At 40.4% G+C, this 136,689-nt stretch overlaps 9 protein-coding genes and 2 long non-coding RNA genes across 14 annotated transcripts; 4 read left to right on the forward strand and 7 right to left on the reverse strand.

The window, feature by feature from the left end:
- Nucleotides 1–1,182: 1,182 nt before the first annotated feature.
- On the reverse strand, nt 1,183–7,144 carry tlcd5a (TLC domain containing 5a). Of its 2 annotated transcripts, none has more exons than XM_038692739.1 (3): nt 6,539–7,144; nt 4,813–5,016; nt 1,183–3,815 (listed from the first exon to the last, which is right to left on the reverse strand). In XM_038692739.1, the coding sequence occupies exons 2-3, from the start codon at nt 5,006–5,008 to the stop codon at nt 3,283–3,285; spliced, it is 729 nt and encodes a 242-aa protein (XP_038548667.1). In that variant the 5' UTR covers nt 5,009–5,016; nt 6,539–7,144; the 3' UTR covers nt 1,183–3,282. The 2 variants fall into 2 exon arrangements, with proteins under 2 accessions (XP_038548667.1, XP_038548668.1); XM_038692740.1 differs by having other exon boundaries at nt 5,162–7,144.
- Nucleotides 7,145–7,265: 121 nt separating this feature from the next.
- Nucleotides 7,266–21,253, reverse strand: oafa (OAF homolog a (Drosophila)). The gene is made up of 4 exons (XM_038692738.1): nt 20,496–21,253; nt 10,178–10,312; nt 9,856–10,036; nt 7,266–9,186 (listed from the first exon to the last, which is right to left on the reverse strand). Exons 1-4 carry the CDS (start codon nt 20,724–20,726, stop codon nt 8,912–8,914), a joined length of 822 nt encoding a protein of 273 aa, XP_038548666.1. The 5' UTR covers nt 20,727–21,253; the 3' UTR covers nt 7,266–8,911.
- Nucleotides 21,254–36,240: 14,987 nt separating this feature from the next.
- On the reverse strand, nt 36,241–48,592 carry pde9al (phosphodiesterase 9A like). Its single transcript, XM_038692741.1, has 18 exons — nt 48,117–48,592; nt 46,527–46,597; nt 45,992–46,069; nt 45,630–45,673; nt 45,441–45,495; nt 45,101–45,171; nt 44,873–44,960; nt 44,674–44,755; nt 44,490–44,564; nt 44,306–44,392; nt 44,032–44,136; nt 43,644–43,726; nt 43,209–43,365; nt 42,961–43,074; nt 42,570–42,674; nt 42,283–42,411; nt 42,103–42,198; nt 36,241–38,556 (listed from the first exon to the last, which is right to left on the reverse strand). Exons 1-18 carry the CDS (start codon nt 48,183–48,185, stop codon nt 38,509–38,511), a joined length of 1,557 nt encoding a protein of 518 aa, XP_038548669.1. The 5' UTR covers nt 48,186–48,592; the 3' UTR covers nt 36,241–38,508.
- Nucleotides 48,593–52,649: 4,057 nt separating this feature from the next.
- Nucleotides 52,650–60,482, reverse strand: hepacama (hepatic and glial cell adhesion molecule a). Its single transcript, XM_038692286.1, has 7 exons — nt 60,250–60,482; nt 57,638–57,985; nt 56,973–57,254; nt 54,732–54,822; nt 54,423–54,490; nt 54,201–54,271; nt 52,650–53,528 (listed from the first exon to the last, which is right to left on the reverse strand). The coding sequence occupies exons 1-7, from the start codon at nt 60,344–60,346 to the stop codon at nt 53,166–53,168; spliced, it is 1,320 nt and encodes a 439-aa protein (XP_038548214.1). The 5' UTR covers nt 60,347–60,482; the 3' UTR covers nt 52,650–53,165.
- Nucleotides 60,483–63,616: 3,134 nt separating this feature from the next.
- Nucleotides 63,617–69,851, reverse strand: LOC119883385 (neurogranin-like). 2 transcript variants are annotated; one of them, XM_038694008.1, is made up of 3 exons: nt 67,733–69,851; nt 66,065–66,266; nt 63,617–64,600 (listed from the first exon to the last, which is right to left on the reverse strand). In XM_038694008.1, exons 1-3 carry the CDS (start codon nt 67,745–67,747, stop codon nt 64,545–64,547), a joined length of 273 nt encoding a protein of 90 aa, XP_038549936.1. In that variant the 5' UTR covers nt 67,748–69,851; the 3' UTR covers nt 63,617–64,544. The 2 variants fall into 2 exon arrangements, with proteins under 2 accessions (XP_038549936.1, XP_038549935.1); XM_038694007.1 differs by having other exon boundaries at nt 66,065–66,269; nt 67,733–69,517.
- A 1,821-nt stretch (nt 69,852–71,672) lies between these two features.
- Nucleotides 71,673–73,249, reverse strand: LOC119883383 (sperm surface protein Sp17-like). The gene is made up of 4 exons (XM_038694006.1): nt 73,143–73,249; nt 72,699–72,899; nt 72,543–72,622; nt 71,673–72,412 (listed from the first exon to the last, which is right to left on the reverse strand). The coding sequence occupies exons 2-4, from the start codon at nt 72,850–72,852 to the stop codon at nt 72,365–72,367; spliced, it is 282 nt and encodes a 93-aa protein (XP_038549934.1). The 5' UTR covers nt 72,853–72,899; nt 73,143–73,249; the 3' UTR covers nt 71,673–72,364.
- Nucleotides 73,250–73,278: 29 nt separating this feature from the next.
- Nucleotides 73,279–76,278, reverse strand: LOC119883382. Its single transcript, XM_038694005.1, has 10 exons — nt 76,154–76,278; nt 75,734–76,030; nt 75,553–75,606; nt 75,410–75,445; nt 75,125–75,241; nt 74,966–74,990; nt 74,822–74,862; nt 74,684–74,734; nt 74,461–74,573; nt 73,279–73,605 (listed from the first exon to the last, which is right to left on the reverse strand). Exons 1-10 carry the CDS (start codon nt 76,200–76,202, stop codon nt 73,474–73,476), a joined length of 915 nt encoding a protein of 304 aa, XP_038549933.1. The 5' UTR covers nt 76,203–76,278; the 3' UTR covers nt 73,279–73,473.
- Nucleotides 76,279–92,778: 16,500 nt separating this feature from the next.
- Nucleotides 92,779–93,875, forward strand: LOC119883557. The gene is made up of 3 exons (XR_005440679.1): nt 92,779–92,890; nt 93,083–93,301; nt 93,506–93,875. It is a non-coding gene; the product is annotated as an uncharacterized LOC119883557 (long non-coding RNA).
- Nucleotides 93,876–105,864: 11,989 nt separating this feature from the next.
- LOC119883559 lies at nt 105,865–106,720 on the forward strand. Its single transcript, XR_005440680.1, has 3 exons — nt 105,865–106,021; nt 106,341–106,444; nt 106,548–106,720. It is a non-coding gene; the product is annotated as an uncharacterized LOC119883559 (long non-coding RNA).
- Nucleotides 106,721–113,322: 6,602 nt separating this feature from the next.
- On the forward strand, nt 113,323–117,952 carry LOC119883267 (neurogenic locus notch homolog protein 3-like). Its single transcript, XM_038693833.1, has 11 exons — nt 113,323–113,602; nt 113,734–113,880; nt 114,171–114,335; nt 114,464–114,615; nt 114,822–114,990; nt 115,204–115,312; nt 115,747–115,883; nt 116,058–116,183; nt 116,788–116,967; nt 117,604–117,828; nt 117,930–117,952. The coding sequence occupies exons 1-11, from the start codon at nt 113,323–113,325 to the stop codon at nt 117,950–117,952; spliced, it is 1,713 nt and encodes a 570-aa protein (XP_038549761.1).
- A 7,234-nt stretch (nt 117,953–125,186) lies between these two features.
- Nucleotides 125,187–134,076, forward strand: LOC119883556. 2 transcript variants are annotated; one of them, XM_038694264.1, is made up of 15 exons: nt 125,187–125,384; nt 125,490–125,652; nt 125,845–125,933; nt 126,755–126,915; nt 127,028–127,136; nt 127,815–127,999; nt 128,086–128,134; nt 128,218–128,364; nt 128,463–128,789; nt 128,946–129,043; nt 129,129–129,235; nt 129,327–129,406; nt 132,461–132,489; nt 132,582–132,713; nt 133,144–134,076. In XM_038694264.1, the coding sequence occupies exons 1-15, from the start codon at nt 125,240–125,242 to the stop codon at nt 133,699–133,701; spliced, it is 2,379 nt and encodes a 792-aa protein (XP_038550192.1). In that variant the 5' UTR covers nt 125,187–125,239; the 3' UTR covers nt 133,702–134,076. The 2 variants fall into 2 exon arrangements, with proteins under 2 accessions (XP_038550192.1, XP_038550193.1); XM_038694265.1 differs by having other exon boundaries at nt 128,466–128,789.
- The last annotated feature ends 2,613 nt before the right edge of the window (nt 134,077–136,689 follow it).

Consider the following 136,689-nt stretch of genomic DNA (forward strand, 5'->3'; position numbering starts at 1 on the left):
CCGTTCTTTGGTTCCAGTTTCTCAAACATGAGGATTTTCTGATTTCTCTTTGTTTTATCATGGCATAAACTTAAACTATTTTCTGGTGTTTTATAGACCAAACAATTGTAATCAATAGATTCCTTATGAAAATAATCATTAGCCACAGCCCCAGTTGTATAGATAGATTTTGGTGGATTGTTTGCTTCTCCTTTCTCTTAAGGATTTTCCAGTAAGGAGGCACTTTCCTTCAGGTGGTTGATTAACTTGATGATTAAGTGTGTTGTTGTGATTATTTTGTGGTTTTCATGACACTCTGTCTGTCTGTGGTTGGTCTGAGACTGGGAGAACTGTCCTTATGTTCATTATTTACAGCTTACAGTCCAGACTTTCTTCCATTATCCACAAGAAGACACTCCTTTTCTGATGAAACATCCTTAACTCATCCATAGAGAAATCTTGAAAGACATAAAGAAGAGAGAGAAAACACACTCAAGTGGATGTATGTGTGAGGCAGTGTATGAGACAGATAATGAAAATACAAAAGACACTTCAGAGTATTTGGAGGATTCCATTCACGTCTTTGATTTATTTTGAAATTCAAACTGCAGAGTCAGTGTAGACGAGACCAAGATTGATATCCAGTGCAATAAATGCAATAAATTTTTATTGATTTGAGATCACAACATCACCCGTGTAATAATGTAGATATGGTTAGTGGTGGGTGATTAAAATGCCATTTTTGCAGCCCCTGTCCAAATCCTATTAACCTTTAAATAGCCAGTGTTTGTGTACATGAGTGAAATATGTGCATTAATTCTTCTCTACCTTATCTCGGTCTATTTTGTTTGTGTTTGTTTGTTTGTATCATTTCACATATTTAGCATCCTAAATGTATGAATTAGTACTCTGTATATGATTATATGCAATAAACTAGGTATTACAGACACCATAGTAAACTTTGCTCCAGTGCATGAAAACATATTTAAAACTGTTGAATTAAAAACGGACAACAACAAAAAGTAAAGCTCGCTGCTTTTGCTGAACTAAAAGTATAATGTGTCACACCAAATGACTGCCCTCATGTTTCCTCACTGATCGTTCATATATAGTTGATATGACACCATCATGTGGACAGCTTAGGTAACTTCAGTCTCAGTCCAATGATAATGTCTTGAGTATTTTTAAATGATGCAAATGCAGCTTGTCCTTCAGTTTTATTGACATTTTCTTGTTTAATTGTATTCAAAAGCATACAAACAATCGATCATATCTTTATTTCACTTCACACAGGGATTACAAATCATCCAACACAAACTTAAAATGGTATCGTACACTTACGTTGGAAGGTTTACAATACAGCAAAACAAAACAAACAAAAAAAAATTAGGAAAGTACATTCAGATAACTAAGGCACACACCAGTTAGATTTTTACTTTCTTGGATGTAATGGTTATGCTCACATGATTCCTAACTGTGGCAGTCAGGTAAACAGACCTTGTATGAGAGCAGCACATAATTTTTTAATTAAATAGACATAGAAAAACAAAGGGATGAAAGGTGTTTTAGCGCATTACTGCAGAAATCCATTTACACAAAAATAACAAACAAGATATGTTAATAATCATTTCATAACTATAAGGACACCGATTTAAAGTCTGAGCACAAATTCAGTCCAAATCCAATACAAATGTATTCATAAAGCACTTTTAAAAACAACAATAGTTGACCAAAGTGCTATGCAATCAAACATAGCAAAAACCACAGATGAAAGCTGGTCATTTGCTAACTTTCTTGGCATGGAACAAATCCAGTCATGGAGTGGGTGGAATCATTATATTCTCCACACGTAACAAGTCTCCTGCCTTCATCCCATGATGCACTTGCGCAATCTGTCAGGACAATATGGCTGAAATAAATATCACAATATAAACATTAATATTTTTTTTCTGAAAATTAATATCACATTATCAAATGTAGGCAAAACCCCCACATAAAACTCCACACATGTAAATAAAACAATGAAATAGCTATTGTTGTCAGTGCTTTGAATGATTAAATTGGACAACAGAACTGTGTAAAACGATAACCCGATATGATTATATTGAAATGATGACTACTGTCCTAAAGACTAAATGTAGAGATCTAACATTTTAAGGGCTAGAAACAAAACATATTCCCGCACAGGTTGTCATCCTGTCCAAAGTCAGAGGCTACCTGGTTGGTCCTGACAGTAGCATGTGGTTGTCACAAACAGCGTTTAGAGCATGTACAGCTCAAAGATGCTGGATTGAAAACATTTAACTCATGTAAGTCAGACAAAGGATCAGCACACTGTACAGATAGCTTGCACTAAATTTAATTGTCCAGTCTTGCTTGAGAAGATCTATGTGAGACTGAAATATTACACAATTAAATTAATTGGGAGCTATGAGTATGGATATTTTGTCTATGTTCACACAGATGGTACAGTGAAATCAGACATTTCCAATTACTTAATAATGTTATATAAAGTACACATTCTGACACAACTTCACCAAACATATAAAGGTATTTTAATTTACATAAATATCAAAATACCATCACCAGTTTGGAACCACCTAATTGAAAGGTTCCTCTCCATGTATTCCCTTACATGGACAAGGTAAAATAAATTAAATGTTTTTTGGGGCAGAGTCTGGAACAGGAATCCAGACTGGTGGTTTATAAGAATTACTATAAACGAGATTAAATAACCAAACACACACATTTCTCTGGAATTCACCCCAGTTTTCTGGTATGACTTCATCTCCCTGAGTATACCTTTCACATCTGCACACAGTTTAACATACGCCAAGAAAACCCCAGGATTACAAGGAAACCCATCCTAACCAATGATGATATGACTAAAAGTGTTTCACAAGGACCACAGGCATTCCATGTAAACTGTTTTGTTCCTTTCCTTCGGAGCAACACCACCGTATATGAATAGGCCACATTTCACTGCAACTGTAAGCAACATCTGTTCATGTGTTCATAGGAAGTGCTTTGGTTTTCAGTGACATATGTTAAATGCACATTTTACACAGTAATATGACATGAGTTTGTCTGTGATGACTGTATAAAGAATGAGTTTTTCCCCCAAAATGCACAGGTCTTGGACCTGACACAGAGATTTCACAGGGTACTTGATGAAGTATCTATTTTTGAAAATCGCAGTTTAACATACAAAACGAGGATTTTCATTATACTGTCCCTAGTGAGTCCAAAGTGAAAAACACAGACATAATGTGAATCAATTTTCTTTAGAGAAGCACAAACCAATCAGTCTGTCTTCCCTTCATGACAATTAGCCGCCACTGTTTCTTGTTGGTCTCTCTGCTGTTTGTGCCAGCTCTTGCTCTTCCGAATGGCAAATCGAACAATGTCCACCATAAACACCCAGGACAGAGCGTACATGGCCACTCCCCCGCACTTGATAAAGAATCTGGGTCTTGGGGAGATCAGCTCACAGTACAGCATTGTGCCTCCCACAAAGATTCGCATCACCACAAACAGCAGCACAAACAGGACGTCCACAACGTTCCCCAGCAGCGTCCCGTAATGTCCCGTCTGTTTGAGGAACCAGCGTGCCTGCAGGAGGGGGTTGGTGATTTCACTGCCAAAGAGTACCGCACAGCCCTCGATGCCAGACTCCCCCAACCACAGGGTCAACAGGATTCCCAAGATGCTCATGGTGTGGTGGGCCAGCATAACGGGTCCCTCTGTGCGGAAGTACACACACCAGGCCATATCAAAAATGAAGTAGCCCAGGCTCACCACCATGGCACTTATCTGCAGAGGAGTGTTCTTAGTACCTGGCATCCACAATCAGAAACAGAGTTCTTAGTTAACATATTTTTTTATAAATACAAGCAAAAACAATCATGCAATGACAGAGCTACAACTAACTTCTGATTAAGAACTTTGTGTAAAGCAGATATAGTAGGAAAGATAGGCATGGTAAAATGATTTAGTCACTGCTGAAGGGTTTATTCCCACTTGAAAACTGTTCCAATTGGTAGTTGGTCAACACTTTCAACAACATGCTTAGCAATGTAGAGCTGAAACAAAGTCAGTCAAGACTAAATTAATCTGCGACTAGGGCTGCAACTAACGATGATTAATCTGTTGAATATTTTCTCGATTAATTGATTTGTTGTTTGGTCTATAAATGTGAGAAAATGGTGAAAAATGTTGATCAGAGTTTCCCAAAGCCCAAGAGGATGTCCTAAAAAGTCTTGTTTTGTCCAAACCCAAAGAGTTTCAGTTTCCTGTCATAGAGGAGTAAAGAAACCAGAACATATTCACATGTAAGAAGCTGGAATCAAATAATTTTTCTTAAATTACTCAAACTGATTAATCAGTTATCCAAATAGTTGGCGATTCATTTAATAGTCGACAACTAATCGATTATTTGATTAATCATAGCAGCTCTATCTGTGACTATGTTAATAATGAATTTGTCATTTTTCAAGCTATTTAAATCACCTTGTTCCAGCATCGCAAATGTGATGATTTACAGCTTTTTCATTATCTTAAGTAAGTCAACTGAATGTCTTTGGGTTTTGACTATGTTACCTTGAGCAACTAATCAATTAATCAACAAAATAATTGAGTTAGCTGAGGCCCTAAAGCAATGTTTCCAGCTTTACATGACATTGTTACTGAAGTAGCATTTACACCATAATGATGCGAAAGACTATAGCTTAACATCATCTGTTGAACTTATCTCATGTATAACCCTTATTGTTTTGTGATTATGTCTTAAGTTACACATTGATAATTTGAAGCCACAGAGGGCGAGCGTCCTACCTGGATGAGTGAAAGGCCAGGGTCCATCCACATAGCCTATGTATGCTGTGATGCAGACTGCCAGGATGCCGTGCACCAGGGTGACGAGGCGACAGTTCCACTCGTAGCTCCTGGACCGGTTAACGTTACACAAGATGAAGTAGAGAGAGACCCAACAGGACAGGCACAGGAGCGCAAAAACCACAAGCAATGCCATCTTCTCTTCTACAGACAAAACAAGCAAGAAAAACTTCTAAAACCAACTTACATTTCTTTCAAAAACATGCCTTTCAGCAGTCACTTTGAATCACATTACACAGAAAGAGACAAATGCATCTTCAGGCACATCTTGCTCTGTAATATCCCTTACAGTAGAAAGAGACAACATTCCCGTCCAAAGACTTGGACTGTGCAATCCTTTGTAAGTAACCAACAATTAGCCTTTGCTTGAACTATAATAGCACTATAGTTGGCCGTCCGAGGGTCTGGTGGGGTGAGGGGGACGTCTCTTCTTCTGCTGTGACGTTTGTACTAGGAGGTGAGACCATGCAGATGGACAGGCCCACACTCACTGGACTGGAACAAGATGTACACGTGAGCCTCTAAGACTTTAAGCAAGTTTCAAAACTAGATGAGAAGTTACTGGGTGATGGGCCTCAGACAGTTCTCATGGGAGAGAAAGGTTATTAAATGGTATGTGATCTTTGACAACACTCTAAATCAATCCAAAATGTTTTGTTGTTGTCTTGGTTGTGATACACAGCAAAATTAACAGGATGCTGGATGGCATGGGGAGGTGAAGGTGTGATATTATATGTAGGGGGACAACACAATTTGGGTTCCATTCCAAAACTGTTTTCTTTACATAACAGTATGCAAAATTGGGTATCAGCTATAAATAATTATCTCGATTAAGCATTCAAAAATGGCAGAAAAAATACTGTGAATGTTAAGATTTTTTTGCATAAAATTTTTTTGCATCAAAATAGGTGATCTGTTGGTCGCCCACACGTAATACACTTGTCCAAACACAGAGAACACACACAAAAAGAAGATAACTAAAACAAAAAGACAGATCCAAAACACAAGGGGATATGTACATGCAAAGACAGAAAATACAGAATGAAATACAAACTATGCAAAAATACAGCATATACCATAAACAATGACAAGGACAACTCAGTTTGGGTACTGTTACATTTCCAAAATCATTTTCATTAAATATCAGCATGCAAAACAGATACAACAGAAATATTGTGGATTGTATGTAATTCATAATAAATCTGTCTTCTTCTATGTGGGGCTGCTATCCTGGCCCAGGACAACTCCTGTTAAAGAGATCCGTTCCTGCTTAATAAAGTGATAAATACAGAAGACACTTTAACCCTTTTTAAATGAGAAAAGTGGATGTAGTTGATAGGTTTTTAACATGCTCAGAAACATAGGTGTACATTTGCCACGCTTTAATTACGTTCCTATGGAAACTTGTAAGAGGAAATACCGGAAAAGCATTTGGCAACTACCTGGATTCATGTCTCTATTCCCTAGCTAAACTAAGCTAAGCTAGTTCCTAAACTAAAAGGACAAGAGGACCACAGTTTATCCCTCATTTAGAGGATGCCCTCACACCCAGTTAGCTGGATTAGATAGCAAACTAACCGGGTAGCAAGCTAACGTTAAAGGGCTAACACAAAGCGTTTTCGTATGGGATTGTAACCCCTTCACAAACGTAGTTAAATAGCATTACCTTGACAGTGCACATGTGGCTGCCTCGTCGTTCACATCCTGTGTGTTTTGAGTCCTGTGAAAATAGGTTTCTGAAGGAGACTTCGCAAAAGGTTTGTTTGCAGACACAGTGGCTGCTATTTGTTGTCCTTTAACGTTACGTGAGCTCCCTCAGCATCCCTTAATTTCTCTCCCACGTTATTAGTCGCTTTACATGCAAATGTGGGAATTAGTAGAACAGTGCCCTGGCTGTATTATCCAATACTAAACCGTGGTTGAGAGACTAAGATAGGTTTATTAAATATTTAACAGAAAAAGCACGTTTCCATCATGTCTTTCCAAAGCGATGGGAGATGGCCTCATCTTTTTTGAACAGTAGCGGCACCTTGTGGTCAATAGCAGAAATGACACAAGTTCTCTGCCAGCAGGGGGACAAAATGGAAGAACTACATAGTAATAATAGTACTAATATTCCAACGTGTAATAGGTGGCTGCACAGCAGTTTGATGGTCGCAGAGAAAAACTCACCTGCATGACCAGGGTTCAAACCTTCTTATATACAGTCTATGGTTCAAACTCTGGTTCGAAGACCTGCCTAAGTGTCAACAAGCAAGGCTTTCTGTCCCACCCCTTACTCTAGATGTACCTTCAAGTCCAGCCCTGGAACATTTGTTCAGTAGTACCCCATCTCTTACTCTGTCTACTAAAATGTCCACAAAATACTTATATAATAACATACAAATTGCATATGCAGTGCAAAGAAAGACTTTATTGAAACAATTCATTTAAAACACAACTCTTTTTCTAATTGCTTCATTTTCTCCTTATGGCAACGTTTTTACAACATCATGAAAACTCTTTCATAGAAAAAATATGTTTACAAACTCTACAATTACATAGCAAAAGGTATCAGTGGAAATGTTAAGGCACTTGATCACCAGAAAAGGCCACAAATAGAAATGTTTCACTCATTTGGTTCTTTCGTTAGCCGGACATACTAACAAACAATATGAGACTGAAATGAAGATGGATATAAGACAAACCAAAGTTATACATGCAACCTATTGCTCTAAAGAGCACACAGACTAAATTAAATTTGGTCCCACAAGTTCAAGATATTCTCCTTGAATTACGCATGGAAATGGTACTGTAAGGGTTATAAGATGCATAAATTACAGCCATTTAACTGCTGACAGGAGCACAAAAAAACAGAAACCAAAAAGCAGAATTCTGGCATTGGGATACAACAGCAAATATGAGAATCAGAAACACCGTTTTACCAGAAGATGGCAGTATAGAGAATTAAAAAGGCTATACTGCAGTATTAAATGAACCCTAACATGGAAAAACACCATACTGAGGAGCCTGTTTCTATAAACTGAAACGTTACACCCTTCTTTTGACAGTATTTCCTTTGACTTTGGTTTACTTGACACTTTTAAACAGACTGTGAATGTGATTGGTGAGCATGAGGTCTTCCCCATGGGACATGATAGAGCAAAGCAGAGCTAAAACTGTCCTATAAGATAACAAAGATGTTTACCCAAAGATGTTTACCCATTCTCTCTGTACAACCATGAAAACTTGGCAACAAAGTAGCATGACATATGGGATGAGCCTGGAAGGAACATCCAAAATCCAAGAGGTTAAATGTGTTTGAATACTTCTTGTTACTGAGGACCTGTGGTTTAGACATGTGACTTTAAGAGCTTGTTGAATGCAAACAGGAAAGAAAACTGATGGTTATTTTTAACCAAAAAAAAAAAAAAAGATACAAAAATAGTCCTCCATGATTTCACTTTGCAACCAAAATAAATAAAGCCAGCATTTGAGCATTTTATTTTTCAGCCAGCTTACATTGTTATAAACAGGTGTTTAGCTGGCTACAAACTTTTCACAGGAATTAAAACAAAATTAAATCAAATTTTCCTTCACCAGAATGGAAGATAAGGTTTGTATGACTCCTCTGATCAGAGTGGGACTCTGATGGTATTTAAATGACCAGAAATGCACTGTCCAGCTTTGTGCACGCTGTAGCTTGTTTGAGAGGTTATAGTTGTTGGCATCTGTCATCTGCAGCAATTTTTTCTCCAAAAAAAAGGCACAAAAGTGGCAGCAAGTCACATTACAGCTGACAATGAGTTCTCATTTTCCCAGAAAAGGCTGAAAGTTAGTGGTTCCTCTTAGAACAACGTGCTGCATCTCACCTTCCTTAAAGGATTTGGTCTCATTTGGAACCTGAATTAATTTCTTGAACATCTGGATCTCACCCCTCCCCACCTGAGACAGCTTCACATATCATATAAACTGAGGTCCAGTGTTACTGCGTTTACTCTGAATAGCAGGGGTGGAGAAGAACTGGCTTTCTCTTTTCTCAACCATCCAGAACAAAATGCTAGGTCTCCTCGTCCCATAGACAGAGCAGCTTTTGGGGAACATAGTATGTGAAATGGTAGCCTTTGCTGCAGCTCTTTATGCCACATTTATAGTTAGAGCCTTTTCCCGTGGAGTCCCGGCTGCGGCAGTACTTCAGCAGACACGGGTACCACTCCAGACGTAGGCTGTATGTGCAGAGGCAGGGCTGCCACAAGTCTTTAGTAGAGTGACAGGCCTGAAAGCTGGGCGCTTCTGTTGTTTGGGGAAGGACCTCAAATATGGAGCCATCCACTCCTACAACACACACAGGATAGGGGCATTATTATGAGAGCTTGTGCTACTAAAAACAAAAGCAAGCTATCATAGCATTGTGTGAATCATTATCTTTCTGATTTCACTCAATTAAATACTATATTGAACTGGAGGGGGTGAACAAAGTGGCTAAAAGGGAGGGGAGATGGTGCAGTAAAAGGGGATCTTTGTTATGCAAAGGAGATGCTACTGTGATTCCCTCCACTGATAATGGTGCAGAGTGCTTGGGGAACCATGACCATCAACATTGTTTCCTCTATAACAGTGCTGTCAGTGGACAATAGTGCTGTCATATGGATTCTCTTCAGCCTGGATAATTTGGACTTTTTAAGTTACTACTACATTACTACAAAAATACTGGATCCAACTGCAGAAAAGACCTTTAAAAACAAATAGTTCATGGAAATAACGATATGTTCTAGGTAAGAATGAGACATAAAGAGGAGGGTAAACAGAGACAGCATGAACAGTAATTTCACTAAAAGGAAGTGGAAATAGGTGTTTAGGAGATATAAACTTGCAAGATATAGAGTGCTGGGGAGATATAGTGTATGGAGACAATCAGGAGGTATGGGAGAGAAGAGATAGGAGACATTTTGCTCAAACCACCAACATAACTCGATGATTAACAAAGATAAGATGACCACTGACCTTTGTCCAGCCAGTGTTTGACATCGGCCTCCCTGGTGTAGACAGCCTCCCGGGCCTCACTGCACATGTTGTGGATGTGAGAGCTGAGTTGCCAGGCCCGACTTAGATTGACCGCTGCGCTCATCGTCAACTGCTCCAGTCCTCTCCGCTCCTCTGCTAAGCGAATGGCCTGAGGATTTTTCTGAGAAGACAACACAGACGATCAGTGTTCACACCCTCAGATGCTCTGAGGAATATTTTTTCCTGGAGCTGGCAATGCTATGTAATACAGTGAAATGCAACATATAAATGCTGGCTGATGCCTTGATCTGCCATGTCATACCTGTCTGAGACGGGCCATGGACTCGCTGGGGATGATCTCATTGCGGCCGAGGCGGGAGATGAAACACAGGGCCTGGTACTGGTTCTGCCCTCTTTCCAGCTCGCCCAGGATCAGCGCTCGGAATATCTTCACTTCCTGCAAGGCACAAGGGATGAGAGATGACTAGCTGAACGGATAAACAGACAATTCCCAGAAGACATTGAAGTGGCACATGAGGCGAGGTTATAATAACTTACTGTGTAGGCTCATACAGATTAGAACAAATATTCTTTCCATTTCGGTACTTAATGTACCACTTTTCCAGACACTCAAAGTAATTCAATATGTGGAGTTCAAACAACTGTCTGCTAAAAGTAAAGAGGGGTTTATTTTCACCACACCCATAGAGCTTCATCTGACACTTTGTTGATACTTTTTATTGTCTGTAGGCCTGTGCAGTGTTGCTCCAGTCATGCTCTGGTTATTTGAACTGTCAAATTAAAGCTTCGGGCCTGTTTCTTGACAAACATATCAGAGTTCCTCACATGCCGTAAAAGTCAGAAACATTTTAACATGCTGTTTTATGTGGAACGGTAAGAAGTAGGAAAATGGTGATAGTGGAGAATTTGCAAAAAAAACAAACAACATGTTCCTGTTGGCAAGTGTGTGAGAGATCTGGCACCAAACCCAAGGCCATAAAGAGTTCTGTGAGAGGACATGCAAAGCATGATGGGAAGCTCCAGCAGTGTGGAAAGCAGAGCAGCAGACCTCTCTTCCTATTCATCAAACCCCCCACACCCCTTGGCTTCAGCATCAAGACAGACACACAGTCTCAAACACCCCTCCTCCGCTTTTCACACAACCATCTGAAGCAAACAGGCTGCAATAGAGTAGCAGTTTCAAGGCTTTCATTCCCTGAGCAGGATGAACTCTGGGACAGATAAACAGTTCAGCGATAACCCCACTGAGTTCTCCTTAAGCTCTTTGGTCCAACTTCCTGTGTGCAAAGGAAAGCAATCCAACCTGCCTCACAGGAGGTTACGCTCTGTAATTCTTTTATAAGCCTACTTTGCATTGTCACTGGTTCCTTATTTTAAGAACCACTTTTGTCTGTGAGAAGAGTTTCTGGCAGGCGTACAATACAAGCATGGGCATTACGCAAGACAATCATGCGATACTATTTGACCTTTGGAAAGCAAATTACTGAGCAAACATTGATTCACAGGCTTTATGTGATATTGACCTCAGGTTTATCCCTCACACATCTGGGTGATCTGCTCAGTGTTGTATGAAAACAATGACTCATGGGACTGTAAAAATTTTAATTAAATACCTCATATGTTCCAATATTGTGATAATAACTCTGGTACTCTGGTGGTGGTGGTGGGGGGGGGGTGTTTTGTATTGTTTTTAACAAAAAGAAAAGTCTGAATTATTAAAGAGAATGTCAAAAGGAGGCATGAATATATCAAATTGAACAGAGTGAGATGTAAGGAAGAGGCAGTACAATGCCGACAGAGAGACGGGCAAGTGCCATTTCCCCTCAAGTGCAGGGAGACACAGAGGCCATGACTTCAGGACCTCCCATATTGCAGACACATGGCGCTACGAGGCAGAGAGAGAGAGAGCGAGCGAGCGAGAGACAGCCATGCAGATTTGCCCCAGGGCTCTCTGGGTAATTACAGTGGGTAGCTCCACCAACTCTGCTTCTCTGGAACTTACTCAATGGTAAAGTTTAGAGGCGGAGATCTCCTGCTCCTCTTGTGTCATTATGTGCCCAGATTAATCATTCTCTACTTCTGTTACTCCTACTTCTCTGCATTTGGATTTAGGCCAACAAGGGCAAGGGGAGAGCAAGAGTGCTTACTGTGGCAACAACATCTTCTAATGTAACTTTGTTTCAAGTTGACATTCTCTGTACACAATAGAAAATCTTAAGGAAAATAGTTTGATGTTATGGGAAATGCATTTATTTGCTTTCTGGCGGAGAGTTAGATGAGAAAATTGATTACAACTCTCATGTCTGTATGCTAAACATGAAGCTACTTAACCAGCTGACCTGGCTCTGTCCGAAGTTAACAAAATCTGTCTACCAGCCCCTCTACAGCTCACCAGTTCAGATGTGATATCTTGTTTGTTCAATACTTAACAAACTTGTTTAAAAAAAATTTAAAAAAAAGTAAAAAGGGAGTCTGTGCTTTACTCTTTTCTTCACCAGGCGCAGTACCTTCCTGGGGTCCTGTCACTACTTACAAACTCTGAAATGATTCATTTAATCATACTGAATAAAAGACCCCGTGAAGGTATTTCTCTCTGCAGCCAGTGGGCTAACTGTTAAGAGAAATTAAGTTTAAGCGTGGTGTTTAAATGGCAATAACAAACCAGTGTTGATATCTTAGCAGTTTCGGTGCTGCTGACAATATAATGGCTTCTAAAAGCAAAAAGAGTTCTAACAATGACATCATCTCCACATCTCCATCCAGACAGAAGCTGTTGGATTCAGCTGTTTGTTTGGACAAGACTAGACTCCCTTCTGCCTGCCTGAAACCAGCACTGGCACATGCACACACTGAATCGTTTGCGCAGACACACTCAAAAGTATGATAAAAGAAAACACAGCAAAATAATGACACGTGGCGTGCTGTGATATGCTTAAAGGAGGTTTTACACCCGTTGTTCTGATGACAGACAGACAGTATCAAAACACCAAGAGAGAGTGAATGCCGAACCGACTGATCAAACAACAGCCACTTCTTTTAAAAGCTGCCAAGTGGTTTGGTGGTGTTTTTTCTAAGTAAGGGAATTATGCAAACTGCTGATGGAGGAAGATACAGTTATGACTTTGACAGAAGATCAGACAAATATGACAGAAGCAGGTGTCAAGCTCCTGTGGGATAGCAATAGTTTCCTGTTGTGGCAGAACCTGCTTTATCTGTGCTATGGGTATAGATAACGATAGTCAATTGCTGCTCAAGCATCCCAGATTACCAAACAGCAGACATAGTTAATGCTGGTGATACATCTGAATAGGAAAACACAGATTCAACTTTAGGACATCATAGAAAACGAAGAGTACTACTCCTTAAAGAAGTGAAGCCTATATCAGGAAAATGACTCACCCCCTACAAGTGCATTTCCACAGACCTACATAAAATTAAAGGTTTGCAGAGCAACATTTAGAGAAAATCACCAGGTACAGACATTAAAAATTTAAAAGAATGACATTTTCCCGTCTTGAAAAAGATGTGTAATAACATAATCAAAGGACAGAGTAGCCTTGAGTTTTTTCCCCCAACCAGAGCTGTGTAAATGTCAGCACGGCTATAAATAATCCACACAAGTGCAGATTCCTAAGCATTGCTCCCTGACACCCAGGACTTGCAGACAAACGACCACTGGCCAACAGCCAAACACAAGTCTGTATTCATGCAACCTGACTAGTGGGTCATATGAAGACCTGTTTGATCGGTGGTTACCTTTGGTGGGCCAGGTTGCTTAAGAGGCGCACAAAAGCCTATTCAGATACTCAGAGGGTGTCGTTTACAGTGAACATTCTCCGTCACTGTAGTTGTAACCCAGCAAGCCAAATACATTCTCTTCACATACCTGCTTTACTGGCTGTGAAAATGAGAGCTGTGTGAAGCCCTATACTGAAAGAAAAATAAGCTTATTTACCATGAGGGTTCTGTAGCTAAGGGCAGTTTAAATGCCCTAGTGAAATGACTACTGCAAGACCATATTAACTGTGCAAACTCACACTTACATGCATGGATGGACATTCAAACACACACACAGAAATGCATGCACGCACACACAGTGTGTCAGTAGCTATCCCCTGTGCTGGAGGTTCTTCCTGTTTTCCAATCCCCTCTAAGACCCTGTCTGTTGATAAGGCTGATGGCTGGCTGGGGAGGACTGTGGGTCAGCCACGCTCTGGTGAGTCATTTGGGATCACTCTGGGTCTGTGTAGGTATATGAGTTGGTTAGAACAGGAACCAAAAAACTAACCAACAACTACAAATGTTTCTCTTTTAAAATAGCAAAGCTCACAGTTTCATCTTAATCCCATTGGCCTATATTTGTAGAAACATAAGTGAAATGCTTACTTTTTGGACCCCCACCTACCTAAATGGCTCCAACCGCCCCTTTAAAAACAACATATGGATTTACTATGTTTGGTGATGGGGAGGATATTTGCCTTGGCGCATGAGGGGAGCCCAGTGAAAAAGCACAGGTGTAGCCAGGGATTAAAGATCATCTTGGGAGACAGAGGGAGAGAGGGTGAGACGGACTCACACAGACAAAAGGAGCGGGAGAAAAGCCGCTACGCTAAGAAATGCCTGAGTTGAAGCTAATTACATAGGCTCTGAAGGCAGGAATGTGGAGTCACATTTGGGGCTGGTCACACCTGGCTGTCCAAAGAGCAAACCAATTAGTAAACAATGGCAGTGAATGGACAATAAAAACACTGGAGGTCATGGCTGTTCTCCTGAGAACAATGGCAGGTAACTTACTTTTCCAACTGCTGAAGTGCTCAGAATTATAGCCACAAAAACACCACAGACATCCTCTAATCTACTCTTTAAAAAAGTCTTCAAACCTGTGCAAAATATGTGCACGCCACAACAAGGGAACTATTCATTCACACAGAATCTGGATACAATTAACCCACCCAAACTGTTTATGGAGAGTCTGCATTCAGGAAATGAGCAAGAGACAAACAGTGGGTGCTAACAGGGAAGGAAATGAGGCAGATAGATAAGGCATAAACAATAGAGATGGCTACAGTCTCATTCAGCCTCTAACCGTTGTCCCACAGCTTTCATATCCTGTTGCAGAGGACATACAAACATCTATCTAATGGCAAGACATTTAAAAATAATGGTGTAATTTAAACTATATGGTCTTATATTCAAATATAACAACCTAAACTGAAAATGTAATTCTTACATTTAAATCGTCTTTGAATGTGTGTGACCTGTCATCTGAGTAAGACTTTGCTTTTATGAATCTATTTGGAAAATGTTACTTGCAAATGTTTCTCTCAGCTTGATTATAAAACGGTTATTTTCACCCCTTTCCTTTCTATTTAATTTCTATCTTATTTGACAAGAACAGGGGTGATGTAAGACCTTCCCAGGTGTGGACACTTATGGCTTCAGCACTAGAACTGACTGAACTCACAAGGTGTCACAAGGTTTACATAGTGAAGTAAAACACAATGAATAAATTAGTTTGAAACTAACCAGGCTGAGCCAGCCAATAAGGACACAGCCATGAATTTGACAAAAGGACATTTCAGGACATTGTGTGAACAACAGAACAAAACAGAAGCTTTGGCAGAGTAAACCCTTTGTTAGCTTTTTTTCCTAGCCAACTGCAATCTTAAGTCCTCTGAGGTAGCTAGAAACGATCACAACTATGCACGGTGCAAGCCACAACTACTGTCTCCTTGTCCATCAAAGGCTGTTACACAGCGCCACGAAGTCCATGGTCCCTGATCATTTGGAAGAAATCTCTGGGATGACAGCGGTCTCTCTCTGCTGTGTCCTCTCTATTCTGTGGGAATGGGAAGTTTTTTCTTTATCAGCAGCCGTACAGACAAACATCTGGCCTGCTTGTGGGAGGACGATAAAGGATGAAGACATCAACAGGGGCCGAGGGGCCACGAGAGGCCAAAGGGGGACCATGTGGGGCCTTGAAGTACCACAAAAAGGCCACAGAGGAAGCTATTTTCCTGGGATTCAAAGTCAGCAGGGAACAAAGGGTGCCTTGGAGAAAGACTTAAGTGTATGGGCTCATCTTTGAAAAGGTCCACTGTTGGCACACATTGCAATGAAAGGTGCCGGGAGTACAAACAGAAACATAAAAAAAAAAAAAAGACCTACATCTGAAATAATCTCAGGTATTAAAAAATTATCTGTGCATTAGTTGTTTCCCTGCACAGTAACCTCACAGGACCTTAATGCACTCAAATTCCAAATAACAGATGACGAAACTGATGACTTTCTAGATAAGAGCAGTGCAGTTCCTCTGAATCACATATCTTGTTTAACTATGGAGCAACTGTGGACTTTCTCTCTCCCACATGAAAAGAAGCCATAGCATGAAAAAGGAAAGTGAGCAGGAGTAGAGATCTCCTAAAGTACTGCGCATCATGAACAAAATGTTCGGGTTAAGGAAGAAAAACTTGTCTATTTCCAGTTGTGTTTCATTTCACTCACTAGTTTATTATATGAATGATGACGAGTGTTGGTGACTCATCGTGACCTTTCACAAAAGTAAAAAAGAAAACTAATATGCCCTAGTAATCTGTCCTCACCTCAACGGTGTCTGACACAACAACAGTTTCTGGGAACAGGTGACACTTACCTGTAAAAAAAAAAGAAAAAATAAGAGAGAGACTTGCAAGTTTGTGCAAGTGACAAAGTAGGATGGTGTTTCAGGGTTGAGTGAGAGGCCAGGTGTGGCAGCCAAAAAAATAAAAATAAGAAAGGCATGAAATGTGGTGCTTGCACTGCACAGATTTGTAACTGGTGTACAGTAAAAAACAACCAACAGTTGCTTCATTTGGCAAACACCGGCTTTTCCCACAAACAAAACAATGGATTGCAAGCAAGCTTCCCACGCAGGAGATAGTTTGCTTAATAGCTAGTAAAAGGCCACTGTCCAAATCCGTTACAACAATTTTAATGGGCAATACAGTGTGTGAAGGCTGTGAGCGAACTAGGAATGGGCATCTGCCAAAATGGATCACAGACACTGTACTGTAAATCCCAAAGGGAGGGCACACAGAAAGGCCAAACAACCTGCCTCCCCACGCCCCAACTCTTGTTCTGTTTTTGACATAGCACACGAGGGTGTGTGGAGAGTCTCCAATTCATTCTTACAGCAAGCTTACTGTTGGGCGTGTCCATAAAGCCTCTTTGCTTTGAAGACAATCAGAACAGAATGAATTGACCTGGTGGCAAAACTGCCCCTGGCTGCAACACAATCCGGTTTATAAGGCTGAAATTAAAATCTACAAAAACGGCTGACACAACTACTTCTCACTACGGCGCCATTGTTTACAAAATCCAGACCATTTAACATGATAGTGTCAGATAGTGAGTGTGAAGTGGGCTCAATCAGCACAGCAAGGGGTCAGTCGTGCCACGTCTACACTGATGTGGATGCATTTGAAACTTTCCTGCACATTTATATTATGGATGGCAATAATGAAGCTTTTTGAAATCTTCAAGATGCTTTAGCATTCCCAAAAGACAGTGTTTAAGCCACTATTTCTGCGTGGACAGCTGAATGTTAGTGATCTGGAAACACTGGTGTGGGTGGAAAGCTTTCCAAATTCAAACAGCCTTTTCAAATTATTCTGCATTAGCATGGCCAAATGTTGACTGGTATCTTTTTATTTAAAATCAGTCAAAACAAACCTCTCCAAGGTGCATGTAACTATAGATGCACAAGGATGCACACCATTGCATCCCAGAAATTAAACGTTCTTCAAGTGTTAACTCAGCCGAGAGGCCTGTGAAAAAGTCACTCGCATTCCTGCATTGATCAAACCCACTGGTTGGACATGAAAGCAAGACACACAGAATACAAACTGATTAGCTTCTCTGACAAAGTTTTCTACATCTTTCTACATCTCTCAAATATGTGAGACATTTCCCTTGGATTAAACTCGCAAGACATGGTTTATGTTCAGCTCAAGGTCTTAGACTGTGTTAGACCATAAATTGTGGCAGTGGTTGTTGAAGGGGGGGGGGCGCTGTATTGAATGTGCAACTGAAAAATGATTTAAGAGGAATTGTCATTTCAAGGCGACAACAGCACATCAGATTTGACTCATGTTGCAAAATGATGCATCGACACTGGGCATGTCATCAGGATATTACTGAACTGCAGACAGATTGCTGCAATTTCACATCATTTAGAGTACATTACGCTGTAAATACTTCACCATGATACAAGATATGAATAAAATATGGAGATTGCTGACATAAAGTTCCTCTACAAAACTGAGAAAAGTTTGGAGGAAATTAAGAAACCTACAAGTGTAATTACTGAATAAGCAGTGACTGATCGACTCCCTCCCATGATGCCTGTCTTTCACAAAAAATATTACCTCACAGTTCTTCAGTGGTTTTAACAGACAATGTTATATGCATGTTGAGATTTACTAATCATGACAGAGGTGTCACAAGCAAGCTAAACCACATCACCTTTTCCATATGGCTACATGCCTTCGGAACAAACTGAAATCACAGTTCTTCTCACAGTGATTCATGGCTTGGATCGGGCTGACTAAACTTCCTTCTCACATCCAGCAGACCTCTCTGCCAGTGTCTAATGGCTATAACATTTACCATCTCATCTTTGCCACATATTCACAAAGCAGTAAAGAGCAAGATGGCTGCTGTCTGATGATTATTTATAGTGTTTTTCACAGCAGAGATCTGAGTATTCTTTTAAACACTGACTTCAATCACAGATGAATCACACATAACAGCAAACAATATCAGATTAAATGAGAAATGCCTGTTTGACCAATTACATTCACTCAATGATGAGTAACAGGAATAATCCTTCCAATCAGTCATTCAACCTGTACAGTACCCATCCACGTTTGGCTGTGTTGTTCATTATAATCTTAACCTCCAGTGTTTAATATCCCTGTTAAAACACTCTTCTCCCCCACATGCATTCATCTGGACTGTATATTCATGGCAGCTGGAAGTGACAGCTTATCCAACTTTCCATAAATCTTGGAGATACTGCACAAGAGCTGAATGAGAACCACATGCAGGAGAAATGAGAGGAGAGAGCAGAAAGAAGTGAGCAAGAGCCAGAGGGACACAGACACAGAAGGGGGGGGGGGGCAAGGAAGCTGACCTACAACTGGAGCAGATAAATCAGGCAGCGGAAAAGTAAAGTGATCTAAGAGGTTCTATAGGCTTTATTCAAATAAACAAAACCATATGTGCGTGCATGAAGGGATGCAGCAACGCGGGGCGCCTGCACAATCAAGCAAAGCCTCCAACTGCTCACAGATCAGTTTATGTCTCTGTATCTTGCTGTGTCACCAATGATTGGGGGTGACGGCCTCTTCTCTTTCAACTCTAAATTAGCTGTTTTGGTTAGTGAACCAGATGTGCAGATCAAAAAGGTCAGACATGCCCACTTAATCCTGGTAAATCTCCCCCTTCACATCTCGCCAGCCTGTCAGTTTCTGTGTGACAGCAACCATCACAGACACATGCCTTTGCTCTGTACGCCTCTGTGAGCCCCCACCCCACCCCCATTACGTACAGCAGTTGTAGTTTTTTTTAATTCCAGGACTGACATTTATGTGTCTCTGAATGGTCATTGTCAAAAGTGAAACAGTGTCATCTTTCCAAAAATCACAGAAGTAGCGCTGGTCAGGGAGGGATACCTGATCTGCTCGTCTACTTTTAGAAGAATGCTAAATACGGCGGCTGATGGATCAGCTCTGGACTGGACCCATGAGCAGCAGGGGCTTTAAGGCCATTGGGGTTTGCGGACGTCCAAGTCTAAGGAGCAGCCGCTGTCTTGACCTCACACTGAGACAGAAAGAAATTAATGAAAGTACATTTTCTATGTTAGAGTGTCTACTCCAGGAGGAGGTAGACTTCTGGGATGTTTTCCTTTAATCTTCTGATTTGTGAGCCTGCATCCTTGCCTAGAGGCTACCATTCAGCTTGACCCAGGAGGCCATTGTGGTTACATGATTACAGCAGTGATGGGATAATAGATATGGGACTGATCTCATGAGCTCAGTCAAAAAAAATAAAATGTATCAAGGAAAAGGACATGTATTGCAATTAATCACACCTTGTTTTGGAGCTGTAGACCTCACTCCTATTGGAAAATAACTTTGATTTGTTAGAGTTTCTGGTCATGTGAAGCATACTCAGACCCCGGTTTAGTCGGATGTTGTCTTGGGAGCTTCAATTAGGTGAAATTTTTGTATGATTTAAATTAAATCAGTGGTTCCCAAAATGAAGGCTGAGGGCCAGAAATATTCCCTGAGAGGCCCCAAAGTAAAACAAGGAATAAGGTGATCTTGGATTTAGCCTAAACTTAAGGATGGCCAAGAATGTCTTTTAACCTTGAATTTACTGTGTCTGCTTACAGGACTCTGTTCAATTATTAGCCACACTGTTTAAGAACCAATTGGCCCCAGCCAAGACGTGGACTCAGTTGTAACAAGTTCTGGTTCAGGCTAAATTTACAGGTATACACTAGGCTAATCTGAGACTTTCTAACAGCATCAAGGCACAACAACGTTTAGAGGTAACCGAACAGGACCACCTCTCACCTGTTTGAAGTCCGCCACAAAAGTAATGAGTGCCCCGTCTCCCTGCTTGAATTCGAGCGAGATCGCGTCTCTCTCACTGTCCGCCTCCAACACCTCCTCGGTCACCAGTCCGTCAGAGAGCCGGACCCGGACCCGTAGCTCTGAGCAGAGTCCCACAGCGACGACCAGCACCAGGGCGCATAGACCTGTCAGTATCCGAACCGAAGCCGCAGAGGCGCAACTCGCAAACATCCCCAAAGACGCAAAACCGAACCCGACAGATGAAAAAACCGAGGCGAAATACAAAGATCTGCGTTCATATCCCCTGACTGTTTTTCTGGATTCTTCGTAAAGTCTTTTCCTTCATATTCAAAGCGGAGTTGCAGTTTGCAGGTCGCAGTTCCATATGGTCCCCTGTGTGCCAGTACTTTCCAGAATTAGGCTCCAAGCACGGCCATGGAAATCACACGGCAATCCCACTTACTAAAATCTCTGCTTCTCACAACTGAAAGTCTCTCGCTCCGGCGTTGGTGATAGGATCATGCGCATTTCAGTTTTCCCCGCACTACAGCCAATAGTCCGTATAATCTGACGCTGCTTCTCATTCTGCTTTGTGTTGATATTCCCGACTCTCTCTCTCTCTCTCTCTCTCTCTCTCTCTCTCTCTCTCTCTCTCTCTCTCTCTCTCTCTCTCTCTCGCTCTCGCTCTCTATTTCTCTCTATGCAGTTCATGAAGTCCCATCACTTCCTATCTGTCGGTATCCCACTGTGTTCGCCCGGCCTCCAAACTTTCTGCTGTGCGCGAGAGAGTGAGTGCCCTGATGGTAGTAAACTCTTAAAGCCATACCACACTCTGAAAACTCTGCCCATCCCCCTAAAGGCCTCATGTGATCGTCCTGCACTCCAGCAAGAAGGCTGAACTAATAATACCCCCACAACAATTACAACAAAGGTGTTGTTAGGATTTGTAAATCATAGCGTTGTGGATGTTGCTCTAACCATGTAGGGATGAATAAAAGGCTGGGCAAACTATAACCCGCAGTTGCTGGTGACCAAGAAACAAACAATAACTATAGTAGAAAAAAAACGTGTAGGCCTATCATTTGGAAAACGTTTAGACTAATAGTACATATTTTCTCAGTTATACAACCCTTTTCATATCAAGATAAATATGATACATGCAATCAAGCTATGTCACAGGTTTGTTGGACTGTTCCTGCTTTTGCATATCATACATTATTGTGGCTTATTTGCATCACAGGCACAGATGTGTGAAATTGAGAATATTACTGTGAAAATCAGCAAGTACAGTCCGCTGCCTCCAGCCTGATGAGGAAAACAAATGTACAAAACAATGTAGGATGTTCTATTAATCTGCTTTGTTTGTTTTTTTGTAACTCCTACAAGCTAATAACCAGTTTCAAATACAAACATTGTATGAAAATAAAGACAAGAATTTGCCCTTGTGAAATGACTTTTCTTTGGTTTTTCAGTTGTTTATCTAATGTAGCTATCTAATCTTTCTGACACACACTTTTTAATAATATACTCTACTGCGATACCTTCTGAAATAAATCTATGAGGTAATTATTACCTTTGATGGCAACATTTGGCTGATTCACAGGTTCAGGCAGAAGGAAAAAAAAACAGTAACTCCTTTATTCACCTGATGTATGTCATTTAATTTTATAATATCCTGAAGGGCATGACAAGCCTGAGGTGTCGGATGCCAAACAGAGAAGAGCTGCCTATCTGAAGGAAGATCTCAGAGCCACATTAAATGGTAGATTACAACTGTGTGTGTGTGTGTGTGTGTTGTAAAAAAGGAGGGTTACATGCCTGCACTAAACCACCTGAGCAGTTGTATCTCTATCGCACTGCATTCTGGGTGGGCTCGAGCCCCCAGGCTGGTGACCCCCAAATGTGGCAGGACTTGAGTGCTGCTGACACCAAGAGGTGATCGCTCCAGTGAAGGGGAAAACAAACAGAGAGGCTGTAAAGCAAAGCAAACATTGTTAGCTGGGCCTGGCAAACCAAACTGGGCCCCCGGACCCTGATAGACTCAGAGGTCAGGCAAACACACCCCTTTGTGATGGAGGTTAGTCCTCAAGCATTCTCAGGCTGCATCTTAGAGCATTGAAATAGCTGCAGGCTAAAGTTTGGGCCAAGAAAAGGTGATGGGATGTGATTCTCCAAAGTCAACATTTTAATACCTTCTGCACTGTCAGCAAACATGTCATTCTAACGCCACGGTCCTTTCTTATAATAAGGGAGCCATACCAATTTTGGAGCTTCATTAAAATTTGTGTGCTTGCTTATTGCGCTTGCTTCAATCTGAATATTTCCGTGCTGCATCCACACACGCACACACAGTGGTCCAAAGAGCAGTAGCTCTGTGAGGTTGTTTGCCTGCAGTGACTCAGGCAGATAACATAAGACAGACACAAACTACAGTGTACAGAGGGTGTTCATGATTAACTAGCAATTGCGTTGTCCTGCAGTCATTACTGACACAATGAGCAGTTCATGGTTAACCACATCAGTGCCTTCCCTCTCTCATAAAATAGAATTTGAACTTCATCATATTCCTCTCACAGTTTGCTTGATTTCCTTGTGTGTTGTCTTTATTCCAGTGTTGCAATGCTCAAATTTACTGGAATATTCTCTTGATTGTTCCAGCTGAAACAATGAGAAGCTGTTTGCATTCCTAAAGACCAAACCTGTGAAAGAGATGGCGCAGTCTTGTCTGGTCAGTCTCCTGTAGACTCTGTGTTTGCTTTTTCAGTCTGACAGTTTCCTTATCGGAACACCATGTAATCTTGACATCCTCCAAGAGCTGTGAAATAACGAAACCAATTTACACCTCGCCCTTCGTTACCCAATAAAAGAGCAATTATCTTAAAGTTTACAGTAGATAAAGAGTTATGTGTCTTTAATGTCCATTTTACATTTGAGCAATATTCATTTAGATTTTCAATAATTGTGTCTCCATCACTGTAAGACATTAGGCTGCTTAAAAATCCTAAATTCATCAAAGTAACTACAGTAAAGAATTCCATCCAATTATGTAATATTCAAGGCTAAACCACACAGAATTAGAAAGTTAATTAGAATATTCATTAAAAAACAACGTTGGATAAAATCTTTTGCTTCTTGACTGCTGCAAATACACAAACACGCACACGCACACGCACACACACACACACACACACACACACACACACACACACACACACACACACACACACACACACACACGTGCACTACAACTTTTACTGTTAGAAATCTGAAGAATTTCCACCCTTTGATGAGGGACAATTGTGCTTATTTGTGATGTATTCTGCTTTGACTATAGTCAGAGTGCTAATGCTGCATTCCAGTTGTGTGTGTGTGTGTGTGTGTGTTTATGTACTGTATGTGCATGTGCACAAAGTTAGCTTAAAACAGTTGTGTTTTGCTATGGGGGATTTGTGCCACCCAGATGGAGCTTTTCACTAAAACAGCAATTTCTGCGAGTGAACCGAACGAAAAGCTTGATTCTCCTGCATCTCATCAGGTTTGTCGTATTTTCAATGAGTGCAATAGCGTGGATTAAGACCATATTCCCCAGCTGGAACACATTGCTTTCATAGTAGGGAGTGAAAACTCCAGATACAGAAAGACAATATTTGCATTGTGGGCTGATCGCGATCACATGCAGCCAAGCAGTAATACCCTTAATACTCCCTGAAAAGGCTTAATATTTTCCTCCATAATGGTTTGCTTGAACAAAGTATTCAGAGTTAATCAGAAAACCCCCAAAACTAACAAGCAGATGATGTTTCACCTCTGCAGCACAGCAGAATGAGGACAGCCAGTGGGGGAGAGCCAAGCTCTGTGGCTGATCTAATTGATCCCTCCTCCAGACAGATGCCAGAAGTGTTTGTGTGTGTGTACGTGTGTGTGCGCGCTCTCTGAGAATGTGTACATTATTTACATAAGGATTTCAGGGGTTGAAATCAAGCTGCTTTCCAGTCCTCTGATGATATTTTCATATCTTTGCTCCCCTTCTTTTCTTTCCTCTAACTGCTTTGCCTGCAGTGTGCTGGGGCAGCACCACAACTCTGTGAGCTCCCTGCCGTAGGCTGACTGACGAGACATCCCCTTACACATGTGGGAATCTGGGGCCAGAGTAAACGTTTTGGAGCACAGGCTCGCGTGCAGGAGAGTGGGGAAAAGTTGGATGATGGTGGGGAGACAACAAACTAGAGGCGAAGCAAGATAGGTTTTATATATTAAATAGCACATTCCATAGCCAACAAATATCTTAATTTGCTTTACATTAAGCTTAAGAAGAATGCAAAGAGATAATAAAGTAAAAATAGTAATAACGAGCATAAAAGCATACAGGAAGACTTACACATTATATTTCTGTTTTATGCCACTTCATACTTCTACTTCTACTAAATACTGCACTTTTTACCCCACCACATTTATTTGACAGGTTTAATTACTAGTTACTATACAGAGTAAGTAAGTATTTTGCATGTAAAAAATATGACCCACTGTCATAGATTAAACTTCCCAACAGTACTATGCATAAAATACCTAAAATAAATAGGTATAAATACCTCCACCAACTAAATACTACTTACACATGCAGCAATGTAAATAATCCAGTAATATCTATAATACCATTTTTCTGCATGTTCTGGAGTGCTTTTACTTTTTAAGTGCAATTTGCTAATAATACTAACAGACTTTTACTTACATTAATTTAAGTGTAATTTTCAATGCAATGGTACAGTATATTTACAATGTCCCTTATACTTAAGCAAAGGACCTGAATACTTCCTCCACCACTGGAGACTGGGCACAGGACAGGTCCTATATCAGCATTTAGGAATCAAAAAACTAAAGGACTTTGAATTGACCCTTGGTACTGTAACAGTAAAAGAGAAGAGAAAAGAAGAGTTTACCAGAAAGTTCATTTGTTTTATTGTTTGATGATCTTTGATGTTACATAATCTCAAGGACACAAATGTTTGGATGCTGGTTTAATGACTCTACATTATTTAGTGTTACTCACTGCGCCAGTGGCATCCAGATGTTCCCATGTCATCACTAGCAGGGGCACAGTTAAAAGGAAAAACATGGTAAAATAACAGAGCAGGGATCATTTAACCCTATGCTTCTCCAACAAAAGCATCACACCCATCACAGATTACTCCCCATCCCACACAATTGCTTATATTACAAAAGAATTCCATGGAAATTCCCATAAAGTTAATGATAGATAGAGAAGGTTGGGGGGGGGGGGGGGGGGGGTTGGTGAAAGAAAGAGGAAATACGGAAGGGGGAAAAAGGTTCTTTTGAATTGTAAAAATAAATAAACATGTTTGGGCTTATAGCTCAGAGCCTTACACCCCACAGTGAAAATCTTTCCTGGCAGAGTCCCTGCAGGAGATGAAAGACAATCCCACTTTAAACACATGCGTAGGAACGTATCATTTATCTTTCCCCATTATGGGAGGTCAAAGCTGTTATGATCTAATAGCTGAGGTGGAGCTACCTCTCTCTTTCGTTCTAGAAAATTCAATAATAAACAAATACTTTTAGCCACTACCATATGCACTCATGATAATTATAGAACACAAAAGGCCTGTTTCACGCTGCCTGTGTGTACACATCTGGCAAATCTAATGTGCTTTTTACAAACACGAATACATCCATCTTTAAGATGCTGTCAGGATATTGTTGGTGGGAAAATAAATGTGGAGCTTGAAGGTAGATGATACTTGGCCAAGAATCTTCAGCAACTTCTTCAGATGCCATTGATTAAAGTCCTGCCTGAGGAGGCACATGACTCAGAAAACATCTGTTAGGATACAGGGAAGATCTTGGTATTTAATTAATCAAACTCTAGGCCAGCTGGGGTTCAAGTAGAAATGACTGGTAATTCTCTGTGGGGGGCGTTAATAAGATTGCTGAGAGTCGTTTAGAGGTGAACCACTAAACATGGTTTCCTTAGCAATTATACCTCGTTTTATATGCATGGCATTAATATTTCTCACAATTATATTTAATGTAGTCAAGTCAAGTGATGTCAATTTTATTTATATAGCCCAATGTCACAAATCACAAGTTGCCTCAAGCGGCTTTACAATCTGTACAGCACGCAACTTCCTCTGTCCTTAGACCCTTGATTTGAATGAGGAACAACCCTTTTAACAGGGAAGAAGAAATGGAAGAATCCTCAGGAAGAGCAGCAGAAGAGAGATCCCTCTCTCAGGACAGACAGACTTGCAATAGTTGTTGTGTTATATATATTATAGATTAACAACAGAAAGCAATTTTGATGACAAAAAGTAGGTTGTAAAACACAGGTGAAGAGGATGGGTCCATGAGGACGATTGAGCAGCCTCAGGTGTCGTCCACTAAGTAGGATCTGAAAACCACCTCCTCTCCACCACAGAGACCTGGAAAGAGGACTGGCCACACAAACATACAAGAGAAGCACAGAGAGGAGAAACAAACAAACACACAGAGGGAGAGACAGCCATCATAACATAATAACATCATAACATGCAGATGAGGGAGAGAAAGGGAGAGGCTGAATCTCCTGGGGGACAAAGATCCAGATCAGCGAGGCTCCGTCAGCCAGGAGAGAGAGAGAGTTCCCAGGATGGCTGGTGGTCCCTTGAAACAGGACACCATGCTACCTTACATGCAACGTTTAGGTCCTGTCATATATGTTCTCTAACTTAAAAGAATGAATACAGTCAAAATGGCGGATAATGCTTTAGATTATGGCCCGCAACATGCAAGACAACTCTTCTCAAATTTCTTGTGGTGTACCAGTACAGCATGTCTGATCCCTATTCTAATGAGAGCTGCACACAGGTCATAAAAGAGGGTCCAGAATTGTTGTTTCCTGAGGCTTCTGAAGCCCCTGTAAGTACAATGTCGGACCCCGTACTGTGAGTAGGCCTGCTGTAGCACATACACTGCAAAATATAGGCTATAAGTCTACAGTATATTCCTGATAATACTCTTTTCCCTGGACCTCTGTTTCTTCCAAACAGTCTACCAGAGCTTGGAGTACTGGTCGAGTGTTGGTGTTCATTTCTACAGCACTAGCAAAGGAACTTTGCCGGGGCCAGTATGACCAAGGTGATTTACAATGACTTCAACCAGAACTCTGGGGACGACAAAAACATGGACACAATGTTACTTATAACATTGCTTCTTAGAACTCAATCCATTTTCGGATGGGGTGACATCCAACATAATCATCATAATCATATCATGCCAATATCACACAAATACTTAGCCACTATCACTTATTTGTTAAAGGTTTTCCCCACAAAAACAATAGAATTCTTTTTGGAGGAAATTTCCCAGCATGTACGGTAATAAGTGCATATTTTCAAAATGAGTTGCCAGTGCAATGTTTTCTTTATTACGGCCTCCCGGTGTAGCTTCATGTGGCTTTGTGTGTTATAAAAAACACATGGCTTTGTACAACCTCCACAGGGTATCAGTGGAGTGTTTAGCAGTGAAAAATTCAGTTCAGGGGAATGGGGTCTTCCGAATTGGGGAGAAGAAAGGGCAAAAATTTACAGAAATATGCAGCCAGCTAACCAGCAGATCTCAACTGGGTTACAGCCTGGGCTGTGAGTGATTCTTCACATTCTGTGATTCTTTTGTGAACAACAGTGCAAAGGGAATTCTGGCTGCCAACATGACACAACGTGGGCTTAAAACTGCCCAACATAAACTGAGAGAAAACTAATGCCAACAGAAACAAGAACATTTGACTGCTGAGTCATACCTCAAAAAAAGGGAGGATTTCAAAAGCCAAAGCGGTGGGTCTGGTGGTCCTCCCACAGAGCGATGTGAGTTTCAGAGACTTTGTTGCCTGCATTTTGGAAACTTTTAAATAATAAAAATAACCAAACAATTAGTACACTTCAAAAGCAAACTTTTGAAAAGAAACTTTTAAATTTATTTTTTATCCTCAGGAAAGAATATAGAATAATTTGCCCGTCTGTCATAAATTATATTCTTTAGTTTTCATTCATTCATTTCATTCATTCGCAATCAGCTCTCTTTCAAATCACTTGCATACCAGGAAATAATGTTTGTAATGTTGACTGAATGGATTATCCAAGCCACGAACAGGTTGTGATGAGAAAAAAAAAGAAATGTGTCAACATATGAGAGAATTGGGGCCCCAGGAGGAAACTGGTAGAGTGTAATGAAAAACGGGAGCCTCCTGGGAAAATCAGGGGGGTTGGCAAGTATGTTGTGAGTAAGTGTTTATGTGTACTAAGAACACGCACACTGTACACTGCCCTTCACCAAATGACAGACAAAGTTAGCAACTAGCTAGAGAACATAGGGAAGCATTTAGCAGCCAGATAATCCCTACAGTACTTGGTGGAGGCCAAAACAGAGCTAAATGGAAAGCCAATATTGGACCTGCAATCAGTAAGTGGCCAGAAACATGACTCCAAATGAATGCTAATGTTCTGTATCTGCTGGATGTACAAACAAGCAACTGTTGGCTAACAAGTTACATTTATCAACATAAAAGGTAATATAATATATAATATTTAACATAATATTTCCAGCGTGTTTCTGTTCCCCAAGTGGCCAAAAAAGTAGCTTCAACTACGTAAGTACATCTTTCAAGATTGTGTTATTGTGGCGATTCAGAAAGGATTGGCCATCAATGCAGTCATTTCTGAAGCAAGAATTTCAAGCCTGTGTTACAAGCCTTTCAATATATTTGAGAACCATATCAAAGAGCATTTATAAAAACTGCCATTATAAAAAGGAAAGCTAAGAAAATCATGTTTTTAATAGTGATTAGCATCTCTGATAGCAAAACCTAAGCCAATTCGACTCCAGCCCCATGCTATTGTCCACTGACTGACTGAGATTTCTGAGGTAAGACTTTAAGGGTACTTTCTGCTGCTGGCCGTTTTTTGTAACCACATGCCACATGTCCATCTGTCATTAGGCCTGCCATTCATACAGATAAGAGGCCAGTGTAATTGTCAGGTGGCCCAGCAGTCACGGCAAGGCCGCTGATGTTCTGCCAGCACACAATCAAGATGCCTGCTCCAGATTATCACGCTGTAAACAAACCGGTGCAGGCTTCTCCCTCAGTGAACTGTCAGACCTCTTTCATGCACTGGGATTAGCATTTCCAACTGTCAGCTGCCAGACTGGGCCCAATGCTTCTCTCTTGTCATACTGAGTTAATGTGTCTGGAACAAAAGGATCAGATAAACCAAAATACAAATCCTAGCCAATCAGCACTCCATTTGAGTATTAATTGATCAACATATTTATAATTAGATATGATATTGTCACCTCCTTGATGGTGTTGTTGAATCCACATCATTAATTTCTGATTCTCTGATGCTCTACTTAACTGAAGGACTAATAATTCAGTCGCTTCCCTTGAGAAAAACAGCAAAGCAGTAAAATGTCTGTTTTTGGAAGACTGTAAATTGTAAATGAGGGGAAACATTAAGACTTTTATGACAATGATGCTTATGTTTTTATGTGTGCAGAGTTACAGTTTCAGGAAAGATGTTCCAAGGATTCACAACAGCCATAGCAGCTTGTGGAAAACAAATGTCTTTCCATGTCCCAATATGTGTGCTAGTGTGCAATATTTGCCTTAAACAAGTGCGCTCTAATCTGTTCTCATTTCCCCCCCAAAAGAAATAAGCATGCAACACATTCATTGCAGCACCGCCTCTAACAGAAAGTTATAGAAAATTATAGGTGGATGCAAGGAAATTAAATTAAAATTAAATGAGGTAGATGTTTTATGTCTATTTTGTTGACAGTGCATGAATAACCTTTGCAACCATGAATTACAACATCTGTATAAAGTTCAGCTTCTTGCATAATTCTGACCAAAAACAACACATTAAAAACACAGACTAACAGAGCATGCAGGCTTAGATAAAGCCGCTCTCTGGCAACATGTATCACCAGAGCAGAAGTAACTATCATAGGGGTCCAGCCTGCATGAGGCTGCTAAGAAGGACAAGGAAACTAACTAAACAATGCTGGTATTCAGGAAATGAATACTTATAGTCTCTACGTGCACAGCTCTTTGGGAATCAGAGCTTTCAATATTTACTTAAGCCGGTGTTGTCTTTGATAGTTAAACCCTACAGTGACCTAAAAGAGAACAAACTGTATTGAGTGGCGTTGATATGTGATAGTATGTGTGATAAACTGGTCATGACACATCTTAAGAAAGCAGATACAAAATACATTGTATTAAATGGAGTTTTCAGGCAAATGTGCGCAGTGTGAGCATGATGAGCTTCACGAACATGTCCCCATATTGTTTGTACCTTGTGTTTTGACAAGCACATACACAAGGAAGGTGAGGAAAGCGATGTTATACACTTTCTGATGAATGAAGAGGGGGGTATCACCTGTTGGTGGTTGCCCTAATGTGTCACAATTAAAAGCAATGTGCTAATGAAAGAGTAGAAGAAGAAGTCTGACAGCCATTGTAAAAAAACAAAAACGAAAGTTTCAATAACATTAAAAATACTGATTATGAAAATCTTTAATGAATGAGACCAATTCCCTTAAACCCCCCCCCCCCCAAACTAAACTAAACTGAACAAATGTTTTAAAATATTGTATTATGGAGTTGTGCAATGAACTGACATTTTTTAAAAGGTAGTAAGCTTTCTATGTCTCAATGAGTCATATTCTGCTGACTGCACTTTATGGAAACATTAAGTTTAAGACAAGTTTTATCAGGACATAGCACAGGTGTCTCAGAGCCCTGTGGGTGAGTGCGTGAGGTCTTCCTAACTTGTAAAAGAATTGTAGCTGTTAAACCAACTTGTGAGTTTTTGGATTGGGTTATTTTTTATGGTAGAACTAGACCAAAAACATTAACAAGGACATTTTTAAGAAAGGAGAGAGAGGTATACCTCAATTAAAGACAGTTATTTGCAGAGTGTCTGACACAGAGTGTTTTCTAAAAGAGATAAAAAGAGATGAACTATTGTTTTGGTGCCCAGATTTACAATATTTGACACTGCTCTTCTTCTGCCACAAAGTAATCGCTGGCACAAAAATGCTAGACCAGAATTCAGGGGTTAACTCTCGCTTATGACCTCTGACTTCTTGCCATTCTTGTCAGGGATGTAACTGTCTTCAGTAAATCTAGCTTGTGTCCTCACAGTCCAGTGCTCAAACAAGGAACTGGGCATTCTTGAATGAGGGAGTCAGGGGAATGGGGCATCCCTCATGATTTTAACTGCCTCTCCCACAAGCATGGCTTTGTCTGCGTGAGTGTTGGCTCACATGAGGCAGGTCTGGGCTTCGCCGTTGTCGGGTCAGCAGAGAAAAGCTGGTGTTGCTGACTCATTCCGCTGACCAACGCCACAGTCTAATCCTTGGTCTGACTAAGATGAGAGTCTCGTGTGTTTACATTGACATGGCGGAGAATCCTACAGTTTACACATTCAGTTCATGCAGACATACTGTAAAAACTGCCAGACAAGCTGGAAGTATATAATGAAAAATAGATTAATGGACAGTAAGGTAATAAAACAGATAGCTAGTAGTACACTCAGAATTTATTTGCCGCCATCTGTTTTATATTTCAGCCAGTTTCCCATGAAACTAGGCCATGGATCATCCATGGCTTCCTGCTGCAAGACTTCAGTTTTGTCTGTTGACAGCACACACACACACACACACACACACACACACACACACACACACACACACACACACACACTCACTCACAAACACATTGCCCTTTTACCTTAAACCCTGGAAGATTGCATGCTGTGAGGAATTCTCCATGGTGCGTTCTGACCTGGGAAAGTAGTAGAGTAAGAGAAGAGGAGAAAAATGGGACGAAATAAAATTCTCAGTGATGGCCAAAAGTTTTAACCACACATGTAAAGCTATCTCTTTAAAAGAGAATTTTACAGAACACACATGAAGGTATGAAGAGCTTTTTAGAGATGGTTCCAAGTTGCATTTCAAATGATAGAACAAACAAGAGAAAGGGTTTGCATTACGCAGTATGCATTTCTCTTCCCATTAACTATGACTGCCTATACTGTGCTCAAGTCAAGACAGGCTCACTGCACAGCACAAGCATTTACAGGGCAATAACACTGCAGACACAACAGATAGTGGATGTTTGTTCTCTCTTCTCTGTGCTGCTTTGCAAACTTAATGTTTTATCACTTTTGATCAACATACCTGTATACATCTTTCTCACATGCTTTCAATGTGATAAGCTGCGATAAAAAGTATAGACAGTTGGATCAAATTACGTTTCGGTTTCACAAAGTAACTTTCTTCTGGCTCAGAATCAGGATCTGTTAGACCACCAGTGCGGATCTAAGCTGTTATGTTTAAGCTGTGGTTGGTACCTGCACAAGCCATATAGAAAATAGGGAATCTCTGCAAACGACAACGCTCATAACTTTCTAATTAGGGTGCAGGGATTTGCAAATGATTGTCACAATTAACAATGCATTAAAACAAAAAAACATAATGCAACTCTGAATTCAATCTGAGGCAAACTGTAGAAAATAAAAGACAAAGTAAATTAGCAGGGCCCCCAGGGACATCACAAGAAAATGAAGGGACTATAACAAATAAAAAAATTAAAGCGCCTCTGTGTAGGATTATAACATTTCTAACATTCCTACCCACAAGCGGTAGGGCCAAAAACAGACCCCAATGGAGCTGACCCGGGTACACTGAGATGAATAGACAGAATGTAACAAACAGACTGCACCAGGATTTTCACCAGGATTGGATATGTTTTCTACAAACAGAAATTAATGCCTTTATAATCATTTGAAAGATAGTATAAACCGTATAAACACATTCAAATCCTGCACACAGTGGTTTCTAGTCATGAGGAGTACCACTCTGCCTGTGCAAACATTTCAATAATGTTTTCTCCAGCTCTGGAGGAAGCAGTCTAGCTTGGGGCTGACGCTTTAAAAGTCAGTCAATCAGTTCAGTCAGGATATCTCTGGCTCTGATGCTTCAATCCTGACTGTTCATGTGAATTATAGAAGAGCATTACACTGGAGAAACCCTTTAACCAGCAGACCTTTGAGGAACATCTAAGAACTGCTAAGAGCTTTCTTTGCATATGGTTTGCAGTTGGCTTCTATAAGCCAATTAATGAATGAAAATAAACATAGGAATTGGCCTGTCTAATAGCAACAGAATGAAAGGACGATGACATATCATTAAAAGACATAGCCAAGGATTTGTGCTTTACACTACACTATATTTTTGGCCATGTTTTTGCCCTTATTTGATAGGACAGTGGAAAGCAAGAGGAAATGAGGGAGAGAGATAGGGGGCGACACCCAGCAAAGGGCTGCAGGCTGGATTCAAACCGGGGCCATTGCAGTAAGGACTTGTAGTGGCAGCCCGGCTGACGGTGAGTGTCCTGTTTATTTCTCCTTTTTTTTGCTTGTGATTCTGTTTTCCCCCTAATTATAAACTAATATCAAATTATATTATATTATACATTATATAAACCATCATTGAGTATAAATATATTTCAAATATAATAATAAAATGAATGATCTCTTTGTTTTTACTTGTTTTTGGCAGTAAAAGTTAAAAATCCCCATTGACCGAAAAGTAAATCTCCATATTGACCGACCACCCCCCTGTATCGGCATGAAATGGTTTAGACCTGCCTTAGCGCACACATCAGTGATGGAAGAAGGTGAGCAACAGTGTGTTAATGAGTTAGCATCATTCCAGGGGCTCTGTGGGGATTTCTCTTGCTCTTTTTACCAGAAAACAATGAAATATTTCTTAATGACAGCAATTCAAATACAAATTATTTTCTCACATAATGATCATTACGAAATAAATAAAATAAAAAAACACCTTCCTGTCTGTACTGGATGCTGGACAGCAGCATACCTCAGCCTGCATGTAAGTTACAGACTATATTAAAATAATACAGTTTGATACGTTAGATTGAATTATGGCCGTTAAATGACATCTATAGATACAGACTTTATTATTCCCATCATGAAGGGCAATTTATTTGAGAAGCAAATAGTGAACTGCATCCTTTATGCAGACTTGCATGTACAAATCACCAGCAGTAAATATTGTGCTAGTACTAATATTAAACTAAAAGAAGCCAGACACTTGCAAGCCTTTCATTAGAGTTATGTAAAGCTTTTGATGGGACAGTTAAGTCCTAGAGAAGTAGTGACAGCTCTGTGCAGAGGGGGTCCAATTTGATTTTTTTGTCATGGGGCCCAAAATTCCTGGCGGCCCCCCTGCCTGCATCTCGTCAGCCACCTCCTCTGCCTGCCACATCTGCCAGCAATCAGCCTCATCTCCTACCCCGGTTCTCCAGTCAGCCCCTGCTTGATCGTCGTTGCTCCTAACCTGGTGCCACCTCATCGCTCCAGCCCGAGTAATCTGTGTCATCACTGTTTTCTTGTACTTTGTTTTCCCTATGTCTAACCCTGTCTGTCCGTCTGTCTTCCCTCCAAGTTCACTCACCTCTGTCCTCCGTTCCGTCAGCTGGGCTCGCCACCCTGCCCTCTCCCCACGGACCTCTTCCACGAGCCTCCCGGCTCCTCCCCGTGCCTCCTTACTTCTTCTGTCCCCAGTGCCCCCGGCTCCCTTGTCTCAGTCTCCTCGGTTACCCGTGCCCGTGTTTCCCCGGCGTCCGCCTCTACCTCACCTCACAACCCCTTTTTTCCCTTCAATAAAACCTGTTCGTGTTGCGTTTGGGTCCACTCTGTCCCCACATCACAATAGACTCAGCCTTGTACATGGGGCGTGTGCTCTGCCAACTGAGCCAACAAAGCACCAAATGTTTTGGTTTTGATGGTATAAAATTTCAGTTTGGTGAATGTTAAATTTTTTGTATATCTACCTTTGCACTTATGTTACTGTAATTGTAAGTATAAAGAAACTAGTGCTACGTGACTTAAAATTTACAGGGATTATGTATCAAACCCCTGATCAAATGTCTGTGCAAAATTGCCACACCTTCCTTTGTATGCTATCATCCCATATTGTGTAAGCCCAGTGAAAGACAAAATTAACACTTGCTCATTTAACCGCCATCAAAGTGCTTTTGTAATAGAAACGGTATTCACTTTCACATCAACAAACAGGCCCATTGAAATATTGTTGCAGTTCAACATGATGTGGCACCCAGCCTCAAGGCGAAGGGAATGACTGAGGGGTTTAAGATATCAGTTACTTTAATTACTTTAATTAGTTGCACCCATGAAAACATCTATCTAGTCTAGGCTAGGCGACTGCTCAATCTGAGCGATTATTCTTTTGATTTATGAACTGAAATGTGACAAGATTATGAGTGTTGGAGGCACTCAAAAGAAAATGTTGTCACTCAATTACAGAGAAGATAAACTTAAGCACTTTAACAAACCTTATGCACTTAGCTCTCATTAACAAGCAAAACAGTAAGAGACACTGAAATGTTAAAAAAGTCGTGCACATTGTCTCAACTTGTCACTAAGAAACTCCTTTTATGGATGAGTTGCAGTGCTTTAATCATTGCCCATGCAGCAGAGTGCTGTGCAGTATCCTTCAATGATAAGAGAGCATGTTGTTTCATCAGAGCATTCCTGCAGGTTAATGTCAATACACTCCGTCACGCAAGGAGATGGGTAATTACGTTCTTTCAAACAAACACTCACACTCGAATACGTTCACTCACTTTCTCTCATCTCAACTTTATTGCTTTGAGATCATCAACTTACAAGCAGGACTGCAGTAGTATACACACCAAAAGATCAGATTATATCAGAAAAACCCATCAGACCACGAACATGTGAATATATAGTGAGATGTATCAAATAAAGCTACAGACTTGAGGAGTGAAAAGTTTATTAATTATCAAACTTAAATTTGGAATACACAAACAAACCTAAACAAAAAGATGCAGTACAAATAAAGCCTTTAGTGATTCATGCTGTGTGTATTATTTATATGGTTTCATCACAGCTATGTAGGTGGTATTCAGTCTGTGTGTGTGTGAGGCAATGAATTGTGCTGGAGTAATTGGCAACACAGTGCCAAAAAACACGGTAATAAAAACACTGTGGAGTAGCTGGAGGAAAACCACTCAGATCTGATATGACTCAAAGGGAAGCTGTGGGGTGAGAAAGGAGTGTGGTGTGGGCTGAGATAAGTGGCACCTTTGGGTGGTACACAACTGGATAACTAATCATATTTCAACACATCTTGACTGTAATCTAGCCCTGTTGTCTAAATGTGGTAATAAAATGTATCTCAATCAGGATGATTGGGATAAAGAGCCATGCTTAACTGGAATGCCTGCACAACAATTCATGATATAAGGATCAGGGAGCCTTTCATGTGGGGTTAATAAGATCTGTTGTGTCAAAAGGGAGAAGATGTTTGACTGTTATGTGAGACAACAGAAAAACATCTTCCACTGACATAAAGCGGTGCCTTCATGTATCATCGTTATGTTTAACAATCAAATGCTTAACAGTAGGTGGGAACAGACTGGTTCTCATTAAGTAAGAAATTAAGTTCAGAAAACAGATAACGTTATTTCATTCTGTTTGCTTAGTGTGGGGAAATCATGTTAGCTTTTACATTCCTGACTTCACAGCATCTGTGAAAAGATGTCATTATTAACTGAATCCAATTATCATTATAAGTTAAACGTTAGCAAGGCGATCTTAAATTGGCACTTGCTGTGTGTTATGATCTCTGTGCATTAATAGTATGTGTCAGTAATCAACAGTCATGTCACTCCAATTCAGTCACTAGCGGTTTAATGGAGCTTTGTATCTCCATCAATGACTTTAATTTGCTTAGTTGGAATGGAGATAGATAGTACTAACAAATAAGCTGAGTAGCTGCTGTGAGCATTCAGGATGAGTGCTGAAAGTGCAATAGATAAAATCATAACAGCTTCTGAGCTTGCATGGCAACAGATCCATCTCTATGACAACTGAGCAAACTCCATCTGCAGATGAAGATAATATGTGACTAAGTCATGCTGTGGTATACAAAGCTCTAATGAGGGGTACATTTATGTGCTTTAGCTATATTATAATTACTGTATTTTAACTTTCATTATTATTGAAGGTTCACCGTCAACAGGTCAGTTTTCACTTTGAAATCAAACTCAAAGAGAACCTGCTTCACTCTGTGTGATCAGTGTATGGTTCCAAGTATATTGCTTAACTTTCAAAAACCTAGATCAACATTTGTTGTTTTTAAATCCATTCAATTACACAAAGTTTCTGGAGTTGAGTTACTGTTGAAACGCCCGTTATAAGACACTGAAATGTGTCTGACCTTTCTATATAATGACTCACAGGGTTTGACAGATGAACAGACATACAACACGTGGTTTTAAAAATTGTGAGATATTAAAACTTTTTTACAGGACAAAATGTACATAATGTGCCCCTATGTGGCTTTGTTTTATTAAAAAGTGTTCAAGGTGAGAGAATACACCTAGACTTGTGATGATTTAATCAAGTGCTAACTGTGTGTGAAGAAAAAAAGCAAAGGTGTGAAGCTGCAACATTTGTTGGAAAACACTCCTCCTCAAAACTGTATTGCTACAGTGTGGTGAAACATCCTAATTTGGTGCATGTTTTCTTCTACAGGAAAAATTGGGAAAAAAAAATGATCATTTACTATTTGTACATCCATGCAGCTCATTCTGCAGCCATTGTAGCCTATATAAAGGTTTTAAGTAATGTTTTTGAAGAAACTGGACCTTCAAACTTTTGTGGCACAGAGTAGGGAGAACAACATAAACACCATAAATATAAAGAGAAGGCCCCAAGGTCCCTCTCTGTTACATTCAGTGCAAAAGTCTAAGTCAAAGTTCAAGATATGCCACCTTGATGCCTAAATTTAGGTCAGTATGTAGACAAGCAGTCTCTTTTCTCTCCCTCCTGATTCATCTGTCATCCTCAGAACGTTTTGCAGAACGTCTTCAGTGAGGCCTCAGTCACGGACTTTTAAAGTCTTTTCTTAACTTGAAAACAAAGGAAGACCCCTGCAATAAAATAAGAGCTTGGATTAGGAAGGAGAAACAGCAGGATATAAAGGAGGAAATTTTCAACTAAGACTAGGTTTAACAAAACAACTCATTGAGTGAGAGCTGTGCCTATAGAGTGCTATATACAGCACAAACCATGCCTGACCATCAACAGTTTGGGTGGTTATCATCCACCAAGAACTATTGGACTTGAAGTTGCTTTGGAGCTGTGAGTAAGTAATTGGCATCCCTGTGTGGAAAGTCGAAACTTACTCAGAGTTCATTGGCAACATCATTCTATTTCTGTGGAAAAGTTCAATGTAAAATGCTGGAAAAGAGTTTGTAGTTTAAATTCATATGCAGAAAATGTGTTATCTTGTCACTGTAAAAAAGACAACATAGTGTTTAAGAGGGAAAATAATGAGCGACAATTTCACCACTTTGTTTTTAGCTGTGACAATAGAATGAATGAATGAATTAAGTCATATTCTGGCATGATATTGCAGAAATCAAAAAGAGCTCGAATCTCAAAAATCTAAATATTTTTACTTGAGAATTGTGCTTACATTCATCATACATAATTTTTAACTTGAAGACTTTTCTGGGGTTTCTTCCTTTTGAATTTCTTTTTTTTTGTACGCTTTGTTGAACCTTTCTTTCTTTTTTTTTGCAGGAAGTTTAACTTCTATTCAACTGAGACCCTGACACCCTGACAAGAATTCCTCACTGACTAAATGGGATTACCTCGTTGGTTTTCCTTTTTTTGAGTAAATTGATACAAACTCCTTGCTGGTAACTTAAAAGGCAAATCCAAGGTGATGAAAGTGCTGCACATTCATAAAGGTCTGGTATTTGTAGATAGAGTTCAGTGCAGAGGAGAGTTGCTGTGGAGAGGCCAGAGAGAGGCAGCGAAAGAAACACTAAACACTAAAGCACAACCAAGGAGTCAGTTGCTTTTACTTACACAGATACCACTGCACTCACTCACTGCGGAGCTTACTTCTTCTTCCCGCCTAATGACATATTTTCAGTTTTTTTCTTCTGTGCCTCATTGAACAAAAGACACACCTTTATGTTAGCAAGTGGTTTGACGGGTGTGTGAATGCATGTGTGTCCATATATGTGTGTGACCCCACCCATGTGAAACAAATTGCTGAACTGATGTGTTGATAGTGTAGTGTGTAAACTGTGTAGATTTACTTTCATTTGTTCTTCAGGCCTTCTCCTAACAGCAGGAAACCTGTATTACTGCCATTGTTTTAACCTCTGACACTCTGATTACTATAAGTAACTTCAAGGCTAGACTGGCAGTGTGCTCCAAATTAAATATAATTTGATGTCCACACAGGCACTGCGGCATGTTTGTGAAGATGCAGAAGTGTCACTTTAGTTTCACATTGCCAGATTCAAAAGCACAACCTTAAAGCAAAAATGTGTTATTTTGGAAAATGTGCTTTATTCGTTTTCTGATTAAGAATGAATAAAAGTATAATAGAAATATGTCAATTCACAGTTTTACAGGGGTTATGTACAGGACTATATCTTGGCAGGGCCCAGGAACCTCCTGGACACTCTGCTGGTTGCTTGAGACTATGGAGTTATTTTAGTGCCAGCACCAATCGAATCTGAATTTATTGTTTTAAAATTTAGAATGTTCAAGCTGAATATTGTATACAAAATTTGATATTGTTGCTTGCATTGTTTTCAACTTGTGAGTATTATTTCAGTTTTTGTGGAGTTCCAAATTCAGTTCGGAATTCAGTTTTCAAAATTAATTTTCAACTAATCTCTGGAACTCTAGAGTAGAATAGAAGAGCTCCTTTTCAATCCAACTATTTTAAAAACTTCGGACTGCAAGGCTTTCTGGGTATGTAGTCATGGCTTGCAAAGGATCTTCTGCATAATTCACAGGTAAATGTATTAAATCGCGATTAATCGCATGGTTTTCTTGCAATTAATCGCAATTAATTGCATTGTTACGTGTAAAAATAGAACAATGAATTCTAAAGTAGTGTATTGCGCAATTTTAATTTAAATGTACTGCTATATACACAAAGGTCATCATGTGGTTTGCAAACACTTTAAACAAATAAGGTGCATTTTACCAGCAGTATTCCCTTTACACAGTAGCAATAAAATATTTCTTGTAAATCTCAACTTAAACATTAATATAATCAAATCAAATATTAAACCAAAGCTGTTTGCCACTGCCAGGGCATTACCTTTTATCTAGCTTGTCCAATTTTCTATTCTTTTTTTTCTGAACAGGTATCAGCATCAGGTATCTTTTATCAGGGAGCAGCAGAAACAGTCACGGTTGGAACGATGTCTACAAAACTACATTGAAACATTGGGATGGACGATGGCATGGGGGGGTAGCGGGGTCTGTGCTTATGTTCACTCTTATATTTTACAAGCACAGACCAGGTAACGTTAAAGCAACATTGAACACGGGGTGCAGATGTTGGGTTTCGGCTGTTTGAGTTGTTTGATAGGCTGTGTCATTAACAAGCAAGCAGCTCACCTGCTGCCGTGATAATGGATCGCAAGTAGTAACTTCTTACAAAATGGTCAAGTATATGCAGGTTGGCCATGGAGACAGCACGAACTGTTTTGTGCTACTGCTAAAGTTAAATTCAATTCAATTTCAAACCATTAGATACAATTTAAATATGTGAAACACAATTTCAAATGTATCATACAATATTCAGTTTGTACATTTAAAATTTAAAACTATTGAATTCATATTCAGTATGTGCTGGCACTAAAATATCTCCATACTAGGGTCTAAGGATGGAGGGTGTCATTTGCTGTACAGAGTGTAAAGCTCCTGAGGCAAATTTGTGATTTGTTGTTTTGGGCTATATAAATAAACTTGACTTAATTTGACTTGCCTGCAACTGGTCAGAGCCAAAAATAGTCACGTAATAGGCACGTAACCCACTGTAAAAGATGTCGCATTGTCATTTTTATAAATGAGTTTTTGTATGGATTCATTATTTAAATAAAATGTTAGTTAAGCTTAGTGTTAATTAGTGAGCTTTAGAAGCACTAGTAGACGGGCTAGCTGCTGTCTGTTGCTTTATATTTCCAATGGATCGACCCTCTCATCTAACTAAGCAAGAAAGTGAATGAGCATATTTCCCAAAACGTTGAACTGTTAGTCTAATTTAAGTTACTACTACTTACTAACAGAAACACTATATATATAATATTTTAACTTTCCCTAGTACTACAAACTATTGACAGCTTTGCAGTGTCCAGGCATTACATGTTATAGACACAGTATCTGGCTTGTAAAAGAAGGTCAGAGAAAGTGTATGTAGCGTATGCATGTGTAAACACTGGAATGGCATGTAAGGGCCTATAAGAACATAAACTCGTTGTAAAAGTGCTTCATCTTACTCACTCTATGTTACAGAATGTCAGGTGACTAAAACAGATTTAGTTTGACACGGCTGTCATATTTTGAAAATAGTTTAACAAAAAGATGTGTGGGTTTGAGCAAAGCGTGACTGTGCAGATAGATAGCTGAATAGATGGACAGAATAGAATAGGTTCTACCTCTGTCATGGCATCATCAATCTGTTTCAGCTCCTCATAGTGGTCACGTGAGTCTCTCAAAGGTTGAACCATGATCTCCTCAATCTGAGGGAAAAGCTGCTGGACACCACAGTAAGAGCATTAATTGTTAATCAGTGTTTATACGTATAAAGGAACACATCAGTACAGACATTGCCCTACCTTCATGACAGTCTCAAACATTGGGATGAGGACAAACTTGATGAATCCAATCTGAGCAGTGGGCTTGGTGACTTTATCTCTGTCCATGAAGGGGGCCACAGGCAGACCCTCAGACTTCTCTCTGTCACTCTGGGAAGCACACAATTGGAAATATTGTAATTAGATGCAGCAAACTTTACCTATCATGGGTAGCTATTGGTCGCAATGTACTTTTCTTTCATCTGAGTTGACATGATGGATTTAGACAATGTAGTTCTGAGTTATGTTGAAGCTTTGGTTGAGGTCACCTGCATGAAGTACTCCTCCAATAGGCAGTCCACCCATGGCTCAGCCACCTCAGTTGGTCTCACTTCGTTGGAAATATCACAGCACTTGATCAAAACCATCTTCAGCTGAAAACCCAAACAAAGACAGCAAACGTTCATGCAACATACACCCTCCCAACATAAAACACAGGATCATCATAAACACACAACCCTGTCTTAGAGCATCTACTGAACTTACGTGACTGCTTTCTTAATTTTGCTAATATAATCCATTTGGCTTCTGCTGATTACAGCATGGTCAATAGATAGAGGCCTGCTTGTGTTGATGTCACATCTCGCGTTTACAGTGCAGTAAACAACGGATATCAGGTGGAGATGCAACGTGATCTTGGAAGGCATAATGAATACATACACATGTCACATGCTCTTCGTTGGTGAAGTCAAAGTTGTCCACTTTTTGCTTAAAGGAGTCTAGTATCTCCCCGTGTCTGGCCATGTCCGTTGCGAGAATGAGGGTGATAATTGCCTGGAAATATAAAAAGCAAAACAGCTTGAGATTTTTGCATGACATTTGCTTACATTTAAGTCATACAATGCAAAATTGTCTTCAGATTAAAATGTAAATACGTGAAAAGACAATGTGTATGATTGACATCTCACCTGTCGGATCTGTTTGAATGCCTCAGGGTCCACATTTGCAAATATATTGCACTCGGGAAGAGAAAGGATCTGGAAGGCCACAGCACAGTGATGGTTCTCCAGCGGAGATATGTCATTGTAACGCACTGCCAGCTCAGTGCGGGCATTGATTTGATACCTGATAGATGGATGATACAGGTGAACGGATGGACCGAGAATATATTCCCATGAAGCTTCCCTGATAAGATAAGTCCTCCCCTGCCCAAAATTCTGACCAAAAACAACACGATAATCTGAATCAGCGTGTTTTCATACCTGAACTCTCTCCATGCTGAACTACTTTCACAGTTCATTGATGACAGTGTTGTGCCGAAGATGTCAAAACATACTGGGGTCAATGGGCATCTGCATTGCTCTATGTGTCAACACCCCTATAGACAGAATAGTGAGTCTTACGTGTTGTTGTAGCCAGGGTGGTCCAGGTCATGACACACTGCAGCTGTCATTAGAATTCCCATATCGGTGAGAGTCAGCTTCTCCTGGACAACAGTGGAAACGAAAGGTGTTCTTACATATAGCAAAATGTTCAGTCTTGTAATTCATTGGTTAGTAAGACAGTTAATTCTATCTTTAAAAATATGACTTGCAGGATATGGTGTTTAATTGTTCCGAACTTAATCTAACCTGTCTAATGTTTTCTTTTCCTGACAGAAATGATTTTATAGAAGTGCATGCTAGATGGTGGATAATTCACTTGAATGATATCCTTCACATGCATGGACACACAAACACACACACACACAACACACACACACACACACACACACACAAACGTGCACCATACCTGTAGGTTGCAGAGGTGAATCATGCCATACATCATCTGACTAACGCAGAAGCAGTGGCGAAAGTTGTGGAAAGGGTTGTTGCGGTAGTTCTCCTGAATCGCCAACTAGAAGACAGAGAATTATTTATTCAGGTACTGACTTCAGAATCTATATCAAAAGAAGCAGCCTTCTACTCTCTGATAATTATTTTGTAATCTCTGTCAGAGCACTGATACTACTCTCAGAAACACCGTGCACATGTACAGTATGTCCACGTGTTCAGTTGTCCTTTACCAGCCAGCGTTTAAGTGTGATGGGGTTCATGTTGAATTCCTTCACCAGCCCCAAGTCATGGTACATATACTCCAAACAACTCAGCATCTGCAGCCACAAAGGGAGAGAAAATACATTCAGACATCACTCACTTGGATAAGATGGAATGGAAGTGGCTGATTGGGTTATGGAGAGACAACATTACCTCATTGTGCTCCCAGTGCCAGACATCAAATGTTGGCTTCTTGAGCGCCTCAACAGTCTCCTGAGACAGTGTGTACTGTGTATGCCAAATAAATAATGACATCAGAACTACAAAAGACCCTCTAGCAATTCATGAACTTAGCATTGTCTAATAATGATGAAAGCATTTGTCCCAGTGGTAATACCTTTGGGTAATTGGGGACATCTCGTCTGGGAGTGACCTTCTTTCCGTCGTCTGAGAAGTTGTATTTGCATGGACAGTTTACTCTGTATTTAAAAGGACAGAAGTTTATTAACAAAATGTATTTGACTTTGATTTTACATGATTTGGTTTGTATTGATATTTGACAATGTCAAACTGTCTAATATCAAACTTCAATTCACCTGCCACCACCTCTTGAAGTCATCTCATCCCTTAGCTTCTTCAGATCATTTTTACACTTCTCAATCTCCACCACCTTCAAGCCCTCCACTGAAACAAGATAAAGTTTGGCTTTGCTTTCAGAGCACTAGCTGTATTTGATGTTTTATTCACAACTCAGGTTTTATTGCCTGGGAAAGGGAATATCTATCCTTTTGTTTAAGCTGTAAACTGTCAAATGTACCACTTACATTCCACTCTCTTTTCCAGCATTGCTAGCCTGTTGGTGACCTCAGTCTTCAACTCGTTGATGCGAAAGGCTCTGTGAAGGGAAAGCGAATGACAAGGATTAAAAATGATAAGAAAATGACACGTATTTCACATGGTTTATTGGTTATTATGACAACTTGAAACTTGAAGGGGGGGGGCACAAAATAAATGATAAAGGTGAAAGAACTTGTTGTCTGATTTAACTTGCCTCTATGGGTTGCAGCATGCATTATCGTTGAAACTCAGGGTGTGTAAGGTATGTATCAGGGTGGGGAAGGGCAGGCTTTAGCCATAACATAACATAAACATCTGAGGCGGTACCTGCTGAACTGCTCCGCCACCTGGGACAACACGTTCTGAAACATGTCCTCCTTTTCTGCAGACAGAAACACACTCCTCATAAATCATTGTGTACAGCAATCACATTGTGAAGTTTGTCATTTTCAAGCTCATTATCATGTTCACAGTGGATGTTTTGTCGATGCAGGAATGTATGTATTAGGGCGCTACCTCCAAGTTGGCCAGTAGACAGAGGGACAACTTTGTACAATGAGCTGTAAAGAAATCAGAGGAGCAGTTATTATTCCTAATTCTTGACAAAAATATATTTATATTGCTTTTTTGCAATAATTTATAATTGACAGAAGAACACAACGTTAATTTAGAAGCTGATGGAAAAGCTACTAATTGAATCTTGTCATGAGTTTGTTCTGTCAGCTACTATTTCAAAGGTAACAAACGAAATCCTGATATCAATGTCTAAAGGGTGTTTGTAAAATGAAATCGGGTGGAGATTCTGAAAAAGGTGACATAGGTAAAATATAATTATGTGATTTATATATAAATACAATAACATAATGCTGGTATGTTACTTTGGAGAATTGGTGGGCATAGTGGGATCTATGGAGACCATGGCACCTTCTGGATCCACCATCATGATGGCAGTGTTCCTACAGTGAGAGAACAAAAGGAACAGTGACAAAAGTAGAAATACACTGTCCGATCTAAATTTAGGCTATGAAAGTAATTTAAAAATAAATTTTTTTTTTTGCGTGCCTAAAAAGTAGTGTTCCTTAGTAGTTTTCTGCTATACAGTGTACTATATCCTATACTACAAGGTAGAGTCACTAAAGATTTGCATCTCGCACATATCATTGTCTGCTTTGGTGTGCATGGGTAATGCGGGATGTCAATCTACTTAGTGTTCGTTCTGCGTTATTGGCTGCTTTACTGCATGATAATCTTGATGTGATTTACGATACTTTTGTGCTGCTTTATGTGATAGTTCTTAGTTTTTAAAGGCAATTTTCAATTATGTTGAGTGACATGGATAAAGAGTAATGCCATCTCTCTGTGAATAAATAAATGAGCAAACAAATAAAAAAGCGTGGAAACAAAACAACAAACCTGGGAATGTTAGATGAGGAACACAGAAGCTCCTTGATGTCACATGGGCTGCAGTGCCGACTGAACACCACCTGTGAAGTAAGCACAGTTTGTGTTTTGGTTTCTTAATTCAAACACAAGCTTGGTTCTTGTCTTGTATTAATTTATGCACATATGATGGAAATGAAGCAGAAGGCTGCTGATTTAAATTGAATTTACAGTGTAATTGGGAATCAAGCCACATAGGAGGGGTATAAATTATGATCATGTTACATGTTTATGAGAAAACCTCCTCTGTGGCCCACAAATCCAACACACAGCAATCTGTGTCTACATGGTTCCCAAAGGCACACCTGCACACAAACAGCTGCTGGGGTTTTGAAATAAGGCCTCAGTGTTCTGACAGCGCAGGAAAGGTATCAAATTTCTTTTTTTTAGACAACCGAATCACATGGGAGTGTAAAGTAAGGGCCGGTTCATTTTATGGTTGAACAGTCACGTCAGTAGAGAGCCCAATGAGGGAAAGAGAAGGACAGCTGGAGTTAGAGTTCATGGTGCTCTTGAAGATAGCATATATTATCCACGCCTGTCATGTAATCAGACAAGTTTACAAGCCTTAGTACTGTAGGCCTACTTGTATAGAGAGTACTACTGCATGGGTGCAGATACCCTGTGCAAAAACTGTGATCTTACATCTTGAGGTGAGCAGGTGTAGCAGACAAGCAATCAGCCTCAAACCGTTCAGGGCTCTTGAACAGACATGTGTCATTGCCAGTGCTCTACTTGACGCACACTACATCACTAGATCAGCAAGTGTTGCATTTATCTGTATCTCAGTATGTTTGGAACGCTGAAACATGAAACTCGAGACATAAACCATTTGTCCTGACTGTTTAAAATGACCACTAAGCTGTGTTATACTTTATATTGCATTCCATATTTTGTCTTTTCCGTATCCCCACTGATTAAAAGCTTAATTGCTCCTTCCGGAAACTTAAGCATAAGGAAAGAAATACATTGAAATTCACATTTTCACTCATATACCCTAGAGCTGTAAGACAGCAGAAATTAATGTAGGTGTGTAAGCTGTTAACCACAGGTGTTTGGTTCTGTCAGTAACACCTGTATGGCAAACTGCTAAACACCATCTAATTAAAGCTTCTCCTCAGGTGAGGCCAGTCCGCTGGGAATAACTGCAACGGGAGTCAGGAAGGTGAAATAAAAATTGAATTACTTATATTGCCATAGTTAGGTTTATTAAGGCAGGTTTTTGACTGTATGGCTTAATCCACCAACCTATACAGAATTGAAAATATTAAATCTGTATTTGTTTTCAATTAACACATACAATTACAATTTTATCTACGCAAACAGATGCAATATTATTTAGGCTACAGTATATCACATTGTTTGTCGGCAGAAAAATAAAATAAAAATAACAATATTTTGTAAAAAAACTTAATGTTTTAGTCAAACCAGCCCATCTCACAGAGCAGAAAGTATGTTTGTCATACTTTGTGATTAGTTACATAACATTTCTAGTAAACAGGGGAGATTTAACAGAATATTACAATGTAAATAATATTAAAAATCCACTGGAGTTGGACCCACCTTTTGCACTTTCCCATCCACATCCAGGTAAATGGTTTTTGGGGCATAGGAGGAGGAGCTGGAGCCCATGTTGACCTCCCTCTCCTCTACACACCCGCAGAGATTCTGGCTTGGAGCCCTGATCAACAAACCCGAAGAGCTGACAACCAAGGTCTTCTCACAATGAACCACTAGAGAAACAAATAAGGCGAGAACAAACGTTTTTTCTGTGCATTCATGCAGATACAGCTGAGTGTACACAAATAAATCATTTGAGCATAAAGAGAGAATAAAACATCCGCGTCAGGTGAGAATGCTCAGTTTAACTGCCAACAAATGTGAAATTGCATGATTTTCAACATTTTTTCTGCCAATCTTTTGTTAATATAAAAAAGATCCATGTGAAAAAGACTTACATGGAGTAATATAAATACAAAAGACAACTGTGGAAAATTTTAACTCATGTATAAAACATGAAAAATAAACCATGTACATGGATTATTATCCATAATACACACCCACTTTCCATGATGTAATCAAATAGTTCAACATTTTCTTTCAATAAAACAAGACAAAAAAAATGACCGTCAATTCATTCATGAAAAGCAACAGCAGATCTGTTAAACTCACAGTGTCAGCGATGCAGCTTCCGCTCTGGAGACTGGAGGTAATGTCCCAGGTGCTGAGGATGCAGCTGACTCACATGCAGACACGCTCAGATACAAACGCACATACACAAAGGGGGAGCTACAGGGGAAGAGAGAAAGGATGTGAGTGATGGAGAAAGTGAAGAAGGGTAGGTGTGAGGGAGCCAGAGGGGTTTGGAGTACTATGAATATAACTGGCACTCTTAGTGGTTGCCAGGGGACTGTTTATATGGAGAAAAGAAAATACCCCTAATGTCTTAAGTGGTGTAGGGCTTTTACCTGCACTGGTCTGCGTGGTCTGATTAACTGTATCTCATAGGGAGAAACAAACATACAAGCATTTTGGCTTTATCAAATGCTGAATAGAAAGTATTTACTACACAGCTATCTTTCTGAAACCTGGAAAAATTCTGTTTCACCAGTGTTTTGTTGAAAACAGAAATTATTATTGGCCTAAAGGTCATGCAGTGCTTAAGTGAAACACTGATTAGAGCACTCAACGATACACGGAAATTTATATCTTATCACAGGGACTCCACTTCTAATCAAGGTGGGCCCTAATTTCAAGTGTGGCTTTGTTTTTTCTGTCAGCCACTGAGCTTCATGAATTCTGCATTTGTGTGCACATATGTGTCAATATGTGTTATGTCCATTTGATTTGTATTTTGGTGTATTTTCTGCATGCATGTGTGTTTGTGTGTTACCCTTCCCAGTCTTCTCGTCCACTCCATTGCTGAGAACAGGTCAAGCAGATGGTTTGGTCAGATGAGCACTTAAGGACAATTCAGTGCATTTTATTTTTAGCAACAATTTACGATTGATCAAGTGGAGGATAAAATAAATATGTCAAAACACATGTTCTGACAACCATCCAACGAAGGTTAAAATCAAGGGCAACTGGACTTGGTTGAAGATACTGGAAGACGTTTCGTCCCTCATCCAAAGGACTTCTGAGTGGGGGACGAAACGTCTTCCAGTTGCCCTTGATTTTAACCTTCGTTGGATAACTATGACCTGGATGACTGAGAATCTTCATAGACATGTTCTGACAACATTTTGTAAGATACATCAGACCACGTGAAACAGGTCTGGCTCATCTCAGCAAATCTCAAATTTGTCTTGGAGAGGCTTTATAATCTACAACAACACTGTCCTTCAATTTGGGTAAGGAAAACTTAAAAAAACAAGCACTTCAATGAGAAAAAAGGGAGACACCTTAGGTGGAGCAACAGATAGTACCTACCCTCTTCCACAACAGCTGGGTTGGAAGAAGTATTTTGATATTTGACTTAAAAAATAATAAAATTACCAATACAATAATGTAAAAATAACCCATTGCTAGTAAAAAAAAAAACTGCAATCAAAATTCTACTTAAGGAAAAGAACTAAATTATTATCAGCTCAATGTATCAAAAGAAAAAGTACTTCTCATGGCCCCTGTAACTGATGTTTTATATATTACAATAACAAATCCTTCACACTGATGCACCACTGTCTAAGGAACAATTTTGCATTCATATTTTAGATGTAAAATATTGGACAATTTGACTTGTTTGGGCCTAAAACAGTTATTTAAATGAAACTCTCACGTATAAAGTAAAAATAGAAAGTAAATTGTCCTTCAGTACAGTACAACAATAAATGTACTTACTTACTTTTCGCCACTGCATGACAGACATGCAATGTGTGTCATATGTTCAGAGTAGCCAGAGGTAGCAATCTTACAAGTGTTATGTGGAAAAACACATTGAACACAGCTAATTAAGTATATTATGTATATATTATTATTATGCATAATACATCATTTCAAGTCAAGTTAAGAGTTATAAGTCTAAGAATTTCAGGCAAAATGCAAGATTGAGTAAAGAATGTGGATCAGAGAAGACCGTGAGCAATTCCCAGGTGCCACCAAGAGCTTGTAGGACTCTGTTCTACTATTTCTTTTGTCCATTTACCTACCACAAAAAATGCTAGATAAGAGCTTTCCAACAATAAAGTCTACTGGGAATTTCACATCAACAGGCTGGTGTGAACAAGGGCATTAGTCAGAAGAGACCGACTAGGCAGGAGGAGGAGCCTCTTAGAGACGGAGAGCGTCATACCATGTCTCTGTTCAACTCATAGGACACCTACTCCCCACACATAAACACATACAGATGCACACAGATGTGATCCTGCTCCCTAGAGGTTAATTAGTGCCTGGGCTTCCAAGCTCCTCTGCCACACAGGTGGAGCACAATGGGATTTTATGACTAATAAAAATGTGACAGAAAAACAATTTCCAAGATCAATAAATATGGCCTACTTTCATTATCTGAGGAAATTTAATTTTCCACTTACTGTAAGCTACGCGTGATTATGCACAGGTTTGGATGCTTGCTCGTCCGTGCTTGTGTGTGCTCATGATCCTGTATGTGTATTCATGAGTCTGTGCACCAAGGAATAAATTGTGTCTCCAATAGAACAAAGACCGCAAAGTGCAGATCAAAACAGGCAGATCTGATTTGCTTACGTAACTGCAAGACTCATCACACCTTTAGTAATGGACGATACATTTCAGGATAAAAGCAATAAACAAAATCATGCAGATTTTCATGACAAAAGATGTCCAGCTGGACCTCTGAAGGGGACACATTATCCTGATAATAGTGATGGACCAGGCCACTTTATGTGTGTCTTTGTGTGTGCCTTACACTCTTTAACAAGCTTGTTCCTTACAACTGAATATCATGATAATAAGAATAAGAATAAGAATACATTTTATTTCTATAGCGCTTTTCACACTCAAAGACACTTTACAGTAAAACCAGAAGTTATATACGTTTAAAAACAAAATAGAAACAAAATAGAAAAGTATAAAATATATGAACAGTAGATAAAAACATGTGGTGCAGAAACACATAAGACTGAAGGGGCGACCATATAAAATAACAAATAACAAACAGCAGCAGGTGCATCAAAACATTATTTGAGGTTAAAAGCTAGTCTAAAAAGGTGGGTTTTGATATGTGATTTGTCGCTGCAATCTCAGATGTGTATGGGTAAGGAGTTCCATAGGGATGGTGCTGCAATGGTGAAAGCTCTGTCGCCACAGCACATCCTTTATGTTTTTTTATTTTATGGTTCTTTTATTCCATGCATCCTGCCAGTGTTTATTGTGCAGGTGGAAAAAACCCAACATGCAGTAAACTGAACTCCATATGGAAATGGTTTCCATATCTAATTATTTCCAGTATGTCCATAATCAACAAGAGGCTACATGATTGCATGGGCATTAACTATGATAGAATGTAAATATGAACTGTTTGACCACACATCATTGACAAAAAGCTTCCTCTTTGAAGTTCTATATTTATTATTCTTTTGAGATATAACTGTGGGTTCAAGCACAGTTTGATCCTCACTGACATTCAAATGTCAAGAAGAGTAGAAGACACTTTGTCATTAAACAACCAGTTGCTCATGGTTACTGTCTTTAGGTAAAGCAAAAGGGCAGAACTGTGATAGCACGTCCAAAACATAAAACATAACATAGCACAATATACTCCAAAATGACAAATGTCAACTGCTACACCTACGGCTTATGAAAAGTGGTGAAGGTAAAATATGTTTAAAAAGTAAATCTATCTCTTTGGAACTCAAGTGTTCATTGAAATAAGGCATTTCAAGAAATGTGTGGGTGACACCTAATGGATCGAAGAGAAATTACACAAGAATGGCAGATCACATTCAGCTCACTCACAAAGACTGCGAAAAGAAGCGTTTCTCCTTTGTGGTGTTACTTTGCTGTGTGGTGTGTAAAGCACTGATAACAATATAATTACATTATAGTGTAGTCAAAAAGAAAAAATTAAAGTTTTTTGGAGGGCTGTAGTGAAGAATGTTACAAAATTGGTGACAAACTATAACCTTTTTAAACTGTTTTTATTATCTCAGGTTAAACAATGACCTACTGTTGACTAAGAATACACTTTGTGGTTTAATTATTTGAAAGAAAAAACAAAAACAACAACAAAAACAACAACAAAATAACCCCAAAAACACCAGACCCAAAACTATTAACTTACATATGTACAGGTACTTATCAAAAGTTCCCAGTGATATTCATAATTCATCAAGAAGCAAAATATGTACCAGAGCTGTGAAGTCTTTACTGTCTCAGCATCATATACATGATATACTACATGCTGGTGGACATAATATATTTTTTCATATGACAGGATATCTTCAAAAGTCTAGAGAAATACATTGCATAACCATAGGGAAATAGATAAATAGTGGAACATCAAGACAAAGAGTTAGCTGAAAGTGAACTCATCTCTTATCCTAGTGCATCAAGTCCATGATCCTTATAGAAGGAAGACCGACAAACTATACATGTACTTTACATATCACAGAATGAAAACACACATCCAAGCAGTCGTCACTGCTGTGATGGACAGTGAGTCGGATCACAAGGGTCTGGACACTCTGCCTCGACAGGCAGGTGGCTGGTTGGGATGCCTACTGGAGGACGGACTTTTCTTATTGGGCTGAAACTGCGTGGAGATGAACCAGGCGAGTGAGCAGGTGAGCAGGCAGGGCGTAGGGGAGGCACAGGAAGGGGTTGTGGGAGAGGCTGTGCCAGTGGAGAGGGGCTGCGGGGGTATCTGCGTGGGGCAGACCAGATGGGCCGCTCAGTTCTGTTGGAGGACGGTGGGAGAACTGGAGCATAGGTAGCAGGGATACTCATTTCTGATTGGCTGACAGCATTACCAGAACATTCTTCCAAACGCTCCAGAGTCTCCTGAAAAAAAGAAGGAGACACACCTGTTACAATCACCATCAGCTGTGGTGTCTTATCTGGTATTCTCATTTTCATGAAGCCACAATTTGTACAAAAACATTATTTGGGGAATGTTTTCAGTCATGATAGCAGCATGGCTCTATGGATGGTCCGGACTGAAACATCAGCAACTAATATCCACTCATATTATGGATTACCATCACATTTTGTACAGACATTTATGGTCCCCATGACTTTGGTGATCCCCTGACTTTACCTCTAGCACCACCTGCATGTTGACATCCATATTCATTCATGGTGCCCAGATGATGAGTCCTAATAGCTCCCATGATTCTTCCTTTAGCATGAGGTTCACATTTGTGACACCATCGGGTGGATTGTCATGAAATTTGGTACAGACATTCATGGTCCCCTCAGGATGAATTGCAACAACTTCAATGACTGAATTTTTAACTTTTCATTTAGCGCCATAATCTGGTCAAAATTAAAAATTTTGCAAAACATTGGTTCATGACTAATTACTTGCAAAACTAATGACAATCTGGTGAACATGATATAAATTATACTTCATCAACATGTTATAATAGGTGTTTGCATGGGCGTGGACTCTTAATCTTGATTCATTGTAAAGTTGTCAATGGCTCATATATTCTGGAAACAAAAGTGACTCACATCTTCATTGAGAACATAAAGAGGCATAGGACTCCTTCGACTAAGTGTAGTTGGTTTGGGAACAACATCAACTGCAAAAGATACAAATTTATTTTAGTATTGGTTGACATTCTGCTGACTAGTTAACTTCATAATGTGTAAAATCATTCTTGAGTGTGTGTGAAAGTTTATGCAGTATAATAAAACATATAAAAGAGTTGATCAACTGTAAGTGTTGCTCACCGTCATGGCCATTTTCACTCTGCTCCACATAGATGGGAGCTCTTTGGGGGACAGGACGATGCTTCTTTCTACAGCAAGACAAAAAAACAAACAGTTTAAAACACATCCAAACCTCGCTGCTAAATGGCTGTGTTCACGTTGTTCATGTTCATACAAGCTACAGGCCTTTTTTACAAAACGTTCAGAGTATGGTAACACTGTCGAACTACTTTAGATTCTATTCACAAGTGCAATATCAAAGCCAACGAGAGAGAGCAGGACAGAGAGGAGGGGGGGGGGGGGGGGGCAAGAAGAAAAAGTAGCTCTCACTTGGATGGTTTCCAACAGGCACACACTGTCACCAGGGTGATTAGGAGGAATATGCCACCGGTGGACAGGATGATGTATAGTGAGCTCCGTCCTAAACCAGAGTGATACAGAGAGAGAGACGAGAACACAAAAAGAAACAAACAAACAAACAAAGAAAGAAAGAAAAAAAGAAAATAGAAAGAAAGATTTGTATCAATAACAGCAGGGCAATGCAATTTCCTTCTCACTGAACCACTGACTTGTACCTCAGCTTCACATTTAACTTGACCTACTTTACAAATATATTGCATGCAATACTTCTGTCCATCTATTGCTATTTTTTATCTGGCAGTGCAAAAGTGACGTTTTAGAGGATTACATGAAGTCGTGTCTTCAAGGAAATAAATGTGTTAATTTGGAACAACTACAAGCTTATAATGAAACAATGCCAGGATATGGAGCATGCAGAACATTTGATTTTTCTTTTAGCATTGCTTGCCAAGTCTTTTGAGTGTGCTGGCATGAATAAGGTGCAGTGACACATTAGGGGAGTCACTTTGAGTCTGTGCCATGCTGCTATGCATGCAGACGGAATAGAGAGGTTTGAGGGCCCGTAGCGGTCTCTTCATGCAGCACATTACAGTACAGCAATAATGAAGTCAGGATTACTGAGGTCCACTGAGGCAAAGCATCCCCGCCACCTGACTTCTTTTTCTGCTCCCTCCTCATAAATAACTGTCCATTCATTGGATTAGACTCCCTCTCTCTCAGCCTGACATGTGGCTCTACACTGGCGCCCAGTAACAGCCGCTATGGGCCAACTCTGCTGCACTCAGCCTGGATTTGCACTTGTTGTAAACAACATTGTTAGAGAGGCAGGCATGTTTGTGCATGGGTCAGCATGAGAAGATAATTGCTTCTGCTAGCTACTGGAAATGGACGATTGTTGAACAATGAGCCAAAACATGTACGGTTTTCATGATCAGATTTTTTGGACCTAGAAATCAGTGCTGGGGAGTAATTAAGTACATTTAGTCAACTTGAGTATTTCCATTTTATGCTACTTTAAACTTCTTCTTCACCAGATTTCACAGGGAAATATACTTTTCACTCCACTGCATGTATCTGACAGATACAGTATATAAGTATTATAATATAATATACACTGGTGTCAAATAAACGGTCAACAGTTATAGAACACCCCCATTTGCCTAGTTTTTCTTGAAATATAAGTAGTTCAAGTCCAGTGAAATACCTTAAATGCTACATAAGGTAAGCAGCAAACTGCCAAAGTAAAAAAAAAAGTTACTAAAACAGACATTGTCAGAGATATAAAATTAACAATTAAATGAAGAAGTTTTGTTCCTAATTTCACTGTTGAATCAATCGATGACCCACTGGTCTGTCTTCCTTCATTAATATTATATGTAGCATATATAATATTGTACAAACAAAGCTTCAGAGGGTGTATTAACACATGCTGTTCCAAGTGTTTACAAATTGGAACACCTGAAGAAGATTGTTTTTGCATCAACTTTCAAGACTTCGTTTACTTCCATTGCCGCAGAATAACTTGAAGTAGATATCTCATTAATTGATCCCTTAATGTTGTAGATCTCTGAAATTTACATTATTTCTCAGTTTTGCTGACCTAAACTTTGTCTTTACCTTCTTTGGTCATTCTGCAGCAATGGAAGTTTTGTAACTAAAAAGGCAATCAATGAGGGAAGACAGACCAGGTGGTCATCGGATGAATCTACAGTGAAATAATGAACACAACTCCATACTTTAATTGTTCATTTTATCTCTCTGAAAATATCTGTTTTAGTGACGTAAAGGTTGTTTTTAACTTTGGCAGTTTGCCACTTACTTTTGTACCATTTCAGGTTTTTACAATAGACTTGAACTACTTATATTTCAATAAAAACAAGAAAACTGGGGGTGTTCTAAAACTTTTGACTGGTAAAGATAGACAGTATAACAACAATGAATGGAGTCATCTGTATTATTCTGAATACTTTCACAATTTAACATTTGGCTGTTAATACTTCAGCACTTCTACTTAGGAAACATTTTGAAAGCAGAACTTGTGCTTGGTGTGAAGTATTACACCTTGGTATTGTTACTTTAACTTAAGTAAAGGACCTGAATACGTCTACCATTGCTGCTAGAAACCCATCTGACTTTACAGCACCATGATCTCTTCATCCTCAATGTAAATGTGTATAACTTGAGATCCTACCGGTGTAACATGCCACCTACTGTAGACAGTGAGCTTGACGGGTATGCTCTTCATGCTGCTGATGGGGTTCTCCACTGTGCAGCCGTAAATGTCATCATCTGACATCAGAACACGTGAGATGGTCAGCACCTTTTGGTCATGTGAAAGTAGCAGACGTGAGTCATTGGTCAACACCTTGCCTCCCTTCTGCCAACTGTAGATGGGCTTTGTGCCATTATCGTGGGAACAGTGGAGGTGAAAGTACTCGCTATACTCCAGGACGGAAGACGCCATCATCTGAACGTACGGTTTGGACACAGGAACTGAGGAGGATAACAGGACAAAGACATGGGGGGGGGGCTTGAGATTGTTATTCAAAAATATGAGAGGGTGGTTGACCTGTAGTTATGTAAGACCAACTAATAAGTGAAATCCAATAGCTCTGAAAGTTGTATTTGTTTGTTGTATTTCAGTTTCTTAAAAAGAACACCACCAACACTGTGAATCACTCTGTATTGTGTTCTGGAAATCAAAACCCCAGTATTACAATTACACTCTCTAGGGCAAGACAATGTATTTTCAATTTGTATTGATTTTCCTTTAGCTCATAACTCCTCTCCTCTCCCAGTGTCCTGTTATGATTGCTCAGATGTTTTGAAATATGACCGAAAACCCAGCTCTTTAAAAGGAAGGTAATTCTGCACACCATCCACAGTGAGCTCAATGTAGCGCTCTCCAGTGAAGGTGTCATCCGTGATGGAGATCTCCACTTCGTACGCCCCTTCGTCTGACAGCTGCAGGTTGTGAAGCAGCAGTGACCCATTCTCAAATACCAGGATACGGTTGCGGTACTCCGGCCTCAGGTTCCCAATGATGTCTGTTCCTATGGACTGCACAACAGTGATAGGTTTCTCTTTGTCTCTCTTTAGCTGCCACTTGATCACAGGCTTGTCGGAGCTGCTGCTGGAGTAGCTGACTGACAAGAGGGCCTCTCTGCCCACCGTGCCCCGCACCACCTGGGTTTGGCTGGTCACATTCACCCCTGACACTTCACCTGGAGAAAAGGCAAAGAGACAGTGGTGAGGTTTTGAACTGAGGAGCACAAAGGAAGAATACTAAGTACAGTACGGGGTTGTGTGGGGACACAGAGTAAACAAAGGACAGTCACTTTGCAGCTTTGATGCTCTGCCAATGAGCAGAGATCAGAGGAATCAACTATTCACACGTAGTGCAACAATAGAGGAATTATGCAAAAACACAGTAATTACTGCTAAACTAATTACTACTATTACTAGAAGAGCTAACATAAAGGAAAAATCAGAGCACCAAAGGGGCATAAATACAATGGCACATAATTAATTTACTGAAGTACTTTAAGTACTTTAATAGTCATATTTGTAAGACTTAATAGTTTCCATCACTGTTGGATTGAATATTAAAATTTCCTACCTGTTACTCCATTTTTTAAATTCCTGTAGACAAGATTTCATTTGTAGTATTGGTTTTAACCGCTTAAAAAATTGAAATACGTCTTAAATGTTGATACATCCATAATGTTACTAGTATGACACAATGCTAAGATTCAAGGTCCAATGCAAGTATCTAATTTTCAAAACTAATTTAAAGTGCTTGCAGTCGACTAGTGTGCAGAGGCTGCTGTTATCCTCAATTTAGGCTTTTGGCCATTGAAATAGAAAATAGAATATTTTTGCACAATGCCAACACTGTTTTTCCTGTACGTTTTCCACCACCATGTCAAAATAGCATTGTACTGCTTTGTGGGACACATCTATATATTCATATAATCACTTTAATAATCCACATTTTAATCAGTACATTCCATCCTGCTGACTTTGAATAGTTTAGATTAGGAGAAAGGATTTTTCACAAACTATTTGAATTAAACAAATTATGTTATATGCAGTAAGCCTACATTTTCACAAATTTTTAATTCTATTGTTTTAAGAAGAGCAACTCTAGTTTTTTCCTTTGTAGCATAATTCATTGCATTTTTACCTTGAAACAGCTACACATTCAAACAAACATATGCACACACGTCGCTCTTACTCTGGCCCATGATGTTTTGATCACTAATCTGTTTCTCGGAAACTTCCCCTAGGAATTCCTCATGACCCCTCGTAGTGAACAAGTAATACACTCATTTTGATTTGTGTTCCCCAATTATCCTCCACCTCCAGCAGGGACACAGGGATAAGGTATTACAGTGTGAGCCACATTTCATCCTTTATAGAAGTGCCCTGTCTTGGAAACCAAACAAAGCAAAGCCATTATGTTCGCAGTGGAGGTACCTATAACTCAGCTGAAGCTGGACACATGGAGTTCTAAACATTGGCTGCATGCCTGTGAGGGGCATCCTACTGTTAGGCCTCAGTGATGGAAAGATCAACCTAGAGGGAGGGAGGAGAGAGAGCCTGCACTGTTCACTATTCTTTGCAGTGAGGCAGTTAGCAGGGCATCGCCTCATTGCTGTGGTAACCATTTGGTCCGCCTGACAGGGGTTGCCAAGGCAATAAAACAAAGGGCATGATTGTTGGAAGTAGTTTCCTCCCTCGAAAAGAGTGAGAGAGGGAGAGAGGGAAAAAAACGAGAGAGAGGGGGAGAGAAACTCTTTGTCACTGGTGAAGTTGGAGATTGACACAGGATCCAGTGATTCTACCAAAACTGGCCTGGTCGGGTAAACTGGGCCCATGGTACGGTTTTGAAATTAAATCACACATTTAAAAACTAAAAACCACTACATACTCAACTTTTGACATTGCTCTACCCCTCAAATGAACTTATCTAGAGCTTTCCACACTCAAAAAAAAACCCTCACCTTATTTACCAGCACTCCACAAAACTTGATATCGTCACACTTAACCTATACACATCCCCTTTTTACACTTCTACAATGGCCACTCCAGGCTCCTTTGAGCTGGTGATGGGGGCCCAATATAGAGCCCACCACCCATGAACGAATCCATTGTGCCGCCAGCCCATGGAAGGACAAGAAAAAGCATCTGCGACTAATTTAACCTGGATTAACTTTACTTCAAAAAGAGTAAAAATTTGAGTTTTGAACAGTTTTTAAGTGACACAGAATTTACATAACAAAGAAAGTAACCCAAAGACTGTAAAATACTCTAAAAAGATGTTAAGTGAAATGATAATTACTAATAATGGCCCTGGTAAGCTTTCTCTTTGTTCACAATTGAAGATAAATCCACTTGTTTGGTCGTCATCTGAAAGTTAGCGCAGTCTCTGGGAGATTCTGCATCCTCTAATCTCTGGATGGCCACGACAAATGTGTGGACTTACCTGTGAAGAGAAGGAGGAGGAGGCCAAAGAGCGTCAGTTGTGGAGGAATGTCAGGAAAACTGTCGCCTGTAGAGGAGGTCTTCCTCTCCACCTTCATCTTGTGTCCTGGGCAGAGTCTTTCTCCCACTTAGTGAGCATGGTTTAACCACCCTGGGCACGTCTCTGCGGCTCAACACTCTCTCCACAGCCTGCCTGCCTGCAACACTGGCCTCTGCCTGGTCACACTGAGCCCCACTCTCCTCACAGCACCCCATTCACATCCAACAACAGCCAACTGTGTGTGTGTGTGTGTGTGTGTGTGTGTGTGTTTGTGTGAGACAGAGACATAGTGTAGATGAACTCCTCTCTCCCAGTCCACATTGCCCTTTTAGAAAGGAGCTCAAAGAAAAATAGCGTTTGCTTTTTTAGGCGGGTTTATCTGAAAGTGTCTGTTATTTTTCAAAGCTTTTTTTTTTACACTTAAACCATAAACCTTTAATGTGTTCAATTCAATATTGGGTCGAGCTACTTTGCAAGAATTCCTGCTGGGAAGAACTACTGTACTTCAGCCAAGAGGAACCCACTTAAAGCTCTGAAATGTCCGAGTTTGAAAAGAAAAACAACTCACTTGCCCCCCGTCTTTGGCTTTTGTCACATTGTGCAAACTCCTCTCTGGACTGGAGCCCCACAATAAACCCACAATTTTGTCACTTGGCAACCAACCCTGCTGTTGACCCACACAAGCAAATACAGCCTTGAAGCATTTTGTTATGGTACCTTTCAATTGCATGATTCATGGTACTGTACCTTCTGAGAGCTATATAGTAACATGAGCAACAAATGAAGGAAACTAATAAAAACAAAGTTTTTGTACTTACTTTGTCCTCTAGGTGGTGTGGAAGCTACATGAAGTCGGTGAACTGATGGACTGTTCAGGGAGGAGGCCATGCTTTATGCTCATGAGAAGCTACCAACAACAGTGTTGGCCAACACATTAAAGTTGTGGCTTGTTAATAACACGTTTGCTCTTTTTGTTTCCTGTCATTTAAATATCAAATGCGCATGTGAAAAACACATGGGTCAAAAGGTGTAAGTTATACAAAAGGAAAACTTAGGTGACACAAAAAATACAGGAAACCTGACAATAAACAAAATGTGTAGTTTGAGGATTTTACTGCTTTGGCTCTTTCACCTGACTGCCAGTCAACCATGAAATTTCTTGTCAGCTGTGCTGACACTTTTTATTTTATCAGACGTGATGCCATGTGTAAAATTGCCATATATTACATCAGTCATTTTATACGGCATTAACTTCAAGGCATTGATTAGTCAGTTGTTATAAGTCATCCCTCCCACTTCGGGAAAGCAGCCTTTTGTTTAGAATTTTTAGAGCATTTTGTTTGACAACAAAGGGAGGTTTTATGCAGAGGAGGAAGCATGGTTGTTAGACAGCTCTCCAGTTATGTGGGACCAGCTGCTGCTCACTACCACCACTCTCCCAGGGCTTAGACTCCCGTGTGGTGGACCATCAAAGGCAAACCTCTCCCCTCCACCTCTGCCCTTGCAAAAAAGTAGCGCCTCCCTCTTCCTCTCATCTTCTAACACACTCTAAATCAAGGGGGACTCTTTCCAGTCAATAGAGGAAGAAGAGCGAGGGAGAACAGACGGGGCCTGTGAGTCACAGTCAGTTTGGGTGCGGGTGCAGTGACAGAAGCCATTGTCACGTTTAGTCCACAACAAAACTGATGTCATCCTGTGTGACTCAGGCATACAGATGTGACTAAATGTTTTCACAATCACATCTTTTTGACTGGGATCCCTTTAGTTTACAGTGTATGTGATGGTGATCTATCAGGTGCTTTTTATGCAGAGGTGGTAATAGAGTCCCCTCATTACTTTTAAGTTCTGTAACCTACTTAGTATAAAAGATACTGCATCTCCTAAGATGGCAAGGCCAGTGGCATAACCACTGGAAAGCAGATAATTGTGCCCCCTGCTGTTTGTCCTGGCTTTTTCATCTCTAATTATCACCCAGGAGACCAAAAAGATTTTTCTCTGACAAGCTGTCTGAGAAAGAGAACAAACCAACCAAGCAGATCTTTCATATGATCGACTCCTAAAATAGTCCACATTCGTTTAATAAGTTGTAAAAGGAAGGGACATACCTATTATTTTCTGCTTCAGCGTTCAGAATTTGTGTTTGCTTTACAAACTCAATCACATGACTTGCATGAGGATCTATTAAGACCCTAACCAACATGATATTCAGACTTTTTTTCTTTTTTGTCTTTGCCCTCACTCTCAGAATTCAATCTACAGCACCAAGTGGGTGTTGTTCTATGTTTGGAGGTGTGCAGAATATTGATTGTTCACCCACAGTCATTAAAGAGACAGGAGAACGTGGCCATGGCACCTCTGGGACTGAGTAGGAGAAAAGAGAGAATAGGTCCATATAAAACCCATAGAGGATATTTATGAGAGCGTGGCGGAGGAGGAATGTCAGCCTGAGACGGAAGTGCTTTGCACTCTGTCTTTGCAAAACCACTGAGAGCAAGTCTCATGTTGGCTGTCTGTCTTCTACAGCTGGTGACACAGCCAACATCCCGTGTGTGTGTGTGTGCATGTTTGTGAGCGACACAGAAAATTAGTGACATGAGTGGGATCTGCATACTAAAGTATGAGCTGTGTTTTTTCTGTGTGAGAATGCATGTACAGTTTGAGTTTGTGCAGCATGCTGTATGGCTCAGATGTGTGTAGGTGGGCTGAGTGGGAGCACTGGGAGACTGAAGATGCGCAAGCCTGTTTCTCATAAAGTGAACAAGACTGCCTGGTCAAATTAAGCAAAAATAGTGTTTTTCTTTTGTGATTTAAACAGCCTTAGTGCCATAAAGGTAGGCCAAATATTGCAAAATACCCAACAGGTAGACGCATTACTTAGTTGTGTAGGTGACAATGCACCTGTTGATAGGATGAAAACATTTTATAACAGAATACATCCAGACTCTGCAACTGCTACAATGTCATTACTTAAATGACCCGATTTGATAGCTATTTTTAGTAGTAAAAACAAAATTAATTTGTCTAGTGTAACTGGTAGTTGAAAATATGAGAAATGCAGTTTTAGGTGATGAATTATTCATAATATTCCGTGTGCAAGAGAGCCACACAGGAGAAAAAGCTTCATGAAAACTGCTCTATTCAATTAGCAGCCCTGCTTATGTTGCAGTGACAAAAGAAAAATGAGCAGCTCTGGCTGCTGAAATGTTTTACGAAAATCTCAACTTTCTCCCTGTGAAGAACAGAGATGGAGGTGACAGATGCTATAAAAAGGTGCCGTTTGAAACAAACACACACTTAACTTGAATTAATGACGTTTAAAACAGACATGTCACCGTATATTTAAGGTGGATTTATTAGTGTAATGTCATGACTCTACAGCAAAGTTCAGCAATGTACTATTCAATTATTTTAATAGCATGATGGCTCTGCAAACTCTGACAATGGAATTTCACACACCTGATTTAACAAGTCAAACAAGTCAAATCCACCAACACAACAACAGAGCATATTGAACAAATGTCTCATAAGGTAAAGCTGTACCAAATGCATCTGGAAAAAAAAACTGTAATTACTGCATGCTTACTGTTGTGGAAGATCAGATTTATAGAAAATGCCTGAAAAGGTGAAAAGAGAACTTACTTATAATGTGATCAAAAAGATAACAAAGACAATTGCAATCTGAATTAAGTAACTCTGAATAAATAGAACATACATAGCTACTTCTCTTTTGATATTTTTGATGTTTTAATAATTTTTGTAAGCAAGTCAAATAGGTAAATAATAGTCAAGATACAAGCACATTGGAAAACAATGCAAAATAACAATTAATTGAAGCCACTAATTATAAGTCAAGTGCTGATGCATACAGGGTTTATACACAGATGGTATGAACTGATCCATCCAAAATAAGCCCTGTTAAGCATTTAGAGGACATTCATTTTCACATTCACAGATCATCATCTAAAAACTAGCACACTACCAGAAGTTTCACAAGTACATGCAGTGAGTTGCAAATTCTGGGTCAAAGACATCCGTACTGCTGGAGAAGCAGAGACGGAGTGTTAAAGTTCACAAAATTCACACAACACACCCTCAAAACTGTCGGCTCATTTTCTACTGCTAATTTGCGTTGAAAAAGAAAATGACTCCTGGGGGTAAAAAGGTGTGCCTGAAAGCAAAGCCCAGCCAGCTAATGCCAGCCATCTCTCGCTACCTTGCTTCCCCTCTTTCTCTCCATCCAGGTCAGGACAGGGGCGTCACTGCTCTGGCACAGATGTGTCGTCTCCCTCTACTGCCCCCGATCCTCCTGTCTCTAAAAACAGAAATAGGCAAGGCGTAGTTTAGCACCGCAGAGGCTGGAAAAAAACTATTTCTGTATAGATTCTTGTCGTCAAGGTTAACGGCTCCAATACATAGTCACAAGCTGTGAGGTCACTTGTGGGTGGATCTATTAAAAAACACACTTGAAGAAAACTTGAAACTCGAGTTGCTACTTAAACAGAAGTGAAACTTTTCATTATGCAAATATCTGTTTGTAGAATTTACTTTTTTAAAGTTTGTAAGTATTTTGCAATGCTAAGAACTTGACACAAATTATGAGTTTAAAAAAACAATTCTGTTGTGAAAAGGGGGTCTCCCCCAATGGGAGGTGCTTGTAATGCTCTGTTCCAGTCTGACAGGTCCATTAATTCTGCTTGGTCCTCTGAAAGCATATACTGTACCTAATGCACCTGGAGCTATAAATACATCTCCTACATAAGGATGCAAGCCATCCAGCAAGTGGGTTAGGGAGAATAATTGACGAGGATCCCTTGTGTCAGCCACCTTGTGTCTTACATCTTAAAAGAACCTATCTGGTTAGCATGTTTCAGAAAAGAAAATCTGATGTTAATATCTGGACTTCTAAGTTAAATTTTATACCATGCCGACTATTTTCTTTAAGCATTGTCCTTTTACAAATCAAATCTAAATGTAACCTTCGCTTACATTGAAGCAGTAGACGCCATCAGGAGAAAAAAAAAACAGCAAAACCTTTTTGGACTGCATTTTCAAAACGTTATAATCGTCCACAGTTGTATCAAATAAAAATAGGAAAACGTGTTTACCGTTGTAAGAATGTAACTTGACATTTTCCAAGTAAAATGAACTCGGACAAAAGTCTTTTTCTCTCTAGCGTGTTAACAGCACATCTTCAAGCTGATTCATTTATAACCACTTTAACAGTGGAAATAATTGAAACATTCAATCATCTGTTGCCGGAGATGCTATGGGGTAATTAAATGAGTCACTCAGTTATGTACTGTATTAATCACACTTGGGATAACCCATAAGGGGCTCTAAAAGGTGTATTTAATTATGTATAGCTTTTAAATGTTAAATCAGTTTGTGTTTCTACATTGTGCTCAAGTGATTCTGCTCTGAGAAAAGGTCACAGTCACAAAATCTTCCCTCTAAGATCTTAAAATGGGACACATGTAGAACCAAAAAAGACTAATGCTCAACCAACAACAAGCATAACATCCTTAAAACATCAAACTATGCTAACTTATTTAATTGCATTATGCTTAACATTTGCTTGCTAATAGGATATCAAATCTTGAACTGCTTTAACTCCGTCTCACAAGACTTATGCTCTCTATCACTTACCTTTTATTACCTACTGTTGTTACAGATTGTGATGGGAGCCTCTGTTACCATCCTTATAGTCACTCACCATAATGCCCTTTTTAAGAGCATTATGTGACCTACTCTTACCCTATAGTTCTACACAACTGACCTGAGTCCCCCTGGCTGCTGTTGAGCACATCCCCAGTGCTGCTCACCTCCTCCCCTTCTGCTTTGTCCTCCGGCTTCATCTTCTTACGGGTCATGTGGCCACGGAAGCCAGCCTGGATCTTGGCGGCAGCCCTGTTGGCCTCAGGGTCATCCAGGGGGATGTCCATGATGTCTTCCTCCTCCTGGGGCCGGCTGCACTCCTCCTGCTTAGAGGACCAAAAAGTTGCAGTTTATAACAGAAGGGCAGCGTATTACCATAAGATGTTGTTTTTTTCCTGGAAGATTGGTGAGAGAATCTAACCGTCAACAGATTGCGACACCATATTTTGTTAACTGTATACGCTACAACACTATCTTTTAGACAGCGAGGGATGTGTGCTTGTTGCTGAGTGGCTCACCCTCATTACATGACTTCAAGGGGCTCTCAGGAGGTCAATAACCCACATTGCCTCCTTTGTTCTCTCCCCTTCTCCTCGTCATGTACCATATAATACACTGCTGGCAAAAACATGTCTGAGTCAGCCTATTTTGTAACGAATGATCATTCTCTGCAACGGTCGATTATAAAATGTACTTGGGTGATTATAAAATCAAAATACAGCAGTCTGCCTTTTCTCGTAAGAAACAGGGTTGGTGTAAAAAGATTGCTTCATGTTTGATAATCAATTTATATCCAATTCTTATTATTTCAAATAAACTATGCTGGTATGGTTAAAGAAAGCGTCCCAACAAGGAAAAAATGACTTGCTTGCTTTGCAACCTGGGCCGAAAAGGATGACCCAGCGGAAATGCTGCTGTAGTCAACACCAGCAGCTCATTCAGCAACTAAAAGTACAGCATCCACTGTCCCAAAGGAAACATGGGGTGGGCGGAAGAGAAAATCTGGCTTGTCATAAAGTGTCAGTGGAATAGTGCCATGGCTGTCGACGAGTTATGTAAACACCAATTCAAATTCTTTGGCGAACACATATCGGCTACACCCCGTGATTTGCTTATGGAAACAGATTGACATTTCACACAAAGGCAGCCCACAGCATGAGCCCACTGTCATCCCACTACCTTGGTGAAGCAGTGCATCATGTCTCCAGTGAAACCCCTCCAGTGTAGGAGTGTGACCACCCACCTGTTCAGCCAGCATTCATTAGCCTCTCTGTCTGACTGCTCACTGAGCAGCCAGAATTCAGCTTTTATTGCAGCAGCAGAGATACAGGACTGATGCACTGGATTTCGCTGGCTACACACCTTCTGGATCGTTTTTATTACCTCAGGATGCTTAGACTTGATCTGACACAAATTGATTTGAAATATTCTGATGCAAATCTCATGTAATATTATCCAATTATGATGAAAACAGCTTGAAAGCTTTGTAAAACATGACTTTATGTGGTCATTTGCCAGTGGAAAATGTACCATCTGTGATCATTATTCAAAAGTTTACCTTAATATATGTTAGTCTAGTAAAAGGAGAAAAACAACAACACACACATGGCTGTATGTTAGTCTGAGGGTAGCCAAGCACAAGTAAATATTATTACCTAACAAACTGTATTACCCAATTAATTATACGTGCATCCATCTACCAAACTGATTGGCGCTTAAAAATAAAAAAACAAAACAAAAACAAAACTGGAATATATTTTAAAAAAGTTAATCTGAAGCTTCTACTTACATTGTGACAGTCCATGTCTTACTCAGAGATGACTTGAGTCTTCAGGTGAGATGACCTAGTATGAATTGAATGCCTCGATTTCTATGTGGACCAAGCAAAACTATCTTTAAACGAGTCTCGGTTATAATACAGATGCTTCACTGGCTCTTACTAACAATCACTGTATGTTCAGTCACACCCGTGCACGCACAGTGAGGGAGAGACATACAGTCAGAAAGAGAGGAAGAGAGAAAGAGGGAGGGAGGGGAAGAGAGACCTCCTACAAACATGGCAGCATGTGTTCCATCTTTTCTGTCTCATTAAGGCTGCTGACCTACTGTGTTCACTGTTACAGACCTTTACCAGACCTCAACATTCACCGAGCGCAGATTGTGTTAGACTTTAGAAAAGTGACTGAAATACCAATTCAGTGATTTAAAGTTTGAAAGTTTTTGACACAAGTGAAAATGATGATATATACAGTCTGGATATAAATGAGGAAAAACACAAAGTAACTACACCATGCAGAGAGCATCATAAAACAAGTTGCAGTGTTACAATAATAAACCACAAATAACAACAGATGACCAACATAGAAATACTATGTAAAAGCCAGATGGCCATAAAACAATAATTGCTGACTTTCAAATTCTACTAATAGTGTAAAAATAAAACAGCATAAGCATCTTGGACTGTTTTACACTAGGAGGTGTTGTACATTTATTAGAGGCAGAGTGAGCTAACAGCCCTCTCCATCCCTCTGATCCCAGCTGGTATGACCGCCCACACTCCTCTGCCAGCCTCAGAGACAAGACGGAGAGGGAGAGAAACAGAAAATGTCCATTTATCTGAGTTATATCTCTGACATTAACGCTCTCCTGCTGGTTTTCCAACCATTCAAACAATATGTTAATTTAGCCTCACACCTAATTACACTAAGCTGACTTACTGCATTAATCATTTTACTTTGTTAGTGTGTAGGAACGACAACCACAGTGTAATTAAATTTGCTGTAATCACTGATGATATAGTTAGTCTGCTCATCTTACCCTAATCATTATGTATCTAAACACTTTATTTATTCGATAAGAAGATTAGAGTATAGGAACATCACTGTTGGCACATTAAAATAAAACAAAAAAGACTAGACAAGGCATGTGAGATATTGCAGCTAGGTCACTGTTAGAATAGATGGCCTATTTAGTGTACAGCTTTGTGAGTCAGTTAGAAACTGCTATTAAAGGTAGATTACTAATACAGATGGTGCATAGCAACTATCAGCATCACCATCTCCTATTAATTTCATGACGACACTAAGAGAGAGCAGGATGGTGAGGGGTTACCATGGTAACATTCTTAATACCCCTTCTGACACCCCCTCTCCCTGCGTGTTTGGAGCACTGTTGGTCCAGACAAATCAGACAGGGCTAACTTTGATAGTGGTAAAAATGTTAAAGGCCTAATTCACAAGACAAATTGTTCAGTCTGTCTTTTATGATGAGAGATTACTGAATCAAGTTCCAACCTGCGAAGGCTGTGGTGGCTCCCGAGAGGAGAGGGGATCTGGCACTAACAAAGCCACAGTATTACAGTTTTATGAGCATGCGGCAGTGCCTCAGAGTCCTCATACAGCATCTTGAGCACGGCCGTATAGGAAGAAAGAAACAGATTACAGTGAACTTTGAGACTGAAAGTCCAATTTCAACTAACATTTGAGTTAAAGAGAATTTTATCATAACCCTTCTCGATGACATTCAAAGTTTTTCAGAGCAACCACCATACATCATGCAGAAAATCAACTTCTTTGGAGATATTTTCAATCACCTACCCCTAGAGTCATAGGGGAGAAAAAAAATTGATGGCCACTGTTGATCACACTCGTCCTTGAAGGGTTTATTTTTATAGCTACCTGAGACAGGAATGGGAGCAGAGCAGACTGTAGCCTAGCTACAGATACCTCTGTCTGAAACTGAACATTTATCCTCAGCCTGCTGATAACAGTAGAGGAGATGTGGTGAGCTGCAACATCCTATTATATTCAAATCATCAACTTATGGCCATAAATGCTAAACTCTCAGGGCTATTTTATCATTGCAAATAACAAAATAATGTTAAGGCATATAAAAATGTGTGAAATGTGATGGGTCACTAGTATATATACACTGTATTAAAAAGAAGCATCAAACTTTACCTTGTGACAAATGTTGGCTTCAATCTCTGTGGAGTCCTTTTCAGCCCCAAGTGGCCTTTCCTCCTCTTGGCCTTGATTGTGGCTAATGATGCTCTCTCCACACATTGCATCACTCTTCTCTTGCATTTCCGAAACAATCTTTCCTTCTTCTAGATGTTCCCCTGCTTCTGATGTTCTCTGTTCTGATTTGACCTCTTTTCCTACCATCTCTGACTGTGACTCCACAAGTGTTCTCTGACTCTCCTCGTTCTCCTCCAGTAGATGTTGTGCACTTGCCCCTAAAGTTTCACTCCCTGTCTTCGTTGCAGAAGTTGATATATTTGACTGGGTTCCTTCTAAAGGATGATCTTCCCTGCCACCATCATTCATAACTTGATCCTCCAACTCACTGTAACTTTCTATATGTATGTCCTCTTTGTCTCCTCCAACAGCATCTGTTGTCTTGTCTTCTTCAAAGTCATGCTCGTTTGACTCATTCTGGTGAAATTCTCCTTCACTTATATTCTCATTATCTTCACAGTTTTGATCGGTTTCATCCTCTCGGTTCTCTTCGTCTGTCTCGGTGGTGGGTTGATGTGATGAGCTGATTGTTTTAACACCTTCTCCCATCTCATCATCATCGCTATCATTTAAATTAGAGTCATTTGTGTCCACCATCTCCATTATATCTGATGCCTCATGCTGACTTTCCACTTCCTCCCCTTCAGTGTTAACTTTCTGTCCAACTCCCACCATTTCCATTCCCTTGGATTCTTCCTCTTGTTGCATTTCTAGTATCTTGGTCTGTAAGACCTCTACAGAATACTCTTCCTCTGGCTGTTTCTCCCCAACCTCTTTAATCTGCTGAGCCTCTGGAACATCATCAAAGCTAATCTCAACTAAGGAATCCTCCTTTGGTATAGCATTACTGTCTAAACCCCCTTCTATATGAGCTAAACTTTCATGTATTCCCCCAGAAGAAGCCCCAGTCTCTGTTCCTGCCTCCTCATATGTTTTTTCTCCCTGATCTTCTGCTTCTTGCTGATTTCCCTCAGGGGTTTCAGACTGACACAATGATGATTGTACAACAGTTTCCTTGGGTTGGGGTTTTGAGCTTTCCTCTTCAACACCATGTGTATCATCTTCAGCAGTGGCTCCTTCCATTGTTCTCTCTGTTCCTCCAAGCTCTGATGCACACACATCCACATCAGCTAGCCCCGAATATGGAAAGACCTCCACTGGTTCTTCATCTTCAGTTTTTTCCTCTCCTTCTGAGTCTAAAATCTCCTCATCCACAAATGCAGTTTCTAGTTTATCACCTCCCTCGTCTTCTACCATTCCTAACTCCTGAGCACACACGTCTATACCTGAAACCCCTCTGTATGATAATAAGTCTGTGGGCTCTAACTTAGACTGAGGTATATCTTGGTCTGGAACAGAGATGCTGTCTTTTTCATTAGCTGCCCTGTCAACTTGATCAAATGTAGTTACTGTTGGCTCCTTCTCCTCCTCTGTCCCACTCAGTTCATCTGGCTGTACATCTGAAGTTGGGAGCCTGACGGATTCCTCTTCAGAAAGTCCTTTTTCCATTGAAATAATGTGTTTGTCTGCAATATCGTGTTTGTCTTGTCCTTGTTCTTCTTCTGTGCTGTCAGTAAAATCAACCTCTTCAGAGACATTAGGATGTGTGGTGGAGGGATTTGAGGCTTCTGCTGAATGACTGGATTCATCTTCAGTTTGGGACTCGTATGATTTTTCTCTAAAAAGTACCAATCAAAATTGAAAGCTCAAGTTGAGAAGTGTTCTATGCAACAAGTAGGAAATTTAAGTGATAATAGTGATTTAAGTGATGTTTCTTCAAAACAATACAATGTGATAATGCCTCTGTGACACTCATCTGGAAACTGCGACTGTCTTCCTGCAGCTCTTGTCTTTCGGTCCTGCCCTTTTCTCTCACCATTGACACCGCAAAACTGAAAGCGCTTTCAACACGAACTTATGTTCTGTGGTAATAACAGGCCTCTATTTCACAGTGTATTTTAGCTTGAGAGGTTCTTTACATTGATCTGTCTGAGAAAGCTGAAGCATGACATAGACTTGGTCTGTTCATATACTAAAGTAGATCTTACATGCTACTGTATTTGTTTTAAAAAACTTAACACATTATTTTAACAAATATACATGATTATTTTCTAGCATTTAAAAAGGACATGTCCTATGTCCAAACCTCATGGCAGGTGAAGCTGTTGGGTGTTAAGTTTTTTTTCCATAATGCTATTTCCTAATCAGGGCAAAAAACAACAACAACCACCTCTACGAAATACCTCACAGAGTGATTTGAGATGAAAACCTAAATAATAAAGATGAAAAAATATAATATTTTATTCTAATTTCTTCTTCACTTGTGACTATTCTTTCCCTCATGCCCATCCTCTCCCTCTCCTGTTGATCCTCCTGACTGTTGATAGCACATAAATTGAGACTCACTTGTAAAAGGCCACCTCTGTTGCAGGCTCTTTTTCAGGACTAGCCTTGGGGTGGAAAAAAAAAAAAATAACAACAAAAGTATAATGGTAAATAAACAGAGAGAGGCGTTGATAAACTGAGGAAACATTTGTATGGTAAGAGTAATAGCTTATATACTGTAGGTTGATTTAGTACCCCAGTGGCCTTGAATGCATTGTTGTTATAGAATCTATCTTCCAGTTTAGCAGCCCACTCAGCAGGGTCCATGCCACTATCTACAAGCAAAAAATAAATTATTTGACAGCAATTAATGGCATTTGCCTAATTTCACCACATAAAAAATGCAGTTACCTTCTCTTTGTTGGAGAAGAGTGTCGAAGTACTGTGCAGCATATTTAGGAATGTCTTCAGGCTGGTCTCGTAGGACTTCTCTGGCCAGTCCCTCCAGGATGGTACCAAACCCTCGCGGGACACGCAGGTGAGTGTTGGAGAAAGGCACTGACATTTTTTACGATACACTGGAGGCGATGACTTTTGTGACAGCTGGGAAGTCTGACCAGGAGAAGCCGAAGTTGTTTTCAGTAATTTATTTTCTTCCTAATGTTTAAGTTAGCGTAAATGGGGAGAAAGGCTTGCAAAAACTGGGGACTTTCTATAGAATAGATGCAATATAATTGTTAGTAAGTTAGCTATCTTCTCGTCACACACTACTTAAATTGCTTCAATGTATATTCAGACAGATTTAGAAAATGTGAAAACATAACGTTATGTTATTATTTATAGCCACGTCTTTACCTGAAATGACTTGCACTTCCTATCCACCTTGATTTTTGAATGCTAACCCTAGGCTAACAAAAGTTAGCCACGGCGTTTTGTTGATAACTGTTTCTAGGCAACTCTTGTAACTACGGACGGTGATAAGGCTCAAATGTCACAAAACTCACAGGATTTTATTGAATATAAAATCGGGTACATTATAAACATAGCGCACGTAACAAAACAATGTAAAAGGTACATATAAACCAGCAAAAAAAACAAACAAAACGGGGACGTGTATTAGCATGTTTAACAAAAACAAATGTGTATTTTTCTTCTCCCTCTCCTTTTCCAGCTGCAACGACCTCAGTCAGGCATATGTGATGACTGCATACTCAGAGTTGGTGCTCATCTTGCGGTTGACCTCTCTGGGGTGGGGGACATGCAGTCTGTCAGCTGAACGTGAGGCCTGCAGGTGAGACCTTGATTCATCTCCCCACCACTGGAGGACAAGCAGAGAAAAACTCATGTAGGAGATAGCAATACTGGTTCAATACTTTTCGAGGGCTCCCCTAGTGTGTGTACTTACATCAGTAATAGTAAAAGATAAAGCTGGTTGTCTGTCTTTGAAAAGTGACAGAAACACATTTATTCTAAGTAAGCACTTGTTTTACTCCAAAAGGTATTTGGTTTACTAGTATATATTAACCTTGCAATCTGCAGATGTGTAAACCAACATTAAAATCAATGACAATCATAAAGTAAACTAACTTTTAAACAACATATCTCTTAAGTTGCCAGTTTAATAAATCCTACCTTCATGAAGGTTATAATCAGTTTTTAAAAACTGTTTTAGACATGTGTTTTTGGTCATTTTGAAGGCTGTAGTTTGTGGTGCTGTTGAACTGCATTGCGTCATACTGAGAGATGTTTCTAATATTTAGATCCTTGTTGACATAAATACTAATAAACTGGCAACTGACTGTATGTTTATTTATACTATTCTGTACATTCAATACTTATGGAATGCACAAAACTGTTTAAACAAGTAAGATAAACTTAAGAAGTATTAAAACAAAAGTTTTTTGTTTGGCGCCTCCAAAGTGACAGATGCTCACTACGTGCATTAGCTCCTTACTTCACCTGAGCTGTCTATAAAGCACAGCCAAGTAACCGCTTGTTCATTTAAGTTGAAACATTCTAGGAATTCATTGTGCATCCTTGTATACCAACAGCAGTAAACTATAAGTGATCACCATAACATAGGTATTTACCAGCTTTAGATACATGTACATGATCTTCAGTTGAATACGCTTGTTCAATAAATTTGGATTTCAGTAAGATAAAAGTTTCTCACCTCTTTTTGATCTCCAGGAGCCAAGTAGCTGAGCTGAGTGAGCTCTGGTGTGCTGACCCCTCGGACAGTGATCATTATATCGGCATACGGAACCTCAGTGTCACTCTCATTATCTGGGTCCAGAAGATTTATCAATATATTAGTAAATCTTAGTCTTTGTTGTATAGACAGTGATGCTGTGTTACTTATAAAACATGTGCGGTGGTAATCTTGATCATCCTACCTGGTGTAGGAATCCTCAAAATCACTCTTTCGCTTTGTGTGGACAATGACCCTGGGGAACATTACAAGTATGAATGGCATGGCTGCATGTGGAGGCTAAAAATCTTGCACTTTCATTTTGATATTTTGAACTGTTTACCCTTTACTGGTGAGAGGACAGCTTGCAGAGGTGGTGGTGAGCTGAAAGGGTAATGGAAAAAGAAATGAACTTTTTGCAAAATCATAGATTTCTAAATAACAGATTTACCCAAATAGTCATCAAATAGTCATAAATTGTACTCACCCTGACCTAGACACAACAGGCTCTCCTGGAATGTTTATTAACACATTTATTAACAATTATTAACACAATAATATAGAAATAAAATTGCGTGTATTTTCTGTTCTTATTCAGCAATTGTTACTTTGTTATGTTCATAGTGTGATATTGTGTAATAATCACCTTTACAATTCCAGCTCTGTCTGCTCCGGTTCAGACATAGGTAAACGGCCAATGCCGCAAGCACAATGGCCACAGCAAGCGTAACAGTTGCTAAAACCTTAATTCCAGTGAATTCTCCTGTTAACATGGAGATAACAGTATTAATTTGGATTACAGAGACAATGTTTACTTTTCAGTTCCACATATAGATACATAAATATGGGTAAATAATTATATAAAATACAAGCACACATTATCTACATTAATAAACGTCATATTCTATACTGTTTCAAAGTGCCATCTCACCTCCACTTGAATCTTTTGGCTTAGGAGAAGGAGATGCTGAGAAATGTAGAAAATTGCATATGCAAATAAAAGTGATGTATAAAAATAATGTAAAGTTGCAATTGTGGAGTTTTTATATTTTTTTTAATATACATGGTCCTTACCATTTTTGGTTTCAGTCTTAGGGTTAATTGTACAGTTTGGGGCACTTGTTTGAACTGGAGAAAAAAAACAAAAGAAAGAAACATTGCAATTAAATCTACCTTTGGTTTTGTAACGATTGCTTACTTATTGCTTGAAGTAATTGCCAAAGACAAGATGTATGTTATGATAATGTGTATCTACCTTGAAGTTTCAGTAAAACTATACGCTCTATTTTTTGTGGAAGTTGAGTGTCATCTGTGTGTTGTGTGTAGCAAGTGTAGTTTGTCGTGAGATCTTCAGTGGACACATTTAATAGATGAAGAGACGTTGTGCAAGAGTTGATTCTCCCATGACAGCCAGAGTTGTCTGATGATTTACTCCAACAGCCACGAACAAATCCAGCGGAGCAATTGTAGGTGCAGTTTAATGTAAGAGATTCCCCTAACGCTACAGTCACAAAATCAATGGGTATCTTCATATTAACACAGCTCACATAATCTGCAAAGAGAGGACATTTTATCTACTTTTATATAAAACATTATGTTACATTAAACACCAAGCACACTATTTATAGATGAGTGCAAAAGTCCAGTCCAATGACAAAGAGTATATATACTTTACCTTGTGTCACCTGAAAAAAGAGCAAAGTGAAGAGGACTGAGATCATCATTGTTGCTCCTCTGTTGTTCACAAAACACACAATCAAATATCTTTTGCTCTCGTAGTGTGGTGATGCTTGCACCTGCAGCAAAATACCCATACATATGCTCCAACCCGTGGGTAAGGCAACAGGATGTGGCAAACAACAGGATTCAGAGCAGTGTAAAAATAATTCTTTCCATTTATTGCACCTGACTTCTTGCACATTAAAGTTCTGTTGAAAATGTAGGACAAAAGCATATTCTCAAACGTGATCATACATAAAGGACACACTGATGTCTAAATAAACAAATTTTCACTATTGCATTAGTGCATACATTTTGCACCTGGCTTGAAAAACTGATGCAGTATATGAGAATGTGGTTTACACATACATTGCAGCTTACTCTCTGCTCGAACAGATGACATGCCTGGCATTCATTTCCCAATAAGTCTGAATAATTCCCCACTCTTTTGAAGACAAAAAGGGGGTCTTTTGTGAAGCATTCAACATTAGATTAATTTAATTGATTCCAGAAATCCATCAGATTTGTCCCATCTTTCTGATATTTTAATCTCTTTGTAACCTCTAAGTGAATTAAACAGGAAATATAAATAATTGAAGTGATCAGAGACAATATCTGGGTTAGCTTTAGAACAAGCTCATACATTATGAAAATGGCAGGTACAGTTACAGAACATCATTGCACACCCTTATCAGGTAGAGCAATCACAAGGGAATCACGTTGCGTGCTCTTGTTTCACTTTCAGCCACAGAGGGCCTCTCACTTTCATCCCTTTAAACAATCACTCGTGTAGGCTCAGACCAAACAGTCTTGAATGAAAATACACAAAAAAAGAGAAACAGTGTGGACCTGATTAGAGATGCATTGATAATGTGCTCTTGGAAAATTATGCATCTGTTCTGTTTTTCAGCTTCATGGATTTTCCTGCTGCTGACACAGTCTGGGCTCACCTCAGGTAAGAGCAATGGTTGTATGAAGTTATATAGTTGTTTTTTTACAGTATGCTTAACAAATTAAGGTAATGTAAGAAGGAACAAAGCCACCTTGACTAAACAGTCTAAGATATTGATTAATGACAGACCTCTACATCCTTCCTGACATTAGAGTCGTCTGAAGGGAGTGCAGACGAGCCCTTCGGTGAAGGGACAGACATGGGTCATTGTCCAGAAGGAAAATACTTCTCCCACCAGCTGTGTTTAGAGTGTCCCACTGGCCATTTGTAAGTGATCACCCATCTTTGAAATGACTGACCTGTATACTTTTATGATGGTCACTATAAAAATACATAGATAAGAACTTAATATTATGAGATACATTATTTTTGCTACTTTGAGGAATCACATGAAAGAATTTCAAATATTTATTTTAAAAAATAAATGTGTTTACGCACTACTGGTGGGGCAATTAACTGTAATATAGACAGTAACTTAATACATTTCTGTTATATAGTTGTCCTGGCAATGTATCGGCACCTCACAGATGTCCAGTGGGAACATTCAACCTCTACACAGGGAAAGACAGTATCAGTGACTGCAAGGTAAGAGACAGCTGCAGGTGAAAGCCTCATCATACAACCGTGGTTTGCAAATTTTCTTTCTGTCATGCCATCCTTTGAAAGCCGAAGAAATCACTAATTTCCCTTGATGGTCTTTGTAGTAGACCTTCTTCACAACAAACTTGTCATGGGAGGGAAAGCACAGTTGGAACCTATAACCCTAATGAAGACTTTGCTCCAGCAATTATTGCAGTGCAGTGCAGTGCAGCAATTAATGATGATTGTGTTTGACATGTCAAAATGTCCGCTGGGAAAAGGGTCTAATTGTACTGTGCTTGATGCTGTATTGTTGTCATTGTACTGATTGTACTAATTTCTGTATGTTGCAGCCTTGTTTTCCAGGTCTGGTCAGTTCAGAGGACAGAGTGGACTGTAGGCTGTGTCCTGCAGGTTTCTCATGTGATCCAGCCAGCGGGACCCTATCTTTATGTCCCCAAGGACAACATTCACCTGAGGGGGTTCTACAGTGTCTGACCTGCCCTGTAGATTCTGTTTGTACCTCTGGGTTTCCTTTTAAGGTGTTACAAATTACAATTTCAAATCCAAAAAAACTGTTGTATTGAAAACGTCTAATTTGTCTTTATAAATGGTTGTTAAAATGTATCTAATAATTTGAATTAATCAAAGTGATATGCCTTTTCTCCTTGCTCCTTTATTCATCTCTTTTTTGCACCTTATAGTGTGGGCCCGGCAAGGAGCCCAACGTAGATCACACTGTTTGTAATGACTGCCCCCCAGGCTTCTACTCCACTGTGTGTACTATCCAATGTTTGCAGTGTCCAGCAGGTAGTGGAGTAATAAAATTCTATTAACATATCTAATATGCTTTTATTGCTGTGTTAGTTTGTTATTAAAAAGGTCCCACAACAATTCAAAATGTGTCCCCTTTTGCCCTAGGAAGTTACTGTCCAGACAGTGGGATGTCACAGCCACTCCCCTGTCCTCCTGGTTGGTCTTCCACACGTGGGCAGACTTACTGCCGTGGCTGCAATGATACGTCTTTGCTGTGTGGGGGAGCTGTGGCCCCCCGCTGGAGCCAACCAGTCCACAGGTCCAGCCAGTCAATCACCTGTCGACCAGGAACATACAAAGATACGAGGGAGTTAGCATGTGTGGTTTGTCCAGTAGGTTAGTGTTTATCACTGCACATAGCCATTTATATTTCAGTTTCCTTTCTTCCTGGAAGAAGCCAATATGTATTGGTACGTTTGTCTTGGTCCCAGGTCATTACTGTGTGGGGGGTGTAGCTGTCCTCTGTCCTGCAGGGACTTATGGCTCTAGAGAAGGTCTGCAGAGGCTGAGAGACTGCACAATCTGTCCTGCAGGTAGAGTTGATAGTGGCAAGCCTTCTATATTGTTATACTCAGTACATACTATATACAGTTTCACATCCAAGACTACCTTCTAAATTGCAGTTCTTAAACTCTGATAGGCCAATTTTAAGTGTTTGTCATGCATTTCCCATATGATATCGTGTATAAAACAAACCAAAATACTTTGTTATGGACTTCTATATAAATTCTTTTCTCTAGGGTTTTACTGTCTGGAAGGAAGCTCACAGAGACCCACCTCCCAGTTCCTGTGCCCACAGGGCTATTACTGTGAAGAGGGCACCGCCACCCCTCATGGGTCACCTTGCCCTGCTGGTACAGCGGGGGAACAACTGGGTCAGACAAGTAGGGCAGCCTGCAAGAGATGTAGAGAAGGACGCTTCTGTCCTGCAGGTAAGTCTTAGCACAAAAAAACTGACTTCAATGGAGACAGATACTAAAAAAAAATGTGAAATGTTCATTCTGAGTGTGTGTGCCTATGACAGGCTCATCAGGGCCTGGCTTGCCCTGTGCTCGGGGGAGATACTGTCCTGCTGGCTTGGAAGAAGTGATGTGTCCTCGAGGCACCTTCACCCCTCATCAAGGAGCAATAAGTGAGTTTATATGCCCTATTATTACTGTTTTATACTCGCTATCAATAAAGTCAATGAAGTTATATTTCATATTCACAGGCATTGATTTCCTCCTCCTGCATAATGGACCTGAGGCCATTTATTTATAAGTGTAATAATTTTTTTTTGGGAACAGCCCTACAGTCCATCTGCAGCTCAGCTTGGTGCTATAGCAGTCTATCATCGGAAATCTCTGTCATTATATAAAGATGTATGTGTTGTTTAGTTCCCATGATGAAGCAGAATATATGGATGAGACGTTGCAACAGATGGATGCCAACAGGGCAAAGAGACAAAATGTCTCATTTAACAATAATAATTCTAAAACTCAACTGTTGATGGCAAGCTGGAGCTTTGAGTCCAGTAAAGAAAAAATAAGGGAAACCTAATTAACATGAGCGAGGACTATAAATATATAGGCCACAAAAACTCCATTTGATAACTTTTCAAATGCAGCAGACATCCTAATAAAGTTGGCCTGCAGTGTATTCTAACCCTACATTCATATTGAGATGACAACAACATGTTTGTAAATATTCCCTTCAGGTGTGAAGGACTGTCTTAAATGCCCAGCTGGTTTTTACTGTCCAGTGGGGACAAGCGACCCTGTTCCCTGTCCACCAGGCTCCTTTAACCCCTTAGAGGGTCAGGATGACTTGGCTGATTGCAGGGAGTGCTATGCAGGGAAGGCCTGCACACAGGTAGCTCTGAGAGCCCCCGATGTGGACTGCATGCAAGGGTGAGTAACCTCTTCAGATCCTCATCAGTAACGTGTTTCAGTGTAAACCTGTGTTTGCAGTGTCTGTCTGATTCAAACAAGTACTGAGACTTTCACATGCTGGGAAAATACTCTTTTTTTTAAACCTGCCTTGAAATTGATACTCCATGATTCTGACAAATTTGCCTGAATCTTGGTAGGTTTGTGTGTCCTCCTGGTTCCTCTAAACCCAACGATCCGACCAATGCCTGCCCACCAGGGACGCTGAGCAATCGCACTGATCTCACTGACCGCTCACAGTGTCAGCAGTGCCCAGCACGATTTGCCTGTTTTCGAGGTGACATTGTTCTTCCACTCGTGTTCAGTTGGACTTTTAAAGCACTTTTTGATATTTAGTATCATAGTATCATAGAAATTAATTTAGTTGCCGATGCCAAATAGAGCTGGGTGATCTATCAATAAAATACTCTATATAGAGGATTTTGGGACATACAACATATTGAGTTTTTACCTAGAAGGGTGCATTATGATTATGTTACACAAATTTAGACCTAAAGTTATATCAATAAAATCTATTTTATTTTCATTGTTGAAAGGCTTTCCCACCTTGATGCCTATATTACTTACGCTTTGTCAGGAACTGGTGGTATCCAGAGACCACCACTCTCCTGCTTTCCAGGGCATTATTGCCCCCCTGGAACTATGTTCCCCACCCAGTACAAGTGTCCTGTAGGGACATGGAGTAGTCAAAGTGGATTGGAAGATGAAAGTGAGTGCCGGCCATGCCCACAGGGTTGGTACTGTTTGGCTGGGTCTGGAACTCCGTCAGGTCGATGCAGCTCTGGACACTACTGTCCCGAAGGTACACATAAGTGTGACATAAGTGTTAATATAGGTGGAAATCTAAAATATTTACTGCTGTAGTTAAAAACTCTCACACACAATATTACCTTTAAATGTTGTTTTGCTTTGCAAGACTAAATACAGGTTTCTGTATGAAATTGATTTCATAAGATTAGATTTTCTCTTTCAGAGCTGTATTCATGAGTCATTCATGTGGATATAACTATTTGGATGTTGCATCACCAGGGACTGCATATGGAACCCAGTTTCCTTGCCCTGTGGGCACATACAGCATCCAAATGAGCAACAGACACAGAAAAGACTGCCTGATTTGTCCTGAAGGCTCATTTTGTCAACAGGGCACATCCAAACCTTCACCCTGCCCACCGTAAGCAGTAATTATATGTTGAATATCTGAAGGAAGATGTGAAAATGATGATGAAGAGGATGATAATATGGAAATAATTTTCTATGTGGTATAAAAAGAAGGATTAAGCTGGTGTAAGTATGATTTAGTATATCCACTCTGTCTTGTCTTTCTCTAGCTCCACATTTCGCCATCTAAAAGGAGGTCAAAGGCTTGAGGACTGCTCTGCTTGCCCTGCTGGTTATTTTTGTCCCCACTCAGCCACTGTCAACCCCAGAGTGTGTGGAGCTGGCAGCTACTCTGTAAGGCCCCATCTATAACACAGTCCACTGTGATTGGTCCATTTACAGAACCAGTGGAAACCAGAGTGGGCGTATTAGTCTCGTCCTTCCAAGCCGTTCTTTCCAGTCACAGCCCACAGTCATACATTGTCTTAACATTTCTCACCATGTATGTACATCTGTAAATGTCAGCACGACGAGTTATTAAAGTCAAATTGTATAATAGTTCATCTTTTGCTCTCAATGTTTAAGCAATATCAGCGTTGTTGTTCCAGCATCTTCCAAGTTAGATCCTCCTCTCCCTTATGTTTTTTTATCTGTATTTTGCTCTGTCCCTCCCCCATACTGGTTGATATCTTTAACTTCAACTATCTGAATCTTCCTTCATGTTCTCTTGTGTGTAGGATGAGGGCTCTGTGGAGTGTTCTCCATGCTTGCAGGGCCACTACTGCAGTAATGAGACCACTAGTGAGGAAGCCATGTTAAGTGTCATGGTGTGCCCCCCAGGCTTCCTCTGCTCTCAGGGTCTGGCCAGAGACCCCCAGCGCTCAGCCACCCTCTGTCCTCGAGGTTTCTACTGCCCTGGAGGAGGCATTGTGAGTCAAAGAACAACACATATGGCAAAGGAATATTTTTCTTTAATTAATATGGTCTGCTTTTCAAATGTCTGAAGCACTTTTGCCCCATTAAACTACCTCCAAATGTGATTTCCTCCATAGGATCCCAACCCCGTTCCTTGCCCCAATGGTACCTACAGTGAGTTTCCTGGTCTGCGTGATGCCAGCGAGTGTATCCAGTGCCCTGAGGGGAATTACTGTTACTCCCAGCAGCCTCAGAAGCAGCCTATTATCAGGCCTGTAAGAAAATGAATTTGATATACAGTATTTAAGATGAAGAAGTATTGTGTTACAATTTTTTCTACCTCTGCTGTAATATTTCAGACAGGGGTGTGTCCTCATGGGCACTATTGCCCCCTAGGGACTGGCTACCCCTACACCTATCCCTGTCAGGCTGGCCAATATAGGAACAACACGCTTGGTCACAATGGAGAGGCGTGTGTTATATGTCCATCCAGGCATTACTGCGATAGACCGGGAACTCACTTGCCCTTAGTCTGCCCTCAGGTAGGAAAATCTTGTGGCATGGATCAGACGCCTGATGCCTTCAAGTGTACTTTCCACTATGAAATCTTTTTCACCCCGTCTGTTACTCTTTTAATAGGGTTCTTACTGTCCAGAGGGCACTCCTACTCCAAAACCTTGTCCTGAAGGAACCTACAGTTCACGTTCAGCTCTCAGTGATAGGTCTGAGTGCTCCCCTTGTGGTGGAGGCCAGTATTGCACTGGTGTGGGACTAACAGAGCCCTCTGGGAGCTGCAAAGAGCGCTTCTACTGTAGAGAGGGAGCCAAGTCTGCAGTATGAAAATGCTATTTTAATAATTTATCAAATAGAGGTTGTTAGTTATATTTTTTTGAAACTATTTTCTTTATATAATTTGATCCCCATTATTTTCCATTAAATGGTTGCTAGTGTTCCTGGGGTCCACCAGTAAATTAACTGAAATTAATAGTAACATCTTCTCTAAATGTTTTACAAGAAAAGGGTGTGTTGGAAAAACTCATATTATGAAACATTACGTTGTTATGTAGGTCTATTACACTCCATTACTTGGAATGTGCATTTTAAGAATGAAATTACTTTACTAATACATTTAGGCTTCTGTACTGTGACTATGTCCAGACTCCTGTGGATGGGCCGACAGGAGGTTTGTGTCCAGCGGGAAGTTTCTGTCCTCGAGCTTCATCCTCTCCCCTCCCCTGTCCCCCTGGCACCTTCAGCAACAGCACTGGCCTCAGCAGATCTGACGAGTGTGTCAGCTGTCCACCAGGGTAATGCCCTCATAAATATGATTATTCAGATATCAGCCTATTTATTTAAGAGGATCACGTCAAATAGAGACCTCTTTTCTTTGTGTCAATATTTTTCTCTCCCTGTCAGTTTCTATTGTTTAGGGTCGAACAACACCTCACCTTCAGGACCTTGTATTCCTGGTTTCTACTGTACGGGTGGCTCAGCTTCGCCTGTTCAGAATGAAGCAGAGGAGGGTTATTATACCTTGGAGGGGGCAGCCAGGGCACAACCATGTCCTCTTGGAACTTTTCAGCCGGTAGGAAATAATCCATACAAAAAGTTTAGTGTTTAGTGTTAAAATTAGATAATGAGATAAAGCCATATTCAAGGTTATTCCCTTGTCTATTAATCCTCCACAGCGTCGAGGTGCACAGTCATGCGTGGAGTGTCAGGGAGGCACAATGTGTAACCAGACGGCCTTGTCCCAGCCGCCGTTGTGTCCCAAAGGACACTACTGTCCTCCAGGGTCCTCTGTTGCTAAACCTTGTCCTCCAGTCAGTATTCGTGTGTTAACATGTGTGTAGTGTAGGGAGTGTGAATGTGTGTCGCTGTTTGTCCTTCTTCTTCGCTCATCTATGCCTTCTTAGTCAGTCATGTTAGCTTTTACTTTTGCACTTAAGCTTTATGAATTGCATTTACCCTTGTTCAAATTCACGTAATTAACATTGAGATAATTATACTATGTGATTATTCAGGGCTCTTATTCTGACCAGCCTGGTGGCGATGCTGTGCAGCACTGTCGGCCATGCGAGGCTGGGTGGTTCTGCAGCAGAGCCGGTCTCTCTGACCCTCAGGGTCTCTGTGACTCGGGACACTACTGCACATCTGGAGCCTCCACTGCCTCTCCAGTAAGACGTAATGAACAGCTTTGATTACACAGCTTCCATCAGCTTATTTAGGAAAGAAACAGTGTTTTAGTAAAAACTAAATAGAAACGATTGAAAGAGAAACATAATTCCCTAAAAGATTTTAAGAAGTGGTTTTAAACACTCAAAGCATGAATTGGTTTTGGGACAGTATATAACAAGAAGTTGTTCTCTTTATATAAAGTGTCTCTGCCTTGTATCTGACGTTGTGCACAGATAATGACGTACAGTCACCACATTCTACAGGTATCGAAAGGAATTTAATTGACTACTATGTTTTGATGTTATATTAACAAATTGTTGTTCAAATGTATTAATTAATGTAAATGTCACTCCTTAATATACTGCGCACTTGTCATCAGATTATAGAAAGGCAATTCTTCTGAAACTTAAAGTAGCTTATAACGATGCAAAGAGAATATTACTCAAGAGACCAAGATGGTGTAGTGCAAGTGAGATGTTTGTGGCTGCAGGAGTAAGGACCTTTCATGCTGTCTTAATGGGTCCGAAATGAAATAATTTTGAGCTTAACAAACATATGGCTAAGTACCACACACTACCAGTCCTGTATGTGGAAACAATGGTACAATTGTCTCCTGGTAATAATTTGTTATTTTTATATCTTCCATGATTTACTATGGTGTAGTATGTATGTGTGTATGTATGTGTGTTTGTGGGCATGTATTTATGTTTTGTTGTGAGCAAGATTTGGACGTTGAGTCTGTAATAAAGTCTTTATTGATTGATTGGTTATGTTTTATATGCAGCCATGTAACAAAAATCCAGGCTCTAATGCCTTTCATATTTACCATGTTGAGTTCTGAATGATATAAATGATGATGTTTGATGTTTTGTCTACTTTGTGCTTGTTGATGCTTATAATTTGTTTTTTCTCAACTGTGGCAACCCTATATTTTGTTAAAACATCACAGTATATGAGCCAGGGGGAAGGAGCAGAGAAGGAGAAACATGAGGCAATTTAAGTGGTTGAAATATCGTGTTTTTTTAAGTTGAAAAGTTAAGTTAAAGCTGTGTAGTTCATTTGATGGCTGCACTTAATTTCTCACACTGTTTGACTCCCTAGGCGTTTTCTGTCATTTGATGTGAATTATGAATTTAGGCATGTTTAGTTCAAGTTTGCATTGCTTAAATAAATAATTGTTTTTTGGATAAGCTGCTTGTAGTGCGTGGGAAATAAATGACAGCTGCCAACTCAAACTGCCCACAGCTTTAACTTTTAAACTTCTAACTACTTAAACTGAAAGCCAAAATGATCAAACTTTTTCATATTGTGTTGATTACTTAACATTCCCACAGGTGGCCGTGGCCTCTGGCGGTGTATGTTCTGCAGGCTACGTCTGTCCGCGTGGGACCATGTACCCCCAGCAGCACCCCTGCCCTATAGGAACCTGGAGCAGCACTGTGGGAGCCCAAAATCTGTCCTCCTGCTTGCCCTGCCCGCCGGGACTCTACTGCAACAGTACTGGACTCAGCCAGCCCTCAGGAATCTGTGATGAAGGTAAGGTTTATTATCTGGTACAATGGGAAAAAAGTTTGATGTGTTAAAACATTGTGTAAAACGGTCCATATCTACAGTTGTGCTGTAGATATGGAGGTCAATGCAGAATAACATTTAAAAAACATATTCATTAGAATTGGAAAGTGTTTTATATTTGTCGACTGACCATTCCAAAGTATTATTTTATGGGTAGGTGAATATTTTTTCTTTGTTTATGCTCATGTATGAAGTGAAAGTGACAAAAAAGAGAGCATCATCATCATTTTTGTTTTTTAAGTAAGTAAATTTCGAATCTACTGATTTGTAGGGTTTTACTGCTCAGGAGGGGCTGTGTCTTCAATGCCCTCGGACGGAGTGACAGGGGACATTTGTCCAGTTGGACACTACTGTCCCATGGGATCATCTTTTCCTGTACTTTGCCCTGATGGGACATACTCGAACACTACAGGTATAGACAATTCATCTTACAGAATTGCATAGCATATGAAGTATCATGTTATGAATATATAAAATGCAGGTATTACATTTATTATATATAGTATACATTTTAGCTGACGCTTTTATTTGCTATACATCAGAGGTCGCACACCTCTGGAGCAACTAGGGGTTAATTGCCTTGCTCAGGGACACAATGGTGGATGGGTCACAGTGGGGTATTGAACCCGGGTCTCTTACACCAAAGGCATGTGTCTTATCCATTGCACCATGACCCCCCCTCGCAAGATTACTATATTCTTTCTTTTTTGGATGAAGGGGCAGAAGCGTGTGATGACTGCCCAACAGGGACCTACTGTCTGTCAGGAGAAGGTGTCCAGCCCTGTCCAGCGGGACACTACTGTCTTGGTGGCGGTGTTGAGGGCATCCTGCCCTGCCCTCCTGGAACATACAGCCTTCAGTTTGGCCTCAGCCAAGTGGAGCAGTGCCTCATTTGTCCAGCAGGTGAGGGCATTGTCTAATAGTTGTCTTCATTGCTCTACAAGTGACCTAAGAAGGCTTTCAGCGAATAAGTGTCTTGTAGTAACTAGATGTTTTGGAACTAGTTATTCAATAAAAGGAAATAATAGTTTTAGCATATTAACAATATTTTATGATGTGTTGATTGCTGTGCTAACAGGGTTCTTCTGTGAGGACTGGGGTTTGTTTGAACCTACTGGACCCTGTCAAGCTGGTTACTACTGTATAGCAGGTACACTATGTGTATTTTACCATATATCACTGTAAATATCTGCTACTGTACAAAAGGGCCAGCATGCTGCAAATCTGAATTGGACAACTAAACATATCTTAAATGTGCAATTTCTCAAGGTGCAAACTTTCAGAACCCAGATGGTAACTTCAGCACAGGAGTGGGAGGAGCATGTCCAAAGGGGAAATACTGTCCAGAGGGCACCAGTCTCCCACTGCCATGTCCACCAGGAACCTACTCTAACAGGTTGGTGGACCAAAATATTATTTATACACAATTCTAAGCAGTTAATCATTTTATTTAACTGTGTAACTGTATGTTGTGTGTATGTTTTTGTGTGTTTACATGTGGATGTTTGCAGTCTTCATCTGACAGACACTTTTGGCTGTAGTCCATGTCCAGTGGGTCACTTCTGTGGCACTCCAGGCCTCACTCGACCATCTGGACTGTGTAAGGCAGGATTTTACTGTCCAGGGGGAGACACAACAGCGACAGGTAGTAATAAATATTGAGGTTTTAATTAAAATTTCATCTTTAAGAGAACTTAATTTAATTTGTGCGTGTGGAAAAAGTTATTTTCTCCCTTACTCCATCTACAATCTTCAAATATCAACACAATGATTTAACAGTTAATCAGTCAACAAAGTTCAGACATAAGACGAAGTAGTGAAGAACAGAGCTAATCTATCTATCTATCTATCTATCTATATAGATATATGTATATGTGTGTGTGTGTATGTGCTAATGTGTGGAGAGAAACCTTGTGAGAAGGCATCAGATAGAAAAGAAACAGATGCTGATAAATACATGCAGTCTGACTGTGTGAGGGTGTTTTGTTGAATGAATGATTACTGAATTAATCAGGGTTTATCACAGGATTCATCACATTAACGGCTTAGCTCAGAAATTTAGCACATCTAATTATTTTTTCCTCTACAGGCTCAGAAGGGGGTCTTTGCCCACCAGCTCATTACTGCCCTGAGGGTAGTGCGAACCCAGTACCCTGCCCAGCTGGGGCCTACACCAACCTCACAGGCCAGTCAGTGTGTTCCCGTTGCCCTGCTGGCTACTACTGTCCAGAAAAGACTGGCAACTTCAGCATGTTCCCGTGCCCCCCTGGATTCTACTGCCCCGATGGTAGACTCACCCAAAACATTATCAGTCATGGTTGTGTTTTTTAAGGAATGTATTGAAAAACCATTGCCAGAGTATAAATCCAGCATAGCCTCTTAAAGAAATACCATCTAGGAGCTTCTTGTTGTAACTACTCCCCTCAGTGTTTACTATCCAGGTAAAAACGTTGTTTGTTGCGTGATTGAAATCTAATTGTATTATAGGTACAAGGCATGCCACCCAGTTTCCGTGCCCTCGTGGATACTACAACCCAGAGCCCATGACTCAGAGTCTGGACAGCTGCCTGCCTTGTCCTCCAGGACACTACTGTGAGAAGGAGAGGCTGACCAAAGTGTCTGGAAAATGCAAGGCTGGTCAGTAATAGTGTCTTTGTGTATTTCTACCAAAGATACAATCACAGCAATACAGACTAGTTTCTCAGTGTCAGGACTTTGTCCTCTGTGGCAGCCTATTTGTCACTAGGGGCTGACAAGCCAGTCCAAAGCAGTCGGAAAGACTTAGGGGTAGGGAACGAGGAGTGCACATTAAGCACGAAACATCACAACTCAACACCAGCCACATCAGTCTTTATTTTACTTTTCTTCTCTTTACACCTTTCTCTAACAATTCAGCAAAAACAACAACTTTTGGATAATTAGCTTTATATTATTCATGTATGTACAAATGACTTCATATGCCAACCACTTAATGCACACAAGCCTCAAGCAGATATTAGAACAGTGAACAGTGAGTGCCTGTGGATACCTGTTTTAGTAAACCTGTTTTTGCATCAATGACTCACCTCTCTCACCTTGCTCTGTACTGCTGTCTTCCTGCTCTGTTGAGCGTCTTATTTCACCCGGTGTTGACAAAGTCAGCATGTGATGTCTACAGTGATGCTGTTCTATGTCAGTAGCAAGAGTGTTTGTGTATCACTACTGTCAAAACATCAGTGCATCACCTTCATTGTCTCCCACTCTCTCTCTTGCTGCATTTGTTTCTCTCAGGTTGGTTCTGTGTGTCAGCAGCGTGGAACTCCCAGCCTTTTGACCTGGACAATTACACAAATGCCAACTGTCTTTGTCCAGCGACCTCCACAGGGGGGCGCTGCCAGGTGGGCTTTTACTGCCCCATAGCTAGCTCAGAGCCCTTGCCTTGTCCGCCGGGAACCTTTTGTAACATCTCAGGTATTTGGACACTGATGGGGCAATTTCATTCAAGGCCTTTTGGGGGTGCACACATTACTCTGCAGAAGGGGATGTCAGTCTGTAGACCCAATAATTTGGGGTATATCAAACAAATAACAAATGTACTTACATTGATCAAAAGGTTTGGCTCTGCCGATGGGTCCCTGCTCCCCTGGGTATTACTGTGTGGAAGGAGCCACTGATGCCAGACCAACAGATGGAGAAAAAGGCAGCATCTGTCCACCTGGGACATACTGTGGTAAGCCCTGCTTTACTGCCTTAGAACGGTTGTCACTAACTTGCCAGCAAAGTTAAGTTAAACCAATTAATAGTGGTATAAAAAAGTGCTTGGTGTAATGGACAGTACATATTATGGCATCTATTTGGAATTGATTTGAATTGTTTAACTTTGGGGTTTTCTGATGATTCTCCAATGTCTTCCCACAGCCCATAGACATGCAAATTAGGCAGGCTAGAGAAAGTAGCTGTAGCTATGACTCAGGTAGACTGGACACCCTAAATCTCCCATGGGTATGAGTGTGAATCATCTAGTGTCTATTTATGTTAGTTTGTTGATAAACTGTTGACCTGTGTAGGGTGTCTCCACAATTTCTGCCCGATCCTGATATAAGCTTTTATGCCCTACAGGGCAGAATAGGAATTGGCATGCAAAGACAATGAATGACAGGATGAATGAATGACTACTTCAACTATTTCTCTCTATAGTTGAGGGCTCAGGAGAGCCAGAGTTGTGTCCAGCTGGTACTTTCTCCCCAGTGCCAGGTCTAACCAGTGCAGCTGGCTGTCAGCCTTGTACTGCAGGTTTCTTCTGCAGAGAACCAGGTCTCAGGGCTCCAACTGGACCCTGCAGCCAAGGTCAGTCCGTACACTGTGCCACCATAAATTGTTATTATAAAACATAATCTTTTGTTCTTTGCCAACCTTCTTTCCATCCTTTTAGACTGACATTGACTTGTGTCTCTTGTCTCCTTGATAGGCTATTGGTGCCCTCCTGGTCAGACTGTGGCTACAGCTGTGCCATGTCCTGCGGGCCACTTCTGCTCACAGGGTAGTGCATCTCCAGAGCCCTGCCCATCAGGAACATACCAGAACAGAGAGAAACAGGCAGCCTGCGCTGTCTGTGAGGCAGGTAGGAGCACTCTTTACTTTTTACCTTTTCAGTACCTTTTCTTTTTTTAAACACTGTTATTTAACTTTGTGCCATTTTTATTTTGCTGAATAGCCTGTAAAGAAAATAGCTCTCAAGCAACCTAGAAAGTGTTTTATTTATTATGCTACGTGTTTACTTTTCTATCATCGAGTCTTTAATACTTCCCAAAACTGGCAGTGCTAATTTAAATAAATTATATATTTATATATGATATTATATTCTCTTATTTCAAGGTTACTACTGTGATTTGAGATCAGCCAATGCCTCTCTTCTGAGGCCCTGCCCTAAAGGACACTACTGCCCTGCAGGTACAGCCCTGCCCAACCAACACCCCTGCCCTATAGGCTTCTTCAACCCAAGACAGCAAACGCACAGCCTTGCAGGCTGCATGCCATGTGCTGCTGGACAGTACTGCCCTTCTGTGGGACTGTCAGAGCCGGCAGGTGAGAATGACAGACCATGTGTCTAGTATTTCTAAATTTCACTACGCTACTGTAATTCCAACCCAACAAGTTTTCATTTTATTTTTTATTATGTGTTAGATATTCTATTTGAGGGGTTTGTGTATGGTTCAGAATGGGGTTTCCCAGTCTGTTTTAAAATATTTCAATGGATGGTTCACCCAATTTGAACCATCCATTTCTGTCAATTTTTTTCTTAACTTAACTCTAGCGTCGAGAAAGCAATCTCAGACTGATGTCTCCAAAGCTGATTTGGGTGTTTGACTTGTTAAACCCAGATGTTGTAGTCTGTAGCATGTACTGTGGGGCTGTAGATGTATCTGAATTATTGTATGATGATAAAGTGTTGTGATATTCTTCTACCCATAGGACCATGCCGTTCTGGTTATTGGTGCAGAGAGGGAGCATCATCTCCCAGCCCACTGGATGGACTCTCTGGTTCCCTGTGTCCACCTGGTCAATACTGCCCCTCAGGTAACTGGCTTATCCTCCCCTAATAAGCAGTCAGCCACCAGCAGCTCTTCAGTGCTGCTACAGTATACTGTTGATGCCTGATGTTGATCAAGTTGCAGGGGGACCACATTTTCAAAATAATGTTTTCTATAATTCAAAGCTGATACACCTTGTTTTTAGGGTAATGTAACCAAATTTATACTCTCTGCGGCTATTAACTTTCTACCCTAATATATTCCAGGGCTGCAATGTTTTATTCATGCTAATTACCATTGGTGGCCTACAGGAAGTTCTGACAAAATTTATCTTGTAACTTTTGGTACCGTTTTCTGCAAATTAATTTGTACTGTTGTTCTCTCTTGACTTGAAGCGATTACCCTTGCTTCAAAATGCAGCTGTAGGGTAAAGGCAGCCTTCTCCTGAGTTGCTCAAACCTGCACGTTGTAATGGGTGCTTTATAGTGTCTCACTTATTTAGTTGCTTTAAGAGTGTACAGTATTGTCACAATATATTGTTTAGACAAACCCAATAACTGCATTGTTCTTGTCATCTTTTAACAGTGTTGAAATGTGAGTCAATGTTTGTGTGATCTTTATAGGCACCACAGCTCCCATGGCCTGCCCTGAAGGAAGCTGGTCAAACAGTTCTGGCCTGCGTATCCAGGAGGACTGCAAACCCTGCCTGGGAGGATTTTACTGTGACTCTGCCGGCCTCACTAAACCCAGTGGACGCTGCAGTAAGGGGTAAACCAGACTAATGAACTTGAGAAATAAATATTACTTGTTGTTATTATTTATTTAGTCGTGAAAATATGCTTTCCAGCCATCTAATCCTCACAGGTTTACAAAATCTGGCCCTTGTGCCGATTTCTTATTGAGAGATTTCATATGCTCATGTTTCTTATGCAGATATTACTGTGTAGAGGGAGCTGTCACATCCACCCCTACAGATGGGATTACAGGGGGACCTTGTCCTGAGGGTTACTACTGCCCAGAGGGAACTGTTCAACCTGTGCCCTGTGATCCAGGGACATATGTTGCTGTTACACACGCTAGCCAGTGTGAGCCCTGTGTGCCAGGCTGGCACTGTGTGTCTGGCTCCCTGTACTTGTGTCCTGCAGGTTTGTGGTTTGCTGTTTTTTATGCCCTTTAAACTACTTTAAAAAAATACTTTCAGTTGTATGCTAATTTGAGGAAACTATCAATTATCAAGTAAAAAACAACAATGATCAGTGAAAAAGCTACCCAGCAATTTTACCCAAATGTTTGTATCTTATATATGTATATCCTTGTGTTCGGTCTGTGACCTGCAGGCTTTTACTGCCCTGAAGGAACAGGATTTGACTTGAGAGGCTGTCCAGAGGGAACTTACGGCCCTGACCCCGGCTACTGGTCTGTCTCTCAGTGCAGGCAGTGTGACGGCGGCCATTACTGTTCTTCCCGAAATGGCACAGCTGTCACTGGACCATGTCAGGAAGGATATTACTGCTCACATGGAAACACCTCTCCACAACCTTTCTCACAGGCTGCAGGTAAACAAACATCTTCACCTGACACGTACTGCATGTTCACACATTACAGTACACTATAGTATCATTATACCACATTGTTTCTTACTAATATGTTAGAAAGACAAGAGATAAGTGTCCTCCTTATAATTATCTGTGTTTTCCATTAGTATTCCTATTTTGAGATGCTTGACAAATGGCAGCCTTGTTCTCTGTGTCTCTCACCAGGAGAGGGAGGGCCATGTCCTGCCGGTCATTACTGCCCCCAGGCCACTGTCCATCCTCTGCCCTGTCCACGTGGAACATTCTCTAACCTCACCAAATTAGTCTCCCAGGTCTCTTTGACTCAATATCGCACTCACATGTCTCCTTGACAATTACTGAGAGAGAAGACATTCTCTCAAAATAACACAAGGATGACATTTGGATGTGAATATAGAAAAAATACAATAGATATTCATTCAGATCGTAGCAACAACCAGCAGCATAAATAGCTCTTCATTGTTTATCTTGATTGACAGACCAAGACTTGATGAAAAGTGTCGTTATGAAATAAAATGGTCATTAGGAAAAATGGAAAAAACATTTCACAATAAATAATGAGTTTTAAAAATGTATTGGCTTATATTGTCTGTATTTACATTATTCATGTTTAATGTCATGTCTTGCTTCATTTCTGTTTGTTAATTTTTTATTATATTCTTCTTATTATTTAATATTTATATTAAATATATTTAAATTATATTCTTTTTATTATTTAATATTTACCTTACCTAATACACTTTTGAGCTCCAGGTAGCATCACATAGATGTCTTTTATGCTTTACAATGAAAAGAAGTTTATAGTTACCAGTCCTGCTACACTAGCCGTATACAGTATTTACAGCCTGTTATTGTGACAGATAATCAATATCTAATCCCAAATCAATGTTGCAACGAGGCACTCTCTCTCTTTTTTCATTTTCTTACAGCCTCTCTGTCTCTGCCCCCCCCCCCCTTTTTTTCTCTCTCCCATTTCCCATTTCCCCTCTCAGGAGGATTGCCAGGCATGTCTCCCTGGTTACTATTGTGATGCTGTGGGGCTCTCAGCACCTTCGGGTGTATGCGCGGAAGGTTTCTTTTGTCTGGGGGGTGCAAATCGCCCTGACCCCCCTTTGAAAGACAGCCGAGGAGGGCCGTGCCCAAAAGGTGGTGAGCTCCTCTTGGAATTTAGACATCTTTATTTGATTTTTCAAATAAAGAGAAAAACAGTCAATGAAAAAACATGTAGATAATGTAATCATGTAGCGTTTGCATGGCATTGTATTAAATACAAAAGTTAATGGGTATCTGGAAGCATGCGTTCAATTTTAAAATTTAAGCCCAGAGCCATTTAAGTGAACAGGTAAACAAAACAATCTTCCAAGTTAATATGGCTAGACATAAGCAGCTGCTCTGCTGACACTGGAAATCGAACCCTGCCCCCTGTGGATTGTGCGTGTCTGTATGTGTGTGCATCTCTTTCATGAGTCTTGTCTTCACACAACCAGGTTATTACTGTTCTAAGGGCTCTGTGGCTCCTCAGAAGTGTCCCCCGGGAACCATAAGTACAGAAGACAGCCAAGCGAGCTGCAGTGCCTGTCCCCAGGGGTAAACTAACTAAACTCACATATCAGCCACACGCAGTCACTCTGCACAGTAAACATTTACAATACACATTTTCACATAAAAGCACAGTGGATTATAGAAGAAATTTAACATATACATATACTGTACATGTTTTTGATGTTTACATGCATAAATGATTTTTCCTCTCACTTTGCAAATACACACACACACACACACACAGAATCAAGTACATTCATGCCTCAGCAGCCAATAACCAAATTATTCCATCGTTGTTTTGTCGGGATAGTTTTTATTGTCCTGGCAATGGCTCTCTGTCAAGGACTTATGAATGTCCAGAAGGACACTACTGCCCGTCTGGGACCTTGTTCAAATACCAGTACCCGTGTCCAGCTGGATCCATTAACCCTCATACTCAGATGGAAAAACCCCAGGACTGCTTGCCCTGCCCTCCAGGTCACACACCATTTACTGCTAATGAATTTGAGTGGATGACTTTCCTTAAGGTTAAGCAGATGACTTTACAGTTTAGGACGACCTTAACTGTACATAATCAGATAAATACTGTATCTTAACTGGGATTAATGCAGTACAATGTTAATACAGCCCTACATCATCTGTTGCAGGGAAAGTCAGGAGAATTTTCCACTCACTCTGTTTTCCTATCGTACCAGGCTTCTTCTGTGCATCCCCTGGGAAGGGTGTTGCATCAGGCCAGTGTGATGCAGGGTACTACTGCCTCTCTGGGGCTTGGTCACCCACACCAGAGGATGGAGGGATGACAGGTGACAGATGTCCTGAAGGTCATTATTGTCCCCAGGGCACCTCAGAACCACTGCCCTGTCTCATAGGACATTACAGCAACAAAACCAGAAACAGTCATCTCTCTGACTGCCTGCCTTGTCCTCCAGGTTGTGACTAATTTAACTTAATTTAATTATGTGTCTTTTATCTGCCAGAAGATAAAGCTTCCATTGCATAACTTTATTTATCAGGGAATAATCCCTTCACACAATGTCTGTCACTGATTAACAGTGTTCCTTTCGTTTTGTAGGTTTCCTGTGTGTCACCAGAGGGCTCTCTTTCCCTTCTCATATCTGTCCAGCTGGATCTTACTGTCCAGGCAGAGGAAACGGCATCCAGCAGGCCTCTATACCCTGCTCACCTGGAAATATGTGCCCACCTGGATCTGATAGACAGGTACCCTGCTTGCCAGGGACCTACCAGGATTTATCCGGACAGGTGAGGAACATGATGATGTAACAGTGTGCTGATATTTTGACATGCCCTACAGTCTCAAATGCAAGGTGCACCTACTACATAATGCAATTAGAATAACTTGCAGTGATTGTGCTACTGTCTTATACAGTATATGGCTTGATATACTGGACTGAAAATGATGTCTTACTTTAAACCTGGGTCATTAAATAGGGTTATTGACTAACTTTATATGACCTAAAAGATGGGTTTTTAATGTATAGTGAGGCAGTTTTAATTGCACATTCCGGGGGAAGTTATATTTAATCTGAAAGCAAAGAGATAATGTTCCAGCAGGCCCCATCTTCTTCCACATCTGTGTATAATGTATACAGTTTATAGTTTAGCGTTTATCATCCCCAACATGAGCATCTAAAGTGTTCATGGTCATAATTTTGTATTTGTACTGTGTAGAAAGAATTACGTGCATATTTACCCCTCCACAGGCAGAGTGTGTTAAATGTCCTGCAGGATTTTACTGCGCTGGCTCAGTAGATGCTGACACTGGGCATGTGTCTGGGACACACACTCCCATGCTGTGTCCTAAAGGACACTATTGCCCACCAGGTAGGATACAGTAGTCCAGCTGTTTTACCACAGTCATGACAAATGTACAATGTTTTCAGATCATGTTATGAGATATAAAAATATGTGGGACACAAGTGATGCTGCAGACTCAGTGAGATTGATCAATTAACTGATGAACTGTTGTATTGCATGCAAAATCTTGATGAATATTGTTTGTGTGTTGTGTGTGCTCCTGAATAAGTGACTGTAATGGTAAATGGCTTTCTAATTATGCAAATTGTCATTATAGAGCATAATCAAGATAAGGACTGTCTCCACAAAATGTTCTGTGATGTTTAGTCCTGGACCATCTGTAGATATTATGCGCTATTTATCTACAGGAACACAGTCTGGTACAGCATTCCCATGCCCAGCTGGTGCCTTTGGCAGGCAGATGGGGTTGTCCTATAAGTCGGGCTGTGAGCTCTGCCCTCCAGGGAGATATTGCAGTTCCTCTGGACTGGCTGCTCCAACTGGGATCTGCTCTCCTGGGTAACCACAGGAAACCTGAATACACACTTCATCATGTTCACAGATTATGAAAGATATGGCATCCTGTTTCCGTTTCATTCTGTCTCCCTTGTCTATAATTAAACCTCTCTTATTCTCTGTCTCTCCCTGTCTTTCTCATTTATCACTTTGTACATCCCATATGACAAATCCCAATCATCTCTGTCCTCATCATCTCTCTGCTCCTAGTTACCTCTGTATCCACGGTTCTCTTTCTGCCCAGCCAGAGGAGGGCCCAACAGGAGGTCGCTGCTCTGCAGGGTTCTATTGCCCCCAGGGTACCAGCTATATGGTTCCCTGCCCTGCAGGCACCTTCAGCCCCATAGAAGGTGTGGTGTCCGAACAATAATGCTGCGCTGATGTGTTGAGAAGAAATCCGCTTGACGCTGTACTTGATCATAAAATTTTATTACATCAAGGAGTTCAGCATCAATTACAAGCTCTGCAGCAGCTTGGAGAGTGACCCAGCCCGATGGCCACTCTGTCTTTCTGTGTATCAAACATAGCTTATATAGGATATGTTTAGGTATCTGTTAGGTACCATAGAAGGGTTTGAGTCTGCAAAATAAAGCTCCAACCCATAGAAGGGTACAGTGCTATTCTGAGGTAACAAATTCTATAGAAGGGTTCAGTCCCTACATAACCACCAATCACTGCTCTCCCCTTAGGAGATCACTGACCCTCTGTCCTGCTGCTTCAGTGCTATTTTGATCTGTTATGAGTCAAATGCACATATATTGTACACTACAAAGGTAACATATAACACTGAATAATTACACAGATACACTGTTGGTGACATTTGAACATAATGAGCTGACTTATCTTACAGTTATTGATGGTGTTAAGTGTGGTTTTATTGTGATCAGTGAAAGAAATCCCGCCCTCCTTCATCAGAAAACTATTACTTAAAACAAGTGAAGTGGAATTTTTTCACTTGACCCTAATTCATGCCATGATTGATCATTTAGATCAAACACATGCGTTGCATTTTTGGTGTTCTAGGGGCAGTTTCTGTGGAAGTATGTCAGTCCTGTTTGGCTGGCCATTACTGCACCGAGGTTGGCCTCTCCTCCCCATCTGGGCCCTGCAACCCAGGCTTCTACTGCACAGAGGGATCCAGAACTGCCACACCTTGGGGTAATACCACAGGTAACAAGTTCATTCTTCTTCGCCAACTCAATTCTTAAATCAAAGTCCGCTCAAAATTTCATCTGTGCTGTCTCACCATCAAATTCTAAAACAACTGGAGCGCAAAGGAGAGGGCTGGACTGTAGCTATTGACACTAGTGGTCATTTGTGGAGTACCGCAGCTGTTGAAATGTTTGGATGTGCCAGGTGGCAGGATTCAGGAAAGTCTGACTTGCCTTTCCTAGGTATATAGCGTGAATATACAGTACCTTAATCATGTTAACTAGGCAAACTGATGAAATGATCATCATTGGCTGTAGACATCCAAAATAACATCAAATAGCACTAAAGCACTGCAGAACAGAGGGTATACTTTTCCGTCAGACCTACGCTCTGAGGTCTCAGTCGAAGCATTCAAAAATCAGCTGAAGACTTTTTTATTTAAACAGGCCTTTTTCACTCTGTAAACTTTTTACTGTGAATATTCATGTTCTCTTTAAAATACAAAATGCCTTAATTTTGATTATTTTTGCGTCTGTTAATATACACAAATACATTGATTATATTGATTGATGCCTTTATAATGTTTGATGCTTATGTATGATTGTCTGATTGCTCCACTATTTTATTGTTGTTTTTGTTATTATTATAATTTTTATCATTGTAAAGCACTTTGTGACTTGCTCTGTGAAAGGTGCTATATTGAATACATTTTTCTTACCGACTTACTTACATATATCACCATTAGTTTTCAGTTTTTCTGTGTAAAATGGCTGCAACACAACAGAGTGCAATGAGGCAATCTCACCGTGACTCCCTCGGCATACCTTCACCACTTGCATATATGGATTGTGTAAATTAGCAAAATCTGGACATAAAGCTGCAAGGAATGAGCCAACAGGTGTGTGTTTGATATGATCAACAGTATATAATGTTTAAATGGATAAAGCTCCTATTGGGAATAATATAATTCTATTAAACTCGCTGCATTTTCTTTTGTTTTTAAACTCATCAAACAATATGTGCTCTCTAAACTCCACCTTCCACCTTTGTTGTTGTTGCCGGGATTCACCGTTAGCAGGCTATGCATCAATTTTCAGGCCTTTTGCGTTGATTATTTATGGCTGAATGTGGACGTGTAGAGGGCAGGATATGAGGCTGATCCACCTGCGGATATTTCAAGGTAGAGTGGGATTTATAAAGGGAAGCGTACCTGAAGGTGTGCATACGCGCGGTTTAATAAATTTGATCAAATAATAAATTTTGTTTTTTGTGCTTATGTACACCTTTGATTCTATGTACTATGTATGCGTGATTTACTGTTATAAATGAGGCCACTGGTTATTTTAGAAATTGTATTGGTAATTTATAAAAAAAAACAGGGTAATCTGACATGAGCCTGAAAAATATTTAGCTGTGCAACATTTTTTCTCAATACTCTTCTATTTCTGTTTAACATTTCTGTGGCCTATGACTCCACAGTGCTGGAGAGGTCTCCACAGAACATTTACCACTTCCCATTGCTTTGTCTTAGTAGTATGGCAGAATATGGTTCTGGCCTTTTAGTTCACTGGCTAACCTAATGAATAATGACATCCAATAAAGGTCTATTGTCTCAGTTACAGGAGATGCTACATCTCCATCCCCACTTCTTGGCGAATCAACTCTGGGTCAGTTCTATGGTGATGTGTGTCCCGCAGGCCACTATTGTCCTAAAGGGAGTGCAAAGCCAAGCCCATGTCCTCCAGGTAGAAAACCAACATATCAACAAAAAGCTTTGAAAAAGTGGAAAATATTTCTGTTACATGCATAAACATGTTGCTAAACACAAGTATATAGGTCCATTTTCATTTCCCCGAATGAGCTATGTTTATGACCTCTTGCTTCTTACTGTATTACTCTGCCTGTAAAGGTAGTGTGGAGTACCATAAAGCACCTAGAGGACCAATATGATGGCTGAATAGTTGTAAAACTTAAAGGGAGTCCAATAAAAGTGTCACAATGATCAGCTAGTTGCTTAACCAAATGACTAAATGGACAATAATTTGTCTCCACAATTTAGGTACTTTCTTGGGGAGATATGCGGCTGGGTCCGAGGCTGACTGTGAAGCTTGTTACCCGGGTTCTTACTGCCCCTCGTGGGCTCAGACCTCTGTGGACCTCCTCTGTCCCCCGGGGTGGTTCTGTCCACTGGGATCAGCATCTGGACATCAGCCAGGTACATTAAAAACATCTGCATATGAACATAATGTCTGATATACAGTAAGTTTGTTTCCTAAATAGTGAGGCTGTGCAGTGAGTAAACCTCACTCCCGACACGTTAAGAGACGCACTGGTGACTGACGCCAGAGCCCATGGGTTTTAGCCTCCTCATCAGCGTGTCCGCTTTCCGTACCCGAGGTTGCCAGTTCAAGTCAGGACCGTGCAATATGTTCTCGAGAGCAGCCGGTTACACTCACATAATACATTTGGTTTAGAAGTCTTTCTTTACTCACAGTAAAAGGTCCTACTGTGGTGCAACTTCACACTACACATGAATGATATTACACATTTTCACTGAAAGGTGATGCACAAAATACTATTAGCAATGTCAACATGGTATGTATGGTATTTGTCAATGTGTCCTGTGTGTTGAAGAAATATTGTGAGCCAGGTCCAGTGAAGAAGAAGTTTCGGTGAAGATACAGTGCCTGCATGTGAACACATCACATGCCAACACCAAATTTGAAGGATAACATCCCTTTTATGCTTTTCTCTTCCCCCTAGTGCCTGTGGGTTTCTCTATTAGGTCATCTTTCACCTAGAACAACTAATCTATCTGATGTTTTAGTTTTTGTTTCTGATAATCCAATTGGGCTTTTAATCGTTTATTTAACCTTAGAAGTAGGAGAATTTTCTCAACCCATGATGGATGGTTTATTTGGAACACTATTTTCATCTACTAACTTCATCGAATACTTTATTTGCTAGCAGTAGTTCGAGAAGACGTTTTGCTAATTTGAGCATGGAGTGGCCCACAACCTATAAAGAACCTCCAGCTCGTTGTTGTCAGAGTGAGGGCACCTGCTGTAGAGCCTGCTTTCTATTCTCTTTGCCTCCCACAGGATTTTTGTACAGGATGAATATTACTCACCCTCTTCTCCATTGTTTCCATAGTACCCCATTAGGCATGGTGAAATACAGCAGCCATGCTTTCTTTCATACATAATTGCCACATAAATATATTTTTAAAGATCACATTAGGACTGTATTGTATATACACATTACTCTTGTTTTCAGTGAAAACAAGGAGGCACCAGATTACAGTTTGAACTTAATCTGACTGTGTCACAGGATGTCAGTGCCCACCTGGCCATGGATGCCCAAATGGTAGCGCAGAGCCAGCCATCTGTAACCCTGGCACTTTTCAATCTTCATCTGGACAGTCCACGTGTAACACCTGCCCACCAGGTAATTAAAACAAACACCTGTGCACTCACATTCATACTATAAACTGTACAGAAAGACAAAAAGGGTGACCTTCTTATAAAACGAGATAAACCACCCTGTCCAGGTTTCTACTGTATGGAGGGTTCATCTCTGCCATCTCCGTGTCCGATGGGCAGTGTCAGTCCATCATCTGGCAGGACATCCCTGACTGACTGCTCCCCCTGCCCCTCTGGCTATTTCTGTAACAGAAGTGCTCTGACAGAGCCTTCTGGACCCTGCAGCCCAGGTCTGACAGTCCAGCATCACCATGGGAAATGATGTCAGAGAACTGAGCTATAAGAATGTCTTTTCCTCTACTGCATTAAGCCTCAGTTTGTCCTGAATATTTATCCTACATTGTAAATGTTACAGTGTTTTCAGTGAGATGTCTAACCTTATATCTACCATAGGGTATTTCTGTTCCCTGGGGTCCACTGAGCCTTCTCCTGTCTCCCATCCTTTTGGAGATGTGTGCCCCATGGGATACTTCTGTCCTCAGGGTAGTGGGTCACCCAACCCCTGTCCTGTTGGCAGCTTCCTCCCAGAGACTGGAGCTTCCTCCCCCTCTGACTGCCACCCTTGTCCCCCAGGGAAATACTGCTTCAGTCCTGGAGGCTCACAGCCTACAGGTGGGGGATTTCATCTGTACAGGTTCAGAGGTTACACATCACGTTAGCCTAGTTCCAGTCCCATCAATTGCTGCCCATATCAACCACTGTTTCCAGGATGCAAATATGAGTAATGAAGTGAAACTAAATGGCAATTCAGGTCTAATTATTAGGCCAAAATTACATATGATGAGACAGATAATCATTCCTTGCTTGCAACACTTTTCTAATACCTCTCTCGGATAGGTCTGTGTTTTGCAGGTTTCTTCTGTTCTGGAGGTGCTGATAGCCCCACACCCCGAGCCATCTCATCTTTGTTCAGCGGTCTTTGTGAAATACTAGAGGTTTATGCTGCAATGACAGGTGCCGCCCCTGGATGCATAATATGTGCTGCTTCAATAGCTCCAGTACTTCTGGTAAATTATGGGTTTCTTCAGTTTGTAATAAAACAATAATACTTCCCTTGAAAGGGCAGTACATCAATTTCGTCAAACTATTCAACCAGAGTTGAAAGTCTTACGTGTTGTGATAAATGTCCCACAGAGCAGCAGCTCTTCACTTTGACCTTCCTCTTAAGTATTTTACAATTAATCATTGCCTTGTAGTGTTATATTGTAAAAAGATGTTCCCTTGGCAGTTGAACCTGTTAAATCAGCATGTAGAAAGGGAAGAGTGGCTCCTCTTTGGGTTCCTGTCTGCCAGACAAAGATATTAACTTAGACATCTTTCATGCTTTATGTGCCATGTTCTGTTATAGGGAGAGACGCTAGCTGGATCGAAGAGGTAACGGCGCCACGGGCTGATTCAGACCATGCTGTGATTCACCCACTGCCATGTCTCAAGAGTCCACATTATGCATGTTCCACCTACAGAGGAGATATATGCCCTAGGGGTGGGTAAATCCTGACAGTGAACTTGTGCACTCGATGTAATATTTTGCTCATTCCCTCAGTCTTTTTTTGCTCATGAAATGGTAGTCCCATTCAACACAATTTAATCTGATCTGTCTAGTGTGTAGCATATTATATTATATTATATTATACTACCACTTCATGGTGGTACCACAAGGTGGTTTGAAGAATGAATGTTTTTTCACACAAAACTGCATGATTAGTTTTGTTAAAAAGTCAAGAATTACAGAAAAGGTTTTGTCAATGACACCCCATGATGAAATGATTGTCCTGATGCTGTAACAAGATAAATGCTGGTAGATATGCAAATAGAATTCCACCTGCAGATTACTCTTTGATGAAAATTTCAATATTTGAAGTCCTGAAAGCCTAAATGCTGGAGTTGCACTTCATTCTTCAGAAGCTGGAGATGGCTGGATGGTGAAGTGATGTCAGAGCAAGGAACAGATTTAAATTCTTGCAGCAAAGTAATTACTGCCCCCTGGAACATAAAATAATCTGAGGGTTATCTGTAAATAGAATAAGCAGGAAATAGGCATGTGGGAATAAAAAGTTCAGACTGTGAAAATCTCTAGAAAGGAGTGTGTGCATATGAACAGTAATCCTCCTGATTGGACTTTTGGTTTTGCTAAGGTTGATTTATTTCCGTGATACTTTTTGTGTCTGTTTTCCAGGTTTCTATTGCCCCTTGGGCTCAGCCTATCCCCAGCCCTGTGAGGCTGGCTCATACTGTAACCAGACTGGTCTAGATGCCCCGGCAGGGCTCTGTGCTGCAGAATATTACTGCCCCAAAGGCTCTTTGAACCCTCATACCACCCTTTGTCCCACCGGACACTACTGTCCCCGTGGAACTCCTCTTCCTATGGCCTGCCCTCTTGGAACCATAAAAAGTGAGATTTTTTGTAATATAGCTGTAATTGTTAGATTCATCTAATAATCTAATTTATTGTTTGAATTTTGTGAACAATTTAATTATCAAAAGAAAACTGCAACGTGTTTTCTCTACGTTTGAAAACAGAGACAATTCAGGACAAGTCAGTAATCGACCCCCCTTTTTCAGTCATGAATTAAAGATGAATGAGTTATCAGACACAATACTAAACTGCGAAACATCTAATCCTCTTTGTTGCACACATTGTCAGTTTTTCATGCTAATGTCCTTACATGAACTGGTGTCTATCTTTGCAATTCAGTGATGCAGAGAAATTTGAAAACTTCCAGTGAAGGTTTTTTTCTTTCCCCTGGGCGCCTATGAATAATTTCAGTCACAAAGTGATTTAATCGTAATAGTATTCTTGTCTCGCGGCGGACAAGTAGAATCCTATTAAAATGTGTTGTATCTCCTTTGTGTGGTTATGAATTAGAAACTGATGAGGGAATAGGTATGCACTTTGTATCACATTAACATTGTTATCTATTTTAATGCTTTCATTACATCAACTTACAAAGTGATTTGGTGATTTTTGCAAGTCAACAAACACTGTGTACACATGGTTGCATAGTTAAAACACCAAACAATTCAATACTTTAAATACTTTAAATATTTAATTTCCATTTGATATGTATACTGTCTGCTATCTGTCAGGTTCTCTTGGTGGGGCTACAGTCGAGGCTTGTCAGCTGTGTCCTGCAGGTCACTACTGCCACCAGAGAGGAATAGCTGAGCCAAGTGGCCAGTGTGCAGAAGGCTACTACTGTCCTGAGGGACAGAGCTCTGAGAGACCACAACAACATGTCTGCTCAGCGGGACATTGTTGTGAGAAGGTCATCCATCTAGTATTAGCCTTCAAGCTATTGTCAGTCATCGTTGCTGAATAGTGTGTGATGTCTCTGTGTGTGCATTACTGCATACTATAAGTCAACTGATGTTTTTCTCGACTGTCTAAGTCCTCTTCCTGTGCTGTGTCTCTACTGTTATTGTTGCAGCATGATTAAACCTGATGGTGCATGTTATTCCCCTGAAATAAAGTCTAATAAAATCTATTTAATGGTTGCTCCAGGGCAGTGTCAGACAGACAGCTTGCCTTCCAGGCAGTTACCAGCTAAAACAAGGCCAGGGCAGCTGCGAGACATGCCCTGCTGGTACCTATTGTCAAGATGAAGGTAAAGCTGATGGATTGACAAATTGTTGGGTGACAAAGCCTTTAGCAGCTAGGGGTTCATAAATCTATTTATACTGTATCTGTACATCAGGAATGACCCTTCCAATTCCATGTGAGAGAGGACATTATTGTCCCAGTGGATCAGCAAATCAACATCCCTGTCCAGCAGGAACCTACGGAAACATCTCAGGGCTGGTTGCGGAATGGCAGTGCTCACTGTGTGACCCTGGGATGTACTGTAAAGGAACAGGTACAATGCACCCACTCCTCTGACCCTATCAGTTACTTTTGTGTATTTCTCACAAATATATCTATCTTGCAGAGAGCTGCAGCATAAATTTAGTGGTGTATTTATAATCAATTGTAGGGAAATGGCTACCCTGTTAGGGTGATTAAAAACTTGCTTGGATGCTATTTGTTTAAAGGGAGGACTTCCCCCAGTGGGCCATGTGCTGCAGGGTTTGTTTGTATTGGGGGGGCCTCTGCACCTTCACCACTTGACAGTCTGACTGGATTCCCATGCCCTCCTGGCTTCTTCTGCTCTGTGGGGACATCTGTACCAAAACCATGCCCAAAAGGAACATTCAGGTTCATATTTCTGTATTAATCTTTCAATTACATCTTCCTCATATCTTTAATTACCACAGACAAATTTTTATAAGACAATAAAGTAAGATGATTTGAATTCTAAAACTACACTGATCTTACAGTATTACAGTATGTGGTGACTAAACATTGTACTTATGTAATGAAATCTGCAGACATTGAAGCAGGTAATGCTTACTAAAATATAACAGAGTGATAAAACAGGAGATGTAATCTGAAGTGTTATCCTTTAATAATTACATTCTATCACTTGACTACTACTGCGGTTTATAGTTATTCAAATGTTCACATCTTTTGACAGTGAGCAGAGCGGGCTTATGGATGAGTCTCAGTGTCGCAACTGCAGTCCTGGCTTCTACTGTTCAGAGACCGGCCTCTCTGGAGTCTCTGGACCCTGCTTGCCAGGTCTGAAATAAGACAGGGAATTTAGTTATGTTGCATGATACATAATCCTAGTTAATATAAAAGTGAAGCTTAAACAAACACTTATTGAAGTGATTCTCTCCAGGTTTCTACTGTTTAGAGGGATCCCAGATTGCTACTCCAATGTCAAGTGTATCTGGAGGTATTTGTCCAGCAGGTCACTACTGTGCAGAGGGCAGCAGTGTACCCTCACCCTGCCCAGCTGGCTCATACCGAAATGCAACTGGAGGAAAAGGCAAAGATGACTGCAAACCATGCCCTCTTGGTAAACAGCCAAACTGACTTTTATTTTAGCTGTACAATTTCCCTCACCCTCTTTGAAGATGTCTTCACTGTTTAAATGTCCTTGCCAGGCTGGTTCCAGGATTTATCAGGCCAAAGAGAGTGCAATGCTTGTCCTCCTGGGTTCTACTGCCAGTCCCTAAGTCCCAGCCCCATCAGCCCTCTGCCCTGCCCAGCTGGCTACGTCTGTCCTAGGGAGAGTCCAAACAGTCAGCCTCTCCCCTGCCCCAAAGGCACCTACAGCCCCAACCAGGGTCTCACCACCACAGGTAAAAACCCAGAGAAAAGAGATCAGGTGCACTTGTCTGGCTTTTTGTGAAAATGTATAAAATAGTAAATAATTTAAAGACTGATTAGGAGAGTAAATTATTTATAATTTCAAGACTTGTGAAACAAAGCATATTTTCTTTAAATTATCTTCCTCAGTTTAGTTTGCTTTAAGACATTGACAGAGTCTAAGAGACACAATTGAGCTCACCTGGCAAGTAGCTTGTTTTGCTACTTTGGACTGAGGTCAAAGCTGTCAATCTGTGTTTGCAGGTGAGTGCCTAATGTGTCCAGCGGGTCAGTTTTGTGGATCTGAAGGTTTGGTTGAGACTTCAGGACCTTGTGCTGCCGGATTTCTTTGCCTGATGGGTGCCACAGTGCCAAACCCAACTGACAACAGAACTGGATCTCTCTGCCCACCTGGGATTTTCTGCCAACAGGGATTAAGTGCAGGTAGATAGAATAAGTGTGTATGTTTAGGTTTCTCAGTAATTTCTTTATGCAATTTTGGCTGATTTGATACATTGCAAAGATTAAATCCTTCATTTGAACTTGTGGTTTTCCCTTTTGTGCTAGGTGATTGCTGGGCAGGGTTTTTTTGTGGCTGGGGCTCTAGCAGAGCAGACACAGCTCTGTGCCCAGCTGGTTTCTTCTGTCCTAGTGGAACACCAGTCCCCATGCCTTGTCCTGCAGGAACATTTAGCTCTGAAACAGGCAACATACATCAAGACAACTGCACCACCTGTACCCGTGGATACTACTGTCCAGGTGGGAAACATGGCCTTTTCTAGAGTTATCTTAAGCAAGAAGAGCAAGAGCATTTTACTACATTCAACAATCATACATTTACCTTACATTTATTAATTTAGCTGATGCTTTTATCCAAAGCGACTTACAATTGCTATATACGACAGAGGTCGCACGCCACTGGAGCAAATAGGGGTTAAGTGTCTTGCTCAGGCACACATTGGTGTCTCACAGTGGATTCAAACCCGGGTCTCTCACACCAAAGGTATGAGCCTTATCCGCTACTCCATCACCACCACTACAGAGAGAAATCTGTGGGGGGTATAGATAGATTTATTTTCCAGCAGTAGTCACAATAGATTAGCATGCAGGACAGCCACAGGACATGTTTTTTTAAGTTATTTTAATAAGGTACACAGCTATCATCACAGACATGTTGAAAGGACACTAATCACTGGCTAGCTAGCCAAATATTTACAAGCCCATATGTTCACTTTTTAATGAAAGCAAGAAATTCACACCGATTCTCTGGGATTTTCCAAAGTCATTCTAATATTTGTAGTAAATACTCAGAAGGAATTGAATAGAAAGTATGTGTATTTTTGGCTAAATGGAAGTTATCATTATATTGATGATACATATGTATGTTACCAGTGAAATATTCATTGTTGAACTGATAAATGAAGGATTATCACAGATGTGTTGGCAAAACAGGTACACATGTACTTGATTACAATGTAAAGAAGGATTGTTTTAAATTATAGCTACACAATATGCTGCTTTTGTTTTCTTCTGGCATTTTTAGATGCAAAGCCTCTCTTTGAGCTATAGGTGAAGCTCACTCGCTCACATATCATCATTAGCTAGGCGCACTCCAATATGGTCCAATCTCCCCTTCTGTGCCTGAGTTATGGTGTTGTATAATAGCCCAAAAAATTTTCAGGATATTATGATGTCACAGTAAAGTTGAAGTGATGACATGGTTTGAATGTTTGTCATAACTGCTTCATTAATTCTTGATATGGCCAAAAACATGTTTGTTAAGGCCATCAGCTAATAGAGGTTACACCTTTCTTTGTCTCTGCTAATCCTGTCGGAGTGTCCATTTTTAAAATTTATGCAGCTGAATATTTTCAAAGTCAAAAACTTTAGACATTCCAATGTTGTGGAAATGATGTTCATTTAATTGGTGTCATCAGATGTCATCTGTGTTTATTTATTCTTCTTGGTGTGGCTCAGTTGAAGGTACTATACAGCCTGCACTGTGTGCTGTTGGATACTACTGTCCTCCAGGACTGACCATAGGACTGGAGTTCCCTTGCCCACCTGGGACTGTGCAGAGCCAGCTTGGAGCCTTCAGTCCTGATGCCTGCCTGCCCTGCCCTGCTGGTATGGAAAGATTTGTGTTTTATTCTACATAATAGGAAATTCTTTTGAGCTATGTAATGCTTATTGATGAAGAATGTATTACTGCTATACTTAGCAGCCGATGGTGTTTCTTTCTAATTAGAAGTGTAAGTAAGTATAATTTTAATGTGTAACCCTGTGTTACAGTAACTGCATTATCATGAAATACTCTGTGGTGTATTTAAAACTGTTTTAATTGTCAGTATTGGCATTCTTGGGATTATTTATCTCTAACTGATTACTAAGTCTGGCTGGTTAGACATTCATTAAATTAAATTTGGTTAATTAAGCAATTTTTAAATTAAGTGAACTCTCCTGAATAAAATGTGCTAATTTCAGCGTCAATATATCAAATTAGGTTTTCCAAATGCAGTCAAATACAGTCATTATAAACGGGAATGTTGCTCATTGAACATCATCCATAATTAAGTACTTTTCAGGACACACCCTTAGAGCTGTGCTCTTCCTGAGAACAGAATTTACAAAACCAATAATTGTAAAAACCTTCATTTGAAATTTGATGTGACCTTAACTGACATATCTTCAGAAAACTCAGGATGTCTTAAGCAGCAAGATTTCTTGAAGCACAGCTGGGAGACAAAGGCATCAGCAGTACATACTGAAAAAACAGTGTAGTACCAAAACAAATCTGAAGGATACTTACTATCGGGGAATATTTATCCTTCCTAAACATACAGAGATTCATTGTGTGTCCAAATAAGGTTATTCACCCATCTATGCATGTATGAAGATTCTATTGGGAATTGGTTCAAAACAAGGATGCTGTGCTTACTTAAGTTAACCTAATTCACGTTGTGTCATTTAAGTCACATACAACACCTTCTAAAGAGTGCCAGCCAGTCTGTTTGAATCAAATCAAATCAAATGAACTAATCTTGACCTTGGCTTACCTAGGAGATGGACCACTTTGTTTGATTTATTTGTTCTGGAGAGTCACAGGCTGTCACCTTTGGCTTACCTGAAACCTGTGTAATATTACCCTTAAAGAAGGACAATTACTTCATAATAATTTAACCCTAATTGAATTTAAAAAACAGATTAAATTCAGTGTGTTACATTTATTTTATGATTATTTATTCTGTTGGTGTTTCCTGCAGGAATGTTCTGCTCTCAACCTGGTCTGTCCCAGCCAACAGGACTTTGTGAAGCAGGATACTATTGTCCTGCTGGATCAACCAGCCCTAACTCTACTGAATATCAGGTGATCTTGTTCTCTGTCGCCACTGTCGCACTTTCTGCTGGTGCACAAGAAATAGTAAAGTCTAACTGTGTGTTTACCATGAACTTCACTGAATAAATTTCTGTTCCCCATTTTGGTCACTCCACAAGCTTTCCCTGCATTAGTGCATTTGGGATCAAATGTACAAATCTCATTAATGTTAACTTGTTTTTATTTTTTCTCCCTTTTCTCAGAGCAATACTACCAGAAGCTATCTTTGTCCTTCTGGCCACTACTGCCCCTCTGGCACTGGCTATCCACTCCCCTGCCCTAAAGGCTCTCTTTCTATTTCCCGGGGACTAAAGGGAGATGACGAATGCCCACCCTGCCCCTCTGGAATAGTTTGTGACAGGCCTGCAATAGCAGAGCTCTCAGATGCTCTCCCATGTAATGCTGGGTAAATGTTTCTGCTCTTCTGCTTTTTCGGTGTCAAATCTCCACCCTCTGAGTGTGGACGCACACACCATTTTTTTTTTTTGACAATAATAGGTATTATTTATGTTGCTCACTTGACTGTTCTCATCTTACCTGAATTTTTTTCTATTATTTTCTCCCTCTTTCAGTCTCCTAATGTCTAATGCAAGGTGTTTGCACCTTGTTCCTTGAAAGTAGTTATGGATTTATGCATAGGATTTTGACATGGATTCAAGGGACCCGTCCAAGATGCCGGCAAGATATCTTGTGTTCAAAAATGAATTGCAAGCCAGTATACACGTACACTACAAAAATCAGACTGATAATTGAGGACAGCAGATGTCTTTTACATAAGAGTCTGTTGAGTCTCAGCAGGAGAGGGAGCAGATGTCTTCAGAACGACAAGATCCACACTTAAAACACTTAACTGTTGCATTTGGTTGCATTATGCTCTTGCAATACCTACTCAGATAAAATCCACTTCACAGCACCTGTAGCACTTTAGTGTGTCTTATTCTAATAACTTGATTTAACAAGTCTCATTGAGATTAAAACGCTTTTACTAGAGCATCCTGGCCAAGACAGGCAGCGGCACTGTCAGGGTTCGGTGAATGCAAAGCAGAAAAGAGCCCAAATGCACGACACTAGAGAGCAGACACACAGTTCAGGGGATTTTAATTCAAGGCAACAGACAAAACTCACAGGCAGTAGAAAATAGCAACATCCAAAAAGCAGAACAGGTAATGCAGCAACTTGCAGAACACACATCATACAACACTGACCAGACAAAGACTGAGGGAAACAAGCAAGCATATATACACGGTGTTAACGAGCTGGGAGGGGATACACAGGTGAGAGACATGAGACTAACGAGACAGAGGCAGGCAGAGAGACAGCAGGGGAAAACAGGGAGACTAGTAGGCAGGGAGATTATTGAGGGGGAACAGACATAACACAAGTTACTGAACACTAAACATAGGCCATGTCAAAATAAGAAGTAACAGAACAGAATAATATAACAAACTCATTCAGACACAAGCAGACAGATCACAAATAAACTACAACCAACAGGGAAAACAGACTGAAGCTAGGAGTAAACACAAAGACATTAACTCAAGTCACAGAACTAAAATGCAAGACTGAAAAGATCAGAGACAGCACAGATGCTAAGTGAGCAAAACTGAGCATGCAAATGAACCATGGAATAAACAAGGCTAAATAGAGAACACAAGACAAGGAACAAAACCCCAACAGAGAAAACATGGACCAACTGTTAAACAGAACAGGGTAGGGAACAGAGATAGGACCAACCAGGAAACAGGACAACACTAAACATGGATCAGATCAGAAATAAGGAAAATACCAAAACACCGCTAAACACCAACTGACAGATCATAACCAGATAAACAATAACATCAGGTAGAGGAAGCACACTAGGTAGCAAGCGAACTATAAACTAAGTCTAAACGTAAGGCGTTAGCAACAAAACAAACAGGGGACGAACAAATAACACAGAGTGGCTAAAGGAGACAAGATAACAGAACAACACAGACAAACTCAGACAACAGACTATATAACAATAGATACTGAACTGACCAAACAACCAAAACTCCCAGAAAGTTGAACATAGCAGACAGGCACACAGTGTGACAGGCACAATTAACAGGGTTGCAGACATATAACAATTTGCAATGAAAATAAATTACAGGATCATAAAATATAAAAAATATTTAAAAAATCATTCGTTCATCAATATTCTTCATAAGTCATCATCATCAGGGGTCAAACAGGGGCAATATAAATCAGTCAGAACATCTACAGCCAGATGTGCCTGCCTCTGAGTCATTTAGAATTACTTTAAATGCATACAGTGAGACCAGCTCCCAAAGATTCAAGTAATTGTGCAACTGATTCCGAGCAGAAGGAGCAGCATACTTAAACGCCCATTTCAAGTCAGTACGTATTTTAGGGATAGATAGTAGGAATAGTTTTTGGGAGTGAAGACAATATCTTCCGAAACTTTTCTGAAGGAAGTGGAGCCATAGGTAAGATGGAAGCAAACCAAGAATAGCCTTATTAATAAAAATATGCCAATGGTTAAGCATTCTTGGGATTATTTATCACTAAATGATAACTAAGTCTAGCTGGTTAGGCTTTCATTAAATTAAATGTGATTAATTAAGCAATTTTGAAATGTAGTGAACTCTTAAATGCACTAATTTCAGTGTCAATATATCAAATCAGGTTGTCAAAATGCAGTCAAATACAGTCACAATAAATGGAAATGTTGCTCACTGAAAACCTTCATAACTAAATACTTTGTGGGGCACATCCTAGGAGCTGTGCTCTTCCCGACAACTTAATTGACCATTGCAAAATCAACAACCTTTATTTGAAATTTGAAAAAGTGACCTATTCTGACCTATTTTCAAGACTTTCACTTGTTTTATAAAATTGAAACCAAAAAAGGGAAACAATAATACCTCACTGTTCAACCCCTACAATGGCAGCTTGTGGCAATATTTGTGATATGAGGCTTGTTCTCCCTGTTTATGCCAACAGGTATGTGTGCTTGGGTGGCAGTTCCAGTTCCACCCTGTCTGATGGTTCCCATGGCTACCTCTGTCCCGCTGGCCATAGCTGTCCTGTTGGCTCTGCAAGTGAGGTGCCCTGTGAGCCTGGCACTTACAGTCCTGCGCCTGGAGCAGCCCACTGCATAATTTGCCCCAAAGGGACCATGTGTTCCTCCTCAGCCACTCAAGAGCCGTCTATATGCCCAGCTGGTGAGGATAGTGAAAATAAACTTTGAATCCACGTTTGAGATCTTGCCTTTTTAAATATAGCAGAAATACTGTCCAGTGGTCCAATTTATAATTCTGCATTATTGATAAACCAATAATTGCTCTCTTCCTAGGTCATTTTTGTCCTGCTGGGACTGCCCTGCCTCAGCCCTGTCCTATAGGGACTTTCAGCACCCAGCCGGGAGCCCACTCTCTGTCTGTCTGCACACCTTGTCCCTCTGGAGTATACTGTAGCTCAAATGGAGCCTCATCACCACAAGGTGACCAGACACAAAGATATTTGGTGACATTATGTTAGCCTTTTAGCAAAATGTACACAACCTAATACTACTTAAACCATTTATTAACAGATAACCATATTGGATGGTGGGGGTGGGGGGGGTGCACTGGAAAAGACAACAGACACATGCTTTTGGTGTAAGACACCCGGGTTTGATTCCCATTGCAACACCACCAATGTGGTCCCCAAGACACTTAACCCCTACAGTCACTTTGGATAAAAATGTCAGCTAAGTGAGAAAATGTGATCGTGTATATGTGTTTTGTCTAGGTTCTTGTTTGCAGGGTTATTTCTGCCAAGGTGGCGCCACGGAGCCAACACCGCAAAGCTCTGACAACTTCCCCCGGAATGGCCCGTGCCCCGTGGGCCACTACTGTCCAGCGGGGTGCCTCTCCCCAATTCCATGCCCTCTTGGCAGCATTCGCAACACCAACGGTACATCTACTATTTACATTCGTCACGAAATGGCTTTTTCTGTTAGATGAATTGAATATCTTGTTCTCTGTTTGTCTTATGTGCATCACTGTATTACGTCACTGTTATCTGTTGTCCTCTTGTCACAGGAGGTGTGTCCATGGAGAGCTGCTCTGCCTGTCCTGCAGGTCACTATTGCGCCACTGAAGGTCTCGCAAACCCCAGTGGCCCCTGTGCTGCTGGTTTCTACTGCCCATTTGACTTCTCTTCAACCACTCCATATGCCTTCCTCTGTCCCAAGGTAAGGGTTATTCAAATACTCATTCATTCACTTTCTCTCTGTGTTCCCTCTCTTCCACTGAATTCCTGTCCCTACCCTCCCCTTTTCCATTATTTGTATTGTTTTCCTGACAATATCTCTCCTAGAGAAGCTTGTGCCATGCTGTTTAGTATTAATGTCCTGCTGAATTGAATTCCACCCCTCAGAGGCGCCTCTTCTTCTTGTAGGGCCACCACTGTCCAGAAGGCTCTGCCCTGGCCCTGCCTTGTCCCACAGGAGAGTACCAGCCAAACCCTGGCTCAGATAACTGCATCCCATGCCGACCTGGATTCTACTGTGAGGAGGCCATAGTGGGAGAGCCATGGCCCTGCCCACCACACTCATTCTGCCCTGCAGGTACTGTAAAGGGACAATTTTGACTACGGTGAATGCCAATTAATGAAATTCATTCTTATAAACCATCAAAAAAAACACAAAATGTCTCAGTTTCATGTTTTAAATAAACACAAAACTGAGAAATGTGTGCAAAGATATAAAACATATTGCAGTAATTACAATAGAATAAATCACACTGTCTGTCTCTGTCCTACTGCATCTTTGGTTTTTCAGGCACCATGGTGCCTCAGCCCTGTCCTAATGGAACATATACTCATTCAAGCCATGGAGGGCTACAAGACGAGAGAGAGTGTTTACCCTGTCCTCCAGGAAAGTTCTGCAGGTACACTGAATGCATCACACCCCTAATGTATGCATGCACAAACTTTCAAATGTGCGCTAATCTCACACTCTTACACATACATCCAATAAACATACACAGGCATGTACACAGACAGACCCACAATTACACTCATGCTCATCTCTGCTTTAATTATACTCATAATTAGCTGAATGCATGAGTATATCATGTTCAAGAGACACGGTCCACTGAACAGCCAAATTAACAGCTTCATATGCATAAATATAATGAATGGAGATATGAATATTGGAGGTGAAGATGTTAGGAATTATGTAATTGTCATTCTATTTATCAAATGAAGCATACATTTGAGTGTTCTCTAAATGTTCTTCTGTGTATGTGTGTATATGTGTTTCTGTGCATATGCAGTCTTGTGGTTTTGTAGATTAATTTAGCGGTTTGTATGTTTTCTTCAGGGCTGGTAGGATCCAGGGTATGTGTGCTGCTGGGTATCTTTGTGTTTCTGGGAGTGCAGATTTCACCCCTCTTGGACCAATGTCTAACTTGACCCAGTGCCAATGGGGCATGCAGTGTGCTGGACTGTGTCCACCAGGTATAATACATCAATTCTTAAAATAAATAAATAAATGCTACCAATAATTGATATTCAGTCCAATATACACATTTTCACACTTTATTCTTTCACCTTTGAGATTTGTTCTGTTCAGCTTGCAGAGTTAACCATTTTGTTGTTTAAATATTTAAAAGAAAGTGTTCTTTATTCCAGGTTTTTACTGTCCTGAGGGCGCAGAGGAGGCTGAATTGTGTCCTGCAAACACTGTCAGAAGCTCCCCAGGAGGTACCAGCCTACAGGACTGTTTACCCTGCCCACCTCAGCATTGGTGTAAACCTGGTATGAGCAGATATTGGTCTTTATGTTTGAGTGGTGTTTTTGGAGATGCTGTAATCCAATTTGCAGGGTAAAAATGTGGGATGAAGTTTAAATTATGAAGAGGCCTTTTTTTTAACTTTTTTTTTTTGAGGAGTGATGAAAAGGAAAATGGATGAGTCTGAGACAATGATTCAGACAATCAAAGTAGGAAGAACTCTGTATAGTTTGGGAGCCCTGACAGTAAAAATATATATTTTTTCTTCCTTGGCCTAGATGAGCAGTTTGCAATCCTCATGTTTGGGAAGCAGCATGCTGCTTGCCTGCTATCCTAGCAGGTAGTTAACTCATTATCTGTCGCATGTATAAACTGTAGATAGTAGATAGAAGTAGATACCAGCAGGATCCTAGAACTGAGGCTACAGCTAAAACCACAGGCTAATAATGACTGAGCCTGGGCTCATTAAGGGTTAACAGTTTAGAAATGTAGCCTGAGGAAAGCGCTTGATTATCCTTTAAAGGAATCTTTTAAGCATTGAAATAAATTCCTCAACTAAGTGTAACAAATGTGATATAAAACACTGTGACCATAAAAATGTCTTCCTAAAATGTTTGGATTTGTTTGCAGGAGACCAAATCCTTCATCCCTGTCCGGTTGGTCATTACTGTGATGGTCTGCCTGGCAGTGACTTCAGTGGAGGGACAGGACCCAGGCCATGTCCTCTGTACACCTATCGAGATTCCCCTGGAGCAGGCAGCAAGGGGGACTGCCTGCCGTGCCCTCCTGGCTCACACTGTAACAGCACAGGTGTGAATCATTGCATGTGTGTTTTTTTGCCCCGTTTCATTCTGCTGTGTCCTGTACCTACTTTTTAATAAAGTGTAAAACACACCTTAATACTCCTCTCTCTGGTGGGTTTGAATTTACATTTGCAAGGACAGTTCAAAGAACATTGCCTTTCTAGGGTGTATTAATTTCAGTATGTATGCACACTATTATACCAGTTCCTGAGTCTGTGCTTGCGATAAGAGTGAAAGAGGTATAATGTGATTGAAGACACTGAATTTAAAACCTAGACACCCAAGGCTACAATAATGATTGTGTGGTGTATTTACAAAGAATTATTGTTTCTTATCTTCCTCAAAAATGCTTAAAATTTAAAAAAATTCAAACCATGTTGTTTCTTTATCTAATGGTTGATTTCCAGCAGATGGTCTCCCCCTCACCTTCTGGTTCTTTGTATGCATAAATGAAGACTTCTTAAATAATGAGCAGCAAAGAACTTCACTTATGTAGGAGTAATTTTGATAAGCTTAATCTTAATTTTTTTTCATTTATAGTCTCACTCAATGTGTGTGGGTGATGATGCAGCAAATGTATTTCTACTTTGGTTATTGTGTGTGAAGTGATGAATAGGTTTTTCAGACAACTGTTATTTTCCAGGGCTTACAGACTACTCCAACAGTCCCTGCCCACCTGGTTTCTGGTGCAGTGGGTCTGGACCCCCCATCTTCTGCCCAGCAGGTACCAAAAGGCCCCTTCCTGGAGCTGCTGCACCCAGCCAGTGTGAACCCTGTGCAGGGGGTACCTTCTGCCCAGATCCTTGGGCTACAGGAAAACCCAATGTGGAGGGAATCCCCTGCAGGGCCTCTTATCAATGTCCTATGGGTAGGTTTATCAACAATTTATTTGCACAGTATATTAGATTCTGTATTAGATGTGATTACTTTGAGTTTTTTATTTTTAATAAATACCTTTCTCCCAAAAAGAGCATAATGATGTTCTGCTGTAATGAGTGTCTATGAAGGTTTTCAGTCATCCAGGTCATAGTTACCCAACAATGGTTGAGGTCAAGGGCGACTGGACTTGGTTGAAGAAACTAGAAGACGTTTCGTCCCTCATCCAAGAGACTTCTTCACTTCTGACTGACTGGTAGTGAAACTCTATTAACCTCCGTGGTTAAATAGTTAGCTAGGATCATCGATACCGCTGGTTAGTGCTCCTGGCTGTGGTAACGACAGTCGTCATAGTCGTTGGAACCACCCTTGGCCAAGTCTGAACGACCATCGTTGGTATCTTCACCTGAGGCCAAAAGGAAATGCTTGTTTAGTTTCATGGTAAGGGAGGAAAGGACAGCATTGTAAGTGGGGGATAAGTGGTGGCGTAGACCCCCTCCTCTCTTCAGCGACGGCTTCTTAACCCGGGTGTAAATGGCTTCCCTGACACCTCTTTCAAACCATCCATCTTCTCTGTCTAAAATGTGCACCTGGTGGTCCTCAAACGAGTGTCCTTTATCCTTCAGATGTAAATAAACTGCTGAGTCTTGACCTGAGGAGTTGGCCCTTCTGTGTTGAGCCATGCGTTTGTGTAGTGGTTGTATAGTTTCCCCAATATATAGGTCTGAGCTTTCCTCACTAAATTGGACCGCATACACTAGAATGCTGGATGTGCGGTCCTTGGGGTGTACCAGTATCTGTCTTAGCGTGTTCTTGGGTTTAAAAAACACAGGGATGTGGTGTTTGTTGAAAATCCTCTTTTGTTTCTCTGAAACTCAAGACACATATGGAATCACAATGTTGTTGTGTTTGACCTCCTTCTCCTCATCCCCTGTAGTGTTGGTCTTCTTTCTGGATTTTGTGGCTGTTCACAAAGGTCCATTTAGGGTATCCACAGGCTGTAAGTGCCCCCTTCAGGTGGTTCTGTTCCTTGTCTGGCTTCTGCACTTGTTGGTATGTGGTTCGCTCTGTGGTGCGGGGTTCTGATGACTCATAGCTTGTGTTCCAGTGGGTGGTGGGAATCAAAAAGTAAGTATTGGTCCGTGTGTGTGTTTCCTGTAAACCCTAATTTGCAGGCTCCTGTCCTCTTCAGTGTGTACAGCACAGTCTAGGAGCGCCAAACTGTTGTTGTGGACATCTTCTTGTGTGAACTTGATGTTACTGTCCACGAAGTTGTTCTGTGAAGTTTTGCACTTCCTGGGTTTTAATATCCACATACCTATACCAGTGGCTCGGTGCCTTTCCTCTGAAGGAGTTGAGGGCTTTTCCCTACACTTCTTCCATTAGGATGTTAGCTACAATGGGTGACACTGGTGAGCCCATGGCACAACCATGCTTTTGTCTGTAGAATCCTCCGTTGTACTGGAAATAGGTGGCGTTTAAACAGAGGTCGAGCAATTTACAGTTCTGGTGGTGGGTCGTGTTACCAACCAAAGGGGCTAAGATATGTGTTTGGCAAGGTTGCAGGTGACCGAGTTGATGCTGCTGATAATAGGCCTGAGTGGGGCTCCTTCTTTGTGTATTTTGGGTAGTCCATATATGCAAGGAATGGCTTCTCCGGGTTACAGACAGTAATATTGTTCCCAGGTGATGGAGTTTTCTTTCTAAAGTTGTTGTAGACATTCTATGGCCTTTTTCTTGTACCCGCTGGTTGGGTCCCGCCTCAGTGTCTCATATGAGTTTGTGGGGTTGTCGTCCTTACTCCTGCAAGACAATTCTCCTTATTTTTGTTTGCGTTGCTGGCTCTTGCCTGTAGGTTTTGGAATTTTTTGGTCTGTCTTTCCTTGCTCTTGTTGTGTTGAGATTGCAGTGCTTTCTTGATGAAATCCATGACCTTTTCCAGTACTGTACTCGGCAGATGTGTTTCCAGTTTTTGGTGTAAGTTGTCCGATTCCTTATTCAGGGCTTCAATGGTGAAATGGATCTGTCTCACTCTCTCATTCAATAACTGGTGTTGTGCTTTCTCTAAGATTATATCAGCTCTGTGTCCTTTCATTGTGGAGCGTAAGTGTAGGCTGTTGGGTATGATTTTGTGTTGTCGGCATCTCAGGTAAAATCTTAGGTGGTTTCTGTAGTCTGCAATTTTCCTGGCTATCCTTCATACTCCCGTACCAATCTAAGAGTGTTCATCCCAAAATGATTAGCAAGATGTCTGTGAAGGTTCTCAGTCATCCAGGTCATAGTTAATAGCTGAGTTTCCCTACCAGTCAGTCAGAACTGAAGAAGTCTCTTGGATGAGGGACAAAAGGTCTTCTAGTTTCTTCAACCATGTCGCCCTTGACCTCAACCTTTGTTGGATGCTGTAATGAGTGTTTCATTATCCAGGTGCAGTCTCAGAGAGGCTGTGCAGAGCTGGCTCATACTGTGGACCTCAGACTGCTGAGCCTCAAATCTGTCCTGAAGGTTATTTTTGTCCTGAGGGATCCCATTCCTACCACACCCCTAAACAACTGTGAGTGCATGAAAGGTCCAGTATCCTAAAATCTGGCATGAAAACAAGTTTGTAAGATTGACATGGAAATGAGAGGCTTTAATTGTTGAAGTGATGAAAGCTAAATGAGTTTGGACTGATACTATACGGTGTGGGTTAAAGCTTTATAAATAACCCTGTTACTATACCCCACAGCTGTCCATTTCCCTACTACTGCCCAGGCAACAGCTCAGCCATGAAGTCCTGCGAAGGGGGTTCCATGCCTGTCAACAGCAGTGGGCTCAGAGGATCCAAAAGCAGCTGTTGTAGTGTGTGTGAGGGTGGCACCTATCGTCCGTACCTCTCCCCCATCCCACGATGCCTTCCATGTCCACCGGGATATTTTTGCCCCCCCAGGTACTTGACTCATCACCATAAATCATTCCAGAACTCAATTTACGTGGACAACATTTGTTATTTCATGTCAAATAACTCCCAGGTACCGACCACTACAAGAGTAACCCTTGCCCTCTTGGGTATGTCTGTTCCGTGGGATCCACCCAACCAATACCCTGCCCCCCTGGCTCCTTTGGTCCCTTCACTAATGCTGAGACATTGGATGACTGTCACCCATGTCCAGCTGGCACCTTTAACCACCTGACTGCTCAAAAGGCCTGCTTTCCCTGTGGCAGCTCCTCCACCTCACTAGCAGGTTAGATGCTATCAGAGGTTTCTACATAACTCAGATCAAATTAAATGCTTTAATCTGAACAAATCATATGTTTATGGCATCTTCTCCAAGTTATGTTATAGTTAGAAAAGAGTTGTTCATCTTTACAGGACAATATCTAAATCAGTATGTTGGTCATATTGGCATGCTATGTCTGTTTCTTTAGGTTCTTCTTCTTGTACCTGCATTGGTAAGAACCGTGCATTCCAGCACTCGGACGGTTCATGTTTGTGCAGAACTGGTTTTGTCTTCTACAATGAACTGGATTTCAAAAGCTCTACCTCTGACAGTGAATTGGACTGCCAGCCTGAGGTCAGTAGGAGACTTAACATCAGAAATACATTTTTTTTTTTCAATTACTGTATCAAATATCCGCAGTGTTTCCCATCTTTGGACAGTTCACCCAAATATATTCACTTCCATCGAAAAGGAAATTTTTGATATTTGAATTTGCAATTTCTCTTTCAAAAGTTTTCATGAAATGCAATCGAAGGTGTGGACTGATTGAAAGTCTGCCGGACAGACACACCTTTAAAGTCAAGTTGTGAATCTGGAGAGATGTTTAGCAGCCAACTGTCAAGTGTCTGACGCTGAAGTTTTCCATTAGCATTTAAACAGCCCGTCCACGCCCCCACCCCCACCAGTGTTTACCACCACAAATGAATTCAAAACCTGCAAAACTTTGCAATCATTTTACTTTTAAATTTTTTTTGTTTTTTCCAAAATATTTGGAAATCAATATAAAGATAGGGGGAAATACTTCTGTCCTGGTTTTCAATCATGAATGATGTAATAACTGGCAAGGTCTGTGTGTTTGAAGTTCTTTTAGATACCTATGTCTATGTGTGTCCATGTGTGTGTTTCTCAGGCAAACAGACGGTGTGCCACAGGGCAGGTACGTTTGGCTGCATCCAGAGAGTGTGTGTCACCTTCCCTCCACTCCTGTAACATCACCTGTGGACCACATGGAGGAACTCTGGATGTGGAGATGGGCATGTGAATGTTAATTATATCTTTTATTCAACTTCAATACCTTTAAAATACTTTCATAAGTCAATTACTATTTTAAAAATGGCCATGTAAAAATTTGATGTAATGAAGAAATGTATTATTGTCTGGTAAGTAGCCTTATATGCTGTACGTCTTTCTTTCCCTTGTCTTATCTGCCTGATCCTGATGCCCCAGCTGCCAGTGTGAGCGATATGTGTCTGTTGAAGAGCTTTGCAACACTTCCTGCCTTTACAGACTGCCTCAGCTCTCTGCACAGCTCTCGCCAGAAGGACACCTGCTGCTCAGTCTCAAAGAAAGAGACAGCATGGTCTGGACCAGGGTAAGGGAGAGGTTACAAGGCCATTGACAAACTGATGATTGGCTACACCTTACAAGATCGTGGATTTCTTATTCACCTTATACTTACTCATCAATTACACTGAATGTGGGTATGAGCGAGAAGAAAGATTTTCGGAAGCTGCTTATGCCAGATAAAAATAAGCACAAATCTAACATTAGTATTGTACTGATGTAGCCAAGAGACTTTTCAGACTGTAGGGTCTAGCTAGATTCATATGTTGGCAGAAAGCTTGGCGTAGCATTTATCAGGGTCTCTTGGCCAGTCTGAGTCTCAGCAGGACACCTGGAAAAAATGTTGCAGCTGCAGATTTTGTGATATGATGGTATTACAGCGAAGGGAAGGTAATAAATAATGAACTTTGCTCTCTGTGTAAGAAAATGTATTTAGTATTCCTATAGCTACTTGGTCTCATAATATTCCACTAGTTTCATCATCTATGAATGTCCATGTTTTATGTGGGTGCTCTTGAATTGGTTAATCCTGTTCGGAGATGTTTAGCAAGCCTAACATTTTTCCTTTTTTGAATATCGATTTTGCACCTCAGTCTTTACAGTCTAGTACTGGATCTACACTTAACCCATTTTGTGTTTAATCTAAAAAAATGTGTGTATAATCTGCATGTTTAGCCATAGAAAACAAGTAATTGCAGAAAGCAACAAAACCTGCAAGAGAATGGGGAGGGGGGCTTGGGGTGGAGAAAAACAAACAAACAAACAAACAAACAAACAAATACAAAGAGACAACCAGCTGAACACCAGCAATAAACAGCTATCATAGGAAGACAACTGAGACAGAAATGAAAATGAGAAACAGTCAAGCAACATAAATAAACAACACAGCACAGCCATGAGACCTGGAATAATAACAATTAATTTAAATAACTAACTGAAAGAAAGCATCAAGAATAATTCTACCAGGGACAACCTTTGTTTGTGTGTGTGTCTATATATGAGACTGTATGTGTCTGTGTACGTGTGGGTGAATGTATCTGCATGTGTGCGTATATGTTTGTGTGCATAAGCCTATTACAGAATGTAGTTCTTAGTGAGAGTGGGGCGCCACAACCGTGCTGCACCAACTCCAGCGACAGGCAGGCAAGAACCCCAGTAGCCAATAGGGGTGGGGGAAAAAAAGGAAAAGAAATTGACTCCAAGACGGACCACGACGCGAACGCGTAAGACCCCCACCCGACCAACCAAAAAAAAACCCAAAAAAACCCCGACCATCCAAATGCCAATCAACAACGCAATGCCGTCGGAAGTCAATTTATTTATAAAGCACATTTAAAAACTACCAATGTTGAACAAAGTGCTGTACAAAGTTATACAATTAAAAAAACAGACCAATGTTATAAAACATACAGCAATAACTAAAAAACATGAAACACACAAGACAATTAAGCATGAGTGTCCCTAAACTGACTCGATGGCCAACAAATAAAAATAAAGGGATTCCCCATCAGTTTTATGAGAGAGGGCAATTCAAAATAAGTTACTGATATGTTCTGTAGCAAAAGGAGAGAGCAGTCACCCCACCTAGATTCAAACCCAAGTCTACAGGGTACAAAATGTGCAACTCGATCACAAAGCCAAAGAGCCAGGATCATTGGCATGGCAGTCAGAGCACATACTCAATCATGCAGTACTCTGTCACACTAGCCTCCACGCACCCATGTGCTTCACGCACACAGGTGTCCCTCACACTACCCCCAACAATACTTCTCCCATCCCAGGGTGCCCCCACTCACTAGTGCATCACCCATCTATGGGGTCCTTCACTCACTCCATCCCACTTCTGAGACCATATGCAGCGAAGGGAGAGAGCAGTCACCACACCTGGATTAAAACCCGGGTCTACAGGGTACTAAACGTGCAAGGCGGTCACGTTATGGTCATTGTAGTTCTTGAAATGTATGTGGTATGTTGTGCTATGGTGCTGTAGTAGCAGTTTGTATTGAGCTTGTTTCTATTTACTTCCAGACTGTAATGAATATTTTAGGACCAGATATCCATGCAAAGAATATTGGTAAAATCCATTTGGTCCAGTTTGACTCTGAAGGGGTGTTTGGTTGGATTCCCACACAGAGGGAGCTTATCCATCAGTTTCTGTCAGGTGACTAAACTTAACTTGTAATATTCATTATGTATCCTTTTCTAATGTTTCTAATCAGCCCCTTTGATTTCTGCATCCAGTATCATCTTAAAGGGAAACAGACGAAAATGTAACTTGATTGTTTGAAAGCTGAACATGTTCATTTTATTCAGAACCAACTGAACTTCCAAATACAAGACCCAGAAAGAGGAGAGAAACAGAAGAAGATGATGATGCTGTCCACTTTTCTGTCCTCCCTCGTATCCCCAACCCCATTGCCTGTCTGTCCGCTGGTGACATGCTCATTTTTCATCTCACCATCAACCACACAGGTACCACTGATATTGTTTACTTTCATGTTGGTTTTATCGCGACTGTGGTGTTTATTTTTGTTTTAAACACTGCAATATTGCTCTAACTTTTGTATATCCCGAAGACCGCCATCTCAGCCATTTCCCAGTTTATCAGAAAGACCATCTGTTTAACAGTAACCCCGGCTGGGACTTTGGTGCCTTCAGACGTCTGCAGATACTCATAAAGCAGACAAACTTCAACTCTAGAAGGTAGTGTTGAATCCATACTGCAGATAGAGACTCAAGTGTTGATTATTTGAAATTCCATGTGACCATCTTTACTGATCCTCTCCTTTTCTCAGGTTTGCCCATGTCTATTCAGAAGCAGGGAAGTATGTGTTTGTTGACAGTGCTGTCCCAGAGTGGAGTATGGTGGTGGTGGTCAGTGAGAAAGGGACAGAGTGTAACCCTCGGGCCTCCGTCTTCCAGCCCATGACCCCGGCACAGCTGGTCAAGTACGGGATTGTTAAGCAGCACAGACTCAACCTCCTACCTGACTGGGGAGTGATAGCAGGTGTGCACCCTTACTGTTGACTATTAATGTCTACTCAACAACTTGCAGGTGAAAGGCTGTGATGAGTTTGCAATTTTATCATGACACAATACTAACTGTGTCTAGGGATCCTCAGTCTGCTGCTGGTTGTAGTTGTGGTTTTGACCACCACAGTGCTTGTTCTGCGACCTGGCAAAGCAAAACTTGTTTCCCAGTGGAGGACTAAGCCAAAGTGGCGCAGCCTTGGGGAGCCCTTTTGTCCAATGGATTGTGTTTGCAGCGGAGACAGGTCTGTTGGCTTGGTGGTGTGTTTCATCCGTGTGTCAGGATGGATGTCCTAGTGCCACATACTATGTATGTGCCCTTTATGATAAATGCTAAAAGTCACCTTCCTCTCTGTCTCATTGTTCTTGTCAACCTCTATAAACTATGTAAAATGACGTAAGACATAAACATGTGTGGCTTTGTATTTTTGTTTCAGCATAGCTGTCCCAAGCCTGGGTGGCTTCCTAGGCAGTAGGAGTGCAGGAGAGGGAGCAGAAGCTGAAGAGCCTGCTGTTTCAAAAGGAGGTATGCTCCTTGTTTATTACCATGTACTGTAGACTTCCTCCAGAAACATGATCAAACCCACTTAACTTTTTAACAACTAATTTAACAGTAGTAATGTCAAAAAATTATGGTATTACTGGTGGGTGTGGTGGAGTGCACAGTGAGTTTGTCAGCTGAATTCATCAATTAGTTTGTGAATTATATTGAGGCCTACTATTATCCTTCATAAGGAACATGTTTTGATTAAATTCAATACATAAAACCATCAATTTTCTATTTTCTTCAATAACCTGGTCATAAATCGATCTTTGAAAAAGCTTCACTGAAAATCGTTTTGGTAACTCCTTTCCATTTGACTGGTTTTCAATATATTTTTCATTGTTTCTTTCAAGTCTGCGATAATGTTTGAAATGACTATAGAGAAGAGTTGCCTTTAATGTTTCTCACTTAGTGCTTATTGCATTATTCATGCAGCCTGATAGGGCGTTTAAATGTCCATTGGCCGAGTCATTATCAAACCATCACGCATGACCAGGTAGCCGTTAACAGCCTATTCCCTATTTGATAGATGATAAAGAAAATAATGGCTAATATCACACTCTAATGACTTGTGCTGTTATCTCTAGCTCTCTAGTTAGCCTCTGCAATTTTAATTCAAGTACTTATCATCCATTGCATGCTATTTCCTGGATGGTCTAAAAGGCATGAGAACTTCTACTGAATTATTATGGAGTCCAGTTACGAAAGCAGTTGATTTCAAGATGCAGCCATTCATCACAAGAGATTACGCCATTTACCCCATTGCAACATATATATTATTAACATTTACTGTTCACATTTAGGAGGTGTGTCTGGGCGTTGTGATTTGGAGGAGTTCAATGTGAAGACTCTGTACGACAAACTAGAGGATCAGAACCTCCACATAGCTTCACAACTGGCTAGACACCGCAAAGACACACAGGAGTTTTATAGAAACATTTGTCAACAGACTGAAACACTCAAGGTGAGTTTCTCTATATTGAAGGAAAAATTGGCCATTAGATATGTAATATTTAAAACTTGTGATCCTCTCAAGTGCCACAAGAAAACAATGTCAAAATCTATATTTTTTTCAGAATGTCTTTGAAAACATGGATAATAAAAAACTTCTTAAGGACCTGCTAATTCACAATGCAATCAGGGATAAACCATCTAACAGCAGTGCAGGAGAGAGAGAAACTCAAGGTAAAACCAAATAATGATATGTGATTTCATTAGATAAATGGGCAGAGAAAATAGTTTCTTCTATTGAAAAAAAACAGCCATGTTTAATCACGAACCAAGATAATGAAATGTCACTTTGGAAAGTATGCTTATTTGCTTTCTTGTTGAGTGTTAGATGAGAAGATTGATACCTCTTTCATGTTTGTACGAAAAACATGAGGCTACAGCCAGCAGCCAGTTAGCTTAGGTTAGCTAATTTAGCACAAAGAAGTGTAAAAATTACAATTTGTGGTTTTACGGTGGGTTATGTGTGGATTAAACAAATGAGATATAACATGTTAACTAAGCTTTAGATGTGCTGGTAGATGGAATTTATGCTAAGCTGTACTAACTAGCTGCTGACCCCAGCTTTATATTTAACTTGATAATGATCTTCTTATCTAACGTTTAGCAAGTAAGTTAAGTACTTTCCAATATGTCAGACAGTTCCTTTACAGTATTACATTTTGTGCCTAAATGTAGAATAAAACACACTCAAGCACTTTTTTCATTTGCCAAAATGCTCTACTACCTACCTGGCTGTTTTACTCTTTAAATCACTGATTTTGTACTTTGAAAATGATGAAAACTATGCCACATCCTTTTGAAATGTTTAACTCTGAACTATTTCATGCGTGGGACTGAACCTCCCCATCTCAGCTGAGGCCTCTATAGCACCACTGGGAGCTGTTCTTGGGTCAGTAGAAGCTCTGTTATGCAGGCTGACAGGAGAAACTTGGCAGAACCAGGATTTACCTGGTCCCCCATACTGTCATACTGGTCCTCATGATGCCAGGGAATGTGATCCACAAGCTGGATACAACACGAACATGTTCTATACACAGGTACTGCAGCTGCATATGTTCTGTTTGGAGCACATCTTGGAATAATTAAGTAGAGAATGACTTACTCTTTCAAATGATGTCCACAGTTTTCATCAATGAACATGACCAAAGCAGAAGCTCTTCCTCATGAGCCAGGTAAGGAACAGATCTATGCAAATTCATTTACAAGTGCATCAAGATGTTATGTCACCTCAGTGAAATGATTCTTTCTTCCCCAGCCCATCTACAGAGCACAGCTCCTTGTCTAAGTGACCACGACCTGTCCAAGCTGGTCAGCATATCTCCTCTATTCAAGACCCTGCAGGAGATCCAGCAATCTTTACAAGACCTTAACACAGCTGAGTCTAATCAACATCTCCACAATGGTACAGAAACATGATAAAAAGCCTTAATCCAAGACCTCAGAAAGACAAATTGAACAACAAATTGTAGTAAATTTGAAGCCTAATGTACTTCCCTTTAGCAGATACAGAGCCTTCTGTCCAAGATGGGCAACTTATCCCGACTGCACTGGACAACCTCTCACCTCAACACTCAGCTGTTTTCCTGTTTGGCTGCCACGTGATGCAGTTGCTGGCAAACTGCCCGCTCTTTCCTTCTGTGCTTCTGCTGCTGGCCAAGTCAGTCCCTGTTTCTTCATCTTCCTCTAATGAGGCTCCACTGGCACACTGCTCAAGGGACTTTTATTTTGATGCAACCAATCAAATCCTTTATCTGTCTGAGGCAAAGCTTCAGCACGTGGGACATTTCATCGCTACCATTCTGCAGTCCATGGCCCACATAGTGTCAGGTAATCAGACAAATAATAATAGAGAGTCCTGAGACCCAATCTTGTGTAATGGTTTTGTTGTGTAGTGCAGTATAATAGCTCTGGCAATCATCTTTAAAAGCACAACATATGCAATAATTTTTTGAAAAAAATAAGATATTTTTCTTTTTTATCCAGGATCTAAAACCCAGACCTTTACCCTAGCTCTCCATGAGGCCATTTCAGCTTTAAGCCTTCAGCTGTTCAACTTTTCTTTCAAGTGGAACACAGCAGAGGTGTGTAAGTGCTGTTTTGGCCTCACACATCCTCCTCATACTGCACAATTAGGGGCAGATAACCTTTTGTTCTTTCCCTTTACAGTCAAAATTCAATACTTCTGGGGAGCAGCTTGGTGCATTAGTTGAGGAATTTCTCAACATTAGAGTTCCCACTGAAGCGCAGTTCACTGAGCACCTGTTAGCTAGCAGGTTGGTGAGAAAGATAAAACCTATGGCAGAGTGTGGTATTCCCTACAAACATAATCATGCAATTAAATACTTTTTCTGTCTTCCAATTTAGACTTGAGAAATACAAATATTTCAAGTTAGAGCAGCTCATCACAAACCTTAAACAGAGTTCAACTGAGGACACAGACAGAGGTAAGATGATTGTTCATTTCTAGTAAGTTGCAGAAGAAGATTAGGTTATAGTGTATGCAAAATCAATGACAACAATTGTAGAGTTCCTATGTGTCCTGGAGAACCTGGAAAACCTGAAAAACAGTTGGCCAATTTTCCAGTCTTGGAAAATACCTGGAAAATGAGAGAAAAAGTAAAATGTCCTGGACAATTTTGTGATGTTCTGGAAAATTATTTTAACATTATGTTGCGTTTGCTCAGTTATGTTGTGGCAGCATGTCACAAGTAGCGCAGGTTGGATGAGATTTATTCATGTGACAGAAACTCTGAATAATGTAAGTTGCATTATCGTCCAAAGGTAAATATTAGTCACTGCTGGCTGGTAACTGTGGTAGTTTTTATTAGATTTATAGATAAATGTTTTCTTCTCAACTTGTTTTAAATGGTTAAATAATGTTAAATTGGTTAACATGTTTGGTTAAGTTGCTGAAGTTAATGTGCTTGCTAGCTTGATTTGTCTGCAACGGTTTAATGTTTGTGTTTCAACTCTGGCTAGGAGCAATGGTTTCAGGTGTATCGGGTATTGTTGAAAAAGGTGGATAAGAAAGATTAGGAAGCTGTAGGTGCATTAAACACTGGCTAAATACTGTCTAACAGCACATTTTTTACTTTGCTAGCATCCCTTCAAACTTAAAGCTAAGTTACGATAAAATGACAGTAACATGACATGAAACTTTGTAGCCGTAGCTCACAATGGGTTGTGATTAGCTTCATTCATTAAGGGGCTAACATATGATGTGTTGAATTGATTTATACCACGGCTTGCTTTGTTCAGTTATTGGTGTTCAGACAGCAGTGGTTAAAATATAATTCATGAGAAGAGCACTTGATAAGCGTAGAACACAAAGGGTGTTCCAAAGGAAAAATAAATAAATTAATACAATGGCAATACTATAAAAAATAATAACAATATTGAAACATAGCATTAAAACTAATAATTTCCATGCATGTAATAGATAAGTTAAAAGGTAGAAAAGTTATAGTCATAGACTGCATGTACTAAAAATCAGACTTCCGCAGAGAGGAACATATAAGTGTATGACATGATCTCTGTCTGCCATACCAGCTAGATAACCTGGAAATGTCCTGGAAAATTATCTCTAGAAAAGTGGGAACCCTGAATTGCTCTGACCAATAAAAATAATGGGATGGACAAAATATTGTAAAACACTATACATAGTTACTAAATAAGTAAATTTTAGAAAAGCTTGATATTTATGATATTCATAGTCAGTATACCAAGATTAAAAATTCTGGCATAAGTAGGGCAAACTCTTGACACTTGATCAATGGAAAACCTATTAAGATCTTACTAGCATACTAGCAGGCTTGTACTCGTTTTCCTTATGTAGGGATTAGTTTAATTAGAATTTTTGGCCGTGGAGACATTGACCCATAATAGCTTTGGCAATCTTGTGAAACCCATGCGTTCCCATAGTTCACGACAGTAATGCACCCATATAAACTAATGAACAACTTTAATTGTGATTTTAGATTGAAGTCAGACGTTTTTCCATTTCTCTCCAGTCACAAGATCTAAAAATCATTGCCATTATATGAAGTCCTGGAGAGAAAAAGCGTGACATTGATTTTCACCTGCATTATAACCTAAAGAGCTTTTGTTCCAGAAGAATAGTCCAATATCCCAGTACACACAGTTCATGACTTTAATGACGGCACGCACCAAAGCTATTCTGAAAGCAATAGGTTGTTGTGCTTCTGCTTGACACTAATCATATATTATTAGGTGTTTAGATTATTGTGCCTTTTCCATCAACACAGATTCCATTAAAGTGGCTATATGTAGTTTTTTTATGAAATCACTTAAGAGTTAATGACTTTTTTTTCCCTATTTGTGCTTTTTCGGGGCTGGGAACAGCCACTATGCTGCTTCCTGTGTGAAGAAATCTGATCAGATTTTGCATGCTTCAGAACACCTGCCTGCTGATTCTGAACTGTACACTGCAGCTAACAAAAATCAATCAAAAATTATTAGTTCCCAGCACAACTCCAACAGAAACTCCACGTAAAAATGTTTATTTGTCCTGTAGCCCAACAGGCCAAATGAGAATCACATTGACGTTGGGCGAAAACATGGGTCAACATCAGAAAAGCGTTTGAGTCATGGAGAGACCTCCGCTTTGTTTTGGATATAAAAACCAACCCAGAGTTGGCTTTCATTTATTGGGTCGATAAACTAACTATTACTGCAAAGCATGTGAAATATTTTGTGATTTTGTGCTTTAGTTGGCTCAAGTTAGATAACATTAGCTTGCCAGCTAACGCCGACCAGTTGCTAACGTTATCCGTTGCAAAATACTATTGTTGTAACGTTATGGCTATACCACATTACTTCACCAGCTAGTGCAATCCATATTACTATCCTGTGTACCACTGGTATTTAGTGTTGATTTTAGCCTGCAAGAAATTATGTAATGGTTCACAGTAAATGTGGAGCGATTTGTTTATACATTAGCAAGGATCTGGCTTTGCTTGCTTTGTAACTTTCATTTTAGATTTATTGTCATTTTACCAATACTCAGTACTCCACCAATCTCAGTTGCCATAACTTACGAGACCCATGTAATATACATAATGTTACTTACTACAGTCTAACTGTTATACTAAAGTGTTGAAACAATCTCATCTAAAATATTTAGTCTATCTCACTTACCGTTTTCATTATCATCCAATAAATTTTAGCTATGCTGACATTGCTGAGTGCTCTGGTGAAAGATACACAACGCTGACCATGTCGGCTAAATGCAGTCGGTGTAACGTTATCATGCTTCCAGCATTTTTTGTGATGTTGTCTCTTGTTATGTCTCTGTTTTGGCTGATGCCGAGTGCTTGCCCATGAGTTTGAGCATGCGCACAAGCACACACTTGGAAACACAGTGGTTGCAATCTGAAATCACCACTAGATGCCACTGAAAACTACGTATCGTCCCTTTAAGACATTTACCCAAAATATTTTTTTTCTAAAGAATCAAAAGTCTTGTTTAATTTCAACAGGTTTACCACCAAAAGGGACGCCAATGCAGGTATCACTCATTTACAAATCATAAACTATCTTACTTAAAGAGAGTTTAGGCTCCAAGAACAACACATTACTTTATCGTTTCCTCTTTTACAGATGTCCTGTGTAGAAGAAGAAATTGACCGCATGAATGAGTCTTTCTTGCAGCTGAGCGTGCAGCTACAGAACAGAGCACAAATGAGCACACGGCTAAAGGCGAGAGAGAACAGTGCTGGCAACCATTCTGCGGTAATTAACTAGAATATTACACATTACATTTATAGTACCATAATCCAAAGAATTAACGTGGGTGGTAATTTAACTGTTGTGAAGGGTTTAGAAATTATTAGAAATTTCCTCCAATTTTTAACATACTGAGATATTCTGTTTGACATTCTCACTACTCACTCTTGTAGCCTTTCATACATAAAAATTACTTATTACACTGATACTTTTAATTTAGTTGATTGGTGATAAATAATTAAAACCTTCCTTCATGCATGTTTATTTGCTCCTATTCAGCCTGAAATTGAGAGAAAAATGTGTCAGTATGCATGAATATGATGCATGCCTGCATTTGCAAATTTGCATTGTTGCTTGCAACTATGTGCATGATTTAATTTATATATTTTACCACACATCATCTACAGTATATTCTTTGTGGTCTATCCTTTTACAGAGAGCAACACCAACAAGCATGCCAAGCCTGAGTCGTAATGGAACAATCCTGCTGGAACTGAAGAGACGCTATGTATCACAGCGCCTCAATGAGCTCCAAATCACATTAGGGCAGATCAGACGGTGCCAGCAGCATGACAGCAAGTCAAAAGATGGGACAAGAGGCCGTACACAGATAGACAGCAGCAGCACTCAGCGGGGGCAAAGGGAGCATTATCCTGGTGTAGATGGCTGCAGTCCCACTGAAGGCCAGTGTCAGGACAGAATTCTAGCTACTCAGGATCATAGCCAACAAACCGTAGGGAGTGGAAGTCTTGGTAACTATAAACTGGAGAGTCATATTTCTGAGCAGCAGAGAAGTGACACTGTCCAGAGCACCAACCCTGACAAATTACTGGACTGCCAGATGCTTGAGAGCCAAGATCGGCTGCCTCTTAATGTCCCAGGAAAGCAGGAGCTAAGCAGTCAGGTCAAAATAGAAAATACAACTGGATGTGCAGATATTGGTGACATATGGGGGCCTTCCGATCAGATACTGGGTCGGAATGTAGATAAATGATTAGAAATGTGTTGGTTTTTATGTGGTTCTCTCACCATTATTTCTCAGTCTCTTGTGCTTTTTTGTGTTCAGCCCAAAAATAGCTTGATTGTTTTTGTACAGTATATATTATATATATAATATTCATTCTTGTTTATTGGGGAATGATCTGAGTGACCTCTGTATTAATTGCGCCAGCTTTTAAACAATTCAGTTGTGTTCTTTTTAATTATCTGTATCCCGGACAGAAATAATTTCTGGCAACAAGCAGCGGTGTGACACAACCTGTCATCTTGTCCAAATAGTTTCTCAGTTAGGAGTTAATACCAGCCTCTAAGACAGGCTCTGTTCATTACCATATTATAATTGAGACAATAAACAGCTGAATGAGCCCAAGGTGACTTTTGGTTTTGTGTTTGTTCCTGCTCATAACAACAAATCTCCTGTGTAGAGGTGATGACCCACATGTCTTCATGAATATTTAATACTGAACTACAATAACTGGCTCCCCTTTTCTCTGTCTCACACGCATGCAGGTCCTTTAACCTTTCTTCTCCAAGCCCTTTTCATTGCAGTGAGCTTTCTCTAGAACCAACAGGTTAACCAAGTGAAACTAAAAGTAGCTACTTAACTTGAAATCCTGTTGGATCTGCGGCAGAAGAGAAGTCAATGCTGCGGAATGGCTGCCTTCTTTTGGTTCGATGGTTTATCTGACGCACTGGGTTTTGGGTCCTATAATAGAAAGTGAGTATTCCTACAGAGGGCTGAGCCAAATCAGAAGGTCAGATGGAACAAGTCTTCACTTGCTATCAGTGTTAGCTCAGAGCTCTGTGCCAAGTCCCCCGGGTTGAATCTGGCAGTGCCCTGTAGCTGTGTGTGTGTGTGTCTGAAGGGTGTGGTTCAGTGGCTCCCTGAGATTATATGCCATATCAATTAGATTAGCTGCTATGTGCCACTGATCTGGCCGTTGTGTCTGCCTCACGGTGGGACATAGCATCACATAACTCCATGCTGAGCTGCTCTGGAGCATGTGTGTGTAAGTCTTTGTGTGGTGATTTGCAGTGGAACAACATTACGCTTGCTCTAGTTGTTTAGATCAACATGGGTTATTTTTAGGAAGACTGTCTTTGTGTGACATCTGTGTGAGTATGTGCGTGTGTATGTGTGTATATATATATGTGTGTGTGTGTGTGTAGATATAGAAAAAATACTACTTTCCTGATACATTGAGAAATTCCTTTAGTTTTAGCAAGTATGAAATATATGAATTGCATACAAAATATATCACAAGATGTCTGTCCCTTTTAGGAAATATTTGGTAAAAAAACAACTAAATGCATAAGTCTTGAAAGGGTGAGTTGTTGGGAGGAATCAAAGCAGGCTGTGCTTGCATGCATCTGATTGTGTGTTGCCATTAAGAATGAATATAGATGACAGATGTTAAGAGAGATGAGTAAAGTCCTTCTTACAATGTACAAATATCAGCTATAAGAGGTTTTTCCAGCAAGCTACACATGAGATTCATATCTAATTTTTCAACATTTCATCCATGGTTGGCTGCTGTAATCATGTTATAATCTTGAAATCCTTCCAAATCTCTAGAAATCTGCTCTCTGCTGTACATCCTCGAGGGGCCCTGCACACGCACACACTCACACACACTGGCAGGAGCAAACACATACTCTCTAACGCACTTATTTATGACTTCAATTACTCACTGCCTTGTGTAAACCGCTCATTACTGCTGTGTTTGACCGAATCTCACTACAGAAAACTGTATCTTCGCTCTCCTGTTTTTGAGTTGGTGGAGTTTACCCTCAAATACTCACAATGTGCTTGTATTCATCACACGCATGCATCCTGTTGCGAAAGACCTTGGACCTGAACGCAGAGAAACACTTGAAAAGTGAAAACACATTATTTATTCACCTTTTTCTTTGAAATGTTTTTCTTTGTGTAGAAAGTAAGTCAAACACACTGAATGCCTGTAAAAACATGGAGAGCTGGGTTTGAGGCTTCCTGTTGTCTATGGGCTGTCGCTGAGCTTGCCTCCTGTAGTCACCATGGCTCTGCATTACTGTTGCTATGGTTTCCTTATCTGCAGGATGTGGTACAGCCAGGCCTGCCATATTTAGTCTGCTGCTCAGAGTACCAGCCTACTGCTAATGCTGACAGCAACACAAGAGTGCACTCAGCTGCCTCTTTGCTGCTCTTTTTACTTTAAAAGCTGCAACAACCAAGAACATTTATGCAAAAAACTGTTAATTCAATTCTTCTAACATTTTTCAGCATTTGCACAGCTTTAGCACAGCGTGCCTTGATAGAAAGCCTTGACTACTATTCTCCTCGAGAGTAATCCTCTCATTACTCCAGATACAGTGGCTGCAAGATTAAATACTGTGATGTTACAGTGAAATTATCGTGTCTCTTTCAGGCCTGTGGATGCCATATCAGGGTTTCATCTCAAGCTGTTTAGGCTTTCACAGAGTTGGTAGATAACATCAACCATTACATTGCAGTAATGCTGATTTCTTGGTACGTCTCTCAGAAACATTGGGGATAAAAAACAAACAAATTATTAGAGATGAAAGAAAATAATTTAGTTTGTGACATGTAGACCAAAACATATAAACATCTTACAGTTAGATGTATGTACATATGTACACAATTATGATAATATGGATTGACTTACTTTAAAATGTAGGAGATCATGACTATACTTATAAAGTTTTGAAGCAGAATAATCAAATAAATAATAATAATAAATAATCAAAAAGTAGATTTTTTCCCTGTGAACAAATCAAACAAATTAAAATGGATATATTTAGTCTCATATTTTAGTAGCACATAAAAGGTTTTCTTTTTATGTGTGTTTTCCTGCTTGTTTGATTGTCTGCCCTGCCCTAATTAGTTCCACCTGTTTCTAGTTATCCTCACCTCAACTGTATATTTATGCAGCATTCCAGGCACCTCTGATCTCAGAAATTTCCGACCTCCAACTAGAAAAAG

This window comes from Micropterus salmoides, unplaced genomic scaffold (genome assembly GCF_014851395.1).
Source record: "Micropterus salmoides isolate LMB-PRFRI ecotype aquatic unplaced genomic scaffold, ASM1485139v1 Ms_hic_scaffold_3, whole genome shotgun sequence".
Taxonomy (NCBI): Eukaryota; Metazoa; Chordata; class Actinopteri; order Centrarchiformes; family Centrarchidae; genus Micropterus; species Micropterus salmoides.

Coding starts and splice junctions, on each gene's coding strand:
- tlcd5a (XM_038692739.1), bottom strand. CDS start 5,008: ATGGCATTGCTTGTGGTTTTTGCGCTCCTGTGCCTGTCCTGTTGGGTC. Junction 3,816..4,812: donor CTGGCCTTTCACTCATCCAG/GTAGGACGCTCG, acceptor TGTGGATGCCAG/GTACTAAGAACACTCCTCTG.
- oafa (XM_038692738.1), bottom strand. CDS start 20,726: ATGTTTGCGAGTTGCGCCTCTGCGGCTTCGGTTCGGATACTGACAGGT. Junction 10,037..10,177: donor CCATGGCCCGTCTCAGACAG/GTATGACATGGC, acceptor TTGTCTTCTCAG/AAAAATCCTCAGGCCATTCG. Junction 9,187..9,855: donor CAAACACTGGCTGGACAAAG/GTCAGTGGTCAT, acceptor TGTGTGTTGTAG/GAGTGGATGGCTCCATATTT.
- pde9al (XM_038692741.1), bottom strand. CDS start 48,185: ATGGGCTCCAGCTCCTCCTCCTATGCCCCAAAAACCATTTACCTGGAT. Junction 45,172..45,440: donor GTGGCGGAGCAGTTCAGCAG/GTACCGCCTCAG, acceptor TTCCCTTCACAG/AGCCTTTCGCATCAACGAGT. Junction 38,557..42,102: donor TTGATGATGCCATGACAGAG/GTAGAACCTATT, acceptor ATTTTATTGCAG/GGGTCTTCCTTTGTTTTCAA.
- hepacama (XM_038692286.1), bottom strand. CDS start 60,346: ATGAAGGTGGAGAGGAAGACCTCCTCTACAGGCGACAGTTTTCCTGAC. Junction 54,491..54,731: donor GCCTGTTGGAAACCATCCAA/GTGAGAGCTACT, acceptor GTCTTGCTGTAG/AAAGAAGCATCGTCCTGTCC. Junction 54,272..54,422: donor GAGTGAAAATGGCCATGACG/GTGAGCAACACT, acceptor TATCTTTTGCAG/TTGATGTTGTTCCCAAACCA.
- LOC119883385 (XM_038694007.1), bottom strand. Junction 64,601..66,064: donor CAGCAGCCAGGGGGACTCAG/GTCAGTTGTGTA, acceptor TTCTGTTTTTAG/AGACAGGAGGATCGGGGGCA.
- LOC119883383 (XM_038694006.1), bottom strand. CDS start 72,852: ATGTCAGTGCCTTTCTCCAACACTCACCTGCGTGTCCCGCGAGGGTTT. Junction 72,623..72,698: donor TCTTCTCCAACAAAGAGAAG/GTAACTGCATTT, acceptor TTTTGCTTGTAG/ATAGTGGCATGGACCCTGCT. Junction 72,413..72,542: donor ATGCATTCAAGGCCACTGGG/GTACTAAATCAA, acceptor TTCCACCCCAAG/GCTAGTCCTGAAAAAGAGCC.
- LOC119883382 (XM_038694005.1), bottom strand. CDS start 76,202: ATGATGATCTCAGTCCTCTTCACTTTGCTCTTTTTTCAGGTGACACAA. Junction 74,574..74,683: donor TTTGAGGATTCCTACACCAG/GTAGGATGATCA, acceptor TTCTGGACCCAG/ATAATGAGAGTGACACTGAG. Junction 73,606..74,460: donor CTCCTGGAGATCAAAAAGAG/GTGAGAAACTTT, acceptor CTTGTCCTCCAG/TGGTGGGGAGATGAATCAAG.
- LOC119883267 (XM_038693833.1), top strand. CDS start 113,323: ATGGCAGCTTGTGGCAATATTTGTGATATGAGGCTTGTTCTCCCTGTT. Junction 114,991..115,203: donor ACACTCATTCTGCCCTGCAG/GTACTGTAAAGG, acceptor TTGGTTTTTCAG/GCACCATGGTGCCTCAGCCC. Junction 116,184..116,787: donor TCAGCATTGGTGTAAACCTG/GTATGAGCAGAT, acceptor ATTTGTTTGCAG/GAGACCAAATCCTTCATCCC.
- LOC119883556 (XM_038694264.1), top strand. CDS start 125,240: ATGGTGGTGGTGGTCAGTGAGAAAGGGACAGAGTGTAACCCTCGGGCC. Junction 126,916..127,027: donor AACAGACTGAAACACTCAAG/GTGAGTTTCTCT, acceptor TATTTTTTTCAG/AATGTCTTTGAAAACATGGA. Junction 129,236..129,326: donor GAGCACCTGTTAGCTAGCAG/GTTGGTGAGAAA, acceptor CTTCCAATTTAG/ACTTGAGAAATACAAATATT.